The sequence below is a fragment of the Magnolia sinica genome, chromosome 8 (genome assembly GCF_029962835.1).
Source record: "Magnolia sinica isolate HGM2019 chromosome 8, MsV1, whole genome shotgun sequence".
NCBI classification, from domain to species: Eukaryota; Viridiplantae; Streptophyta; class Magnoliopsida; order Magnoliales; family Magnoliaceae; genus Magnolia; species Magnolia sinica.
Genome location: NC_080580.1, coordinates 56,519,873 through 56,644,890, shown reverse-complemented (window position 1 = coordinate 56,644,890; position 125,018 = coordinate 56,519,873). Strand labels below are relative to the sequence as shown.

The window sequence follows — 125,018 nt, the reverse complement described above, 5'->3', positions numbered from 1 at the left end:
GAAATGGAAGAAAATTTACATGCTCAGTTTTTCTCTAAAAACATGAAAATAACCATGGTCAATCTTGCCCGTTTCTAAAAGCTACTAAAAGAAACTTGTGAGAGCTATATTGCCTAATTCAAAATAGCGAAGAGCCGGTACAAGGTCATTTTGACAGAAGCCAAATTTGTGTAGCTTGCACAAGATGACCTGACTTGAAATTCATTGGAATGGAGTTCATGGACCTATATGACCTCACTTGAAAGGTCTCTCGATCTGAGGAACTTCTTTAGGAGGGTGCTAGGCAAAAGAACTCGTCAATTGAGACATTATCATAACCTAAATTACCAGGTCGCGATTGCCGAAGTAGTGGCAAATATGCCACTCATATGCTAGACGTTAGTAAAGGCAAAATCGACCGCATCGACTGCACAAAAAGCCTAGAAAGTATATACTTTTGTGATAACCAAAATGGTGTTAGCTCCATTTTTGTGGTTGACACTTTATCCAATTATAACGCTCTCCTTGGTAGGGATATTATTCCTTTTGGGCCGGTTCTGTATTGCACCATCAAAGAAATCCTATGATTGGTATGTCGAAATATGACCAACGCAGGGCCAATTTTATGGCCAGAATAAGAAGGCTTGAAGAAAGCCTGAAGGATGTTGAGACGGTTGTTTTGTGAATATAACTGATACAGACGTCTTGACTGGGGACGAAGACATGGAATTTAGGGAGCCCCTAACAAGCTAGAAGACTCCACGGCCAAGTTCAAGACTCCTTAGTAGAGGTGAACCTAGGGACCGAACAAGACCCTAAGCCTACCTTTATCAGCGGACTACTTAGGTCCCAAGATAAATTGGAATTGACCAGTTTGCTCAAAGAGTTTGCCGATTCTTTCGCATGTAATTACCATGAGATGCCGAGACTAGATTGGGACTTGGTCAAGCACATGTTACTTATAAAGGAAGGATATCGACCGCATAAACAATTAACTCGGTAGTGACGTCAGAAGTAACCCAAAAAATAAAAGAAGAGATTGAACATCTATTAAAGGCTAGTTTTTCAGGCCTACTAAGTATGTCGAGTGGATCTCAAATGTAGTTCTAGTCATAAAAAAGAATAGAAAGTTGTATGTTTGTATAGACTTTCGAAATTTAAATGTAGCAACACCAAAGGATGAATATCCGATGCCAGTCACTGATTAGTTGATTGATAGGGCTGTTGGACATCAAATTATGTTCTTTATGGATGGTCATTCTAGGTATAATTAGATTTATATAGCATTAGATGATGTGTCAAAAACAACATTTATGTGCCTTGGCCCCCTAAGGACCTATTGCTGGGTGGTAATGTCCTTTGGGCTTAAGAATTCAAGGGCTACATATCAAAGGGTAATGAACGCTATATTTCATGATATGATCGGCTAGTTTATGGAAGTTTACATTAATGACATAGTGAAGTTAGCTGACGTAGAAGGTCATTTTGCTCATTTGCATAAATCATTCAAGCGAATGAGGCATCTTAAGCTGAAAATGAATCCCCTTAAATATGATTTTGGGGTCTTGGCCGATACTTTTCTGAGATTTTATGTGCATCAGCAAGGGATCGAGGTGGCTTAGAACAAAGCTCGAGTGATTACAAATGCTCATCCACCAAGGAACAAACCAGAACTATAGCGGTTTCTCGGTTAAGTTAACTTCGTGTGGAGATTTATATTTAACTGTGCAAGGAAGACTAATACATCTTCTCTGTTGGTGAGATTGAAGCATGGAATTGAATTTAAGTCAGAGGCAGAGCATCAACAGACTTTTGAGAAGGTTAAGGAATATTCGATGAAGTCGCCAGTGTTAATGCTGCCAGTTGAAGGTCAACCACTCAATTGTATGTTGCAGCATTGGTAGAGTCGGTCGAAACCCCCCTAATCTAAGATGACGACTACCAAAAAGAGCGTGCAATATATTAGTTGAGTCGAACGCTCCTTGATATTGAGATACTTTATTCTGCCATTAAAAAAAAAAAGTTGTGCTTATCATTGTACTTTGCGGCTACCAAATTAAGGCATTATTTGTGGGTCGAAAGAATGAATATAATAGCATTGACCGATTTAGTGAATTACATGTTGAATCGACCAATTTTGAATGGTCGAATTGGCAAATGGGTATTAGCTCTATTTGAGTTTGATCTTTGCTATATTCCCTAAAAGGCGGTAAAAGGTCAAGCCATAACTAACTTATTGGCCAACCATTCGTCTGACTTGAAGGATTAACTTTTCCTAGGAGTTTTAGATTTGTATTGTACACAGTTAACCCCATGAAAATTGATCTTTGATGAGTTGAAGACTCATAAAGCTTTAGGAGTGGGAATCATCCTAATTGCACCAAATGGAAACACGCAGGAATTTGCATTCTAGTTGGAATTTAAATGTACTTATAATTAGGCCGAGAATGAAGCTATGATAATCAGCCTAGAATTATTGATGGAGCTGGGTGCAAGAAGTATGACGCTTGTGGGTGATTCACAATTAGTGATAAACCGAATGGCATGATTATTTAAATATACTAGTGTAGCCCTTTTACCGTATTATGCCTTGACATCCTAGATCCTAGATGATAGATAACCTTGATGAAGTAGAACTAATGCACATTACTAGTGACCACAACATAGATGCTAATGAAATTGTGCAGTTAGCTGCGAGGCTTGATGTCCTAGGAGGATCATCCGAAAGGACGACTACCGTTCAAAGGAGGTCCTTACCTTTAGTTTTCAAAAGATAGGCCTAAGCAGCCCACTGATAAAGAAAACAACAGAAATTAGTTTCTAAATTTAAAAATTCTAAAGTAATGTTAGTTTTTAAACAAAAAGTCTACAAGTAGAAATTTTTAAAAATAAATTAGAAAACAAAGTTAGATTCTAAAAGAGTTAGAATTAGAAAGTTAATAAAAATAGAAAGTTAGTTTCTAAAAGGAAAGTTCCAGAATTAGAAAAATTAGAAAGAAACTCTAAAAAAAAAGAAAATAACTAGCCAAGTTTCTAAAAACAAAAGAGGAAAGTTTCTAAAAGTAAACTATTCAAAATAATAATAATAATAATAATAATAATAATAAAATAAATAAAATAAAAAATAAAATAAAATAAAATAAAAAATAGGAAAATACTAGAATTAGAAAATTTCTAAAATTCAAACCCTAATTCTAAAAATAGAAAAAGTAGAGGAATTAGAAAAGGATTACCAATTTAGAAGTTTATGTCAGGATCCTACAAAACAGGAAACAAGTTAGTTCTAAAAATCAAATAGAAATAAAAATCTAAAACTAAAGTTAGTAAAATCCTAATCTCAAACTAATTCTAAAACTAATTAATTTCAAAGAATCGTAATTGCGCCAAAAACTTGTTCACTCCCCAAGTATAGGGTTGTGATGTAGTAATAAACTCGGTAAGACCGAGGTCGAATCCCAAGGGACTGATACCTGTACGTTATCTGAAACCAAGTAGAACTAGAACTAGACTAAGATGTGATCTAAACCAAATAGAATTTAAGGAGTAATTATGGAATAATTATCTAATAACTTAAGGAATTCAAAGGAAGGAAACTAGGGATTCAGAGGATCCACTTGTAGAGATCAGGGAGATCTTATGCCTGCATCAAGAATTATGGAAATTAAACTGAACTTACTTGATCTGGTTTTCAAGAGATGAAAGGTATATGAATTAGAATGGATTCCATCATCTAACCATGCCTAGGAGACAAAGCAAACAACAGGATTAAACTAATTACCAACCAATCAATAGTGCATGAAAGTTAGGAAGGGTACCGTCATCCGACCATGCCACATGAGACGATGGTGAACAATAGGGCTTCCTGACGTCATAAACATAAAAGGAAAGGAATATGCTCAAAGCTACCACAGACCCATTGTAATTTCAGTCACAATAGACCATTAAAAACTACAAACATTCCCTTAATAATTAAACCATAATCAAGTTCCATTCACGATTAAATAGTAAAATAAACAAATAGAGTCTCCCATCTCACTACAAGCTTCACCTCTTAGCCCTAGCTAAGAGGTTTAGCCCGTCATGATGCGGCTAACCTTTAACAAAGCAAAAGAAATATCAAGGAAAAGAAGAAACCGGCTGCCTCTTTCTCTCTATCACATTCCAGCCACGTCCCTGCCCATTAAATCCATGCTTTTAATACTCTTTTTCAATCAAAGCTCCTTATTACATCTTGCAACAAAAACACGATTAAATTATAATATTAGGCATTATCGTGTACGTAAAATCGGACAGTAATTGGGGTTATAGGCCTAAGCAGCCCACTGATAAAAGTCGGTTAGGATCTTGCTTGGTTCTTAGGTTCACCTCGACTAAGGGGTCTTGAACTTGAGCCTGGGAGTCTTCCAGCTTGTCGGGTGCTTCCCTCAGTTCTATTTCTTTTTCATCGGTCAGGACATATGTATCGACCATATTCATGAAACAACTATCGTTGACATCCTTTAGGCTTTCTTCAAGCTTTCTTATTCTAGCCATGAAATCGGCCATTCACTGGTAATCTTTCGGCGTACCAATTATGGGATTTCTTCGATGGTGTAGTGTGGAATCGACCGAAAAAGAATAATATCCCTCGGCAGGTTGGTGACTGATTGGATTATTTCCTTAATGTCTTGCATGATGCTATCTGGATTCTTCTTGACTGATATCTTAGTCGGTCGGCCATGCTTGTTTCTCCTTGTAAGCCGAATCGGCCCTACTTCGTCCCCATAGTAGTAGGCTTTATTTGCGTTCGAAGTGGCCAAAAGGGGTTTGTTGCCGGTCAAGACCAACTCAACTTTATCTTGGTTCCAAAAGATTATGAACTGGTGCAGGGATGATGAGATGTGCGCAAACGAGTGAATCCAATCCCTTCAAAGCATAGCATTATAGTTGGGTCAACCACGAAGGATAGAGCCAACACCCTTTTGGTCTCGATAATCAAGTCGGCTGACAAGACCCCATGTGTATTCGTAACGTGGCCAGCAAAGTTATTGATTGTTACCTCATATGAAATTATAGCGGCCATAGTCTTCCCCAAATTTGACATTATTCTTAATAGAAGAAGATTAACGACAACCCCATTATCGAACAGAATCCTGGTGACTAGGCAGCCCTTAAGATGAGCCAATATATATAGTGGCTTGAGGTGTTGTTTCATGCCGTGGGTGAGTCTCTCTATGATCACCCTTTTCGACGCAACTCTTGATTCTACAGTGACAGTATTTACATGTGCCGCTTTGTCCACTCTTGGTTCCCATTCAGTTGCTTCTTTTAGAGGAAATGAGACATATCGTATTACCACAGGAGGACTGGATTCCTTTATATCACCAGCCATCTCACTCAGTAGGGCCGACTTGGCATGGAAACTAGAGGGCAAGATAAGCACCATATTGCAATGAAAGATCATGGGTGGCAATGTACCAAACACAATTTCCAAACCCGAACATTGTCCCCTAATGTTTCTAAATTAGCTTGCGTGTTGGAATTCACATTAGTATGCCCAACATTCTCATCGGTTGTAACGTCCGACTACATGGCAGTGGGTGAAGTCACCTGTAATGATTCGGCAGTTTCTTCTAGTCTACTTATCAGCCATTCATCCCTTAATAAGCATTCACCACTGAGATAATCCGACAAATTATCATCGTCGTCATTATCCCTTGGTCTTGCTGACCCATTTGACTTAACAACATCCTTCATACCCTGATCATATAGCACATGCTGTAAGACCGCCTCGATCGTGTTAATGGCCAGTTGTTCCTCCGACTAAGGGATTCTCCATAACTGTTGCAGCTACCCTGTTTTCGCCCAAGATGTATCCTTGACTCCAGCTAGTTCCTTATTCATAGTCACTTTATGTCGTTGCCAACAACATTTCTGAGTTCGAGTCATCGCTTTGGGAACGATTGGAAATTTGGGAAGCATGACTCGTTTCTAAACTCCCTTCTAGGTTGATGGGGTTTTGACCATCCTTTGACTCGTTACTTTGTCCTGAGGGTGGTGATTAAGTGGTGGAAAAATTCCTTACGGTCGATGATGACCAACTCTTTGAGCCATCCTCAGAGTTATGTGTCGAACTTGCCTCCCTGGTCAAGGAGGTCCTCCCCAACCTGAGATAGTCCTTCTAGCACATCGGTCGTACAATTGTGAACCTCAACCATCTTACCAAACCGTTTTCAGCCGCCAGGAAGTCGACAAGGGAGGTTGATATCGCTCTTGCCTTGGCTGTCATGATGCACCCTCGTGGTTCCTTGGGTCGAGATAAACCATTTGTCATGGTCGATCAACCATTCATAGATTTGTAGTGGCCATATTGACATTAAGGTTAGGAGGGAATGGATCGGTATTGATCAACATCTCTTCCTCACCTATCTTAGGGAACATCAGCAATCCATGATCGATGTTATCTTGAATAACATTCCTGAATACAAGACATTTGTTAGTTGAATGCGAATGAGTTTCGTGCCATTTACAATATTTTCAATTTGTCAGTCGAAGGTGTCTTATGGTTAATAAGAACCTTAATGAACTTTCTGACTAATAGAATTTCAAATATTTCATCGGCCCACGTAATATCAAAAGTATATACTTCCGAGTCCTTTTATGTGGTTGACGCGGTCGATTCTGCCTTAACCAGTGCTGAGCATATGAGCGACTTTTTTACCACTACTTCGACAATCGTGACCTCGTAATTTGGGTCATGATAATATGTCCCAATTGACGAGTTTTTTTGCCTAAGACCTTCCTGAAGAATTTTTCATATTTGAAGACATTCCCAATAAGGTCATATAGGTCCATGAACTCCGTTCTGATGAATTTCTTAGAGAGTTTGTATTGAAGGCTATCATGCGCAAGTTGCACAATTCAGCTTCAGTCATGACAACCTTACACTGGCTCTCCACTCTCTTGAACCGGATAATATAGCTCTCGCAAGTTTCCCAAGTTAACTGTCGGAAACAGGCAAGATCGACCATGGTCATTTCTCTGTTCTTAAAAAAGAATTGAACATGGAATTTTTCTTCCATCTCTTGCCAAGTATGGACTGAGTTTGGCAATAAATTGTAATACCACGTAAAGGTTGATGCCGTTAGTGAATGACCGAACAATTGCAGCTTACGATAGTCATTATTGGCTAGTTCACCACACTGCGTGGTGAATCGACCAACGTGCTTGATGGTCGCTTGACCAGAATCACCTGAAAATATGGCCAAATCTGGTCGATAATTTCCTGGCAACAGATGTTGTCGATCAATCCATTCAGGATGGGGCTTATAATAAACTAGAATGGTATTGCAGCCAAGTACTTGACTCGCTACCTCTTGAACCATATGCATGATTTGGTCGCGATCAACTCGATGAGCTTTAGCCATTGGCGGTGAATTAGGACCTACTCGGTTTTATCCCTCATGAAACAATGGGTTTCTAAGGAATTGTCAGAAATGTTGTCCTCCTTGGAAACCCTGGTTCCAAATCTCAGGAACGAAATTCCTGGCCTCCCACTCTGGTTGCCTGAATTTGGTAGGTAAAGGAACATTACATACATCCTGAATTGGAATTGGCTGTGGGTTCTACTGCAGGGGAGGCATAGGTGACAGTTGAACCACATTACCGATAAAACTTCCCTTGATGTTATATTGTGTTGCCGCGGGTGTTCTTTCAGTCATTATGGCCATCAACCGATGCATGGCCTCAGTCTAGCTAACCATGTATCTGTTAGTGTTCTCAGCTTGAATATGAAACTGCTCGACTTGGGCATGTGCCAACTCTGCCTAAGTTCTCCAATATTCTTTAACATGCTAAATACTCAATTGTACATCTCGGAGTGCAACCGTTATCTCTTCAGGAGAGACAGTCTGAGACGTCGATGCCCCTTCCTGATTTATTTTTTTTTAATTTTAATATTGAGATGTCAGACTACTATTTAAATTTAAGGTTTCGAGGGCTGTTTGAACCAACACATCTTCAATCGAAAGTGGTGCGGTTGCTGTGGAAGGCTCAATCTTGGCAATTTGATTACTCCTATTTATATTTCCAATTGGCAATGCCACGCCAATAAGTTAGAGACTGTCTCCACTAGGCGTGCGAAAACCTGTTATGGTTCGATTTACAATTTTTGTTACATGACAAGTGCAAGGGTGCCAGAATTGAATGTGTGGCTCAATTTGAACCGAACAACTACGACCCCAAGCACTAAGATAGGCAGATACATACTATGTGACTGAGATCAAATAAGATTGGTCGCTTATTCAACCACTCGCACGGTATGTTAAAATGATCAGGCGATAGTAAGAGAGTATGGTTTGTCCTCTAACAATGAGTTACACCTTTGCCTTCGATATGAAAGGACTTTTCAATAGAGATAAAAGAAAAACAAGGAAGGAAACCTTACATGCGATCGCGAAGAGTAGCTGTAAAATACATTCCTGATTTGTGAACTCTTATTGATGCTTGAATTGAATCTGGCATTTGACCGTAGATTCAAATTACACTTAAAATTAACAGCTACTTTATTAACACTACGGATTACACGAAGGAATGTAATCAATAGGCAAAAATAAAGGATTACGCTACCGAATGTAATTGATTGGTAGAAAAGTAAAGGGATTACACTAAGGAATGCAAATGATGAATAATTGAAGGATAATTGAAAGATAGATTTAGTTTGGTTTGCTTGGTATGAGACCTTTTACTTTGCTAAAATCCTTTGCTACTTATAGCCTCAATTCAGCCATTTAGATGCTTCCCACATTTTAAAGGTTGTTGTAACCGTTTAGCACAACTTAACCCTTTTTACTTACTAAACCTACCATCTATCCTATAACTGCTTATGCACAATCACTATTTACTCGACCACTTAGTGAATGATGTAGCATTACTCGATACACTCCAACTGTATTATCATAAAATCTTCTTCATATATCTCCAAATACACCATGCAAATCCATGTAGATCACATGCAACCTGCTCTGATTAGCTTTTGTAGGAATTGGCGACAATGGGGATGAACACCGAAAACAGACCAAAACTATGAGTCACTCAAAATAGAGGCATCCCAACTCCCTAACTCAATGTGAATATACAATACTTAGCCAATTGTAAATTCTAAACTTTTGTCACACCCCAAATTCAAAATCTAGGCCCCACTACTTCTGATGTACCGATCTAGGGTTGCGATAGCTTCCTCGCCACTTGGACTTGGCGAACAGTTAGCGAACTTCCCGAACACCAAACCCAGCTCATGGCGGAGGAGTTTTTATTTATTCATTTATTTATTATTTTTAATTTTTTAAATTTTTTCTAAATTTTTTTTCCTTTTTTTCTTTTTTTTTAGAATGGTTAATCCGTTAGGGTTACACATTTTACTCATGGTATCAACACATTTAAGAAGATTAGGTTAGGTGAATTTTGAGAGGATCCAAACCCGACCCATTTAGTAATTAAGTTTGAAGTTTTGAACCTAAAACCACCCCATGGATCTAAATTTTGGATCCAGACTCACTAATTATCGAGTTAGGTCTAATAACACACTGCAGTGATCTGCCCCATTTGCACCCCTAACCTCAACCAGAATCCAAAGTGAGGCCCATTTAGTGATGATCCTTGATCCCAAGGGGGTTACTATGCATCATGGGGCAACTTGTCAAGGCCTGCCTCTATGATTGCTACGAGTTGGCCTCACGGCCAGGTGGGTAAGCCCAAACCCAACCTATTTAATAAATGGCCAAGAATTCTTGCCTAAACACAATCCATGACCCATTTCCCTCCAACCTCACCCAACCCACTTAAAATTAATCAAGCATGACTAGATCCATTTAAAGCTATTCACAGCCTAGCCAGATAGTTGGATATGTGTACATACATTTAAAAATAATATTTGTACTTTTCTTTATTTTGTTTTGGGTTTTGGGTGGGATCGGGTTCAACCCAAGGCCAACCCATACACGGTTACATTTCTAGCCCCAGCCTGACCCAACCCATTGCCAACCCTACCTGGCCCACAGCTACCATGCACGCTTCCCTTCTGTGGAAGGGCATGCATATCACATGCATTGGCCCAGCCATCCATTACACATCCACCTCAAATGAGGAAAATGAAGAATGTGCACATTCATCTGATTCCAACAATGGGTAATTGCTGCACATGTTGTGGATACATTCAATCCGTGAACGACCACTAATAAATGGCAAGGATAAAATGCCAATGTTGGATCTGAATCATGCATAAAATATTGACTGTTGGATTGAATCATGAGTCTGATGAGGGCAAAATGCCAGTGTTGGAGCTGAATCGTGCATAAAACGCTGACTGTTGGATTGAATCATGCGTCTCTCCTTATCAATGGAACAAAAGGCACGTGCAGACTGGATTGTAGGAAACACCCCCAGAGGAACATTAAACTTTGCAAGGAGAGTCTAAATAAAAGTACTAGTTTAGTTGGGAACGGGCAATCTCACAAACCCCTAACAAATGCCAGCATGCTGCCTCTTAGGATGGAGGTATGCTGTGGGGAGGACGAATGTATCCATTGTCATCTTATGTTTCCTGCCGATCCAAAAACTGATGCAGTAATCCTTCATTGTTCTTTGAAGAGCTCTCGACCAATAATAATTCTTCTAATTTCACTGGTCCCTGCCCCAATCTCGAAAAGTTTTGCATCTCGTAGAAGACGACCCGTGGGGTATTCATTCACATATCCATTCCCACCCAGGCATTGGATGGCCTGCATTAACACACATACAAAACTATAATTAGCCTTAAAATAAATAGTCAGCATGTAAAACTAAAACTAAAACTAAATGTTTGGCAGTTCCAAGTTTATTTAATCCCATGGAGCCAGGAATAGAGATGCTGAGCCATTGACATGACGAGATATTGAAGACAAAATTCATGGCAGCGTGGCACACGTCAGCAATCTGGTCACTCAATAGGTGGAGACCACCATAACCATGTCCTGGTCCTGGTTAGGTGGGCTGCACTTGTACGCTGAATAGAAAATGTTTGATATCCATTTCTAACCATCGCTTTTCCCATATACTATGAGTGGACCGGCTGAGCTCCAACTGGTGAATGACTTGTGCGCCCATTGCTATATTATTAACACATTGCTCTTGCCAATATTTTGCTACAATCACCCTAGCATTCCTCCACAAACATTGGAGTTGCAAGAAGCGTGAAGAGTAGCAACAGATTTGGGGGCAGGTGTGGGGAAGTGTCAGTTTCAAAAGGACACCTCTATTGCCATGGTGTATGGCAATATATATCTACAGTAGTATCTCCACATTAGAAAGCCACCATGCCAGGACACTTATATCCTGGGTTTCTACTAATCCATGCGAAGATCATATGCTCAAAATAGATGGTGGTTTATACTTTTGATTCAATATACATTTAGCGGTTGACAAGTTTGCTTCGATTTAAGTAGGTTGTTAATAAGCTTTTGCATGTCCATCCTGCACATACGAGAATCCCTTGGTGCAAACCCACTACAAGGAACTACGATGCTTGTTAATATACGCAATATGGGCCATACAGCTGTATAGCCCATCTAAGGATGTATGGATATGGGTCGTATAACTGTATGTATCACCTAGATGGTGGATATGGGTGTAGCCCTTCTTTTAGGGGTCTCAATGGGCCGGTTTCGGGCCTCAAAAACCAAACTTTTGAAACGGCCCGGCCCGGCCCGACAGCCTGGCCAGAAACAGTTCAAAATCCAGGCCGAGACCTACTCCAGGCCCGGCCCATTGACAGCCTTAAACATCTTTTTATCTTATGGTTTAGGATTTTAGACTGATTCATTATTTATATTTGATTAGGATTCTTGTTTAAGATATAGGTAGAATTTTTACTTTGGTTTATAGGGGTGTTTTTGTCATTTCAAACTCTTTAACATAATTAATATGAATGCGGATGGGGCATCCAAACCTCTTCTCTCTCTCTCTCTCTCTCTCTCTCTCTCTCTCTCTCTCTCAAAAACTCTCCTTTCTCTTCTCTTTCTTATTCTCAATATTCTACATGGTATTAGAGATGTCTTCAATCTTTTCTTGATTCCTTTTCTTCCCTTCTATCATTCTTGTTCTTCTTCTTCTTCTTTATTTCTTATAAATCTTGGGCTGAAATTACCTCTAGAAACCTAAGGTTTCTTTGTGGGTAATGGCTCGATTATGAATGTTTGAGATTTATGTGATCATCACCCCTCATGCGGCATGAAGAAGTGTGGGCTGATCTCACCAAGGCGTGGTGTTCACTCATGGAAAGCATTAAGTGTTTGTGACTTGTGCTAGGGCAACCCGTGTTTGTGCAAGGCATGTGGTACTCTTTATTCTAACATATTCAAAATACTATGGTCATTTTTTGGTTTCTCTTTTCCTAGATCTTAATGGAGATCAAAAGTGATTTGAGAATTGAATTCCTAAATCTATCCATTTTTTTAGAGGGCCAAATAACCTCTATTAAATTAAATGGAACCAATTATATCTAGTGGTCTAAGTCAATTCAAGTGTTTTTAATAGCCAAGGGAAAATTAATTATTTGACCACGGAAAAACAGGATGAGAGTGCTAGTACATTATAATAAATGAATCCAAGATAATGCTCAAATTGTGACCTAGTTGGGAATAGCATGGAATCATCGGTAAGTTACTTACCAACATAATGTTTTTGGATATTGTAAAAGAAATATCAGATGGATTATGGGAGATGTATTCTTCTAACAAAAATATCTCTCGTACATACCAACCATATGAAGAGAATTGGAATTCAACAAGTGATAAAGCCCAAGGTGAATATTACTCAAAACTTAAAGGGATGTGGGAGGAATTGAATGTCTATCAACCTCTCACTGTGGATTTGGACAAAAAACATCATCAACATGAAGAGTTTTGGGTAACTAATATTTGAGTTAAAACCTGAGCATGAACCAATTCGGAATGCGCCATACTTGAATGAGGTCTATGCATGTCTTCAACATATATCTTTGGGGTCTACTAGCAGAACCAAAGATAGCTTCGCTCTTACATCTTTCTCTAGACAAGGTAGAGGTAGTGGTCGCGGTGGCAGAGGTAATCAAGGAGGTTGTGGACCTCGGAATTGCACACATTATGGTCTTATGAACCATTCAGTTAAGAAGTGATGGGATCTCCATGGAAGGGCGGCATGGGCGAATCAAGCCTCTTATCTTGCAGACAATGGTTCTCAACCAACTAGTTCCACTTTTAAAGCGGAACCACCACGTACATATGGAGAGATCTTTACTCTTACATGAAGAATATTCAAAGTTGAGGAACCTGCAGAAGCATCCACTCCTACTGCTACTGTGACTTCTACCCTTGTTGCCACGCTTGTGATCTCAGGCATGGTTTGTTTAGTATCCAAGGGTTCTTCCTGGGTCGGTGACTTTGGAGCATCAAACCATATGATAGGTGACTCTAGTGCTTTTTCTTCCATTAGTACAATGTAAATTGGTTCATCCGCCACCTTGGAAGATGGTACCTAGACCAAGGTGCATGGAATGGGTACTGTTTGTTCGAGCTTCTCTCTCATTATCATCTGTCCTCCATGTCCCTAAATTTCCTCTATATCTTCCGTAGTTAGTAGGCTCACCAAATCTTTTAGTTGCTCTGTGACTTTCTATAATTCACATTGTGTTTTCCAATATCTCAAGATGAATGAAAAGATTGGTGGAGGGCATGAGCAAGATGGGTTGTACTATCTAGATCATGAAGACGTTGGTGCTACATCACAAAAGGATGACTCTCCCTATCAGTGGCACTGTCATCTTGGTCATCCGTCCTTGAAAGTTCTTAAAAGTGTTATTCCTTCCTTATCATCTGTGTCAGTTATAAAGAGCAGACTAAGTGAGCTTAAACATCATCTTGATACCTTTCCCCCACGTGAGGAAAAATGTGATCTAGTTCCTTTTTGTCTAGTGCATTTAGATGTTTGGGGACCAGTTAAAACTCCTAGTTGGACAGGGCATAAGTACTTTTTTACATTCATTACTGATTTTTCACGCACGACTTGGATTTATTTAATGAAAGAACGATCTGAATTCTTCTCTATTTTTAAGACATTCCACATGAAGTCATAAAATCTACTTAATTCAAAGGTGTCCATGTTTCATTTTGAGAATGATAGGGAATATATGTTAGATTCCTTTTGTCTGTACTTCTCTAAAATAGGTATATTGCACTCAACATCATGCGCACGTACCCCACAACAAAATGATGTAGTGGAACAGAGAAATCATCACTTGCTAGATGTAACTCGGGCCTTATTACTTCATAAGAATGCTCCCAAAAGTTTATGGAGTGATGTGATTCTTACAGCATGCTTCCCAATAAATCGAATGCCCTCAACAATTTTAACAGGTAAGTCACCTCACGACATCTTACTTTTAGTGCTTCACCACTCTCTTCGCCTCCTAGAGTGTTTGGATGTGTTTGTTTTGTTCACTAGTTAGAGTCGGGTCATATAAATTAGATAAAAAAGCCATCAAATGTGTCTTTCTCGGTTACTTTCGAACACATAGGTTACCATTGCTACAACCCTTCACTTTGAAGACAATGTGTGCGCGGATGTTACTTTCTTCGAATCCACTCAATTCTTCTTAAATGACAATAAATCTCTTGGTATAGCAGTTGTATTTATACCTATTACAGTTGACGAAGACAATTCCATCTCCTACCACTATACCTCAATTGAAAGTTTACTCGTGTCGAAAATGGACAGACAGCGCAACCACTCTAGATATGCTATCTACCTTATCTTCTTTTGAGCCTTGTGATCCATTGGAGTCTCCAGACAGGTAAGCTATTCTTATTGCTCTTAGGAAAGATAAGCATGCATGTATTGATCATCTTATTTCCAAATGTGTTTTTTCAATGTTTGTCTCCTAATTTTTGTAAATTTGTTTTATTCTTGTCATCTCATTCTATTCCCAAGTCATATCAAGAAGCATTATTAAATGATGAATGAAAGCAGCTAATGGAAGAGGAAAATGGCTGCTCTTTATTAAAATAACACTTGGAAGCTCACCGGTCTACCTGCAGGGAAATGAAATCGGATTGCATACTAAGTAAACTCTGTTGGGCCCACCTTGAATGTATGTGGTTTATCCACGCCGTCCATCCGTTTTTCCAGCTCATTTTATGGGTTGAGCCCAAAATTGAAACATATCCAAAGATCAAGTGGACCATACAACACGAAATAGTGGGAATAATGATTTCCACCGTTAAAGCCTTCCTAGGGCCCACAATGATGTTTGTTTGTCATCCAACCTGTTCATAGGATCACACAAACATGGATGAAGGGAAAACACAAATATCAACTTGATCCAAAACTTACTGTGGTCCCCAAGAAATTTTCAACAATAGAGGTTCAATTAACATTGTTTCTTGTGGTGTGGTCCACTTAAGCTTTGGATATGCTTAATTCTTGGCCACAAGCTATAAAATTATTTCATAAAATGGATAGACGAAGTGGATAATATAAATAAATTCCGATGGGCCCCACAGAGTTTACTCCATACACTTAGCATACTGAGTTACTATAAACTCCAACCCAACAGTATGATTGAACGGTTAAAGGCTCGCCCAGTTGCTTGGTTACAAAGGTCGATGATCTAAAGTAGTCACGATGTACATGGTTAGACAAATTCAGTAAAGTTGTATTCAACTATGGCTTTATTCGAAGCCATACAAATCATTTTGACTTTATATGAAGAGGCATGTCAGGTCTTATTGCATTAGTAGTATATATTGATGATAATTGTTATTACAAGAAGTGATGATAAGAGAATAGAGGACCTAGAAAAGTATCTACAAAGACACTACATCTTCGACACTTCCTAGGTATAGAAGTTGCCAGATCAAAGGAATCAATTTGTCTCAGTGAAAATATGTTTTGTATTTGCTCATAGAGACATGTCTTATAGGGAGCCCCTACAAAATATTAGTCAAAGTGTTGGCTACCAAATTTAGGAAAGTCCTCCCATCGGTCATATTAGATAACCAGGGGGCCTTTGTTGCCGATAGGCAAATCTTGGACAATGCGCTTCTGGCCAACGAATGCACTAATTTAAGACACAAGGAAAAGAAATCAGGAGTGGTATGTAAGCTTGATATCGAAAAGGCGTGACCACGTCGATTGGGATTTCTTGAAATACATGTTGAAAAGGATGGGGTGTGGCAACAAATGGATCAATTGGATTGGGGAATGTATCCTCTACTTCTTTTTCGGTGTTGGTTAATGGATCTCCAAAAGGCTTCTTTAAAGCCTCGAGGGGTCTTAGGCAAGGCGATCCACTATCTCCATTCTTGTTCACAGTTGTAGGAGAGGCCTTAAGTGTAATGTAATCGAAAGGTCAACAGCTCCAATTAATATCGGGCTTTCATAGTTTGAACTTCGGGTCGACCATCTCCCATTTGCAGTTAGTAGACGACACACCTCTATTTTGAAAAGTAGATCTGGTAAAGACAGACAATTTGTAGAAAATTTTGGGTTGCTTTGAAGAGGTTTCCAGCATGAAAATCAACCTGCACAAAAGCGAGATGTTGGGGATCGGGCTATCTAAAGAAGAAGTCTCAGATTTGGTGGGTATTTTTGGACGCGGTGTGGGATCCTTCCCCTCGTCTTATTCGGGGCTTCCTCTATGTGTGGGGAAACCTCCTAAGCATACGTGGAGCAAGGTTATTGAGAGATTTGAATGGAAACTTTCAAGGTGGAAAGGGAGGCATCTTTCATTAGTTGGGCGCATCACACTTATGAAATCAACCCTTTCTAATCTTCCCCTATACTCCACGTCTCTCTTCAGATGCCCAAAATGAGTAATACAAAAACTTAAAAAGCTTAGGAGGGACTTCTTATGGCAAGGGGTGGAGGAAAAGCATAAATTTCATCTCCTGAATTGGAGTGAGGTTTGCCTTCCTCTAGCTGTAGGTGGTGTGGGGATCGGGAATCTTCAATCTATGAAGATGCCATTGTTGGGAAAATGGCAATGGAGGTTCGGGGTTGAAGAAGGAAGACTATGGAGAGGGTTCTTAGCCCATAGGTATGGGCTGGAAGATTGAGGATGGGAGACTAAAAAGTCTTCTCTTTTTAGGGCCTCAGTAGTTTGGAAGGCCATCCTCAGTTTCCCCCTCAGTTCTAGCATCATCAACTTTCTCCCTCGGTATCAATGATCGCATTAGGTTTTGGGAGGATTCATGGTGTGGGTCTAGACCTCTACAAGAGGACTTCCAGTCTTTGGCGGCTTTGTCATCTCATAAGGATATTACAGTAGATCATTGATACTCTTTTGAGGGAAGCAGAATATGGTGTCCCCCTTATAGAAGGGGGCTATTGGATGCAGACTGCGATGAGTTTGCCAGGCTTCGTTTTGTCTTCAGTTCTTATCCCCCTCTCCAGACTCGGCCAATTCCTTGGTATGGTCTAAATCAGCCTCTGGCTCCTTTTCGGTCAAATTTCATTATAATATGATCCGGCCTTCTCGAAGTCCTTCCGATATTCTTCTTCTCTTCCAATTTTGGTTCTACAGGGCTCCACCCAAGGTCTCATTCTTCTCATGGTTGGCAGGTGGGAAGCGGATCTTGACAATAGATAATCTTCAAAAGAGGGGTTTGATTTTGCCGAACATTTGTCTTCAATCTATGAGCAACGCAAAATCCATTGATCGTCTTCTAATCCTTTGCCCATTCACTAGACAGCTATGGAACCACATATTCAAGTTATTTGAGATCAATTGGTCCATGCCTCAATCAGTTTTGCAACTCTTGTGGGCATGGCACAACGTTATTTTGGCGAAAGAAAGGGTTGTTGTGTGGCGGCCATCTCTTTTGGCTGGTTTTTGGAATCTTTGGGCTGAACGCAAAGCTCGATGTTTTGATAACAAGCGTACACCTCAAGATCAGTTCCTAAGGAAGGTGTTAAGGGATGTAGTCGAATGGGCTACCAGCTGTCTTCAGATAGATCTTAATAATCTACTCTATGTTGGTAGTGTAATCTTGTTGCTAGTTGTATTCTTTGTCTTGGTTTGCCAGGCTCTTCAATAAAATGTATTCACAATCTGTCAAAAAAAAAAAAAAAAATTGTTTGATTAGGATTCCTTTCTGGGACATAGGTGGAAGATGTTCAAGAACAAAAAGTTGAAGGTGGGCTTGGGAAGTGTTCCAAGTGTCAACGATATCGATTGACATCTTGGCTTTCCTAAATGTACGATACGGTATCTTCCTGGAATACGCTTTTTACAAGATAATCGATGATAACATCATTGATGTTGACCAATATATTACAATATTAGTGATATTGTCAATATTCCTCACAATATATGCGGTGTGTGTAGTTCTTTTTTTTTTTTTTTTTGCTTATATTGTATGACATGGATGATATGAACTCATTTTGGATATAATTGCATCATCTACAGTTGACATTTTTTTATGCAGGATTGATGCATGAACTAAGTAACATGTGAGATCAAATAGCCAAATTAAGATATTTAACAAAAAAACACAAACATCGCTATAATCATCACAAATATCATGAAAAGCAAAAGAAAAAAATGCATAATCCTAGCGTAAGCTACCAACATCATAACTCAAGATTATTCAATTAAAAAAGAAACTAGGATCTAATGGATGTAGGGACATCCAATTAGCATAGGCTATAGTCAATTTCAAAATAGGAAACCTAATATAACCTAGGGTGAAAATTACGGTTTGGGTAATTTGGGAAAGTAGGAAAATTGGAAATTTTAGGTTTAGGTTTAGGGTTTCGATTGTAGATGGGTACGAAAAAGTTGGGTTTGGGAAAAGACGAAGATTTGGGATGGGAGAATTAAGAATCTGAAGAAAATACTTGGATGTGGAAGAAAAGAGAAGATGGTGTGGGGATAGATGGAGACCTCGCACATTCGTTGATGAAGATTAGCATCGCGCCAATCTTCCTTCCAAATCGCATGGAAGTATCTTCAAATCGCATGAAGATGAGAGAAGAAAGCAAGAGCTTTTTATTATTATTATTATTATTATTATTATTATTATTATCACGAAATTCAATGAGGGAGAGGTCACACGCCCTCCTCTTTTATAGATCCAAGAGTTTCAAAATTATAAAAATCCCCTTGTCTTATGAACTTTAACGAAAATAGCCCTAGTCTAAATAAAATCAACTAAAACACTCATAATGCGTCCAAATATATTATAAAAAAAAAAAAAAAAAAAACTAATTCCTAAAATATGATAAAGTCTAAAACCAATGTGGATAGCAACGATCATGGGCCGATCATGTGATTCATGCAATCCAATGGCTCGATCGTCATGTCCCTTCAATCCAACGGCCTGGATCACTCCATAAAGCAGCCCATGTGCATCTTTCCAGTGTGGGGTCTTTTAGATGCTTGCACATGCACATGGGGTCTTCAGCACGATCATAGGTACTCGCCTAGCCACAGGGAAAACGGAGCGGCCCGCTTCCTCCTCTGATACGTACGTAAGGGTGTACATGACGTGATGTCCTCATCATTTTCCTCCTCAATAATGGAAAATTATATTCATAATTTTTTAAAAATGTTTTTAGTTCTATGTGTTCTCATGTGCCTTTTAACATCCCTTAAAGTCTCACTGGAAAAATTCCATCATTTTCCTAAAGTTTCCCCTATGTTTCCCTCATATTGTGATACATTTCGCAATACATGTGGATGTTTCTTGATGTTTCCCACAGTATTTTTGCATAAGGCTGCAAAACATAATGCAATACTGAGCCTCTAGTCATAGGGGTTGTAATAGGAAGGATTGAGGAAAGAAATTGGCTTCACTAGCCAAATGCTCGTGAAAATTTGGCATTGAACGAGAGGATCTTTGGAGAAGAATCATTTATTCCAAATATAGTGAAGAGCAAAAAAGTTGGACTCAAGGTAAGGTGATTAGTAAGTAGAGCATCTTTCATTTGGAAACTAATCTCAAATGTTTGGCGATTCTCTAAAGGAGATTGTAGAATCTTTTTGAAGACCATGAGTTTCAAAGTGGCTAATAGTGAGAAAGTGTGGTTAACGGTTTTAAGATCTTTGGCTTGATTATTCTCACCTCATCGTTAGATTCCCGCAGTTATATTCTTTTGCACAACATAACATCATTATTAAGGAGATGCATCTAGTGGCAAACAATGAGATACTTCTTGCATTTTCATAGAAACTTGATGGAATTGGAAGTTACAATGTTGACCAATCTCCTCAATCTTCTTGACAGATGTATTCTATTCTCTAACGATATAGATGAGAGGCTGTGGGCCTCATGTTCCAACAGTTCATCTCTTTAAAGTTTTTCTTGAAGGCCCATGAATAAGCTCCTGATACTAAAAAAGTCTCCATAAGATTAGTCCCTCGCAAACTTTTGTGTTGTGTCATAAGGAAGCCGAATTAGTTGATAACATCAAATTAGTTACATCATGACTTGGAGTAGTTGGTCATATTTTCTTGGCCTATTTGACATCGATTGGGTTTTGTTGGGTTTGCTAGAGGATCTAACAAGCGGCTGGTGGGGCGTTCCTCACAAGCCATGAGGCAAGATCCTTTGGAGGATGGTTCCTCTTGTGATAATGTTGGAAATGTGGAGACAGAAAAGTAGAAGAATCTTTGAAGACGTTGCTCTTCGGTTGGATCAGCTAGAACCAAAAGCCTTCACTGATTATAGAAGCATTTGGTGTTCCCTACAATATGGGTTGTAGAAGCTGAATATTGATGGTAGTTAAGTTTAAAAATGTTAATGGAAGTGAATATGGCCCACTTAGCCCCACCTAGCTCCGATTCTCTTGTTATCTTTTATTTGTGTTAATTAGGATATTTTAGGTATATTTGCTTTTGTTACTAAAAGGATATAATTATCATATTTGTTTTGTTAGTTACGAAAAGGAAGAGGGGGAGGTCCAACTCAATAAGGGCTTTCGTCTTCTTCTTCTTGTCTCCTCTTCTCTTTTTCTTTTCTACTTTCACGCACTACAGTTCCTACTACAGTGACAAGCGGATTGTTCTCCATGCTATTAGAGTAATCTTGTTTCTGATCTAATCCATCTTTCTCCTACCTACCATATCCTTATTTTTGTCTTTTATTTTTGGGTTTCTCATCCCCTTCATGCTAAAAATCTTTTAAGAAACTTCGGGTTTTTGTTATTTTTATTTGTGTCGGACATTTATAATGGCTCATGCATGAAAAGGGGATAAAGTGTTTGTGATCATCGCCTCTCGTAGGATGTGTGAACATGTGGGTTGGTTTCCTTTGTCAGATGCCATATGCATGATCATCAATCTTCGCGATTGGTTGGGCTGTTTGGACGTGTGGGCTAGTTATTGTCTTCAGTGTGGTGTGCATACCACAGTTGATGATCAGCTTGCGGCAGCTCCTGAGGTGACTCTCCCAGCTTCTGATCCGCCTACGACACCCTAGGTTTGTCCACGATCTACTATATAAAGCGTACAAGTTGAGTGTTTGTTGATCACAAAAGGTCAGTCTGTGTCCATATAAGCTTCAGTATATACTCTAGTCCCTTGTCCCAGATGGAAGTGAGAAGTGTGAGAACTAGATTCATAAATCCGCCTAATTTTTTAAGGGTCCAGATAACATCTATTAAATTAAATGTAGCAAATTATCTCCAATGGTCTAAGACCATTCAAGTATTCTTAACGGAAAAGGGAAAATTGAAATACATGATGTAAAGAAACCCAATGAGAGTTCTAGTACATATGAACGATGCATGGTAATGTTTTTTGATACTGCAAAGTGAGTGTGGGATGCATTAGAGAGATGTATTCATCCAGCAAAAATATTTCCCATATGTATTAGTTATATGAAAAAATATTTGAGCTCCAACAAGACAATAAAACGCTAGGTGAATATTACTCTTAACTTAAAGGAATGTGGGAAGAGCAGAATGTGTATCAAACTCTTACTACTGATTTGGATAAGCTACGTTAGTGATGATAGGAGTTTCATGTAGCCAAGTTTTTATATGTGTTGAAACATGAGTATGAACCAATTCGTGTACAGATCTTAGGTGACAATGATGTGCCATCTCCAGATGAGGTGAATGCTCACCTCAAATGGATATCTCTTGGCACTACAAGTGAAGCCAATGACCACTCTACTTTAGCATCCATCATTGGCTGAGGTTGCAACATCGGTCGTGGTGGCAGACGTAATCAAGGTGATCATGGTGAAGTGAGAGGATGTCAGGGGAGAGGTCGCTGTCCTAGAAAGTGCACGCACTGTAGGCTCACAAATCACTCTATTGAAAATGTTGGGATCTTCATGGAAAGCTAGCATGGGCTAATTAAGTATCTTACATTGGAGAGAACAATGGGCCTTCTCCAACTTATTCCATGTCTAAAACCTAACAGTCACGAGAGACAATTAAATTCACTTAAGTGAAGTATTCCAAGTTGCTGAAAATTCTGCAGAATCAACCTACTCTTACTACTTCTGGGACTACTTCGACCCTTATGGCTGCATTTATGGTGTCAATTATGGCCTATTTAGGTTCCAAGTTCCCTGCTCCATGGATCATTGACTCTAGCGCATCTGATCATATGACAGGTGAATCCAATGTGTTTTCCTCCATTAATAAATCGTTAATGGGTTCATCTGCTAATCTGGCAAATGGTACTCAATCTAGTGCACGTGAAATTGGTATTGTTCATCCTAGTTCTTCCTTTAATTATCCTTTGTCCTTTATATTCCTAAATTTCTCTAAGTCTCCTATTTGTTAGCAAACTCACCAAATCTCTTAATTGCTTTATAACCCTTCTATCCCTCACATTGTGTTTTTCAGGATCCAAAGATGAAGAAGATTGATAGAAAAAAAAAAATAGTTTAGTTCCTTTTCTTTAGTTCATTCAGACATTTGGGGACTAGTTAACATCTCCAATAGGTCAACATACAAGTATTTTGTTACCTTTGTTGATGATTTTTCGTGAATGATTTGGATTGATTTAATGAAAGACATATACGAACCATTCTCTATTTTAAAGACTTTCTACTTGGAAGTACAAAGTTGAGTGAATTCAAAAGTGTCTACGTTTCGTTCCGATAATGCAAAGGAATATATGTCACAAGCCTTTAGTCAATATTTTTTTGAAATAGGAATCTTTCATCAAACATCGTGCCCACACTCGACAACAACAAAGTGTTGTAGAACAAAAAAAAAAAAATTGCCACCAACTTGCAGTGCCTTGTGCTTTATTACTTCATATGAATATTTCGAAACGTTTTTCGAGTGATACAAGTATGTTTACTAATAAATAGAATGCCCTCAACCGTTCTAATGGGTCAATCACCACATCAAATTTTACTTTCAAATACTTCATTGTTTTCTTTGCTCACCAAAGTTTTAAATGTGTATGCTTTGTTCATCAATTGGAATTGGGGATCCTAGAGCCATTAAATATTTTTTTTCTTAGGTATTCCAAGACACAAAGGTTATTTTTGTTACAATGCTTCTCTTCGAAGACTGTATGTGCAACTGTTACATTTTCAAGTCCACTCTGTTCTTCTCAAAAGACGGTAAATATCTTGATGTGGAAGCTATATTGGAACCTCTTGCAGTTGAAAAAGATATAATCCAATCTTCTCCCTCTACCGATTCCACCATCCGATACAAGTCCACTCACGACAAAAACGTATAGATAGAACGGCCAACCATGGTGTACCATCCACCATATCTTCTTCCAAGCCTAATGAACAAGATATGTATAATGTTCCTATTGCCTTGACAAAAGATAAGTGTGCTTGTACTGATCATTCTATTGACAAATATGTATCCTTTCAATACTTGCCTCCCACTTTCCATAGATTTCTATCCTTTGGGTTTGGTATTATGTTTGGTCGCATCCAATGTTTTAAATATCATTATCATGTAATGCATCGCACCCTTAGGATACGGATACATATCAGTTATTGCATGGGATATATTGGTTGTATTGCATAATTTATCGTTAATGTTGGGAGGCATAGGAACATGGGAAATTGGCTGAATTTTTCAATGAAACTTCAAGGATAGTTGAAAACGACATCAATACACTCTTAAAAATCAAAATATTGCCACCCCCCCCCCAAAAAAAAAAAAAAAAGTGCACATAATAGGGGTTTCCTTTGTATGGGGTCCTAATATATGCGCTTTCCAACTGAATTGATGCAAGTATATTCAAAGTCTATTCATATAATTTATAAACACAAGAAGACATGTATGGAAACCCAAGCAATACATTCAAAAGCAAAAGAAGAATCACTAGATCAGGTCAGGTTACATACATGTTTAATTTTGTGTTTGGATACAAAGATTGCAACTGATTTGCGAGAAATTGAGAAATTTAGATTTTTCTCAATTTTCTACAACCTGACCCATCTCCCCCAAATCTCGAAATCGATATTCCAATGATTTTTCATGGAAAACATGAAGAATCATAAATTTGTAACTATTTGACATTGTTTTAACGTGATTTACAACAAAAACATGGATCAAAAATTGAAAATGCTCACTGGATCATATAGGTGTGATATATCGACACTACCTGTGTGTTTCGTATAGCACATGTGGGATACAACCCCCTCCCCCCTAAACTTCTCCAAAAAATGATGCCTAAGTATTTCCGAAGGAATGTCTTAACCAGGAAAAGCTACAACAAGAGTCGACTAGGTCCATAGTCCCATTCGTCTTCTCCACTTTGGGAATTCTATGAGAAATGGCTAAAATCGACCATGAGTTGGGGCTTCTTAAATTTTTTATGGTTTATATGGAAGCTTGCAATGTAGATTTTCATGGTTTCCATGCATAGGTGATTTCTTTTCTTCCGTGTGTGTGTGTTACAAACCTACTACTACAATGATCCAAGTATCATGTGACACACTTGATGAATGGCTTGGATATGTCTCTCATGTTCACAATAGTCCCACTTGTAGAATAAATGTCTTAAATATTAATTTTAAACTTCTCCTAGGAAACACCGAGTACTAACCAAACAAATTTTAGAGTTTTCCCAAGAAACCAAAGGGTCTCAACCAGACAGGTTTTAAGTATTCCCTTAAAACATTAGCCCATGTACTGGGTTTGCAACGGAAAAATAAACGCCAGGGAATGATTCACCAGCAACCAAACATGCGCTTAGAAAACCTATAAAATAGGTCATGGAAGTCTTATGGAAATGAACAACCAACCAACACCATCTTAAAACCTTTGGAAAACAACTAGTTCACAAGTTCAACAGAAAAATATCTACCCTCGAACTTGAGGGAAGAATTAACATTTCTGCTGTACTAACCAAATTTGATTAATTAGATTCAACTTTTTGCATTGTTTTTTCTTCATCACAAGGTTTGCTTGTGTCTTTTGACCACTTCAACAGCTGTACTTTACGGAGCCTAGATGAAATATTATAATGAAAAGGTTATACCAATGTGTTTTTACTGTTGGGAAGCGCGGAAGGTGAGCCCCCAAGATCTGAAGGTCTACACGAGTTTTGGGACCCGCACAAAGCAGAAGAATGGTGCTCCAACGGCCCGCCTATCTACTACTGGAGCAGATGGAACTATTCACACCTCTGATCCTACGGTATATAGTGGCCCCGGATTGCGATCTATGGATCAGATCATCCCAAGGACAAGCTAAGATGGACAGACTATAGCGCACACAGTATCTCTCTGTATACTCTCGGTTTATCGTATTTCTCTCAATACAAGAGAGAGCGCATGCCTTTTTATAGGAAAGGAGGGAGAGATCGGATGAGATAGGATGAAACCATATTATCCGGTCAAATCCCTATCTCTTATCATATTTCAAATTCAAAGTTGAATTTGAAATCTCAACCAAATGGAAAAGGCTGGAGAAAGCCTAAACATGTGGGACCCACCCACTAGTGATTGCTCACCAGTGGGCCTCACTGGCCTACGTCCAACATCTCCCACTCAATCACACTGTGGGATAGGCACAAAAATTTGTCCATTTAACTCGCCTAATCAATCAAAGATCAAACATCGCGATCAAAAGAATCAGAGGCGTGGGACCAGCTGGATCACCGTAATCTTCACACAGATGCTTAAGTACTAAGTGACCACCTAACTAGTACTCAATAACCCAAGCTTTGCAATGCCTGTCCTAGTCCGCATGACCACACCGGATGGAGTTGACTCCCAACCTGGAGTACTCGGCCAACATACGCACTTATCCAACTTATCGAGTTATTATGAAAACTTGATTTTTCACAAACTTCGACTAAAACCAATTCAAAGCCATTCTTATATATATATATATATATATATATATATATATATATATATATATATATGCTTTTTAAGAAAAATATTGTTTGCAAAAGTCTAATAAAAACAACTCGATACTGCCAGCGGATAAGTCTTCAAGTGCGTATTTATAGTTCTAAAAACTTGGTGTAGTTGTCACGAGATCTTCCCCATGCAGATATGTAATTTGAAATTAATCAAGCTGCTTTCCTAGCGTAACTGAGTTTGGCCAATCAAGGACCTTTCGTCATAGTACACTAAAGTAGCAACACTCAATCTCATCCTCATATACACAAGAGGGTAGCTAAGGACACAAAGAGTCACCTACGGGACTGGCTACTCGCACGTTGCAATGATTAGATCGAATCAAAGCAATCTATAGGTAATAGGTCCCAGCACGTGGTCCACGTCATAAAGTAGACAATACTAGGTGAATGTCGGGTCTACAATACGCAAGTCATTCTACATAAGGTACGACTCATCTCATAACCTGGCTTTAATTTCAGGCCATAACATTGATCGCATGTAACGGAATGGTGCGATTATGTTATTCGACTTTATCAGTCTCATCTTCAATCTTTATAAGATTGTAGGCGAATACGACTCACTCATATCCTCATCCCTTATTATTCACAATAAAGGGAAGTTCATACCTCAATGTATAAACATAGCCCCAAATGTACCTCTCTTGTACATTCAAGGTTGGTCAACCCGTGCGAGTGGGTGACCGGCCTGCCGACAAAAAAATAGAAATCATACATGATTTCAAGGTAAATGTTGATGATCTTCATACCTAGTTATATTAGTGTTCAATACTGAATAAAAAGGAATATAATATTCATTAATGAAAGATCAAAGGTACTACAAAACAAGTACATCAGTTAAGCTTTCCTCAATCTCATCTGCCTGACGTGAACCTGAAATAGATCTCTAGCTATAGGTTTCGTCATGGGATCAGCCATAATCTCCTTAGTAGGAATGTAGCTGAGGGCGACCTTCTTCTCTCTCACTTGATCACGGACGTAATGATACTTAATCTCAATGTGCTTAGATTTCTGGTGGTGTTTAGGGTCCTTTGCCAAGTCAATGGCAGAAGTATTGTCTATCTTCGGCGATATAGGCTGACTGTACAACACCCAGACTCAATAGAAATCTACAAACCCATACACACTCCTGAACTGCAGCACAACATGCAATGTACTCGGCCTCCATAGATGAAAGAGCTGTGGATGTCTGTTTCTTACTCGACCATGAGATAGCTCCTCCTCCGAGTAAGAATACATATCCTGAAGTAGACTTTCCCTCATCGGCGTCATTACCCCAAGCAGCATCTGAATATCCTTTGAGCTCGAGGCTTGTGCCTTCATAACACAACATTAGGTCTTTTGTTCCTCTGAGATAGCGGAATATACGTTTGACGGCTTACCAATGAGACTATCCCGGGTTACTCTAATAACGGCTGACTACGCCAACTGCATAGCTAATATCCGGTCCGGTGCAAAGCATAGCATACATTAAGCTCCCTACTGCGCTTGCATAAGGTACTGAGGACATAGCCAATTTCTCCGCTTCAGTCTGGGGACACGATTTCCTGTCTAGCTTGGTAGCTTTATCCATAGGGGTTTCAACAGCTTTTGAATTTTCTATCCTGAACCGCTCTAAGATCCTTTGTATATAGGTTGCTTGAGACAAGTCTAAAAATTTCTTAGGGCGATCCCTGATGATTTTTACCCCAAGAATAAAGTTGGCTTCACCGAGGTCTTTCATCTCAAAGTTCGAGAATAGCCAATCTTTAGTTAATATTAACAATTGCATGTCATTATCAGCTAACAGGATATCGTCTACATATAGAGATGGTATCAGAAAAGATCTTCCAGACCATTTCATGTATACACAATGATCTTCTTCACTCATCGTGAATCCAAAAGTGGTGATGGCCAAGTGGAACCTCATGTACCACTGTCTTGAAGATTGCTTCAGCCCATAGATAGATTTTAACAACTTGCAGACTTTATTTGGATGCTTTTTGTCCACAACCCATGGGCTGTTGCATGTATATCTCTTCATCCAAGTCACCATTTAAGAATGCAGTCTTTACATCCATTTGATATAACTCTAAGTTTAAACTTGCGACAATGGACAAGATCATGCGGATTGAGGAGAACTTTGCAATAGGTGAAAAGGTCTCCTCGTAATCAATGCCTTCTTGTTGTGTAAAACCTTTAGCAACTAATCGTGCTTTATACTTGTCCACTGTACCATCTGTCTTTCTTTTGATCTTAAGTATCCATTTAGTACCTATTGTTTTACGATTGGAGGGCAGATCAACAAGTTCCCAGACTTTATTCTTCTCCATGGAAGCGATCTCTTCGTTCATAGCATTTACCCAATCGACCGAGTTAGAAGATAATAATGCATCCTGATACGAATCAGGTTCATCGTCATCAAGTGCAACGCAAGAGAATGTTTGCCCCTCAATATCGAAGTATCTTCGGGGAATCAATCCTCTTTCGCTTCGACGTAACTCAGCAGCCTGCTGAGATGTCCTCCCACTGTCCTGGTGAACTATAGGAGCATCTTCATCTTGAGGAGCAAAACTCCCACTCTCCTGAGATACATCGGGTATTTCAAAAAGTTCTATTGGAACCTTTTGCTTCATTCGGCTTGGGTATCTATCTTCAACGAAGGTCACGTCTCGGGATTCTATCTCAATCCATCGTCCATGGTGCTCATAAACTAAAACGTATCCCTTTGAATGCATAGGGAACCTAATTAACATGCATTCAATGGTTTTACTATCAAGTTTACCTCTATGTTGAGTAGGTAGCAAAACATATCCCAAAGATCCCCAAGGGCGTAGGTTGGCTAGAGAAGGAGTCCTCCCAGACCACATCTCATATGGAGTCTTAGAAATGGATTTGGATGGGATTCTATTAAGGACATAGACGGCTGTTAATAGTGCGTCTCTCCAGAATGTGGTAGAGAGATTGGCTTGTGCCATCATCTTTCTAACCATGTCCAATAGTATCTTATTCCTTCTCTCTGCAACACCGTTTTGTTGTGGAGTGTAAGCCATTGTGTACTGCCGAACAATTCCAACGTTTTCACAATATGATTTAAACGTTTCAGATGTATACTCGCCACCTCTATCAGATCGAAGGATTTTAATCTTTTTCTCAAGCTGATTTTCCACCTCAATTTATATTTAAGAAAACAATCAAAAACTTCAGATTTGTGTAAGATGAGATACACATATCCATAGCGCGAGTAATCGTCAATGAAAGTGACAAAGTATTGACATCCGTTTCTGGCATGTACATTAAAGGGTCCACAGATATCTGAATAGATTATCTCTAGTGTGCCCTTGGACCGAACCGCTTTGTGAAATGGTTTCTTCGATGTCTTCCCGGACACAATGTTCACAAAATGGCAAATCAACTTTGGATAAGGAGTCTAACAGACCAGAACGTACTAGTCTTGTCATACGATCCTTTCCGATGTGACCTAACCTCGCGTGCCATTTTTGAGATTCAGATACTACATTTTTATTCGACATAGCAGATAAAGCAAGAGGGGCATTATCACAATCTACGTCTAGAATAAATAAATCTGAAATTAAATTTCCCCATGCAAAGATGAGGTTATTCAGTCTCAAAGAAACTCTAGTCCCAGAAAATCGAATATCAAAACCATTAAATAATAACCTAGAAACAGAAATTAAATTCCGACGCATCCCCAGTGCAAAAAGAGTATCACGAAGGATTATTGTTTGCCCTATGCGCGTACGGAGATGGAGAACGCCAATCCCTAGTACGTCTTCAACAGCGTTATTGCCCATGTACAGCTTGTAACTTCCTTTGGCTACAGGCTGGAATTTCTCGAGTCCTCGACGACTCTGTGTCACGTGCTTTGTTGCGCCTGAATCCAAAATCCACTCGTTAGATATAGTATCAACGGAAAGGATTTCAGAACAAACGCCTACATATAAAGTATCTTGTGACTGAGAAATTACCGTCTTTTTGTGGGCACACTGCCAAGCATAATGGCCGAAATTTCCACAGACAAAGCAGATTATGTCTTTTTCTGCTTCTTCTTTCCATTCCCCTTCTTGAGATTTGGAGGAGGTGTTGTGGTCTTCTGTTCTTGATCATTCTTCTTCGCCTTCTTACGAGCTTTGAACCGTTTATTGTTAGCTTTTTGCTTATGAGTCTCTGCTACAAAGGCCTTGGCCGAATCTAGCTGAATTGCATTCATTTCAACCTCACGTACCAAGTGGCCACAAAAGTCTCTGAACGTAGTGATAGAATCAGTATGATTCAGAATTCTTTTGATTTGGGCCCAAGATTCAGGCAAGGAACGGTGCATGGCTATAATCTTCTGATTTTCAGTCAATTTGCACCCAACATTCCTAAGGGCACCTATCATTTGCTCCATCTTACGAATATGATCTTTGATGGGGCAGCCGACAGGCATCCTGTACTCCTGGAATTCTAATTCCATTGCCCTAACTCTCGCATCTAACTTCTGCGCATAGGCATCTGTCAGTGCTTCCCAGATTCCCTTAGCGGTTTCATGCACTTCATACGTAGGTATGAGTTCTTTGTGTATAGTGGTAAGAAGGACATTACAGGCTGATCGATTTTGTTTTCGCCACTTATTATAGCGAGTCATCGCAACCTTATATTCTTGTAAATTCCCGTTTTCAGCTAGGATGGGTTCCTCTTGAGCTACATCGAGTGTGTGAGATATGTCGTCCTCGTTCAGAAGGCATCGCACCACACGGGACCAGTCTTCGTAGTTGTTGCCGTCGAAATGTTGTCCTTTCAGTTGTTCAGCGATTAACGCTTTGGTGGCCATCTCTACATTGCATGAGTATCACTACTTAGCTATGATCTAAGGTATTGACACTAATCATCAGCATTTCTACGTGTTATACAAATTTTTAAAGTATAAAAGTAGTAAACGTATCTTAATGAGATCTGAAAGTCCACATATCCGAATGGGCGGTGTAGAACAATCAAGTTCTCCTTTTAAGATGAGATTTAATGCTTTTATAAGAATAAATTTATATAACGTGCAACCTACCATTACTTAGTTGCATGCATCATTTGGTGGAGGAGAATAAACTCCCACTCAGGTTATGCACAACCTATTTTTATGTGTATAGGGAGTATTTAAGCACTAAGTTTTACAATTTCCAATGAAAAAATAAATAAATAAATATGGGGCTTAGATCTAAACACATCAAGCCAAATATTTTCTCATATATCAACATCATCATCAGAAAAAAATGAAGTGCTAAGATATCAGGAGATTTCTTTCTTCACCTGTGATCATGACCATTAGTGATGGATTTGATCATCACCGTTAATGATCATTATTGATAATAGATCCTTTCATCAACATTGATCATCATGTTTGATGATCATTTCGATCACTAATGAACTCTTGATCAACAATGAAGAAAATTTTATAAAAGAAACAACATTCATATGCATGTATAATTGATCAAATCTAAAAATCAGGTATAAAGTAGCAGCATGAAATAATGAGAAAAAAAAAAATCAATTTAAAGTTCAGGTGGGCCACACCATTCTAGCTTATATGGCTTAGGACCATCTTTTTAAAAAAATGGTGGTACGCCTGATTCAAAACCGTTGGGCGTTTTAGGCCTGAGCCAGCACAGACCCGTAGCCCAGGTTAACGTAGTACCGTCCACACTAGGAACCAAGTAGCCTAGGCTTTCGCCCAAGTTACATGACTCAACCGCTCATTGTAGAACAACCGAGCCAGCAACACTGACAGGACTCTATCCTACGGACCCAGGTCAGCCGCCCTCATCACCACAATGGTAGATGTTCATTGTACAGTGTGGCCCATTTTATAATTATATTTGCCTGTTTTAACCTATATCCAAGACAACTACATGGCTAGTTTTATGCACATTAGCCAATCCGCAGTAGCTATGCTTTTGTATCCTGTCGGTCTGATCATGGTCCATGCAATAATATATATGTTTCTTTTAAAGACTCAAAAAGGACAAGTTAATGTGCTATGATCATGGTCCATAGGGCCCACATTCACAAGCACTTGTCAATGTGAATGCACTTCAATGCACATATCAACGTGAATGGGCCATCTTATTTGATGGGCCACCAACACGATGTTGTGGGTCTAATTGGATGGTCGGATTGGATACAGTACATATCATGGTACATATCAAGTAACCCATGTGAATACAACTTCTATTTCTGTCAACGTAAATAAAACACATAACGTGTCTTAGTTGTGTACGTCATTGATGTACACTAGCCAATCTGATTCCCAAGTATGCAATCAATTATGGCATGCTGTACACCAGCCAATCACATGTGTTATACGTGCACATGAGCCAACACACGTACATGTACATCAGCCATCACATGTGACACGTCAGCCAACACACGTGACACGTGACACGTATATGTACAGAAGCCAACACACGTGCATGTACATCAACCAATCATTCATGTATGGTGAGATACGTCACCAGCTATAATTTTAGTGGTATAGTTCAATACAACAACTATTGCTGTATTTTTATTTTTTTTTGTGAGATGCACACACGTGGTATGATGCATATCTGTGATGCATATTTGTGATGTACACGCATGTGGTATGACTGTGATGTACACGCATGTGGTATGATGCATAATGTGTATAGAAACTTAATTGGGCTTACAGGCATATGGCATACGTGTATACATTTATGCCGATTATATTTAAAGCCAGGATACATGCATATGCTACATGTATCCTCATGCGTGTATCCAAAATCTAATCCACCGTACACATACTGATCCAATACCATTCGAAAGTCATAGATTCCAATCCAAAAAAAAAGGTTGGGTCACTTACCTTTTTAGATGAATATAATCGGAGATCCGCCGTTAAATATGCTCTGATACCACTGTAGGGAAGCGCGGAAGGTGAGCCCTCAAGATCTGACGGTCTACACGAGTTTTGGGACCCTCACAAAGCAGAAGAACGGTGCTCCAACGGCCCACCTATCTACTACTGGAGCAGATGGAACTATTCACACCTCTGATCCTACGGTATATAGTGGCCCCAGATTGCGATCTATGGATCAGATCGTCCCAAGGACAAGCTAAGATGGACAAACTATAGCGCACACAGTATCTCTCTGTATACTCTCGGTTTATCGTATTTCTCTCAATGCGAGAGAGAGCGCATGCCTTTTTATAGGAAAGGAGGGAGAGATCGGATGAGATAGGATGAAACCATATTATTCGGTCAAATCCCTATCTCTTATCATATTTCAAATTCAAAGTTGAATTTGAAATCTCAACCAAATGGAAAAGGCTGGAGAAAGCCTAAACATGTGGGACCCACCCACTAGTGATTGCTCACCAGTGGGCCCCCACTGGCCTACGTCCAACATTTACCAATAAACCCAAAAATGCAGCTCATCTAAATCATGTTTTCTATTGTGAAGAGGTGTTGTTCAAACAACAAAACAGTGTATAGATCTTTTACACATCCTTCGCTTTGAGTTTATCAAAAAGAAGGCATTGGAGCATCAACTCAGTCTAAAGGCACATATGAAATCTTAATAGGAAGAGTTAATTCACCTGTAGAGCAACTTGAGTGGCTTTTTCAGCTGCAAAAAGTATTACTCCCGCACAATCCTGAAAATTGTGTGTTCAGAACACTTATCATTCAACAATCCTAAAAGACAGATTTTATTCATTATTATTATTATTATTTTGAAGGATGACATCCTAAAAGACAGATAAATTTTAATAATGTTTTATTTATTTGTTGTGTTTTATTCATTTATTTTTTTATTTTGAAAGGTACTTTTAGTAATGTTTTATTTCATTGAATCTTTGCATTATTGATGGTAATGAAACATATGATGAGAAAATGCAACAGAGAAGATTCCTGTTGTTAGTTGTTACACAGTTACACTCCAATAGTCGACACATTCAAATAAAATGCCAAATCGACTAAATTTCCATCATAAAATGAAATATGAAAAGCTATTCAATGGAACCTTACATAGATTTTTGAAAGGCAAAAACACGGTTCTTTGTCACTGAAAATTGCAAAAACTTCCCTCTTCAACCATTTGTGATGATCACACAACAATCCCAATTAGAGAAAAGAAAAAGAAAACATCTTGTGTCAAACAAGGAAGAAGTCATGCAATTCTAATTATGATGAGATAAGTGATAAATTGTTTCTATTGCATAAGTCACGTAATTCTAATTATGATGAAAAAAAGTGATAAATTGTTTCAATTGTATTCTTTCTCACCATATTCAAATGGCTCTCAAAAGCTTGAGAGGGGAAATAAAAGACAAGTTAATGTTGAATACAATTCTTGCCCATATACCGAGGAAGATTTTATGAGGCCAACTCTTGGGAGTTTGATGAAGAGGAAGTTCGAATGCAGTGGGGGTTATGGATGGAGGCAAGGCACTGGGACTGAACAACTTTACCTTGGAATTCTTTCCAAAGTGTTTGGATATTATAGAGGACTTCATGTGCTTCGTGAAAGAGTTTCATTGAAGAGAAATATTGAGTAAAGGTCTAATAGCCCCCTTTATTTTCCTCATTCTTTTTTTTAATATTTTATTTTTGAAGGATAAATTCATGCAACAGAAGATAGAACAAAGACAAAATAAAGCTGACAACACCCTTTGCCATAGGACTTCAAGTCGACTACTCTAGTTAGATGGGTCCAGAAAATTCTTGCAAAGTTCCTTTCTCTTCGGCTCAAAGAAATGATAGTTCATGTCATACCCTTAAACCAAGGGGCTTTTGTGAAAGAAAAGCAAATTATGGATAGCATTCTTCTTGCAAACAAGTGCATCAATTCTAGGAAGAAGAGCAAGAGAAATCAGCATTATTTGCAAGATTGAAATAGAAATGGCCCATGATCACATCAATGGGATCTCTTGCCTTACTTTCTCCACCATATGGTTCTGGAGATAGGTGGATAGCTTGGATTAACAGCTGCATCTCTTCGGCTTCTTTCTCTAGTCTAGTAAATGGTTCTCCTTCAGGGTTTTTTATGAACTCTAGAGGTCATACGCAAGACAAACTCTTTCCCCTTTCCTCTTCTCCATTGTGTCTAAGAGTTTGGAAGTGTTACTCACCATTGTGTCCGAGAGTTTGGAAATGTCACTTGAAAAAGCCTTTGAGTTTTGGCTTCATCAATAGTATTGATGTATGCCAGCTGGGGCTCTTGATATCCCATCTTCAGTTTGCAAATGATGATTTCATTTTGTGTGGTCATCTAGAGCAGGTCTTGAACCTCAAAGGTATTCTTTGTTGTTTCAAAGCATTTTCCGACCTTGAGGTAAATCTCCAGAAAAGTGTTATGCCAGACATGGCAACCTGAAAGGATGATGTTCTCTTTCTAGCTTGAAGGATAGGGTGTGGCAAGAAGTCACTTCTGGTAAAATACCTCAGAGCCTTCCTAATGCAAGGGCATTTTCACATCGAGCTCAGGTGGGGTGGCCTGTGGGATGTAGGGGCACACTCAGGGTGGGTGGCCCGTGTGAGGCAGGTGGCTAGTGTGAAGCGAAACCCATGTGAAGTGGGGCCTACGAGGGGGGTTCGCTCGAGGTCCTAACCCATGGGATGTGGGACCTGGGCTATGAGATGAAGGGATCGATTCGCTATGCTCTATCAGTTCGAGCTTTTAGAGCAAGTGGTTAATTGTCTTGCATCAAAATGATATCAGAGTGGGAGGTCTCATGTTCGAGACTCCTCACCGGGGGTGATCAATGCATGGATATTTTCACACCGGGCTCAAGTGGGGTGGCCTGTGGGATGCAGGGGCACACTTGGGGTGGGGAGCTGAACCATGGGCATCATCTCTTTGGGATCCTATCATTGAGAGAATTAAGAGGTTAGTTGGGTAGAAAAACCTTATATATCTTTTAGTGGTTGAATTGCTCTTATTAAATGCCCTCTCAACTTTGCCTATTTACTACATGACCTTCTTTAAGATCCCAGCAAAGGTGGCATTTAAGATCCTAGCAAAGGTCGCATATAAAATTGAAAAGCTTCAAAGGCACTTCTTGTGAGAGGTGACAGATAAGCACAAATTCCCCCTTGTTAACTGAGAAGACGTTAACAAACTAGATGACGGAGGCATTGGGTTAGGCAAAGAGTACAAATTGGGGTTTGCTTGGTAAATGCTAGGACAGGTTTAATGAGGAATCAGATGCACTGTGGAGGAATGCAATCTTCATAAAATACGGGAGTTGGATTAGGGTTGGTTCCCTGGCATTCCTCTAAAGAACGTTGGACTAAACAAGTGGAAATCTATTAGTTCTTTTGGCCAGTACCAAGATGTTAGCACCCACATACTACCTCATAAGATGAGGCATTTTGTAACGGGATTCATTTCGTCTTGGTCCGTGGAGACACTGACATTTCAGCCTGAAGCTTGGCTTGTTGAGAGCTCCCTGGAGGAATTTTCCAGCCCTTGTTCTCACTCACAGTCCACAAAGAAGCTAAAGTGCAAGATTGTTTTGAGTGTAATGGGGTCTTTATTATTTGGAATGCACTTCAAATGCGGAATCTCAATGATGAGGAGATCGGGTTCTTTAGTAGCCTCATGGTATGAGGGTCACATCAATCTGTCCAGTGAGGATAGAGTGGATTGGTCCAGAAACAAATTTTCCAGCTGCTTTTATGAAGGCCTCATAGCTTGCTGGCCATGGTATGGAAACCCCCAATGCTTCCTAGGGTCCAAGAATTCTTGCGGAAAGCAATGGCCATTAAAATCCTTAAAATCAATAATGTTAAGAAGAGATTCCAATTCCAAATATAGGCATATTATGCAGGAAAGCAGAAGGGACTATTAATCATCTCTTCCTTCACTATGAAGTTGCAAGGGCTGTTTGGAATCACTTCTTCACTCTCTTTCGCTGTCTTCAGTCCATTCCAGAGGTTCTTCGAGGTTGTGGGAAGGACCACCTTTTGATTCGTGAAGCCATCATTTGGAATTTGCACCCCTATGCCATCATGTGGAGTTCTGGAAGAAAGGGAACAACAGATTTATTTTAAGACTTGATGATTATGAATGTGGTCATACGATTGTACAATCCACTTAGAATGATTGTAATGAGGCATGTACAACTGTGTGGCCACCTACTCTCCCTCTTTTTCTTTCTTCTTCCTTACATTAAACTACATATGGATGAAGTGGTCCAAATTTTGCAATATCTAGAAGTAGCACTGGGCAACGAAATTCTATGCAAATGCAAAATCATCAAGTTACAGGGCACTCATTCTCAGTTTAATACGTGTTCTACAACTGTATACTGAGATACTGCACGTTCATGGGAGGAAATATGGTTAAATGGAATTGTAAGAAACAAAGTATTGTAGTAGCTCAATCTAGTGCTGAAGTAGAGTATAAAGCTATGACTCACACCACATGTGAGCTCATGTTGTCAAAGAAGCTCTTACAAGAAATGGATTTTGTAGTGAACTTGTTAAGGTAGTTGTTATGTGATAATCAGAAGGCCTCTTATATAGCAAATAATCCAATTTTTCATGAGAACTAAGCATATTTAGATCAATTATCACTTTATACATGAGAAGATTTCTGGTGGCGAAATTTCTACACAGCATGTCAAGTCTCAAGACCAACTTGTCGATGTGTTTACTAGAGCACTTGGTTGCAGTCAATCTGAATGCATTTATTCCAACCTGGGCATCAATGGCATCTATGCACAACTTGAGGGGAGGGGAAGTGTTGGTGGTTATGAATCTGGGCCATACAATTGTACGACCTACATAGAATGATTGTAATAAGAGCTGTACAATTGTATGGCTCACTTACTCTTCCTCTTTTTTCTTTCTTCTCTTCTTTCTAACATAAAATTACAAAGACAAAGGAGTTTCGGCAGAAGTTTTAAAAAGAAGAATTCTATCGATGGCCCTAAGAGTAGACTATCCTCTTTTGGCTCTCGTAGGGGAGTCTCTCCCTATTAGTCTTTCCAATTGGGACTGTTTTGTGCAAGAAGGTCCATGATCTTGTATTCTTTAGTTCTAGGGTTTTCTTGTATTTTTTGAGCAGTGATTGCCTTGTTGGGGGCTGATTACTCATCATCCCTGTTTTCTCTCTCTTTTTCTTTTTTGTTTTCTGTTACAAATTCCTTTTTTTTTTTTTTGGAATAAAATTTTGGTTGGTATTAAATAAAATAAAATAAAATAAATAAAATAAAAAGCCTCTGCTGATGGTTCACTATCGTTAGGAGCTAATAATCTCACCATGTCATTCACTCTTGTAATGGCACCCCCATACATGTCTTTTAATGAAGTCGATATATCCTCATGGGATGGCTTTCCTCCTCACACTTACCACAACATTCCTAGGTGATCTATCCTATGAAGCAAAAAAGATTTTCACCAACATAAATCTGATAAGATCATAACAATGCAATTGAGTTTGATCAAGAATTTACATTGTAAAACTCAAGTAACATGGAATAGATTACATTAGTATAAATTAAGAACATCAAAAAATAAGAAACAAAGGAAGAAACAATGATGTCAAGGAGCACCTTACGGTCGATGATTCCATTATCACAATCCCTTGCAACAGAATACACAAATGATCTGAAAACCTGAGAACTATTAGATGCTACCAAATGATAAATGCAGTAAAAACAATACCTAAGAGTACAAGAATTCTTACCTCGATGACTGCAAGGAAGTATACATGTCAGCCAATTTCCCCTATATTTCCACAATAGTGTGATTAGGGAAAGAGATTCTATTTCCATCTGAAGTGATGCATCTCTAAGAAGGTAACAAAGATAACTTGGATGTTATGATAAATATAAACCTGTATTAACTGAAATTCTCCAATTGGCCGACCGAACTGTTCTCTCTGCCGAACATAAGGAATAACAGCATCAAGGCATGCTTGCATGAGACCAATGGGCCCCCCTGCCAATACAAGACGCTCCAAATCCAGTCCAGACATCATGACATAAACTCCTGGAACAGTAAACAATTGCCGCACCACAAAATTACTGATAATTGTTGCCTCATGACATCTGTGAAAAGACAGCTCATAATTCATAATGGTTAACTGATCTCTTCAACTTATCATCCTTAAAGTGTTACTGAGGAAGAGACAACCACTTCCATAATTAACAATTTCATAGTTGTTGAATCTCAAACTTTCCATCTTCACACTGAAAATTACAGTCATTTCCTGAATGGAGGAAGATCTTTCTAGCAGCTGATCACAAAACTTTTGCCAATCTACCATTTAAAACGAACCATAGATTGCCGGTAGAAAGCCTAGCATGATGATGAGGAGGAGGAGGAGATAGATAGGTCCAGAAAAGTTAAATTGCAATCAGATTTTTCAGAGAATCGCAAAGCAAGATTTGCATGACCATTCAAAAGGGAGAGCTTGCAACATAAAATAGAGTAAGAATATGATGAAAGGAAGAGTTTACTCATACTGTCATACAAGGCTGAAAATAACTATCAGAATCTTCAGGGTTCGATACTCAAAATAACAGGATTTTAACCATACGAACTATCTCTAATCTTAGTTTACAAACTCCATCTACTACATTAAGATTCTCATGACATACAACTTAAGAAGCACAAATGATGGAGGCTATAACAAACATAGAAATCCATTTCATTCACCAAAATACCAGGACTTCCCTAATCAGGAAAAAAAGACAGTTCCAGAGAATCAACAAAAATTATCCACAATAAGATATCATAAAATCTCCGAAGCAGGTTCACTCGATCAAAATATATACACAAGATTTAGAATCTCTCAACTTTTGTGATAAAAGATATCCTCAAACATATTCTAAAATTTATCCAAACAGGATGTATTAGTCTAGTCACATTAAGGAATCAAGATCTAGCATCTGAATGGATGGCTACAATTTCCACCCTGAACCTGATGAAGGGGTGTGGTAAGCTATATCCTTTGAGGCTCTGGGTCATCGAAAGCAAACAATTGACTGTTTTAGGATCTAAGAATTCAAAAAGAGGCCTTCAAAAGGACCCATGTGGTCATGGAAACAACCTGGCACTCAACAATTTTCCACTAGTTGGGATCTTTGAAAGGAGATGCTTTAACACCAAGTTGTAGAAAAAGGAGCTCCAATTAGCATTGGGGAGAGAGAGAGAGAGAGAGAGAGAGAGAGAGAGAGAGAGGACATACAAACCCTCCCTCAACATCCAGCCATAAACACAAATTAAAAACACACACACACCTATATATATATGTAGAAGAATGCTCACCTGCTTACATGAGCACCCGTGCGCACCTTTGCACAAGTGTCATGGGCACAGAATCTGAACGGTTCATGTGACGCGGCATCCCTTGAAATCTAACTAGCCCAACTTTCAGCCCGATACAAAACTCTGGTGGGCCATGGCAAAAGGAAACAGTTTCCTCCCTTGATTTGCATTTCTCTTTGCTATGGCCCACTAGAGTTTTGGATCAAGCAGAAAATGGGGCCCATAGAGTTTCAAGGGGTGCCGCATCACGTGGACCGTTCAGATTTTGTGCCCATGACACGTGCAAAGGTGCACATGGGTGCTCACGTAAGAAGGTGCGTAGGTGAGCATTCCTCTATATATGTATATACATGTATGTCTATACATATATAGATATATATATACATACAGACACACACACATGCATTATATATATATATATATATATCAACTCACATATGCAATCACATAGCTCCCTTTTTAAAAAATAAAAAATAGAAAATTCAAGGAATAATGGAAATTATGAAAATATGAAAAAATATGTAAAAATGATAAAAGTGTCAGGATTTTTTGAATAGTTTTATCACCAACTACATTAAAGTTTTGTTATATTTATTACATTTATTAGACTATTCAAATGAAAATGATGTAAAAAATAAAAATAAAAAATGATTGCGTAATTGCACATATACAAATGAACTCATCTAACAACTACTCAAATGAATGCCCCATGTATTAGACTATTCACATTTGAGTAGTTGTTAGTTGTGTAGGGAATCTTTAATGAAAATCCACCAAGTATTAGATTGATTACAACTACTCAAATGAATGCATAATTACGTGCACTAAAAAAAATGTGAGAATGAGAGTGATGAGAGTATTAGACTAGTAAGAGAGAGAGTAAGAGAGTGAACACTTAAGAGGGACTATGAGAGTTTTAGAGTGATGAGAGAGAGTAAGAAAGCAAGAGGGTTAAGAGAATGAGAATGTGAGAATATTACAGTGATGAGAGAGTAAGAGAGTTAAGAGAGATTGAAAGAATGAGGGTATTAGAGTGAGAGGCTTTAGGGTGTTGATGATTATTATTATCATTATTTTTATTTATTTATTTATTTATTTATTTATTTTTTGGGGGGGGGGGGGGCTTATTTATCAGCAAAAAGTGAAAAATCCAAGCAAAAGAAGAAGAAGAAGAAAGAAAGAAAGGCACAGACACAAAGGCTTGTACATAGTTACAAGTCAAACATTAAGATGCATGAAATTTCATACACACACACAGAGAGACTTGTATGTATGTGTATGTGTGTGCGTGTGCGCGCACACATCTAGCATTAAGATGCATGAAATTTTGAAATATCCAATGTATACTATCCTCCATAATGGAATGAGTTACGCATACACGTTCAACATTAAGATGCACGAAATTTTGAAATATCCAATGTATCCTATCGTTTGTAATGGAATAAGTTATCCTATTGATGCCGGCAACTGACATACTGAAGAACTAATTATAGTAATGTTTAATTAAATTTGACTACTACCAGTGCTCATACTTAAATACTATAAAGATAAATTAATGGGTCATTAAAAGCATAACGGCATACCATGATATTTAACACTTAACGCATAAAATATGGCATCCAATTGTAGATGGATGTCATGCTCGATATGTTCTCCAATATTTGATGATTTCATTCGAGCAATAAATTCTTGTCTAAGAGGAACCCACATACTCTCCCTTAAGGGCTTATAAGGGACTAACTGTCCAAGATTACTTAGGATAACAACAAACCACAGAACATGCACAAAGCATCATACAAAAAAAAATTCTTTTTCTTTTAACATGACACAATTTTCTAAAATTACAGAAATTTAGTGATGTCCATGACACTATACCTTTTCCTTCCTGCCCAAGCACATTTTCTTCAGGCACAAAGCAATTCTCAAAGACAAGCTCACATCTGTAAAGCATTGTCCATAAGTAAACATTAAGAACTTTTTTTTCCATAACAAAGTAGCATAGGAAATAGATATCATGGATAAGCACACAGAGCATACGTATCACTTCCTCGCATCCCAAGTTTGTCTAACTTTTGAGCAGTAGCGAAGCTGCATGAACAGGACAGAGCGGGTTCCAAGTCAAACAAAGGCAACAATAGAATCGGTTGCAAGTTTGAAGAATCATATGACAAAAAAGTATACGACATCATTACACAAATAAGTTTCTTTTCTTGGAACAAGCTGTAGTAATTTCTACGCATACGAGTAATGAAAAACGCAACTCCACCAAAAAGGAAATCTTTCTATGTAGTACATACTCATAGATATAGCTGGCGTTTCCACTTTCCATTTTGCAAATTCATCCTGTTTTGTGGTCTCTCTAGTTGGGTAAGGCCTAAACTTCCTAGGAAGGCACGATAAGGAATTACGGACCCTAATAACCCATGCCCCTTGAGATCTAGTGCTAAATTTTGTCAGTTGCAGACACGGTAAAGGGTGATTAGAGTAATGTTCGGGTTCCATTGCAGCCAGCTTCTCTAAAGGGTTCTTGAATACAAAAATAAAGCCCAATTTATCCTAGTTGATGCTGGCAAGTATAGCATTCAACCTCTACATACCACACTAACAGATTTATATAAACCACAACTTCATATTCCTTTTCAAGTGAATTAAAAAGGGTTTGGACAAAACCAATTCAAATGACTCCTGGAAAATGGATTTCACTATATTCCCTCTGGTAAAGGAATCAAATTCGAGTTAGAAGTCCTCTAGGAGTTGGAAGGAGATATCTCATGCATAGAACTAACAAATAACTCTAGGGGTCCTTTGGATGCCCGTAAGATGGGTTAGTGGGAAGCGACTTACCTGTAACTCAGAAGTAATGTTTGGGTTTTGAAATTTCACCTGTAAGTGAGTTACAACCTGTCAGTTATTACAGGCAACTTACATGGGGGAGGGTTGGGATTTCAATTACATGTAAGTGAGTTACACCCCAAAGGTCAGATTTTTTAAAAAATTGCTGCAGCAACGGGAGATGCACGACGGACAGATTCCCAAACCTATCCGCTGGAATCATCCATCTTTCTGACCTGCTTCTCCTTTGACCATCTTTCCTGGCCTTTTGCAAAACAAAGTATGGCTTCCCCTTTCTCCTATTTTCTCCATAGAGAAAAGTGGGAGCGAATATCTTTACCTCGAATCTCGACCACAATTTCAACGGATCAGATTTCTCCCCCTTTTACAGAGGAATTGTAGAGAGAGAGAGAGAGAGAGAGAGAGAGAGAGAGAGAGAGAGAGGAATCTTTGATGGAAACGACTCCAGTGTGCATTTAATACAACATTATGCCCCAAAGGTTTGTGTATACTGCCATTTGGGGTTTTTGGCTTTTGTTCAAATGGGGCCCACTGTTCAATGATCCAAAGCATTGAGTGTAAAGTCATCAAGGGGATAAGCTTCTCATTTTTTATCCTTTTTTTTTTTGAAAGATGAGGGAACTTAATTAAAAAGAAATGATCGCCCATCAAGGCACTAGGGAAGGAATTAAAACCCAAGCAGATGTCATGTGGATAGCTTGCTGATTGAAAATCCCCTAGATATAATGATGTTACCTAGACGATGTTTGGCCTTTTTCTTTGTTGAATGTAAACAGTTGTTGTAACCATCTATATTTGACCACATATTTGGGGTATGCGATTCGTCTAACCTAAGACATTTTGGTTCATGCGACACCCACAATGTTAATTGCCGAGATCATTGAACTATGGGTCCCACTTGTCTTGTACAAAACCCAGAACACGAACAACACTGTTCAACCTTTAGGCTTAAGCATTGTATCGGCCACTCACCTTATCACCTAGCAAAACCATATACGTGTATCACCCAACACAAGTGGCAAGATGGCACGTTTGTGTGCGATTTAATCCTTCCAACAGTAGTGTAGGCATGCCGTGGCAACTAAATTGAATGTAGGCCCACTTTTGACAGTAATTTGAATCCATGTGCCCATAAATACTAATTGATAGCATTTTGAATCTATGGGCCCACTTTTGTGGCATGATGATTGGTTTAGCCTAAGAATCGGCTTAAAGATTCATCTAGATGGGTTCAACCCAATGGCGTATCTTATGCCAATCTTTTTTATGTGATTTGAAGATTTCGGAGTAATTCTCTACTCTAAGCTCTGTTTAATGTGAATACACTGCTACTTATTTATAAGTCACTTATAGGTTACCCAAACATAAAAAACTACTTACCTGTAAGTGATTTACATGCAAACAGGTAGCATATGACTTTCACCTAAAAGTCACTTGCAACTTAAAAACTTACATGCATCCAAACAACCCATTGAATGAGCTTCAAAATGATCTAATATGGTGGTTCATGTTAAATCTTTTGTGGGTTCCACAGTTTCCTTGATTGAATGAATATATTAAATAAAAAGGTATTGTATTATATACTTCTCAAGTCCACACAGGAACGTAAAGATTTTCTCAAGCCTACTTAAAGAGATTCTAGAAATCTCCTCAAGCCTGTCTAAAGGATTCACTACTTGGGAACAATGTTCGAAGTATCGGTATTCCTACAAGTTTTGCTGGTCGGGGATATGGAAACAATATCGATATTGTCAATAATATCGCTGATAACCAGAAATGAGAGAAAACATGGGGAAAACGGTAGAATTTTCAATGAAACTTCAAGAGATGCTAAAATACACATATTTGCATATTTAGGAATAAAAAATTTACAAAAATAATGTATACACAATAAGTTTCCATTTAATGGGGGCTTAAAAGCATGTTTAACACTCTTAACCATCCCATCCATCCCATTTAACCATCCAATCATCCATCCAACCTTCCATCGATATTGTAGAATATCGACAACTTGTGATATTTTGCAAATAAATCATCAACAACAAGAAAGGAAACAAAAGATTGTGGTCTTGATATCACACATGTTGCGATAATGATAATATTGAGATATTATCAATATTAGCAACAACAAATTGAAAACTACATACAACAATGCGCTCATAAAACAATTTGAAATAGATTTTTTTTTTTAATTTTATTTTTAATAAACAAACTTTTTGTGATATCTCTACGTTGGCGAAATTATTGAAATATCGCTGATACACTTGTGATACAAGTGTCACCTAGAATTTACACAGTTGTAAATATTAGTGATACAATGGCAATATCGATATATTAGCAATATAAGTGATGCCTGGAATTTACACAATTGAAAATATTGGCGATATCGATTCGTTTATAGTACTTCAATATACATTGTTGATGCTTGAAATTTCTAATACTACCGGTGTTATCGGTATTGCCAAGTTGGAGATAACAATAATATTGAAGATATTTCGATAATATGAGAGATAATTCAAACAAAGCTTAGGAAGCTTTTAGAGTTTCAAATTATAAGAATGACCTCATAGCACAAAGAAATTACAAGAAAACCCTCATAATACAAACATTCATAAACACTGCCCCTCAAGATTAGTGCCCTTAGCTTATGCTGTTTTTGAGAGAGATAACAGATAATTTCTAGAAAAGCACAAAAAGCGCAAAAGAAAACAACCTAACTCTATGACTTAAAAACAGAGGAGAGTGGCAGGATGAACTAACTTAACAATAGAAGCCCAACCCAAAACATTACATTTGACTTCTACTTCTATGATGACCTCCTCAAGCGAAGATCACCTATTCCAAAAACGGGAGATGTTAAAACGAAGATCACAATAGAAGCCCAACCCAAAACATTACATTTGACTTCTACTTCTACTTCTATGCGGGGAAACATAGGAAAAACAGTGGAATTTTCAGCAAAACTTTAGGAGACGTTAAAATGTACATATTTGCATATTTAGAAATTTAAAAAAATAAAAAAAAATAAAAATTGCAAAAAGAATGCATACATAACAAGTTTTCATTTAATGGGGCCTTAAAAGCATGTGCTATTGTAAGAAATCAATTCAAACATCCCCTTCGGCTTATTTAACCATCCAACCTTTCATCCAAACATCCATCAGTATTGCAAAATATCAACAACACATGATATTTCACCAAGAAATCATCAACAATTGGAAAGGAAATGGAAGATTGTGGTCTCAATAACTCGTATGTTGCGATTTTGATAATATCGAGATATTATCAATATTATCAATGACAAATTGAACACTACATAAACCATGTGCCCATGGAAAAAAAAAAAAATTTGAAATAATTTTTTTTTCTAACAAACAAAATTTTGATGATATCAATAATTTGGCGATATTATTGAAATATCGTCAATACACTTATGATACAAGCATTACCTAGAATTTACATAGTCGAAAATATTGGCGATACATAGGCGATATTGATACATTGGCAATACAAGTGACACTTAAAATTTACATAGTTGAAAATATCAACGATTACATTAGAGATATTGATATGTTGGCGATACTTAGCGATACATTGCTAATACCTGGAATTTCTAATACTACCAGCATTATCGGTATCGCTTTCAGTGTTATCGGTATCATTGAGCTAGAGATAAAGATAATATCGGAGATATTTCAATAGTATCGGAGATAATTCGAACACTGCTTGGAACTAATAATTCCCCTTCACAACCTTCCTTCCTCGGACCCAAAATTGCCAAAGCCGGATTCCAAGTAAAGATATATTCATAAATTCCAACATCATAAATTGGTCTGCAAATTTCATCCCATTTAAAATTTCTTTTTAGATTGTCCCCTAGCCATAAATAATTTCTCCTCAACCTTTCAACCCAAAGAAAGACAGGCTTAAGGCATTTGAAGAGCGACATAAAGTACACCGGCATATAGGAGAAAGCCGCTTTAATGAGAGTTAACCGGGCCCCTAATGACAAATACTGCCACTTCCATACCGAAAGTAACCTTTCGATTCTTCCTATTACCTTGACCCATAAGTGTCCAGCTGGCTTCCCAATCAATAGAGGCAATCCCAAATGAGACGAAGGAAAGGACCCTTTTTTGCAACCAAAAACCACCACAAGCTAGTCCCCTTAGCTTATGCTTTGTTCTTTCTATTTCATCAATAAGGTAGCAATGTACGTTTTCTAAGACCGGTGTTCTATATATTGACTGTAGCAGACATTATATCAGCCAATGCACTCGGTATCACAACCCACCATTACAAGATAAGGTTTGAAAATCCCCCGTATCACAGCAAATATTGCATGTATCGTGCAACATATCGCAATATATCAGCACCCTTCATAAATTCACCCCATATTCATTGATACATGTGATATGTCGCATTTATCGAGTGATAACAACTAAATTCTATGAGAGGGAAAAAAAAAAAAGCTTCTCTTCTCCTCAGACGTGTCATGGAATGGCCCGATTTCTTGATATATGACCTAAACAGTGTGGCCTCCATTGATGGAAAGCTCGGATCTCGCACATGTGTGATCTTAAGCATGAAGAAGGGGGGGAAAGAAGCGTACCTGCAGATGTCTTTTTCTTCGAAGCTTTCCTAAGCCCAAATGGGTGTGCAATAAAGCTCAGGTACATGCCACACATGTGCCAGCATGGCACATCCAATATCCATCCATCAGGTTGGTCCAACATGTTTTCCGAAAAATAAATCTGATCCACTCAGCATATGTGCCCCAATATTGGAAACAGGTGGATGGCTTGGAAAACTTCAGCCAGGTTTTTCAGAGCTGTACATTTGTTTTGCAAACTGTGGCCCACCTGACTAGTCAAGCAACCTAATTTTTGGGACAGGGCATCAATATAGTGGTCATGCTCTAACAAATGGATGGGGATCTCCGGTCCTACCATGTGATGCTGGCACATGTGTCACATGAGCTCACATGTATGCTGAGCATAGCTCTTTTCTTCATCCTTCTTCTTCTGCTTCTCTGTCTGTGTCACTATGTTTGTGTTCTACTTGTCTCTTCATAAATTGGGACCAAAATTTGGACAGTTTAATACGAGTTAGTTACATCCCACAAAAGCAATTTCTATGTAAATTTTGAAGTCCCTGCACATCATCCATCACACTCTGATTGAGTATCAAAGTTTTTTCTATGAAACCAACTATGCCCAGTTATTTTTGTAAATTTTGAGTTCTAAGTATGTAATCTTGTATCTTTTAACATCCCCTAATGTTTCATTGAAAAACTCCATCCTTTCCCCAATGTTTCCCTTAAACTGTGATACATTCCCCAATACATGCAATGTTTCACATGTAATACTGATATATTTCCATATCCGAAGGGCGCAATACCGATAAATAAAAAATTGTTCAAGACTAGTTGCTTCTTGCTAAAGGAGGTAGTTAATTCTTGTTAAAAAGGAGTTGATTCTCGTTATGTCAAAGTGTTATGTTATCACCATATGAAGTAAATGTGTCATTTGGGATCTAAATAATAGCATTGATTGGTTTTGTTACTGAAGTAAAGACTTCTACATCCTAGATACGATTGAGGGTTTTGGGAAATGATCACGCTGGAATATGCAATTTTTTTATCAGAGATCAAGTTACTTCATTGTTGCAGTTGACTGTGGAAAACATTTACAGAAGATGAACAAGGTTGCAAATCACAATGTTGATTGTGCAGGACTGGGGCACAGAATGACATAATAATATCGAAATCTGCTCTATATTTCATCAATGTACAAATTTAGATTTTCAATGGACCAAAAAAAAAAAAACCAGACGGGTCAGGATTATAATAAGATTCTCTAGCTGAAGCATTAAGCAGTTATTGAAGGAAACCTCCAATTTTCCTAATGTGAAAAAAGAATGGCTAACTAGCAACATGTAATATAAATACCCTGGCATCCCCTTCTCAATAATAAATGCAGTGATTCCTTTTGATCCTGCCGTAACATCCGTTTTTGCATAAACAACCTGTCCCCAACTGACCATATCAGTGACATCAAAAGAAAATGAGACTGCAGTACAGTATTCTAGGAAGTCTCATTCAAGCAGCTTCCACCATCAGTGAAGTCAGAAATATCATTTAATATCATTTTCCTACATGAGACAAGAAAAGCCCATATGGCATGCTTAAGCCAAGGAAAGCATTTCGTCAAATAAAAAGCAAAAGATCCCAAAAGATGACCAGCAAAAGTGATCCCTAGAGAGGACCAGCAAAAGTTCCTAGCACTAAGAATGACAGTTAGGTCAATGTGCAAAAAGAGGTACCTACTTGGAAGGAACCAAGGGATGGTAGGAAATTTTGCTCTTGTAGTAACTAGATATTTTATTTTCAAAAAAATAAAAATAAAATGTGCTAATTAGGTCAATAACTACACTAAAGAAGGAAAATTTTGAAGACGTGTTACACATTCTGTAAGTTGCTCCTTTACACAGGAAGCAGTATGTTGTTTATGAGAAACTTTCTTTGCTTGATACATGTCATTTGTATGTAATATTTGTAATGGTCTGCTGATCCATTCAAAATGCAGATTAGATAACTCTCTCATCTCATCTTATTTGTGTTAACTTGCATAGGATCAAAGATGTGTTCAAAGTGATCGTGTTCAAAAGAACATGATGGGGCAATATTTTTTACAAGAGCACCATAGGTTACTATTCCCCCTCTCCATCCACAATTTCCACTGTTTCAAGGACGGATGGATGCATGTGAGGGCATAGGGCCATGGAATAAATCAATGGGTACAAAACTACAAATACACTCTGCAGAGAGACCAAATCAAACCAACATGGGGCAAGCTTTTATATCAGTTACAAGCGAGTTTATTGAAAAGAAAGGAAGGAAAAATACACATCCAATCAAGGAAGACGTATGGACCCCTTAGCAAGTACACCAGCAATACCAGTTGCTTCTCAATAAATTAGATTAGAATCGATTTCAATGCATCTAGACCACAACTCATTTTGATTATATGTGAATTTCCATGAGAAACATTTTCCCTACACCGAAGCGACTACAGTGGACAAATACCCTTCGACTATAAGATAGCTGCTCATCCAATTCGAAGAGATCTCTACCCCAGTTTTAGTTGCCAGCACAGGACAATCTGAATAATGACAAGAAAATTAAGTAGAGCATAAACTCGACTCATACAATCCAAAATTTGCTAGAAAATTTCACTTCCAATTTCTTTTTCAAGTTAGACCTTCGTATCCCCAATGGAGTTGTCAATCTGTAGATTGTTGAAGAAAACCCACCAGAATCAAAAGCAGGAAGTAGCAAATACCAGGAAACCTGGAGGCTGTTTTTTTTTTTTTCCCTAATGGTTTCTATGGTTCCTCCAAAAGATGACTCCAATTTCAGTCTGTAGCCAGAGAAACACTGGAAATGGCCTTGGTGAGAGAAATGGTATGAGGCATCCTGTCTCACCTCTGCAAAAAACACAGTTACTCAAGCTCCACAAGTGAAAACTTCTGAAAAGCTTCCCCATGTCAACTGATTTGCATTTAACATTGGAAAGGAGAATGCGGATAGAAAGCATAGAGAGTATGGCAGTGTCATCAGTGGAAACCCTGTGTTCTTCACAAAATCATCATGATCTTCTCCATAGGTCTTGTGCTTCCCAATGATCGGGGTTTCAAGAAATCAGATAATAAAGGGAGATCAGGCAAAGCCATCTTCCCTGTGCATCTTATCAAATCAAGAGTAGAGAAAGCTATCTTCCCTGTGTTCTTAAGAAGTCTCGGACTCTAGGTTCATTGACTCATATAGAGCTGAAATCCTCAAGCCACTTGGGCAAAGGTTTTCTCCATTCTACCTAACCACAACCCTAATTCCTTTATTTTTGCAGAGAATGAAATTTTCTTATAGTAAGGGTAAGAGGAATTCCAAGACAAGACCCTTTGCTTAGGAGTTGGGAGGCTCTGTTTGTAATCTAGAAGTCATGGGTTTGGCTTAGATCAGCAATTCCATACAAGTAGTTGGATAGGTGAATGTCGCTTTACTGGGTGGTAGAGCCTTGGGGGTTTCTAGGTAATTTTGATTTTTAAGGGCTGCCCTAACTTGAAGAGATATGAGGCTTCAAGATAGGACATGACTGGTTACACAAACCTTCGACCAAGGTACCACTCCCATTTAAAATTGTGCCTCACACTTGCTGTCCCTCTCATGCTTCCTGGTTGTTTATACCTGCTAACATTTTGAAACAAATGATTCCCAGCTCCCACACCCAAAATTTTGTCACTTCATTCATGCCTCATGCAACTATATGACAAATATTTGAAGGGTAATTAGTAATTATGAGTTGTTGTAAGGTATTCTTAAGGGTTCACAGATGAAGGGCAACTGGCTTGGTCCTAGTGAGTGCTCTAGAGGAGTAGACTGTGTATCATGGAGTTAGAGGGTGCAATTTAGCGTAGTTGAAATATTTTACAAGTCTTCATACATTTTGGATGAAATTAACGAAGTTCTGCAATCAAAATCCTAAGAGTTTTAAAGGGTGGGATAAATCATGGTTTTAAATAAATGATACAATATGGCTGTATCAACTGGATCATATCCATATCAGCTCACTCAATATGCGATGCAGGGGTTCAATATGGGGCTGCTATAGGCTGATATGAAACCATATCATATTGGTAACTGGGGAGTAAGGGGCATATGTGGCGGCAATAGGTCAGGTTCACATCAGGTCAAGATTAGCCAAAGTCCAACCCATTTGCTAAGGGCCTGTTTGTTTTTCAAAAAAATGGAAAATACCTGGGAAATAGTAATTATTACAATTTCACTGCATTTGAAAATTTTTGGGAATTTGTGCCTGTGAAATTAGTTTAAAAGATGTAATTTTAATTTTTGAGCTACAAGGTAATGCGAATGATATATCCATCCCGTCAATCTGTTTTATTACAATATTTTAGAGCATAAGACAAAAAATGAAGCGGATCCAACACTCAAGTTGCCCACGCCAAAAGAAACAGTGGCCTTACAAAGTTTTTAACGGTAAGTATTCGATTCCCTTTTTTGTATGACGTGATCCAATTGAGTATTGGATATGCCTCAATTTTTTACTCATGCTATGAATTCAACTGGAACAATGGATGAACGGTGTAGATAAGAGAAATGTATCACAGTGGGACCCACAGATATTTTGTAATATTCTTGGTTTATGTGTCAAAAAGTAAGTAGTCAAATCAGGTAAGTTGTAAATGTAGGGGAAAGTAATTATTTCTTTTTTACAATGCATTTACCATTTCACCATAAAATCAAACAGGCCCTAAGGTCAGCTCACACCATATCATATGAATAATGATCTGTAAATTGATGCCTGGCATGAAAGCAACTAAAATGAATATGTATCTGAAATGGATTTGCACAGGTTACCATGTAATGTAAATGTACGTAAAATGGGTTTCTTCACATACCTGACATATGTATAGAAGTGTGAATTTGTCGGTTGGTTGCATAATGTGTTGTTGAATGGATTTGTACAAGATACCGTGGAATGGATTTGTGCAGTACAGATTTGTACTTAAAGATTTTGGGCAATGTTTGTCATATGGATTTGTGCAATATGTGTATGTATGGATTTCAACAAGTGGATGTTGTGCAATAGATTTTTGTGAGGGAGATGAATAATGAAATGAACTTGCATGGTGGTAGTGCAGTGCATGAATCATCATCATCATGATCATCTATGCCTTATCCCAACTAATTAGGTTTGGCTACATGAATCCTATTCTATCATTCCACTATTAAGAACCATATCAATTAAACAACAGGTCAAACTTTCTGCAATGCCTCCATCCACATCCTTCTAGGACTTTCCTTGCCCTTTTATATGTTTCAACTTGAACAAACTCACTCCTAACCAGTTTAGTTCTTGGTCTTCGAAGCACATGGGCAAACCATCAAAGTCTACATTCCCCCATCTTAATGCCTATCAAGGCTACACCTAAGTTCCTTAAATGAATTCACTCATAATTCTATCATATCCTATATTGCCACTCATCCATCTCAACATCCTCATTTCAGCTACGCTCATTCTATGAACAGGTTAATCCTCAACTACCCAACATTTTGTCCCACAAAATAGGGTTGGTCTTAAACTTGTCCTAGAAAATCTCTCCTTTAGTTTGATTGGTATGTGGGGATCACATAAAACTCCAAAGGGACGTCTCCACTTTATCCACCCAGATCTAATTCTACTAGCAACATCTCCATTCTCATGCATTATCGACCCAAGATATCAAAAATGTTCATTTTGGGGTACTTCTTGGCGATCAATCTTAACCAATTCCTAGTTTCCACCCTTATTGTTACTAAAGTTGCATTTTGTATACTCTATTGTCCAACTAATTTTAAAACCTTTAGATTTTAAACAGTCCCTCCGTAGTTCTAGGTTTGCATTTACCCCTTCTATTTGTTAGAGAAGAAAAGAATTTGAGAAAGAAGAAAAAGCACTATAGGATTGGACGTCCAACCCTTATTTATAATATGTGGGGATGTTCAATTAAAAATATGCCCTTAGCACTCAAAGAGATAAAAGAGGGCAAAAGAGAAAAACATAAATAACTTAAAGAGAAATAGTCCAAAGGTCCAACAGGCCCATACGCAGATGTCTCCACTCCCCCTCAAGCTGAGGCATAGATATCAATCACGCACTGCTTGCCAAGAATATGTCGTCTAACTTTCATAGTAAAAGCCTTAGTGAAGATATCCATCAATTGAATAGAAGATGAAACAAACGGAGTGAAAATAATGTCAGCAACAACCTTCTCATGAATAAAGTGACAATCAGCTATAATATAGTTTCTCTGGTCATAGAAAACAGGATTAGAAGCTATATGAATGTTAGCTTAATGTCACAATAAATAGGCACAAGAGTCTTCACAGGAATTCCAATTCGGTAACAAAACTTTTGAATCACATAATTGCACATACGGTATTTGTCATAGCATGATACTCTGCCTCACTACCAGACTGAGCAAAAACCATCTATTATCTAGTTTTCTACGTAACTAAATTACCTCCAGAAAAGGTACAGTCAAGCGTCGATCATTTGGTGGTCCTACCCAATTTACATCAGAGTATCCTCCAATATCAAGATTATTATGACAACTAAATAGGATGTTGCGTCCCGGAGAAGACTTAATGTAGCATAAGATGCGACAAACTACTTCAAGGTAACCAAAGTGGGAGCATGCATGAACCAACCAACCAAATCACTACATGAGATGGATTTAGGCAAGTAATAGCCAAATACAATAACTACCCAGCCAACCATTAGTACATACGAGGATCATGGAGTTTCCCATCATCTGCCCGAAGTTTCTAATTAACTTCCAACGGAAAATCAATATGTTTGACACTAAGATTACCCGTTGAAGTCACAAATCAAGGGTACATTTCTGTTGAGACAAATTTATACCCTTTTTTAAAATAGGAGACTTTAATTCCAAGAAAATATTTTAGCAGCCCCAAATCCTTGATGTTAAACACCTTGTTCAGATGTAACTTCAACTCATAAATATCACTACCATCATCACCTGTAACAAGTATATCATCCACGAACACACTCAAAATAATGAGACCTTACACACCTCTCTTAACAAACACAGAATGATTTAAGTGAATACGAGTAAATCTAATATGAATTAAGGCCGCAATAAACTTCTCAAACCAAGTGTGAGGAGCCTGCCTCAATCCATATATATCCTTCTTAAGACGACATACCTTCCTTTCCTCCCCCTTTCTGGCAAATTCGGGAGGATGAAGCATATAGATCTCCCCAAACAAATCATCATTTAAAAAAGCATCCTTAACATCAAACTGATGCAAAGGCCAATGCAAATCCAAGAAAGAGTCTAAATATGGATCAGTATAAATAGGCAAAGTAGCAGGAACACTATCAGTGCCTATCGCAAGAGGAACATACTCCTTGGTGTCCTGAGGGAGAATTAGAGTACGAACATTCTTTCTTTCATATACCTTCAAGTTTGATTTAGTGGCATTAAAAATAACCTTATCTCTAACATTATCAGGTTTAGAAGGGACAAACACTATCTGAACAAACTTAAGGATAGGAACCCAAAGAACCATAGACTTATACTACCCCTGCTCAACAATAAAGCATGAAGCTTCTTCAAAAAAATTAACATCCATAACAATATAATGCTTTTCAATACCGGATCAAACACTTGTACCTTTTTTGCAAAGATGAATATCCAAAGAAAATACATTTGACAACCCGATTTGATAATTTATTTCTATGAGGATCAATTTTATAGACAAAAAAAAAAAAACACACTCTCAAAGATGCATAATGGAATTTCCGAGATATGATAGAATGTCAAAAATATAGAATAGGTAATTGCCCATTAAGAACCTTAGTAGGCAGGCAATTAATCAAATAACAAGCAGTAAGAACAACATGTGGGAAAAAAGATTTAGGAACTAATATACGGATAAGAATATCACGTATATCTTCTAGAAGATGTCTATTTTTTCTTTCAACAAGTCCATTCTATTGCGGTGTATATGCACAAGTGGTTTGAGAATTAATATTGTGCTCCTGAATATAAGATATCATAGTGTTGGAAAGATACTCATTTGCATTCTATATACGAAGAGTACTAATATTAATATTAAATTTATTTTTAACCAAACTATGAAACGCTTTGAAAATAGAGCTAACTTCAACTCCTTTCTTTAAATAGATCCACGTCATATAAGAAGCATCACCAATAAACAAGACAAAATATTTAAATCCATTAGAGGCTATAGGAGTTGGACCCCATACATCAGGATGAACTAAAGAAATTTTTTTACTAGACTCTCTTTCCATCGGCGGATAAATAGACTAATGAGATTTGGTTGAATCACAAGCCTCACACTGTAAGCAGTGTTTTAAATATCGACGATATTGGCCGATATATCCCACGATATATCTTGTATCCCACCTGTGAGATACGAAACTTGCGAGTAGTGCGATATATCTCACATGTTCGATTCAGTGAGCATTTTTTATTTTCGATCCTTTTTTTCAATAAATCATGTCAAATTATTTCAAATACATGGATTGGGAGCTTCAATTTTGAGATTTGGAGGAGATGGGCCGAGTTGCGGAAAGTTAAAAAGATCAAAATTTCCCACTTGGTCGCAAATCGGTTGCAATCCTTATGTCCAAACATAAAATCAAACATGTATGTAACCTAATCCATTATTGGTTGTGTTTCCATACGTCTTCTTATATTTATAAATTATATGAATGAACTTTGAATATACTTGCATCAATTCAGTTAGGCAATGCATGGATTAAGACCCCATACAAAGAAAACCTATTATGTGCATATATTTTTTGTAATGTTTTGATTTATAAGTGTGTTGATGTGTTTTTTAACAATCACTGAAGTTTCATGGAAAAAATCGACCAATTTCCCCATGTTTCCAACAACAACGATACATTACGCGTTACAACCAATATATCCCATGCGATAACCGATATGTATCTGTATCCCAAAGGTGCGATACATAACGCGATACTGGTATTTTGAACACTGACTATAAGTTTTTGACATCACTAGACTCGACTAATTGTAACAAAGACTATTAGTCGTAAGACCATACTAAAGGGATGACCAAACTAACAATGCTAAATATAAAGGTCTTCCTTCTTGACACTTGGATACTCACTAATCTAAATTGAAATATTCAATGAAGAACATACAATCCATTCTTCTCATGTCCACCACCAAGCAACTTATTCATCTTCAAATCCTAAAAGACAGTGATTAAGATAAAAAGGTCACACTACAAATTAGGTCCTTAGTAATCTAACTAATAGATCACAAATTAGACTCAATATTAGAAACCAATAAAACAGAGGACAAGGAGAATGATGAAAAAACAGAAACAGTACCATTTCACCCAATAAGTGTTAGGATACCATATGTGAACTTCATATGACCTAAGTTTGGATGAGTAAATGAAGAAAAAGAAACGGATGTACCTATCATATGATCAGTAGCCCCCGAATCAACTACCAAAGGACATGACGCATAAGTAATGTGAAGAGTAGTGATGGCATTACCTATCTGAGGCAAGGAAGTAGACGAGAAAACCTTATTTTGAGTGGCATCCCTTCTTTTTTTGGGTTAGCTTGTTAGTAGACACCCCACTGTCAGTACACACTCTACTGTTAGCCACCCCCACTAGGGAATTGATACCAAGACCTCAGTGTTGAAACAAGGTATCTTCACTCAGTCTACCACTTGAGCTATGGATCAGGGTGTGAGTGGCATCCCTTAACAAAGCATCATACTAGCTTTTTAAGAAATAGACCACATCACCAACTGATGGAACCATAGGTGAAGTTGCGTAAGGTATCATGTCCCCAACAGTAGTTTGAGAATCCCTGCAATCTAAAGCTACAGAATTGGCAGCTCAGCCCTAAGGCCAACCATGAAGAACCCAGCAATAACCAATAGTATGTCCATGTCAACCATAATGAGTACACAATCAATCCATGCCACAACCATAACCATGACCTCAACCACCATCATGACTTCCTCTTCTTGTGCCTCTACCACGGCTAGCATCAGCATTATAAAAATTTCTAAATCCTGTCACTGGAGCAGATTTTTCAACAACAATTGATCCCATAGCACTCAGACGTTTCTCGTCATGCAATAGTAAGGCATATATACTATTAAGTAACGGTAAAGATGGTAAACCAAGAATCTATGCACAAATAGGTTCAAACTCAAGATTAAGACCTACCAATAATTCAAAAATCATTTTCTTCTCAGTAGTTCTTTTATATGCCTTTGCATCTATAGAACACAGATTGAAGATCATATAGGAAAGATGATTCCTGCCACAAACTGTGCATCTTAACATAATAATCAGACACTGATCTCTTCCCCTGTCTTAAATGACTGATCTTTTGATAAATATTATAAATGTAGGCCATATTGTTCTGATTAGCATACAATTCATACGTTGTTAACCAAATTTCACATGCAGTGGATAGCAAAAAAGGACGTTCACTAACCTCGAGTTCCACAGACTTTAAGAGCCAGGACATCACCAACAAATTGTTTGATTTCCACTCACCATATGAGGGATCGGTCCTAGTTGGTTATGATATATTGTCATCTATTTATCTTGACTTCTGTTTTCTTCCAACAAACATCTCAACAACTTTTGACCACTAAAGATAATTGCTAGACTTAAGTTTGTGTTGTAATTTGTAACTTGGGATTCTCATGATGAATAAGTAACTACTCCATTTTGGAGTTGATGGGATCAATAGTCTTAGATGTGGAAGATCCAGCCATAGTAAATCTCAAATAAATAGAAAAATAATAACTAGCAAGGTATAACACCAACCACCATAGCTAGAAGTATGACAAGAAAAGGCCTTAAAAATACAAAAGAGCTCCGAACCAGTTCACAAAAGAACAGAAGAATCTTACAAATAACAAAACTTGATAGTCTTTACAAATCTTACAATCTTCAAGCAGAAAAACAAGAATAATTGCCCGATTGCTGCCCTCAAACTGATTATTGAAATTTAGGGTGAATAGAACCCAAAAAATCTACCCTAACAGGAAATTCCAGTAAACCCTTGCAAACTGGTTTCTGAGAAAAAGTAGAAGAAACCTTGAAGAAAATCTGTCCAAACCTATAAATCCAGAAACCCTAATTGCTGCAACCAATTTTTTGAGAAAACTGACCAAAAAAAAAAGCTTTGAAAATATGATTTTTTTTTTTTAGAAAGAAAAAAGCCACAACCCAACAATCAGCAACCCGTCACAAAACCTGAAGCAGCTGAAAGATCCCTAAAGAATCAGATCACATTGCCAACTAGGCAACATGATCAAAGAAGGGTGATCTTAATGAGAGAGCTTTCCTTGCTTTGATAACATGTTAAAGAAGAAAAGAATTCAAGAAAGAACAACAAGCATTATGGGACTGGACGTCCAACCCTTATTTATAATGTGGGGATGCTCAATTACAAATATGCCCTTAGCACTTAAAGAGAGAAAATAATGCAAAAGAGGAAAACATAAATAACTTAAAGAGAAATAACCCAAAGGCCCAACAAGCCCATACGCAGAAGGAGACGAAGAATAAGCAAAAGGAAAAACAGAGAGGGAGAGAGTGGAAGAACAAAAGAAGAAGGGAGATCAAGGAGAGAGCTTTCCTTGCTCAAAGAACACGTTAGAGAAGAAAAGAATTTGAGCAAGAACAAGCACTATAGGCCTGGACGTCCAACCCTTATAATGTGGGAATGTTCAATTACAAATATGCCCTTAGCACTTAAAGAGAGAAAAGAGTGGAAAACATAAATAACTTAAAGAGAAATAACCCAAAGGCCCAACAAGCCCATACATAGATGTCTACAGTCTCGTTAATCAAAACTACATCATTTGTGAAGAAAATTCACCACAAGCTATCGTCTTGTAAATGCTCAGTTAACTCATCCATAACTAATGCAAAAAAAAAAAAAAAAAAAAAAAAGGACGAAGAAGAAGAAGAAAAAAAAAAAGAAGAAAAGATAGGGACTCAATGACAACATCTATTGTAGGCATAAGCTCATCTCTCCACTAGTAATCCTCACATCAGTTACAACTTACAACTCTCTTGCGTATGTTCTTAACCATGTCAATATATCCTCTTGAGACTTTAAAAAAAAAAAAAAAATCTTTCCCAACACCCTCTAGATTCTCTCTCTAGAGATCCTATTGCATGCTTTCTCAAAGTCAATAAAGATCATGAAAATCATCTATCTTCCTGAACTTCTTTTATTTTTTTTTACACACACACCCACGCATGCCGTAGTGGGATTTCACCACCTATGGGTTTCAAACCCAAGACCTCGTGTTGAAACCCCTCAGAGTCTACCACTAAGGCAAGGACTGGAACCCAAATCTATCTTCCTGAACTTCCCACTGTATAAGAACAAAATGTCCTCGATGGTTGACCTCCCTCACATATATTCGAACTAATTTTCCGGTACTTTCATTTCATGCCTTAATATTTGCACAATCAATCTCTCCCATTGTTCCATAGCATGACTCATAAGCATATTCCAATTATAGTTAGCACAGCTCTGTATATTTCCCTTCTTGAAAATAGGTATCATGGTATTCCATTCAGCTGCATTTTCTTTGTTCTTCATTTCAAATATCCTAATCCTACAAAAATACCTACAATCTCCAAACTCATTTAAGTTCAAATGCATGAATACATGTGAAATAGATTTTCACAAGATTGGATGTACAAATTTATGGATTGCTATATAACATGTTAACAGGAAGTAATATGTATTGGAATGGGTATATATGGTCAGTTGTACAATAGATAGGTGGACCTTGTTGCTGTACGTATGACATGAATGGATGGGAAATGGTAGGCTCAACATTCATATGAAGCTGAATATAAATGCTGCATGTGTGTTAAGTGTGGCTGAACTGATTGTGATGCAAAACTGACTACAAAATAGGTAATTGAACTTCAGACTCAAATAGAACATGTGAGATTGAGTCATATGGATACTGATAGATCAGTTTGATATTAAGGAAACTGGTGTACAATGAAAAAGAAATGGCTCAACAATGCATGAATGTATTGAAAGGCACATATGATATTCATGATAATGACCAGACTTAATAGCACCTGAAAAGCATGGTCATGTCATGGTTGTAATTCATAGATGAGATAAGCAATTGAAATCTATGATCTAGAAATCCAAACACATGCGCAATGAGCAGCTAAGATGCATGCCAATAATGGGAATGTATAGGTGTATGCTAATGGAATGACCAAAATGTAACGCTAGATGTTTCAACACAATGGAATGTAGAAACTAGCTTTATGGCTTATTTATGCATATGTAAATGGCAACTGAAGATATGCATCTCTAAAAATGACTTGGTTTATGTGCACAGGTGTGCATATCCTGCAAAATGGATGTTCATGGACCATGTTAGAGCTAACCAAAAAAAAAAAAAAAAGATAGAGAGAGAGAGAGAGAGAGAGAGAGAGAGTAATGGATAGGATATCATTGATCCCAAATATTCCAATAGAATCAGAGAGAGAGAGAACAATGGATAGGATATCATTGATCCCAAATATTCCAATAGAATCATACCATGCAAACATGCAATCACAATTAGGCCGAACAACCGATGTAGTTTATTGTTAGAAAGAAATAATGATATAATTGTTAATGTTATAATTTCAGAATGATAGAACAATGCTGATTTGACCATATACTACTTTCATATTTTTAAGGCTGTATATATTATGGTTTCTTTTCTTGAAAACACTTTACTCAATTTGACCTGGCCCAATAAAAATTCTATGGCTGATACCACTTTCAAAAGAAGGCCAGCATTATTTCTCCGAGTAATAAAATGTTCTTGACATTTATGTAATCAAACTGTTAAGCAAAGTGGCAAAAAATTCAGGTGCAGGAGCAGGGATGCGTCAGTTTCAAAATGTTAGGAAGTACAAAAAGCTAGGAAACGGTACCAGGAGCACTATTCAAAGTGGGGCAGCACTCAGTTACAAGGATCATACAACAAGAGAATAAATAACCAACTAGAATACAGGTCCTGTTTGTATTTTGTAGTCTTTCTTTCCAATAAAGGTTGGTATTCATCAAAACATATTCAAATAACCAACTAAAACATCATATGCATGCATTAAGTTAAAAAATGGATTCTATGGGAATACCAGTGTCTGAGCAATCGGGCCATTAGTACACCACATCTTGTTCCCATTTAAAATATAACCCCCATCAACACGATCAGCCTTGCACTTCATGCTCACAACATCAGAACCAGCTGGAACACAACATAAAAAAATTAGAAGCCCTAGAAAGAACATGAACTGATTTATAACTAGTACTTGTTGAGCCTCCAACATAAAATCAGAATGAGAAAACAGAACATGAGCATGCATGTTACCATTAGGTTCACTCATTGCCAGTGCTCCTACATGCTCCCCACTTATTAGCTTCACATAGAAATACAATACAGTATTAGTATGTTTAAAATATGGAAACCTCACCAAGTGGATATAATAAACGAAGAATGTTTTCCTTGATTAAAAAGTGAGTAGATGATAGAATAAATCATATTTATAACTAACTACCAAAGCATTTGATCATGCTTACTTCTATTCTACTTTCTTTGAATAATGGAAGCTGAGAGGATAGAAAATGAAGAACCAGCTATACTGTTGCAGCTTATACAAAGTGTAGTTAAATACACATGAAGATTTACTTCTCAACAGTGTTTTAAATATCGACGATATCAGCCGATATATCCCACAATATATCTTGTATCCCACCTATGCGATACGAAATGCACAAGTAGTGCCAATATATCCCACCTATTCAATCCAATGAGCATTTTCAATTTTCAATCCATGTTTTTGTTGTAAATCATGTTAAACCAGTGTCAAATGGTTACAAATCTATGATTCTTCATATTTTCCATGAAAAATCATGGATTTGGAACTTCGATTTCGAGATTTGGGGGAGATGAATCAAGTTGCGAAAAATTAAGAAAAATCAAAATTTCTTAATTTCTTGCAAATCAGTTGCAATCTTTATATCCAAACACAAAATTAAACGTGTATGTAACCTGATCTAGTGATTCTTCTTTTGCTTTTGAATGTATTGCTTATGTTTCCATACATGTTTTCTTATGTTTATAAATTATATGAATAGATTTTGAATATACTTACATCAATTCAGTTGAAAATGGCATATATTAGGACCCCATACAAAGGAAATCCCCCATTATGTGCACTTTTTTTTCTTTTTTTTTTTTTGTAATGTTTTGATTTCTAAGTGTGTATTGATGTTTTTTTTTTTCAACAATCCCTGAAGTTCCATTTAAAAATTTGACCAATTTCCCAATGTTCCCACGTTTCCCAACAACATCGATACATTACGCAATACAACCGACATATCCCATGCGATAACCAATATGTATCCGTATCCCAAGGGTGTGATACATTACGCGATAACGATATTTAAAACATTGCTTCTCAAAAATCATAATTTTCTTCCTAGCATCTTAATGATCAACCGTTTTGTCTTCTCGTGTTTACTTCGGAGGAATATCAAAGGAAAGACAGTGAAGGCAAAGTACATACTTATGAAACTAAATGGCAAGGAAAGAGAACTTTTATGCTCCGTAAGCTCTTAGCACTCGGGTGCTAAGTATTTCTAAAGGTGTAGCACTAACTCAAGTTTCTGCACCCTCCAATAATTTCAACAACAACAACCAAAAAAAAAAAACACTTGTATGGTGAATATACCTCCTGCACAAAGTGATTATCTGACTATGGAATCATATTCACAACTGTCAGCACAGCAGTGTAATAATACCACTATTAACACTTGCTATCAGTGAGGTTAGTCAAGGTTCAAAGCTGCCAATTGTTGCAGCGTCTTGATAACTCTCACAGTTAAATATGCATAAAGGAATGATATCACGCCTGCCATGCAGCAAGGAAATTCAAACTAATGACTCACTGTGATGAGATCATGAGACACCCATGGGAAGAAAATAAAGCACTTGGAATGAACGAGAAATTCACAAATAACTGTTTATATCAAGCAACCAAGAAATTGAGAGAAATAAATATCTCTCATTAACCATAAAACAAGGATGTACGTCAATGCATGCAAACCAAAAGGCAACGACCATATTACACTTATGAAAACAGAAAAAGATCAAATAATAATATCAGCTTAAACCTTGTGGTTGCAACTAAATGGTACAAGTTCAATTGAAAACTGTCACTAAGCCACTGAGGGTGTGCTTAGAAGCACTGCCATATTGAGATCGGTTCCCTACTGGAGCAAAACCCATCTGCCTTGTGGTTAGGGTGGTGCAAATAAGAGAAACCACAGTAAAAAGGATTATGTAACTTCTTCAACCCCAAATCTCAATTGGGATAGTTATCATTTTACCCCAGTTGACATTATGACTGCAAAAAGCAGAACTTCCAAATGCACCCTAGATATAGTTCATAAAAATGGTAAACTAGAAACAGTGGACACAAAACCTTAGGTAAATACTTCTGCTTCTGGGCAGGGTTCCCATGCCGCACCTACAAACATAAAAATGGATGTTACCAGACAAAATTAAGTGTTCATTCAACTGAAAGTGTAGATTGAAATTGGATCCCTTTCACATACTAATTGATTGATGCAAAGGTTTGAATGGGCTCCATACGAAAGCCCAACAGACCCAGAAGCACGACTAATTTCTTCCATTGCAATGCAGTGGTACAAGTAACCAAGACCAAGTCCTCCATACTCCTCTGCATGATATCAAGTGAATAAATAGTCAATATAAAAATAACTAACATTACAAGGCAATCATCAAAGATCACAGAAGCATTGGGCGAAAATGAAATTTGATCAATGCTATTTCTGATAAAACTATAATACACTAACATGCAAAAGAGAACACACTAGCATTGGACATTGTCTGTTAAGAAAATAAATGCAACCATCGTATACAGTTGAGGGCATGAGAATGTCGAAGACTCAGTTGCCCACCATATGGCAGTTGAAATAGATATATTGCGTGAAGAAAACATAAAAATCAACATAAAGCCATGATGCAGGGACATGTGATAACCTAACCCTAGATGCATGTATAATCAGGGACATGTATATTCAAATAAATACACCAATTAACTAACTATTTCCAAACAAAGAGATTAGGTAAATCCCAACACAAAGATGAGGTTATTCCGTCAGGATCATGCCCCTTAGCATAAGATCATGTAAACAGTAAAAAATAGAGGACCTCGGGATATGAGGATATCCCAAATCTAGCATAAGTCAGTCCACGAGTAAGCTTAGATCTAATTCTACTAACTAACCATCCCTCTTTTCTGTTCAAACTAGAAAGGGGTATCCAGAGAGAAACGAAAGAGGTGAAGGATGAGGGGTTCGAGATGAAGAAAGTATAAGTCTTTTGTCTTCAAAAGAAAAGGAGGAGGATGATTTTTACCTTTTCCTATACCTCGAAGATCTTAGAAAGAGGGAAACCCGAAATCGGGGTGGAATCCTCAACACCCAAGGGTCAATCCTGAAATCCTAATCTCTTGAATAAAGAGGAAGAAAATAGACGAATTCTTATTCATTCAATAATAACAAAAATAGGGTTCCTCACAACGTATATATAAGCTATGGAAAAAGTAAAAGTGCACTAAAGCCCCTATAAACAAGAAAAATAACAAAAAGACGAAAAGGAAGTTGCAAGAAAGGCCCTAAAATAAGAAAAATAAAAAAAAAATTCAAAACTAAAACAACCATTTTGTAGGGTGTGAAATCCTACCCATGGATCTATGGTCGGGGTGCGATCATGTCGCTCCTGCACTCGTAGCATGTCAGAAAGTGGGTCCAATGGACCCGTCATCCATCCACATCAACTCCTCCGCTCTGGTAATCTGTCGGCGATGCCTCCTCCTCTGGTACACTCTAAAGGGCGCACCACTGATCTCCGCATCGATTCTCCCCAAGTAGGAAGAATTCGCCACTGGCGAAAGTGAACTCCTGTATTTCTCGAGCAAATCGAGGTCGATGCGTTGCAGCTCTACCTCTGTGATCCAAGAGTTATCTGTAATGGGTCTGTTCCTCCATTTGACTAGGAATTTCTGGAAACCCCCGGAGCGAGTGGAAACCGCCTCGGAGTCCAAAATTTCCTCGATCTTGTCTCTTCTCGGTGCAGGTGGAAGAGAAAGTAAGATAGGTATAAGAAGATCAGGCTATGGCCAAGGTCCATATATAGGGAGGGTCTGGGAAGAAATAGGGAAACCAGTGGATAGAGGTAATGGCTCGTGAAATGGAACTAGATCTTCCACATTAAATGTGGAATTGATGCCCACAGTAGCAGGGATATCAACAACATAAGCATTAGACCTCAACCTTTTCACAATTTTATGAGGGTCTATGCTACGGGCATGAAGCTTCTTCACGGATCCAGGTGGAAACTGATCAGACCTAATACAAACCATGACGTCATCTCCAGGTTGAAATTCCCTAAATCTCTTGTGAGTGTCAGCAGAAAGTTTATAATGTTCATTACTTGAATTAATCTTCCGCCTAATCTCACTATGCAATGCATGTATATGCTGGGCGAAGAACTCTCCTAACTCTAACGGACATTGTGGGGTAGACATGGAGATCAAATCTATGGGGGCTCGGGGTCTAAGACCTGAAACAATTTCAAATGGGCTCATTCTTGTGAACCTGTTCAATAAAGAATTATACGCGAACTCTGTTGTGGGAAGAACAGTGTCCCAGGTCTTGTGGTAGTCTCCAACCAGACATCTTAACAAATTCCTTAGGCTACGGTTCACTACCTCTGTTTGACCATCTGACTAGGGATGATATGCTGAAGAAAACTGGAGCCTCGTACCCAAAAGATGCCAGAGAGTCTTCTAAAAATAACTTGTGAACCTAGTATCTCTGTTAGACACGATGGATCTAGGTACTCCATGGAGTCGCACAACCTCCTGAAAGAATAACTTAGCGACGTGGGAGGCATCTGAGGTCTTATAACCGGGTAGGAAATGGGCCATTTTAGAAAATCGATCAACAACCACAAGTATGAAGTTGTGCTTACGAATAGTCTTGGGAAGACCAAGCACGAAGTCCATACTAACATCCTGCCACAAGGCATGTGGAACTGGCAAAGGAGTATATAAACCTGTATTTTGTTTCCTCTGCTTTGCCAGTTGACATGTCCGACACTGCCCTACAATCTTAGCCACATCTTGCTGGAGATTAAGCCAATAGAAACGATCAGACACAAGGGCAATTGTTTTATCTCGACCAAAATGACCTACCATCCCTCCAGCATGCAGCTCCCAAACTAGAAAATCATAGAGGGATGTGCGTGGGATATAGAGCTTGTCCCCTCTAAAAAGATATCCATCTGTAGGGACGAACTCTGCATTCCTCGAGGGCAGGTCACTAGACAATGACGCATAAATGATCCCAAAATCAAGACAGTTTGAGTACTCACCCTTAAGTTGCTCAAAGCCTGTAATTTCAATGCTCATGGACCGTAGCCTCATGATACGACGGCTAAGCGCGTCGACAACCTTATTCTCTTTTCCAACCTTGTGCTTAGGCACAAACGTATACTCTTGAAGAAATTGTGCTCACTTGGCATGCTTAGGGCTTAACTTCTTTTGAGAGCTCAAATATTTCAAGGCCCCATGATCAAAGAACAAGACGAATTCTTACGGTAATAAATAATGCCACCAATGGCGTAATGATTGCACAACTGCATATAACTCCTTATCATAAGTGGAGTAGCGTTGTTTAGCCTCGTTCAGCTTCTCACTGAAAAAGGCCACAGGATGTCCCTCTTGACGCGTCACACGCTACCTCAAAGGCTTTGGTAAAGTCAGGTAGACGCATGACTGGCGCTTCCATCATCTTCTTTTTAATTTCCGAGAAAGCCCGTGCCGCGGCTGTAGTCCATTGAAACTCCCCTTTTTGTATGCAATCTATGATGGGAGCCATAATCGAGCTAAATCCACGGATGAACCGCCGATAGAATGTAGCTAGGCCGTGAAAGCTTCGCACGTCGTGTATGGTACGCGGCTCAGGCCAATTGACAATGGCCTTGACTTTCTCAGGGTCTGCAGACATACCCTCTGACGATACAACAAACCCCAGGAAGATAACACGGGAGGTCAAAAAGGAACACTTCTTGAGGTTCGCATAGAGCTTTTCTACGCGCAAGGCTTTGCAAACCTGCCTTAAGTGCTCGATGTGTTGGCTAGGGGACGTACTATAGATGAGGATATCATCAAAGTACACAACTAAAAACTTGCCCATAAAGGGTCACAGCACCTGGGTCATCACCCTCATAAACGTACTTGGGGCATTGGTTAACCCGAAGGGCATAACCAGCCACTCGTACAACCTGTCCTTCGTCTTGAAGGCAGTTTTCCATTCATCTCCCGGGCGAACACGAATTTGATGATAACCACTCTTGAGGTCAATTTTCGAAAAGATAGTAGAGGTGGCCATCATGTCAAGCATGTCATTAAGCCTCGAGATGGGAAACCGATACTTAACAGTGATCTTGTTTATGGCTCTACTATCAACACACATGCACCACGTGGCGTCTTTCTTGGGGGTAAGAAGCGCGGGCACAACACACGGGCTCAGACTCTCACGAATGAATCCCTTTTTAAGCAATTCATCCACCTGCCTCTTCAACTCGGCATGCTCGGTGGGGTTCATTCTGTAGTGGGGGAGGTTTGGTAGGGTCGCCCCTGGGACGAGATCTATTGCATGCTGAATGTCTCACATCGGTGGAAGCTCGTCTGGGAGGTCCTCAGGGAAGACATCCTAAAACTCCTCTAGGACCAGATGAGCCTCCTGGGGTATCCCCATAGCAACCTCAGGTGTACTCTCCTTAGCCTGTTGGTCGTACACCATAGTCCCCGCCTTAGTCTCTCTCAAACTCCGTAGCATCTATGATGTGGAGAGACTTCGACTGAGGCGCCCTTTGACTCTTAGGACCGCCTGGGGGCGCAACATCTTTCGCTCCCGTTGACGATTTGGGAGGGAGCGGGTTCAAGACAAGCTTCTTTCCTTCATGCTTAAATACACAATTATTCGTACGCCCGAATATTATGACATCTTTGTCATAAAGCCATGGCCTTCCCAAGATGATATAGCCAACATCCATCGTAACCACATCACACCAAAACTTGTCCTTGTATGGTCCAAACTCAATCCGAACAAGGCATTGCTGGGGCACAGGGAGGGATGTCGCATCCACCCAAGAAACTCTATATGGGTTGGGGTGAGGGACTGGCTTCAACCCCAGGCGACTCAAAGTAACTGGGGAAACTACATTCTTACAACTCTCGCTGTCTATGATCACTTTGCAGCTCTTTTCTCCGTACATGGCGTAAGTGTGGAAAATGGTGGTTCTGAGCCAATCTTCGCTTTCCTTCATCTGGGTCAAGGCGCACCTCACCACTGCAAGTGGTATAGTCTCCACAGCACCATCCTCGGCATCACTAGTCGGGTCAAGGGAGAGGATAATGATCTCCTCATCACCCTGATCACCATCAACTTTATCTGCCACTTCTTCTGTGGGGTGTTCGGAAACAAAGGCAATGCACCCACCCTTATTTGAACACTCGGCAATGATGTGACCCATGCCACCACAGCGGTAGCACTGCCCTGGCATCGCGGGCCTAGTACTTAGTCCAGCCATGTTATTACTTCAATTTTTGTTGACTGGTTGTGTACCAAGTCGAGCTCTGGGTAGAATTCCGACCTAAGGTCTCGCTCCCTACGGAGCTACTCTAGGCATAGTAGGTCAAAAATCAATCCCCCTCACATTGGACTAGTGCACACGGTGCTCCAGTTCTTGCACCACCTGGTAAGCATGTTCCAGACTGGTAACCATGTGAAGCGTGAGCTCTCACTAAAGCTCAGGCTTGAGGCCCATACGGAAACGGGAGAGAACCACAGCAGGGTCCTCATCCACATCGCACCTCATCATATATTCATCGAACTTGGTGATGTATTCCGTCACCGTCATGGATCCTTGGCGCAAAATGTGCTATTGATCCAACAACTTCTGCCTGTAAGAAAGGGGAACAAACTTCTCTTGTAACAACTCTTTCATCTCAATCCAAAAGAAAACTGACCCCTCTCCAAATCGCTCACGACGACGCTCCACATTCCCCCAATATAGTTTTGCTTGGCCCACCAATTTCATCTTGGTGAACCTAACTCGTCATGGGTCTGGCAGACCGTGCCACTCAAAGAAGTGCTCCATGTCTACTAACCAGTCAGAAAAAACTTTGGGGTCCAATCTCCCATCAAAACTGGGGGCGTCAACCTTGATGCCCTTCATGACCCTAAAAGCAGGGTCCTCATGCTCATGATATCTCTGCGGGTGCTGACGACGCACCTCATCATGGCCCTGCCATTAGGCAGGAAGAACAGGATCACAATTGTATGTAGGTAGTAATGGATACACCCCATCATGTCTGTTGCCAGGCCCACGGGCCTGATCTGTGCCCAAACCATCCCTAGGAGGATCAGGGCCCACAACTTGGGACTGATCGACAACCCCAGTGTCGGGGGTCGCCTAGGCTCCACCTACAATGGCAATTGGAATACCAGCCTCTAGACGCACAACTCTGCTCTAGACGCGCGAACCTATCATCCTGATGCGCAAATTATTGCGCAATATTATCCCTCAAGGTTCGAAACTGTTGATCCATTTTCTTAGTTAAGCCTTCCATAGCTTTGGTAAATTGATCGGAGTCCATGGTGTAATGGAGACCGAACCCACGACCAGTGCACTGGGCATACACCAGGAATGACAAGTAAATGGTCATAGATCAATGTGCGAGAAAGGGGTAAAAACAATGATACCAATGCAATGCAACTACCTTATATAGCCTAGATCTATATGGGGACTCAACAAAACCTAGGAAAAAAGGGCTGACTAAACTCAACAAAATATGAACCCTACGCAGAGTTGGTCACGCAGGTCGAGTTGGGTTTCTGTAGAAAATTTTCACCACAAAGACGGATTGACAATAAACTGACCTAACCTAAAACCTGGCTCTGATACCAAATTTGATGTAGGGACATGTGATTACCTAACCCTATATGCATGTATAATCAAGTTAAAGAATATTCAAATAAATACGCCAATTAACTAACTGTTTCCAAACAAAGAGATTAGGTAAATCTCAACACAAAGATGAGGTTATTCCGTTAGGATTATGCTCCTTAGCATAAGATCACGTGAACAGTAAAAAAGGGAAGACCTCGGGATATGAGGATATCCCAGATCTAGCATAAGTCAGTCCACGAGTAAGCTTGGATCTGATTCTACTGACTAACCATCCTTCTTTTCTGTTCAAACTAGAAAGGGGTATCTAGAGAGACGAAAGGGGTGAAGGATGAAGAGTTCGAGATGAAGAAGGTATAGGTCCTTTGTCGTTAAAAGAAAGGAGGAGGATGATTCTTACCTTTTCCTGCACCGAGAAGATTTTAGAAAGAGGGAAACCCAAAATCGGGGTGGAATCCTCAACACCCAAGGGTCAATCCTAAAACCCCAATCTCTTGAATAAAGAGGAAGTAAATAGACGAATTCTTATTCATTCAATAATAACGAAAATAGGGTTCCTCACAACGTATATATAAGCTATGGAAAAAGTAAAAGTGCACTAAAGCCCTTGGAAACAAGAAAAATATCAAAAAGACGAAAAATAAGAAAGTTACAATAAAGCCCCTGAAATAAGAAAAAAAAAAGTTCAAAACTAAAACACTCGTGTGATAGGGTGTGAAATTCGACCCATGGATCTATGGTCGGGGTGAACACCCATGTGGTAGAGTGTGAAATCCAACCCATGGATCTATGGTCGGGGTGCGGTCATGCCGCTCCTGCACTCGTAGCGTGTTAGAAAGTGGGTCTGATGGACCCATCATCCATCCACATCAACTCCTCCGCTCTGGTACTCTGTCGGCGACGCCTCCTCCTCTAGTACATTCTAAAGGGTGCACCACTAATGTCCGCATCAAGCCAAAATCATTTCAAAACCAAAAACGACTTCAAAAGTAGTAGCTTCCATCATCATCATCATCTAAGTCTTCTCAATCATAGTAGTGAACTTCTATGGTTGAGAAAACAATCAAAACACCATTCTCAAAGTGACTAGCTAAGCATCCAATTTATTCCACCAATACATATAGATTTTACAAGCATTAAAATCTGTGATTGAAAAAGCAAAGCACCTATGTTAATGAAATACATAAGTGCCTAGGGCTGACAATGGGCCAAGCTGCCCCTGGGACCCAGCAAGCTAGCCCTTCTTTGGCCAGGCTTGGAGGATCCATCAGCTAGGCTCACGGGTAGCTTGGACCTGCATGTTATTGCCTAATGAATTTTCTAGCAAGGCTTGGGCTCAGGTCATTTTAGCCTGCCCAGCCCAACCCAATTCTCATATCTTATACCCCACCACCACTCTCCTTCATCTCTCTCCCACCTTTTAAAACCCTAGGCTCCTCTCTCTCTCCAAATCATCCTAGGGAGAAAATCAACCAAACCATGCCTCTATCTCTCAATTCAATTCTTGATCCCATCCTTCTCCCCATTCTTTCTCCTCCATAATACCAATTTCTGGGGCTTATATCTCTGCTTTCCCCTCCCCTAGATTCAGTTCGTTTCTTTCTTTTGATGCTTTGATCCATAGATTTTAGGGTTGTCAACGGGCTAGGCCTATGGTTGGTCTTGGCCCGGATTTTGAACTGTTTTGGGCTGGGCCATCGGACCGGGCCTATTTGAAATTCTGATTTTGGTAGGTCCGAGCTGGGCCCATTGACACCCCTAATAGATTTGTTCTTTATCTTATGGCAAAGAAGAGAAAATTAGGGGTCCAATTTATGTCTTTTGATCAATCTACGGCTGAGAAAAGCCATCTCCTGATAAGAAAACCTCATGGCACCAAGAGCTCTTCAGACCAAAGCAATTTTCTAGGTTGTGCTGGGCCAGACTCAGGCCAAATCATTTTCTTCAAGGTCAGGCTTGGGCCTGCTATGTTTGTCCCATGGCATGGATCAGGCCCAAGATTTGGATCTCAGAGCCTTGGGCCGAGCCAGGCCTAACGTGGCCCACTCCAAAACCTATCCATTGCCACCTGTAAAAGCAACTTGTGCTAAATACCACAAAAGATAAATGAACTTATATTTCCAACAGCCCCTCAAACTAAACGTCACCAACCAATGCTTTCAGTATCGACGATATCGGCCATATATCCCACGATATATCTTATATCCCACTTGTGCAATACGAAACAAACAGGTAGTGCCGGCTGCCGACATATCCCACCTATTCAAAATCTGGTGAGCATTTTGGATTTTTGTTACATTTTTTGTTGTAAATTATGTTAAATCAGTGTCAAATTGTTATAAATCCATGACTCTTAATGTTTTGTATGATCATGGATTTTTGGAGCTTCGATTTCGAAATTTGGGGGAGATGGGCTGAGTTGCAGAAATTTGGGAAAAATAAAAAATTACAATTTTTAGCAAATCTACTGTAATATGTCCAAATACAAAATCAAGCATGTATGTAACCTAATCTAGTGATTCTAGGTAATTTAGGGATTTTTCAAAAAAATATTAAAAATGTTTTTATATATATATATATATATATATATTGATCAGTTGTCAATTGACCCCCATTTCGGAGTATTCGTGAGTGAGATTTGGGGTACGATGGGCCAATTTGTGAAAAATTAGCGAAAATTTTGAAAATTTTGCAAATTTTCTCAAATTAGAGAGGATGAGTACGAACGTTGTGTTAGAGAGGATCTTCATCGGTATCATTCTACTATAACTTAGGCATAGTATTGTTGGTTTGTGGAGCAACAGTACTATGCCCAGTTCCGTCGAGATGGAGATGATGATTTTGAGCCATTATGCAGCTCTATGTGGGTCTGAGCCACGACCACACACATTATTCATAGGTATATTTCTAGCTTTCTACTTCTTCTTTTGCTTTTGAATGTATTGCTTGTGTTTCCATATATCTCTTCTTACACTTGTAATTATATGAATAGAGTTTGAATATACTTGCATCAATTTAGTTAGACATCGCATAGATCAGGACCCTGTGCAAAGGAAACCTACTATGTACACTTGTTTTTTGTGATGTTTTGATTTCTAAGCAGGTATTGATGCCTTTTTTAACAATCCCTAAAGTTTCATTAAAGTCAACCAATTTCCAAATGTTTCCCAACAACAACGATACATTACGTGGTACAACCGATATGTATCTGTATCTCAAGGGTGCGATACATTATGTGATAGTGTGGAAACATTGTCACCAACAACACATTAAGAGCATTTTGAGAGATTACCATGTTGACCTTGCAACAGAGTGCCATATATAATCACTAAATCAGTGTTCAAAGTATTAGTATCACTACAAGTTTCGCTAGCCGAGGATACAGAAACAATATCGATATCGCTGATAACTGGAAATGCGGGAAAATTGAGAAAATGGTAGAAGTGAAACTTCAGGAGATGCAAAAATACACATATTTGTGTATTTAGAAATAAAAAAATTGCAAAAAGAATATATACACAATAAGTTTCTATTTAATGGGGGCTTAAAAGCATGGGTTGTTGTAAGAAACAGTCTAACCATCCCATTGATCCCATCTAACCATCCAATCATCCATCCAACCTTCCATCCAAACATCCATCGATATTGCAGAATATCAACAACTCACAATATTTTGCCAAGAAATCATCAACAACTAGAAAGAAAATGAAAGATTGTGGCCTTGATATTGAGCATGTTGCGATAACTATAATATTGTGATATTATCAATATTAGCAACGATAAATTGAAAACAGCATACAAGAATGTGCTCATAAAAAAAAATGAAATATAATTTTTTTAACAAACAAACTTTCTGTGATATCTCTATATTGGTGATATTATTGAAATATCGTCGATACACTTGTGATACAAGCGTCATTACACAGTCGAAAATATTGGCGATACATTAGCGATATCAATACATTGGCAATACAAGCAACGCCTGGAATTTACACAATTGAAAATATTGCCGAGATCGATATGTTGGCGATGCATTGCTGATGTCTAGAATTTCTAATACTACCGATGTTATCGATATCGCTACCAGTGTCATCAGTATCGCAAGCTAGAGATAACGATAATATCAGAGATAACTCAAACAATGCACTAAATATAAGTTGATTATCTTCATTTATTATACTAATAACCACATAGTAGTCAATCTTAATATGTTGGTTCAAGTGTGATAAACTTGGTTCCATGAAATATTTATGGTGCTCAAGTTATCACAACATCAGATGGCCATCATTGTAAAACATAAAGAAATGCAAGAATTTTCTACAAGTTATTTCGATTGTAGAAGCTGCAAGGCCCCATAATTTGCTTTTAAACAAGATCTATATCTTGCAACTTGCTACTTTGATCACAAGATTCTGCCTATAAATACACAAACCCATAGGTTGGCGTTCTATCATTAGGAAGGTTACCTATCCAAAGTTAAGGTATGCCCAATGAATGTTGGCATGTCATGTTTACCTAAGAACACACACTCATGCTACATTCTCTTACAGCCACACACACACACACACAAAAAAAAAAAAAAAAGGAGAGAGAGATGCCCTCCTAATTTCAATTTCACACACACACACACACACACACACACACACACACAAAACAAGAGTTTATCCCAATGATGATAAGGTCATGCAAAGTAGGAAAAAAATGCATGGAATCACCTTGCCACGCCATAAATTAATCCACCAACTTACCAATTTTGCTAGTATTCCAAATTCCACAAGATGACACCTTCGATCATAAAGAGATAATTGGAACCGCCCATCAAGATGTTCTTTTGTGGGTGATTCAAATAGGGAAGAGTTGGAAGCAAAGAGGTAATTGGAACCATCCATCAAGATGTTCTTTTGTGGGTGATTCAAATAGGGAGTTGGAAGACATTTTAAGGGAGGATCAAGCTAGTTTGGGAGTGTGCTTTACAAGGAAGCCCTTGAAGGAAGGTGATTCAAGAAGTGTTATTGCTTGGGTTAAACCTTTAGTAGGGCTCTTTGGAACTAGTCTTTTAGGTTATTGCAATCTCACCGAGAGCTACAATCTAGCCTACTTTATTTAATATTCGTTCTAGAGAAACAGATTCCCTTGGGATTCTCTTGCTAAACATGATGCCTTTAAGCAATCTCTTATAATTGGAGATGCATCACCATTGTACTGAGGATTGATGGATAGCTTCTCTCCTCTCCTTTATGAATAAAGTTTGTGTGTTACTGGTCAAAAAAGGAAGTGGAATTGAGAATTTTTTAGAAAGTAATACCATACCTTTTCTTTTAGGCTAATGAAAATTTTATTGAAGAAGCACCAAAAGGCAAAGAAAATACAACTACAACCCAGCCAACGTAGACAAAACACTATGGTCGGAGGCTTTCCCGCTCTTATTGCAGAAGCATCAATTGCTCCCACCACACACCCCCCCCCCTCAAAAAAAAAAAAAGAGTCCAGATTATTGCCATCAAGGCTAGCCTCCATGCCACTATTCACCCCCACCACCGCTCCCATGCATGCAAGGAGAGACCTTGACCCCGACATCATGCAAGGGAAATTGATGGAAACAAGAAATCTCTCCCACAACTTCCAAGCAAACAGATAGTGAATGGACAAGTGGTTCACCAAGTCCCATCCATCATGCACATGATGCAGCAATTGGGGATCACCATCAGTCTCTTTAGCAGATTATCTATTACAAGCACTGTATTCCTTCCCACTAGCCAAGCAAAAGCCGCCTTTGGGAGGAGCCCCATGGGACCACACCTGGGAGCTATTGCCATTAGTCACATCCATGGTGTTATCGACCATCATCCTATAGAAGGAACGAATAGAGAACTGACCTGATTTTCCCATCGTCCACACCATCAGATCCCTCTATCCTAGTGACAGCTTGACTCAGTGAACCAAGAGCTTAATGAACTCCTCCACTTCCTCATCCAATACAAGGGTGATTCCAAACTACTACATTGCCAATGGCAGAGAAATACCGAGCAAGGGAGACATCCTGATCGGGAGCAAGACTTACTAGCCTTGGAAACACCTCCTGGAAGGACCTCTCTATGATCCACAGTTCTTTCTAGAACCGAATTCATTGCCCGCCGCCACATGAGTACTAGACAGCCTTCTTAAACTTGTCCACCACTCTATAGAACACGTTCCACAACCCTAAACTTTTGTATAAAGACACGTCCTTTACCCACCATCCTCCTTCCTAGATGCTTTATTTGCTAACAATCACCCCTCTCCATAGTCTTCCTTCTTCCACCCAAAGCCCCACAGCGACTTACCTAGCAACATGTTGTTCATCTTATCCAATTTCCTGATTCCTACACCCCTCCCTACACAGCTTGCATACCTCTTCCCACCTTAAAAGGTTAAATTTTCACTTATGTTCTACACCTTGCTATAGGAAGTCTCGTCTCAATCAATCCAACTTGTCCATAACTATCGAAGGGCATTAAAAAAGGATATATAATAGATCGATAGATTCGCCAAGGCCACTTTGATTTGCGTAAGCCTAACTCTTAGTAAAAGATGGAGGATCTTCCACCTAGACAGACAGCTTCCTTTCAACCTGCTCAATTATCTTGTCCCACGAGAGTTTAGCAGGCTAGCCGATGCATAATGAGAGCCCAAGATATGACAACAATAGGGACCCAACCTGGCATCCAAACAACACTACCAACCTATCCACCACTTCCTTCGAAACACGAATGCCTATCAACTCACTCTTGAGAATATTTACCCTCAAACCGACATAGCACCTCATTAGTTTCCTTAGGTTGTCCACCATCGTTGCGTTTGCATCACAAAAAAGGATTATGTCATCTGCGAATTGAAGGTGTGATATCTAGATACTGGCATTTCCCACACTGAATCCGCTAATCAACCTTGCCAATTGACCTTTCTCCAGCATCTTGCTCAATGCTTTAGCAACTACTACGAACAGGAATGGGGGAAAGCAAATCCCCCTGCTTGAGGCCTCTCAGTGTCTAGAAGAATCCTTTAAGAGAGCCATTACTAGGACGAGGAACTTAGCCAATCATGCATACTCTTGAATCCATCTCCTCCACTTCTGACCACACTTGTTTCCCTAGCATGTAATCCAAAAGTCCCAATTCACGTGATTGTAGGCCTTCTCGATATCCAACTTGCATATGATACCATTTTCCTTTTCCTAATATCGTGAGTCCACGCACTCGTGGGCTACTAAGGCGCTATAGAGAATTTGCCTCCCTGTCATAAACACACCTTGGAATTCTAAGATGACATGATTAAGTACCACCTGAAACCTTAACGCCAAAATTTTGGCTAAGATCTTATAAGGACCCGCAGTTAGGCTAATCGGCCCAAAATCCCGTAGGCACTCAGCGCCTTTGACTTACGGGATGATTAGGTATAAACGATGCCCTCAACTTTGCCAAAATTTGACATCTCTCCCAAGTTTCAAAGAGTAAATTAAACAAGTCGCTTTTTACTACATCCCAAAAAAATCTGGAAAAATGCCAACAAGAAACCATCCAAGACTGAGGCCTTTTCCTTGCCCAACAAGTCCACTTCTTTAATCGCCTCCACGGAGAAATGTTTTTCTAGCCCTTCCACCTCTTCCAGCAATAATTGGCTAAATCGAAGATTGTCCAGCAAAGGCCTCGCCCAATCTTCATCCATAAGCAATTCCATATAAAATTGTATAATGGAATCATAAACCTGAATTTTTTTTTCTTCAACCCTATTGCCATCCACCAACATATTGTGAACCCTGTTGTTCCTTGCCCAAGCACTTGCAACTCCATGGAAAAATTTAGTATTTGTATCCCCTTCTTTTAGCTACGCCGCACAGGATCTTTGCCTCCATTTAATCTCCTCTTTCTTGAGTTGGTTGAAATATTCAAGGGACAAATTAGCTCTCCTGACCTTCTCTTTCTTTGAAATCTCACCACACTCCTCCTTTAAGTAAATGGCTTGGATGTCCGTAAGGATGGATTTCACTTAAGCATCCCTCCCCCTTAACACCTCCCTTTTCCACTCACTGATTTTCCCTTTCAAAAGCTTGAGCTTCTGACATGACTTAAAGCCCATAAATCCCTCAACCTCAAATGAAAGACTCCTTTAATAGATCCGAGAAGCCCTCTACTTGGAGCCACATCAACTCGAACCAAAATAGCATGGGACCCCAATTCTCCTCAACCACATCCAACAAAATCAAATGATGATGCCCTTGGGAGTCCTCTCTATCGCACTAATAGGAATTTCTCCACCAAGTCAGCAAAAACTAGAAAACGATCCAATTTAGAGATGGCGGCCCTATCCTACCCGTTGGAGTGGAAAACAAAGATGCAAAATATGCAAAATGAGAAACAAAAGATTGTGGATATTTGTCATAAATTTGAGTTTCTGCAACTAGGGTTCATGTAAAAAAAAAAAAAGAATTTTTTTCAACATTTTGAAAGAAGATTTCCTGAAGAAAAAAAAAAAAAAAAAAAAAACGGGGTATATGTAGAGAAGGGAGAGTAAAATTTTATGTAGTCCTAAAAAAAAGATGAAGGGAGATAATTTTCTTAAAATCTAAAAGGAGATGGAGTCTTTTGGAGCAAAAGAAATAACAAACAGAAAGAAATAATTCAGCTCAATATAAAACAAGGATAAATAAAAGAAATTAAAAATAAAAACTAACAATCATCATCGTTGTCGTCATTGCAATCATCATAGCCTTACTATGGCAATTTGGGGTCAGGCTTTTGCGAATCATTCACACTTAAGGCCCTATCCTCGGTTACATCCCTTCTCACCATCTCAGTCGAAGTCCTTTTAGGCTGCCTTCTCATTTTGTTTATCACCCTTCAACCCTAATCATTGTTTCACCAAAGCTATCCCAAGTCTTAATTGTTTCCCTCCGACAGTGCAGAAGGCCACAAAAGGAGATACACCTTGACCTCCCACCCTCCCTCTGTGTTTGTACAAGGGTCCTTCCCTTTACGTGTGCATGCAAGGGAGTTAGAGTCATATTAGAAAACAAACCAAAAGAGATCACACTCCGCTATCTATGAGGGAGTACGAGTTGTATTAGGAAATAAAGAGAGAGATCCCTCCCTCCCTCTCCTCTAAGGGATGGAGTAAGGATTGTGTTCGGATATAGACCAAAAGACAAAATTCTTTAAGTATGCAAAGCTCTATACACATTTAGTGTGTACTCATTATACATGTTTGGATTTGTTCTGAATGTATTTAGAGTGTGGGGAAGTTTTCCAAGTTCATTCTATTAACAATAAAAGGACCATCTAATCACTCTCTTATGCCCTAAAACTCTCTCCACGACTTTTTATTGTTCTTCTTATTCTTCTTCTCCACGACTTTTATACCTTAATAGCCAATGTGTATCAAAGAGGTGGATCTAATTCGTTTTTCATCATCCTGTCTAATTCTATTGCTGGGCTGACCTTTCTTCCTCTTGTATTTTTGCATCATCCAAGTCAAGTAGCCTAAATTTAGCAGGTTGATCCAGCACTAATATAGCTTTTGTAGGGCTGTACAGCTGGCATCATCAGACGTGCAACAAAGAAATGCCTGTTGTGCATGATAATGGGTGATCCAGATTGATGGCCTTGCAGAACATGCATTCCATTTGTGTCCATAAAGTGCCAGCATTCTGCACATGGCCCAATTGTATCAATGCATGTGCTTGTGTGTTCTCTTGCCAACATATTCGATCTAATCAAGTCTAGAAGATCCACCTCAGATCCATGCAATGAGTTTGCAGATTCGAGTGATTTGTTTCAAGACTCAATTCAATCAGATAAGGTTGCACAGAAAAGCTGTTGCTGCTCATGATCATGTGTCCAAATTAATAGAACTGAAAGTTGCATGTATATTTTTTTTCACTTGGATAGAGTCATATAGTGTTTTTCATCCAGCCTGTGTTTTTCCCAGTATAAATAGACTGCTTTCGGGTCTATACGATGCTAGAAAACCTGCACTGCGTTCAAGTATTTTTTTTCCCAAACACATCATCTGAATGTGATTTTCAAGCATTGATGCCTTCATGGTGAGTCTGGGTGTCAGCAGTACGCTGATTACCAAAGTCCAGTTGCACCATCTTCTTTTCAGCTATCTGCTAAGGGTGGATATCAGCCAACATATCTGGAAAATGAATGCCTCCTATTCTTCTAATCCAGGTGTTATAGAAAATCTGGACATATAAAATCACTACCATTAAATTAAATGGGAACAATTACTTACAAAGGGCCCAATCTGTGAAATTACCTTAGGTAGCAGAGATAAGATTGATCATATCTACAGGGACACCATCAGAAGATGAAGCAAAGTTCAAGGTTTAGAAAATTATCAACCGAAGGGCTGCCTGCTAAAAAGTATGGAACCAGAGGTGCATAACAGTGTGCTTTTCTAAATACTGTTAAAGAAGTTTGGAACACTGAGAGATGTATTCAGAAGAGAATGGTGTTGCAAGAGTGTGCCAACGGTAAGTGTATGTCTCTCTACTGAAGCAATGAACAAAAGTTCAAGTGAACACTATGCTATATTGTGGGGTATGTGGAAAGAATCAATGTGTATCATCCACTCCCGTCCAATTGTAAAGAAGACTGAATAGATGAGAAAGCAAAGAGATGAAACAACATAATAGAGTTCCATGCAGGTTTAGGTTCAGAGTCTTACAATGTTTGACTTCGATGACTGAATAATGTTTGACTTCGATGACTGAATCTTTTCCTACCATCAATACCGCATATGCTCCATTGCGGAGGGAGGAAAGGTCTCGAGCTGGTTTATCCTCTAGGCCATCTTCTACTCCTATGATGTTTGACCAATCAGTGTTAGTTTCTAATTCTCACTCCTCGGCATCTACTAGTTGTCATGACAGTGGTCTAGATATTGGTGGAACTGTGGTAGTAGTGGCTTGAATCTGGTACAGGCTGTGATATTATCGGAGGTCATGGACATGGAAAAAATGGTGATAGTCATCTTTGTACACATTTTAGTGGAAGCAATCATCATTATCATCATTGTAGGAAGAATGAAAAGATGATGAAGAAGAAGAAGAGGAGAAGGAGAAAAGAGAATGTTTGGAGGAAAGGAAAAAGTTCCATGCATTCCAACCCCCTTTTCTATTTATATAAAAGGAACTTAGAAAAAATACAAATAGACCCTTATTCTATTCCATATTACAAAAAGGCTCTATCTAAATGCCTATCTCAACACTCCCCCTCAAGCTAGGCATAGATATCTACCATGCCCAGCTTGCTGAGAATAATATTCTAATTTTTCATTAATAACTCTCTCAGTGAAAATGTCAACAAGATGATTCTCAATTGTTACAAATGGTACACAAAGGTCTTCAGAGATAACTTACTCACAAATGATGTGCCTATCAACTTCAATGAACTTGGTACAACCATGTTGAACTGGATTTTGCGTTATGCGAATGGTTGCCTTATGATCACAAAACAGCTTAATAGGAGCATTCACCTTTATCCCCAAATCATGTAACAAAATTTTCAACCACAATAACTCTACTATACCATGTGTCATAGCTCTGTAATCTGCTTTAGTGCTATAACTACTACAGTTTGTTTCTTACTTCTCCAGATGACCAAATTTCCTCCCACAAAAGTACAATATCCTGTAGTTGACTTTCTGTCATCTACACTACCAGCCCAATCTACATTAGCGTAGGCATCTATGCGTAAATGGGCCATGATCTACAAACAAAAGGCCCTTCCTAGGCGATGCCTTCAAATTTCTCAAGATTCTTTTAATCGTCTCCAAGTGAGAAACTCAAGGAGCTTACATAAACTGACTCAACACACTTATTGCATATGCTATGTCATGATGAGTGAGAGAAAGAGGAGTCAGCCAACCCATCTTTAACACATTCTTTATTTGGTAACAACTCCCCCTCACTTCGTCTAAGCTTAACATTAGGATAAGTAGGAGTGTCTGCTAGTCGAGAACCTAATTTACCAATCTCCTTCAGAAAAGGTCTGAAGTATACTTTCTAAGAAATAAAGATACAATTCTGAGAAATAAAGATGCATTTCTTTGATCAAGAAACATTTATACCCAGAAAATCTTTCAAATTTCCTATCCTAGATCCTCAATCTCAAATTCTTTTACCAAAAAATCCTTCAAGTTTTGAATCTCTTGGAAATCATTTCCCGTCACCACAATATCATCCACAAAAACAATCAAAACCCTAATCAATTGTCCTTGTTGCCTCACAAACAGAGTATGGTAGCATGACTCTAGAAATAACCAATCGTCTTCAATGCCCAATAGAACCACTTGAACAAAGCCCAGGGAGATTGTGTAAGACCCCGTCTATTCCGTACGACTTTCTACTTATGTACACGATGATCGACGCCCTTAGCTAGACATGGATTGGCCGTTCATAGTACACACCCGACTGACCGGAACCCCAAGACCTCGAAACCTATCTCATATCGACCGCCCCGTCGCCGCAATCGTGGAGGTACCACCCGTGCATCTGTACGATACTCCGTTAGTGAGATACGCCGTGAAGAATCATTAGTGTATCATGTGCGCAAGGCGCCATGTACTCCATTCCACACATGCCATGCACACATGTACATGCCACACATGGGTGAGAGAATCTCTACCCATGTGTGTGATGTCACACACCCATACCTCTTCCTCTCTCATGTACACCTCAAGTCAACTCTTTTCCATGCCACACCTTAAGCATGACATCTTCACTCCATGCCATCCCATGGTCCTTTAATCCACCATTAATTGCAAATCATGAATTAATTGACATAATCCTAGTCTAAGCTAACCAAGATCACATTAATTGAATCTAACCACATTTTAACAATTTCTCTACATATATCCCTTCAACCCTTAGCATTTTACCATTTTTCTACACATGGAGAGAGAGAGAGAGAGAGAGAGAGAGAGAGAGAGATCTTGGTGGGCCATCAACTCCATCAATCTCATCTCTTCCATCCATCTCAACCATCCATCTAATCCATTAAGGTGAGTACACCCTCCCCACTTATTTTTTTATTTTTGTTTTCATTATGTTTATGGATGGTGAATTACTCAAATGTTAGGAATGGTGTAGATGATGAAGATAGTATGATTGATGAATTGATAGTGGGCCCCACAAAAATGTTTGTATGACATCCAAATAATCCAAGCATTGGCCCATTGGGGTGGCCAAACTCACACATGTACACCAATGCACACACGTACACATATCCAATAAGAAAAAATAAATAAAGAAAGAAAGAAAAAAATATATATATACATATATATATAAGGGAGAGACGCTGCTTCCAACGTCCAGGGGACGCTGCAGCAAGCAGCATCCCTGCTGCTTGAATTGGAAAGGAGGGGCTGTGGGCCCACAAGCCCACCCCCTTGATGTATGTATCTGATCCACACCGTCCATCATGTTTTCCAGATCATTTTAGGTGTTGAGCCGAAAAATGAAGATAATACAAATCTCTGGTAGGCCACACCATCAAAAAATATTGTTTTAATAGTAATAATCTGTTAGGGCCCGCTATGATGTTTCTGTACGTCAAACAATATTGAATATTGGGTTCATTAGACCTATTATGAGTTGGAGATACCAGTAGTCGAAGTGGATCGTCAGGATGTGGGCCCCACCTATGAAAAACCACAAGAAAACCTCAATAAATAAATAAATAATATAGACAAGAAGCGTTAGCCCCTTACTGCTGACGCTGACGCTGCAGCATCTGCTGCTTATGGTAGGCAGGGACCGTGGGTCCCAGCCACATGCCCCACCTTGATGCATGTTGAGCATCTACACCATGCATTTGATGGGTCCCATCTACACGAAACTCAGGTGGCCCACACCATTAAAAAATAAAGAAATAAATAAATAAAAATAAAATACAAAAAAAATAGGAAGTTGGATCAATCCGATTATGAGGTATGTGTTGTATCCAAACCGTCCATTCATTTGGCGAGTTTGTCTTAAGGCTTGAGAGAGAATAAAAAAAAGAAAAAAAGATAGATCTAACTATCAAGTGGGCCACAGTACAAAAGCAGTAGGGGATTGAATGTGGGTCATAGAAGTTTTAGACCAATATGAAATTTGTTTTTCCCCTTAATTCAGGTCTTTGTGACCTTATGAACAGATTGGATGGAAAAATAAACATTAAGGTGGGTGGGCCCTGTAAATTGTTTAACGATGAAATCATTATCTCCACAACTGTTTGTGGTGAGGTCCAGATAATCTTTGGATATGATTCATTTTTGGATAATGCTATAAAATGATCTCTAAAAAAAAATTAAAATAAAATAAAAATAGATGAACTGTGTATATGTAATAAATACATCACTTTGGGACCCATGTAACTTTGATCTCCTTGAACCGTTCATACAACTCTGAGCTCAAGTATATAAAAGCACTTGTGGGGTCCATTTGAAATTTGGATGCATTTGAAACTTGGACTGACCCCTTAACTAAGTGGTACCCACATAATGGATGGGCTGGATTTGTGACCCATGCCTTAGTGGCCCGACAAGTAATCATGAATGTTTTAATGGAGGGTAATCCCCTCAACTTTTGTGTGTGGTATGGCCCACATGTGCCACAGATTGACTTGATTTTAAGCCTCAGGCCCACCACGGATTGGTGGCCCATTAATATGCAAATTGGATTATTTGTACATGTGATATGTGAATGGTCCGGATCTTTGTTAAAATTTCTATATATTGACGGTGTACAATCATGTAACCATGTAGTGTGTGGACAGCCTAAAATTGATACAAGTATGACGAATGGATAGCCCCATGAGCCCTGCCGCATAGAACCCATTGTGAATTTTATTGATGTGTAGGCCCAGGATGTTAAGGCCCATTTTGAGTGAATGCCATGTGGGCCCATCAGTGGTAGCCTTGTTTGGGCCAACCATTGGCCATCTTCGGCAAGAGTTTGTAATCTCCATGTGTTGAATGTATGACGAACTGGTATTATAATTTTTGAACTAATGATGATTAATCCCTTAAATGGGCTGATTGTGGACAGCCCTTAATCACTTGGCACTTTGGTTAGAGTGCGGCCCCAAGTAATAGGATCATGTGACTTGTGTTTAAACCCTTAAACATGTTTAATTATAATAAATATGTAGACTTTAGTGGTGTGAGGATGTGATATACGTGTTTGACCCCCTTAATCATGTGGGCATGTGACGTATGTATGGTCACCTAATCATATGCAATTGTAGAGTATATGTAGTTGTCTAACCGTATGATTGCGAAATGCACTCAAGGCCAACCAATTACATGAAGTCAAGTGGCATTGGTGACCACCCAATGACATGACCACGTGTTTATGGGTATAACCATGGTCACCTAAACCATGAAAATCGGGTTGTACGTGCAGATTTTCTTAGTCATGAAAATTATGATATAGATTGGATTATATAACTTGATAATGGAGTGCCCTTCAATTCGGTGTCATGCGACATAAATACAACTCTCACCGAATCTAAGTCATTCTCCGTATGAAGTATAGGGCGATCATAGTTTAAGAGTTAGTGTCACATAGTGTAACCGGGTATGATGGGTATGCTTGTGATTGTGCCTTGGATGCTTTGAGATGCGGTCACTAGACTATGATACTAATTGTATGTCCACTCAACCAAGTGAAATTATGGCATCGACAACCTGACCACGTGGGAGCTTAATAAAATAGTTGCACATAGATGTATGAGTTATGGTGTAATAAAAAATAAGTAACCATGTGACCTTAAATCCTTTATTATGACAAGTAGAGTGACATTTGTTTGGCTACTCAACCATACAGACTTCTGATAATGGAGTGGCCATAAGACTCTGGGCATATGAGAATTGTTTGATTACTCAGACTCGTGGACTATGCTGATGGTGTAACCTATTCTGTATGTGAACTTAGGGCGTGTGTCAGATTGATTATGGACCCTACCTTGATGTGAGTATTGCATATTTCATCATTTATTCATTAGGCTAGCTAAATCTAGAATATGATTCTAAAATGACCTAGATCCAATTCCTAAATAAGTCAGACGACATGAAATAGTGTTAATTGAACGTATAACTTTCAAACACTTGTGAACCCACTCAATGTATGCATTTTATCCACATTGTTCAATTGTTTTGCCAACCAAACAGTTCGATCATGGAGCCCGCTGTCGTGTGCCTTGTACATCTGAACTGTTCTTCCTTGTACTACCTTTTTATATGTGAGTTACCTATATTATCTACTTGATGGGACCCACCGTAATGTTTGCAGGACCACTTGGAAGTAGGACCCACTACGTTGTATGAGACAAACCCGCATTATCCAACTGTGACTAACTATTATGTGTATACCAAGTCGTTCAACTTAGGGCTCATTGTATCTTATGAGATTTACATGTGCCTTCCATACCATTGAAGAACTACTACGATAATTATTTGCAAATCCAACCTACTAACAACCCACTTGAAGGTAAAGCCCACTACATTATATGAGTTTCACCAGCACCATCCATAGGATTATATGAGTTTTACCAGCACCATCCATCCTATGGCTCATTTATTATATGATATATCTATGCCTTTCATCGCATAACCACTTGGTGCATGTACTTTGAGTCACCACCACTCATTAACCATAAGACCCATTTAGGGTATAACCATGTGGTTCCAATAGAAGAAAATCATGTCGAGCCAAAGCCGCTAATGGAATATCTATCTTGCGAAGGATATGGTGTAACTCTGAATGCAATTAATGCTCGTGATTATGATAGCTATGGATGATATTAGTGATGTTAGCGATTATGGTTAATAGAAGTATGTGATTTAATATCTTGATTAATGTTGTTCCACTTCCTAGTATACTAAATTCATCTACTTAATCATGTTGATATTGATCATACTCATGCGCCATGGAATGATGGTGTGTGCAAGTGTACTTCAATACATTTGTTCATGTGTAAGATATGTCCCCTTCAGTTTAGTCACATGACCATGGATTGATATAGTTGACAATCGCATATGATGATTATATGTCATTTTTGGCTTAAAGGTTAAGCAGACCCTAAATTCATGACATTATATGCATACCACATGCATTTGAACGTATGCCTTATCATGGTTGCTTGAATTCATGTATAATCATGACACACATGATGATCGAGATACCACAGTCGTGCCGTATAACATGAGTTGGATCTTAATGATGAAATATATATCTATGATGATGACCCGGGTTATCCCTGAAAATGAACGGGACACCAGAAGTGTGGAAATAGTAGGGGATGATGTGCCCCTTGGGTTGAAAGTCCCTAAACCCCTATGCTAGCTAGGGTTGCCTCACCGTCGGGCCGAGTGAATACATGGGTCATGGATTTGACTCCCACTAACGAGGTCGGGTTGAGAAGAGGTGGGTCCAACCTGCTTAAGGGCTGAGGTGCAAATAGGGACCGGTCTGACTCGCCGGTGAGGAGAATCGCGAATGAAGTCTGCTACTGGCATGCCGGGTGGAAGTCCACTGCAAGGCGGGTATGTGAGGTCAATTATTGATGTCTGGTGCATAGGTGTCGACCACGGTGTTTCCCATGATATACAGTTGGTGGAAGTCCACCACAGGGCGGGTATGCGAGGTCAATTACTAGTGTCTGGTGCATGGTATCGACCACAGTGCTTCCCGAGATATACAGTTATGATATGGTATGACAATACGATGATGATGATGTGATTACGGATGCGTGTAATACGGTTATGGCTGTGGTAAAGGAGAAATGAAAACATGACTTGGTGATGCTGGTAGCATTGACTCGGAGTATTACCATGATGCATATGCATTGCATTGGCATTGACATCATACCTTATGTGCTACACGCCTTTCACATATATGATTTCTTTGTAGCATATTTATCTTGCTTGCATGTGGGACACACTGCACACACGTGTGTACTCACTAGGCTTTTGCCTAAGCTTCCTATTTCCCCTTTTTTTTCAGGGGCTAGAGTAGCTTGGAAGACTTAGCTTTCTCGATGCATTGCATCTATTTTTCGATTTGGCAATATTGTCGTTATGTACCTTTTGTAAAGCATTGTACTTGTAACCATCCAGATTTATAATGGAGAGTGTTGCTTAGTATTTTGATCATGGATGTTCATGCTCAGGTATTATTATAAAAAAAAAAAAAAAAAATTAGTCGAAAATCTTCCTTGTGGTGTGCCGAACTCGGGGCTCGGTGTATGGAAGTCGAGTGCCGGATTTGGGGCATCACGGAAGCTGTCCATCCCCGGATTTAGGGCATGACAGATTGTTTGAGCCCATAAATAGATTTCTTTAACCTAGAAACCTTTCCGTCCCTATTGGACAAGTTGAGATAAGGTGGAGAAGACGCACACTTCCCCCTTCAAGTCTCCATGGAAAAATGCATTTTTCACACCTAACTGATACAATGGCCAAGAAAAGTTGACCACAAGTGATGATAGAACCCGTATTGAATACATCTTGTTCTTGGCTACGAGTGCAAACATTTCCTTATAGTCAATCTCATATGTCTAAGTGCACCCTGAGCAACAAGCCTGGCTTTATACCTTTCAATAGAACCATATGCCTTGTATTTTACTATAAATACCCATTTGCAATCCACTGGCTCCTTTCCCTTAGGTAAATCTAACAATTCCTATGTGTCATTCTTTATTAATGCCCTCATCTCTTCCATGATAACCTCACACCACTTTGGATTGGAGACCATCTCTTAGAATTCGGAAGGCAAAGAAATAGAAGAAACTAAAGACAAAAAAGAATAATAAAAAGGTAACAAGGCTGCGTATGAGACAAACTTGGATATATGATGCAAAGTACATTGACGCCTCCCTTTGCACAAGACAATGGGAGCACTATCCTCTAAGGAAGAAGAAACAGACAAAGGAGAGGAGTTACCTGGATCAAAGGAATCACAATTAGTCAGTGGGAGTGTCATAGTGATCTCCCTTTTCTGGTGTTTTGTGTATACTTGCAATTCCTTCACTTACAATTCTTTCATCGGTGAGTGTCGAGGGCATCAGTATTAGTATTAGGAAGTTGTCCTAGATCTATTGCGACAACAGCCAATAGACTATAAGGAACAAGAATAAAAAATGGATAAACTAGCAATGAATGCTTCTCTTCAAATTCCCTAAGCTCCTCCTAAAGAGAGGCAGGATTATGAGGCAGAATTATAAAATAATAATAATAATAATAAGTTACGGGCTCAAAAATGTGACATCCATAGTGACAAAACATTTCACGAACATAAGATCAAAACACTTTTATCCCTTTTATGTGGATACCTCAGAAATACAGCCTAAATGGCTTTTGGATCTGATTTGGTTTGATTCAGACCCAAGACATGAATGAAACACACACCCAAAGAAATGAGGTGGAATAATGAAAGAAGGTTGTTTTGGACAAAGGATCTTGTTAACGGTTGGGTATGGGCCCATGGCCCTCTTGGTTTTGGTTATGGACCTATGGTCCACAAGTTTCTTAGTGTTTTTAGTATTTGGATATGTTGGACATAAAGTTTATTGTACAAGGGTAGTTTTGTCATTTTTTTACCTTAATAAAAGAGAAAAGAGGGTGGGGATGTGAAACCCTAACCTATTCCTTTCTTCCTTCATATTTTCTTCTCTATTCTCTTCTTTTCTCTTTCTTTCTTCTCTTTTTCAATCTCTATACCAATCTACGTGGTATCAAAAACCCATTACGAGTGGTTCGAGCCCCACGATCTTCTCCAATCCACCCCTAAGTTGTTGGATTTAACTTTAGGGATCTTTTAGAAACGTAGGGAACTAATAAGGCTTTAGGGGAAAGAAAGTTGTTATTTTTTTGTGTAGACAACATGTTGTTTTATGCGTCGTTCTTCAAATAGAAGGAAAACACCCTAAAATAAAAAGAGCATAGACACCTTGACAGATAATGAAGGCTTGTTGATTTCTATAAGGAGATGTTTAAAGTTGTTCTTTTATGATAGTTTCATCGTGTAAATGCAATTTATGGTTGAATATTCCTACCCGAAAAGCCGTCTATGATGTGGGAACCATTTTGATATGAATTAGAGTTATAATGGGTCAAAAATGTGTTATGTGATTTTAGACATATAGTTGTGTGTGGGTCTAGCATTGAAAATTAGGGTTCTTCATTTGTGTTAAAGTAAGTTTATTGTGGAATGTATACGGAGCCCAAAAGTGTAGTTGGTGGATCCTTGTCTCTTTGGGAAATGCAGAGTCCCTCATTCAATGCCTCAATAACCTCTGTCAAGTTAAACGGGAAGAATTATCTTCTATGGGCCAAGTCTGTCGAGTTTTTTTTCTTAGGCCGTGAAAAGGATCAATATCTCATCATGGATCCTAAACCAAAGGACTCTCACCCTAAATACAAACAATGGATGTGTGAGGATGCCCAGATTCGATCTTGGTTATAGAATAGCGTGGAGTCTGAAGAGAGCTCTAATTTGGTGTTCTTAAACACGACAAAAGATGTCTAGGATACTGTGAGGAGGATGTACTCCTCAGAACAAAATATTTCCCATGTGTATCAATTATATGAGTAGATCTTCTCTTTTCAAAAGGGGGATAAACCCCTTGGTGAATACTTCGCAAAATTGACTGGAATGTGGGAAGAACTTTCCACATTTCATCCTATTACATCTGACATCACCCTCACGAAGTAGCAACAAAATGATCTGAAAATAGTGAAACTTCTATATGGACCGCGAAAAGAGTACAAATTGGCAAAGGATCAGATTTTGAGAGGAGCCTCTATTCCTTCAGTGGCAGAGATTTATGTGAGGCTTCGAGTCTCCTTGGCAAGCGAATTTGATAATGTTAATGTTGATGTTGATGCATCTAATAAAACTGCATTGGCCTCCTCTTTTGGTTATTTTAGTTCACATGGAGGTCGTAGACATATTGGGCATGATGCTCTCTGCAGTGGAAGAGGTGGTAGATTCCTAGGGAGAGGTAGAGGTGGTTGTGGTAGTTAAGGAGACCGTATGTGTACTCATTGTGACTTGACAAATCATATTGTGGACTATTGCTAAGATCTTATTGAAAACCCCACAAGGACTAACCAAGCCTTTATGGTAAAGGATGCTTCTTTCGATGGTAGATCCAGTACCCTTACTTCGTCTGATCATGGTGGTGAACAGATCAGTGTTTCATTATCACGAGAGGAACATGCGCGTTTTCTATCTTCTAATCGCTCTACATCCAACAACAACGTTACCTCAACCTCTACAGCTACTTTGGCTTAATCAAGTGAAGCATGTCTTTTGTTATCTTCTGCCTCCTCTTGGACATCGATTCCAAGGCATCCAACTATATTTCTAGTAATCGCTATCTCTTTTCTTCTTTTGATTGTGTTTCATCAAATATGTCAGTTAGTTGATGATACATTGTCTAATGTTGTTGGAGTTGGTACCACTCAGCCTAATGCATCAGTCTTTGTGTCATCAGTTTTATATGCACCCAAGTTTCCATTTAGTTGTTTATCTATAAGCAAACTAACAAGGTCCTTGAATTGTTTTGTGCCCTTCTTTCCTTCTTTTTGTGTGTTTCAGGACCTCAAGATGGGTAGGACTGCAAGTATTTTGGATTAGATTTCCTCATTATGAGTTTCCTCTGTTTTTATAGAAACTCTAGGCTAATTACAAGGCTGAATTGCAGCCATTAACATCAATCTAGGCTAACAAACAAGGAACAATAACTGTACAAGATATATACAATCAATAATTGTACAAGATATATGCCATAAATAGATAACCTAATTATGGCTAAATATATGTTGTCCTGATTAACACAATCATGCCATAATTAGATGACCTAATTATGGCTAAATATATGTTGTCCATGCTGTCCTGATTGACATGCTGTCTGGCTAAATATATGTTGTCCATCCTGTCCTGATTGACAGATTGACATGTTGTCCATGCTATCCTGATTGACATGTTGTCCATGCTGTCCTGATTGACATGCTGTCCATGCTGTTCTGATTAACAGATTGATATGTTGTCCATGTTGTCCTAATTGACATCCCCCCTTAAATTGATGTTGGTTGATCAAGAAGCATCAATTTGCCCACAAGAACTGATAGCGCTCTCGTGTCATGGTCTTGGTAAACATGTCAGCCATCTGAAGGTCAGTGGAAACATGAGGAAGAGAAATGATATGAGTGTCTAAGGCTTCCCGAATAGAATGACAGTCCACCTCAATGTGCTTCGTTCATTCATGGAAAACGGGATTAGCAGCAATCTGAATGGCACTAGGATTATCAGCATGGAGAGGTGTAGGATCAGATTGGGAAAAATCAAGCTCAGCTAGAAGCCCACGAAGCCAAACAATCTCAAAACAAGCAGCAAACATGGCACGGTATTCGGATTCAGTAGAAGATTTAGAATCACGAGGTTGTTTCTTACTCTTCCAAGAGATCAAGGAATCACCAAGAAACATGCACCAGCCTGTGACAGACCGGCGAGTATCAGGACATCCGGCCCAATCCGCATCACTCTATGCAACAAGGCGAAGAGGAGAGCCGGTTGGGAAGAACAACCCACGGCTAGGGAACCCTCGAAGGTATCGAATGATACGACGAACGGTAGCCAATTGTAGATGGCGTGAAGTCTGCATGAACTGGCTAACCTGCTGGACAACGAAGGAAATATCAGGCTGAGTAAAAGTCAAATAGTTCAAACTGCCTACCAGCTGTTGAAACAGAGTAGGATCAGACAGCAGATCACCCTCCTCACGACGATACTTCGTGTTTACTTCTAGAGAAGTATCCACAGAAGAAGAATCCTGAAGACCAGCTAAAGCAATCAAATCCTATGTGTACTTATGTTGATTCAGAATGCTACCAGAATGATCAATGTAAACTTCCAACCCCAAGAAGTATGTAAGAGGACCAAGATCCTTCATATGAAACGAGGCCTAAAGATGTTGATGTAGATGAGTGATCAAGTCTGAATCCGTTCCAGTGATAACAATATCATCAACGTAAACAAGAAGAAGAACAATACCAGCAGAGGTCTTACGAAGAAACAAAGAGGAGTCATATTGAATCTGCTCAAAGGAAAACTGAAGCAAGGTAGACCAGAACTTATCAAACCATGCCCGGGGAGCCTGTTTCAACCCATACAGAGATCGCTTCAATTTACATACATCAGAAGAAGAGGAGGTCAAGCCAGGCGGCAAGGCCATGTAAATTTCCTCTTTGAGATCACCATGAAGAAATGAGTTTTTAACGTCCATTTGATGAAGTGGCCAGCCTTGGGACGCTGCAATAGGAATAACTATCCGCACCGTAGTCATCTTGGCGACTGGAGCAAAGGTCTCCTCATAGTCCACCCCATATTCCTGTCTGTTACCAAGTGCAACCAATCGAGCCTTATAGCGATCCAGAGTACCATCGGAACGCAGCTTAATCGAGTAAACCCATTTACAACCAATGGCTTTAACATTTGTCGGACAAGGAACAACATCCCATGTGTGATTGTCCTGAAGAGCCCGAAGTTATTTGGCCATCGCCTCACGCCAACATTCATGCTTAACAGCCTCGGAATAACATGATGGAATTGAAATAAAGGACAAAGTAATATGAAGAGATGTATGAGAAAAGCCATACCGCTCAGGAGGACGAGAGACTCTAGTAGACCGGCGAGGAACAATGCCAGAACTCGAATCATCCGCAGAAGGAACAGTCTGAACATGCTCAGATGTCGGGTCAGGCTCAGGAAGGGGCAAAGTCGGTCGTCGGCGTTCATACACAAATCCAGGTTTGAATCGCTCAGGAATAGGAGTCGAGTCATCAAAATGAGGAAGAACATTGATCTCAGGCAAGAATGCAACATGAGTAGAAAAGAAAGACTGATTTTCAAAGAAAACAACATGACGAGAAATACAAAATCTGTTAAGAGCATGGATCATAGCAAACATAACCTTTGTGTGAATTACTATAACCCATAAAAGCATATTTAACAGATTAGGTAAAAAGTTTGTGTCGTTCATGTGATGGCAAATGAACAAAACAAACACAACCAAAGGTATGCATATCAAGATAGTTGGGATGCTGATGATGAAGACGATAGTAGGGAGATTCAAAATGCAAGACACTTGAAGGCAATCTATTAATTAAATAAACTGCCGTGGATAAGGCTTCCACAAAAAATTTAGAAGGAACGGAAGATTCAAGCAATAATGTTCGAACAACCTCCAATAGGTGGTGATTCTTACGTTTAGCAACACCATTCTGCTAAGGTGTATAAGGACAAGAACGCTCAGAAACAGTTCCTTTCTTCTTGAGAAAGGCATGAAATTCATGAGACATATATTCACCACCCGAATCGGACCTTAACACTTTAATGCCTGAAGAGAATTGAGTTTCAATATAAGCCACAAATTGTTGAAACATAGAAAATACCTCAGATTTAGAACAAAGAAAATAAATCCAGGTATACCTATTATAATCATCAATGAACGTGACAAAATATTTATAATTTGCATGAGATATAGGAGTAATACCCCACACATCACTATGGATCAAATCAAAATAGCTTTCAACACGACTACCATGAGCAGGAAAGGAAAGAGACTTACTCTTACCTAATTTACATGTTGAGCAATCAAAAGAGAGATGAGAGGAAAATTGATCTGTATTACCCAACAAACCAGAGTTTACTAAATGAGATAGGACAATAGAGCTAGGATGACCCAAACGTTTGTGCCATACTTCACCCTTATTGTTTACAGTAGTACAAGCCAAAGAAATGCAAGAAGGAATGGAAAAATGTAGAGGAAACAATCGTCCAACTTTAGGCCCCTTCACGAGTATCTCGACACCTGATCCTACACAATACAACCATCACGAGAAAACACAACATTACAGATGTTATCAACCAATTGTATGATGGAAATGAGACTAGTAGAAAGCTCAGGAGATACAAAAACTTCATTAACTAATGAATTAATATCCCCAACAGCATGAATAGATAACTGACTACCATCAGCAATCTGAATGTATGATGAGCCATGATAATTCCGAACATTGGTAAGAGTGTTGGAGGCACTAGTCATATGATTAGACGCAGCAGAATCAACAAGCCAAGGTAAAGATGGTAGTGTACTGTTACCTTGAAGCCCTAAGGCTAAAAAGGCTGAAATAATCATCTGCTGAACTGTTTCAGGAGTAAGAACAAAGGGATCACCAGCTGTAGAGGAATTAGCGGAAGTAGAAGTACGCACCGCAACTTGATAGGCATTAGTTTGGCGATTCTGGGGACGAGTTGGACAGTCTTTGATAATGTCCTGGCTTCTTGCAATAATTGCAAGATTTCTTGGCACAGTGAGTAGCAATATGCCTGTATTCCTTGCAGCTGAAGTATTAGACCTTCCGCATATCCCTACCCTTACCTTTCCCGTGAGCTGCATAAGCGACGTCATTAGAGGTCATGCGGAAAGTACCCTTTGTTGTAAGACGCTGCTCTTCACGAAGTAATTTCCCAAAGCACACATCCAAAGAGGGAGAAGGATCACGATTCATCAAATTGGAGCGAGTTGTCTCAAATTCCAGCCGTAACTTCGTTAGAAACTGATCTCTCTTGCTCTGTTCATGAACCTCCTGAACAACAGAGAGAAATGCAGCTGGTATCTTAGCATAAATAATGTCAGCAAATTCACTCCACAAGTTTTGAAACCCAGAAAAATAATCTTGTATGGAGAGATCGCCCTGAGTGTAATTGATCTCATATTCCAATTGAAAGCGTCCGGCTGTGTGGTCCTGATTGTAAACCTTCTTTAAATACTCCCATATATCTATTGCAGTCTTGTACGGCCTCGGATTTAGGACAATTAGAGGATCAACAGATCCTAAAATCCATGTCATGACTCTAGCATCTTTCACTTTCCAGTGACCCAATTTAGAAAGGTCAGTAGGAGCTGGATCACTTCCATTTATGTGACCCTATAACTCTTCCCCCAGGACAAATAGGCAAAATTGAAATTCCCAGGCAGAATAATTTTTGCCCGTGAAGCACACACCAAAAGAATCCAAGTTGTTAGTAGACATGGTGCCCGGACCACCTCACCCCTAGTCCAAAAACAAGCCTACAACCAGCAAGCTTAAAACAAAAGGAGATCAAAATGGAGTTTCCAGCAAGAACTGGATACGCCGACAGCCACTAATCACCACGAAATGTGAGTTTCCAGCAAGAAAGAAACTTCCTATTCTCAACAGAAACTGTCGAACAGCAGTTTATAACCCACCAGAATTGTCTACACCTTCCTTTGAAGGTATCAACAGCCAAGGAGACCAACAGATTAGTCCCAACCCAACCATGAAATCTCAGAACAGGCTCTGATACCATGTAAGTATTTTGGATTAGATTTCCTCATTGTGAGGTTCCTCTGTTTATATAGAAACTCTAGGCTAATTACAAGGCTGAATTGCAGCCATTAACATCAATCTAGGCTAACAAACAAGGAAACAATAACTGTACGATATATACAATCAATAACTGTACAAGATAGATGCCATAAATAGATGACCTAATTATGGCTAAATATATGTTGTCCTGATTGACACAATCATGCTATAATTAGATGACCTAATTATGGCTAACTATATGTTGTCCATGCTGTCCTGATTGACATGCTGTGTGGCTAAATATATGATGTCCATGCTGTCTTGATTGACAGATTAACATGTTGTCCATGCTGTCCTGATTGACATGTTGTCCATGTTGTCTTGATTGACATGTTGTCCATGCTATCCTGATTGCCATGATGTCCATGCTGTCCTGATTGACAGATTGACATGCTGTCCATGTTGTCCTAATTAACAAGGACAATTGGAGGTTGTGAGAGGAATGGTTTGTATTACTTGGAGAGAAAATGGGTAGATGTGGTGGTGCTTCCTTCATATTCGGCAATTTAGTGGCATCATTGTTTGAGACGTCTCTCCAAAATCTACAGACTCTCATCCCATCTCTTCCCGAGATGTCACAGTTGGAGTGTGAAACATGTGAGTTGAGTAAACATCATAGATTTCATTTTCCGTCTAGAATTGACTCAAGAAGTGATGTTCCATTTAAATTAGTTCATAGTGATGTGTGGGGACCAGTTTAAGCCCCAAGTTTATTAGGTTTTAGATACTTTGTTCTCTTTATTAATGATTGCCCTAGGATGACATGATTATATCTAATAAAGTATAGGTCGGAAGTTGATCATGTATTTCAAATTTTTTATAATGAAATAAAGAATCAATTGGTGCAAAATTGTGCATATTTAAATCAGATAATGCTCTAGAATTTGTTTTCAAGGATTTTCAAACATATTTATAAAGTTAGGGCATTATCCACTAGACTTCTTATGCTTTATACTCCCCGACAAAATGGGGTGCTTGAACGTAAGAATGGATATCTAGTGGAAGTGACTCAAGCTTTGTAAGTGCTATATTGTATAAAGCACACTGTTGTTTGTCAAATTTCGTTTAGACAAAACAGCTTGAGTTATAGTCCATCTAATGTAGATCAAAATGGAAGTTCAAGTCTCAAGTCATTCAAGTTCATCATCTACTATGGAGACCAAGCTTAAAGTACAAGTCATGAAGTTGGAAAGTACAAGTTATGAAGTTGGAAAGTTCAAGCTAAAGTTCAAGACAGAATGAGTTCAAGTTCTACTACACTTCAAGTAGAAAATCAAGCTCCACCTTCAATATACTTCAAGTTGAAGATCTACTATGCTCTATTGAAGATTTAAGAAGAAGAACAAGCGTTAATCTTCAATGTCTAGTTTTCTCAGGTATAATTGACCCTAGAAAGACCTTAGACTTTGGTGCTTTCAAATGGTAAACTTAAATGGGTTCTTATACTTTGGTTAGGCTTTAGTTCGACTAGTCTAAGCTTTGGTTCAACTAGTCTAAGCTGTGGCTCGACCAGTCTAGGATAGTCTTTGACCAGTCCAAGTTTGAAATCTAAAAAACGGTTATTTCTGGTGGTTTCTCGACCAGTCGAGGGTTGCTTGACTCGAAGTCCAGCAACTTAAATTTGACACCCTCGACCAGTCGAGCAGGGCATTCAACCAGTCGAAGAACAGTTTTTCCGATCGAGCCCAAAATTTGAAATTTGGTTAGATCTTAGACGAGTCAAAGGAGACCTTAGACGAGTCGAAGCAACAACTTTTCAGCCTATAAATAGAGGCCTTCTCTCATTCCGAAATTACTCATCCAAGCTAAGAAAAGCCTTCAGTTAGAAAGAGAGAAGTCCCCACTATCTTCAAGCTATTACACGGTATTTTAATATTTTGTTTATATAGCTTTTGTTTTGATTCCTTGATCTCTTTTCATGAATCTTACTTTTTAAAAGAGAGTAATCACTCTTCTTTGAGATCTTAAGGAATTCAAACAAGTAGCCCTTGGTTTGAATTAATTTAAAATCAATCTAGAACCTAGAACCTTTGTTAGTGTTACTGGACATTGAACGACCTACTTCAAGCAAAGTGGTTCTACAGGCTACTTTAAGAAATTCGTCTTCAAGAAGAAGATAAATACATTTCTATATTTTGTATTTTTGGTTTCTTTGAGATAGCTAGAAAATCTCATGTATTGGTTTTGACTGAGATAGCTAGAAAATCTCATGTATTGGGCATGGGGTTTCTGTTTGTGATAGCCCTTCTAAAATCACAACTGTGTAAGGTTTTAAGGTGAACCTGTAAAAACCTTGTTTTTAGTGAACGCCAATATCACGTGGGTTGTGATTATTGGGAGTGGAGTAGGTGTGACTATTTGAGAACAGTTGGTGTACACACCGAACCACTATAACTCCTGGTGTTTGTGATGGAAGTTTAGTTTTTGTATATGTGGTGAATGATTGTAATTTATTTATGCAAATGTCGTGAATGCTTGTAATAGATAGCTCTCTTGTCTCTTGCTTGGTTTGAGATCTTGACCCTTACAAACGTTCATGAAATTATGTTGTCTTATTCACAACCCCCCCCCCAAAAGGACTGTTAGCTCGCCTTTTTCAAGCTTATTACTAGTAATGAATGTTCCACAAATCTTTTGGGGTGATGCAGTTCTTACTGCATGTCATTTGATCAATAGGATGCCTTCGTTAGTTTTAGATGGCAAAACATCATTCTTTATGTTGTTTCCTAATCAACTAGCTTTTCCCACTCCTCCTAAAGTGTATAGCTGTACTTTCTTTACGCGTGTATTTGGGTCAAATCAAGATAAACTCTTATCTCGTTCAACTAAGAGTATTTTTTGGGGATATTCACGTACTTAAAAGGGATATCAATGTTATTCCCCAACTCTTAAGAAGCATTTTATGACTATTGATGCGACCTCTTTGAAGATATTTCATTCTATGCTAAAGATGATCGTAATGTCGACGCCAAATCTATGGAAGCTCCCTTGCCAAAGGTATTTCCTTCAGAATTTGATGTTGAGATACCGCCATTACCTCAAAAGGGTTTCACACAAACTTATTACAGAGAAAGGAGAAAAGATCAAGCATTACGGACTATTCCTCTTCAATCCACATAGTCGACTATTGCACCTACTGGGGTTCTTAGTTCTTTTACGTCTCCTGAAATTGCAAATGAACTTCCTATTACGATTTGGAATGGTAAACATTCTTGTGTTACTCATCCTATTTCCAACTTTGTCACTTTTACCCATTTGTCCACAAATTATCTTAAGTTTGCCCTTACCTTTTCTATTGTATCCATTCCTAAGTCATTCCAGGAGGCATTGTCCAATGAAAATTGAAAACGAGCTACCTTTTCTATGATCTTCCTATTACGATTCGGAATGGTAAACATTCTTGTGTTACTCATCCTATTTCCAACTTTGTCACTTTTACCCATTTGTCCACAAATTATCTTAAGTTTGCCCTTACCTTTTCTATTGTATCCATTCCTAAGTCATTCCAGGAGGCATTGTCCAATGAAAATTGAAAACGAGCTACCTTTTCTATGATCTTCCTATTATGATTCGGAATGGTAAACATTCTTGTGTTACTCATCCTATTTCCAACTTTGTCACTTTTACCCATTTGTCCACAAATTATCTTAAGTTTGCCCTTACCTTTTCTATTGTATCCATTCCTAAGTCATTCCAGGAGGCATTGTCCAATGAAAATTGAAAACGAGCTACCTTTTCTATGATCTTCCTATTACGATTCGGAATGGTAAACATTCTTGTGTTACTCATCCTATTTCCAACTTTGTCACTTTTACCCATTTGTCCACAAATTATCTTAAGTTTGCCCTTACCTTTTCTATTGTATCCATTCCTAAGTCATTCCAGGAGGCATTGTCCAATGAAAATTGAAAACGAGCTACCTTTTCTATGATCTTCCTATTATGATTCGGAATGGTAAACATTCTTGTGTTACTCATCCTATTTCCAACTTTGTCACTTTTACCCATTTGTCCACAAATTATCTTAAGTTTGCCCTTACCTTTTCTATTGTATCCATTCCTAAGTCATTCCAGTAGGCATTGTCCAATGAAAATTGAAAACGAGCTATGGATGAAGAGATGAAAGCCATGTCCTCCAATGATACTCGGAAGCTAATTGATCTTCCTTCAAGCAAGACTCCAGTAAAGTGTAGATGGTTACACACAGCTAAGTTCCTACCAGATGGGTCAATTGATCATTATAAAACCAAGTTGGTTGCCAAGGGATATTCTTAGATTTATGGGGTAGATTGTGGATACATTTTCCCTAGTAGCTAAGCTTAATTCAATTCGGGTTGCTATTTCACTCGCTGAGAATCATGATTGGCGTCTCTTTCAGTTGGATGTGAAGAACACATTCTTGCATGGAGACCTACATGAAGAAGTTTATATGGAGCAACCTCTGGGTATTGCTCAGGGGGAGTCATTTAGAGTATGTAGGTTAAACAAGTCAATATATGGGTTGAATCAATCACCATGGGCTTGGTTTGAGAAGTTCAATAGTGTAGTTGTATAGTTTGGATTAAAAGGGAATAAAGTAGATCACTCGGTCTTCTCAAAGCACTCAACCTCTTGCTACATTCTTTCGGATGTGTATGTTGATGATATTATAATGACTAGTGATGACTTTGAGGGTATTAAAAGGTTAAAGGCATACCTTTAAACTCAATTTCAAATAAAAAAAATCTTAGTCTTCTTAATATTCTTTGGGCATTAAAGTGGAAAAATCAAAAGTTGGAATAAATCTATGTCAAAGAAAATATACTTGAGACTTGTTCAAACAAACATGGATGTTAGGAGCCAAACCAGTTGACACTCCAATGGACCCTTATCTCAAACTAGAAGCTGAAAAAGGAGAATTGTTAGAAGACCCTGGTATGTACAGGATACTTGTTGGCAAACCCATCTATTTGACCATCATCAGGCCTGATGTTGCCTTTTCAAAAAGTGTGGTGAGTCAGTTCATGCAAAATCAAAGGACACCACCCCTAGCAACAATTATGAGGATCCTCGGGTATTTGAAATGTTCATTTGGGAAGGGTATCCTATATAGAACTCATGGTTATCTTCTAGTAGCAGGTTATTCATACGCAGATTATGTAAGGCCGAGACATGATAGAAGGTCGAATATGGGTTATTGCACCTTCCTAGGCAGTAATGTGGTTACTTACAAGAGTGAGAAATAGAATGTGGTTGTCAAATCAAGTGTTGAAGCCGAATATAGGTTAATGGCACATGCGACTTGTGAACTTATGTGGTTGAAATCTGTTCTCGAAGAATTGGGTTTCAAAGTTCAAGTTCCAATATCTTTACATTGCGACAACCAAGCTGCAATACATATTGCCAATAACCCTGTTTTTCTTGAGAGAACGAAGCATATAGAAGTTGATTTCCATTTCATTTGAGACAAGATATCTCAAGGACAGATCCACACACCATCACATAATCAAATCGCAGATTTATTCACCAAGGCGCTTGGAAAATCTCAGTTCGAAAAACTTGTTTCCAAACTAGACATGCATGACATCTATGCTCCAGCTTGAGGGAGAGTGTTAACAGTTGGGTATGAGCCCATGGCCCTCTTGGTTTTTATTATGAGCCTATGGTCCACAAGTTTCTTAGTGTTTTTAGTCTTGGGATATGATGGACATAAAGTTTATTGTACGGGGTATTTTTGTCATATTTATTTTTTATTACTTTAATAAAAGAGAAAAGGGGGTGGGGATGTGAAACTCTAACCTATTCCTTTCTTCCTATATCTTTTCTTCTCTCCTCTTCTTTTCTCTTTCTTTCTGCTCTTTTTCAATCTCTATACCAATCTACAAATCTAATGTGGGGACTTCTACTCCAATACCCTGGATCGCATACGATTAATAAGAAAGGTAGTTGTTGTAAGCGCAACATTAGCCCAAAACGCATTGCAATGTGCGTCCCTATCAAGAAACTCTGAGTAACTTTAAAAAAGATAATGATTCTTCCGTTTTGCCACTCCATTCTATTGAGTGTATGCACGATCATCTCATACTCTTCTAAATAACCCCACAATTCACCTTCAAACTATCTCGACCACTATCTGACCGAAATACTTTTATTCTCTTACCAAAATGGGTGAGAACCATCTTATGAATATTTTTAATAATATGTGAGTCTTCATGAGATACAACCAAGCGCGGTAGGAGAAATCATCTACAAAAGAAATGAAATGTCAATAGACATCCATGGATACAATGGGAGCAGGTCCCCATACATCAGAATGAACAATATGAAACAAAAACAAACTTTTATTCAAACTTGGGGGAAAAGTTGATCTACAATGCTTGGACAATGCACAAACTTCAAACTATAAATTATGACTTAAAACTGACTTAAACAAGTAGAAATGACAACTTCAATGCCTAGAAAGACAAATGTCTCAAACAGCTATGCCACAGCCTAAAACAAAAGGCACTAAATTTAAAAGGTATTGTATAAAATCTAAAATAAAATACTTGAACGGAGAAGGTGTCTCTCAAAGCAAGTGAATTTGTGCAAGAAGAAAAAGCACAAATACTTATGTGCAATATAGAATAAGGATGATAGTCTAGTAATGCAATATAGAATAAGGATGATAGTCTAGTAATGCAATACTTGAACGGAGAAGGCGTCTCTCAAAGCTAGTGAATTTGTGCAAGAAGAAAAAGCACTAATACTTATATGCAATATAGAATAAGGATGATAGTCTAGTAATGCAACACAAAATCTAAAATAAGATTTTCAGGCTGAGGAGCTAGTTTCAATCTGCTCTAATACCACATGGAATTGCAGGTCTCTAATTTCAAAGCCACATAAATATAATTAAACAAATATTTGATAGAATAAGGTAGATGAGCACAGTTATAAGCCATTGTGATACTGCATGAGAACTACAAAACTAGGATAAAACATGAATTGCATTACAAGCTCTAATCTGAGGTTTACGCTCTACAACTCAGGTTGATGCCCTCCTAATTTCTCCTCCTGGCAAGATTTATAGAATACACAACTCGGAACCATCTAACAAATTCAATAGAGAGCATATATGAAATGGCTTACAAAATAATACTTCCCATCAGCAAATATGTGGGAAAAAAAGGACAGAATTGCATTGGTTTATCTTCTTCCCATGGTTGATAGAAGACCCTACCAACAACCATGGTTTATCTTCTTCCCATGGTTGAAAAAAAGAGCACACGTGTGAAATTGCATACAAAGTAACACTTGCCATCAGTAAATATGCAGAAAGTCTAATTACATTTGCAAGTGATCTTCCTCTATTAGTATTAAAAACTCAATCATTGTATAAAGATATTATAATTTGGTAAAGTTATTTTTCTTTAGGTAAAATACATTAATATTATGAAGAAAGGCATCATCTACTCTGATAAAATGCACCAGTGAGTTCTATAACATGCTTTGTATGATAAAAGTGAAAAGATAAATCAAATCCAGTCCGAGAAACCACTTACAAAATAACATGTCATAAAGAAAGGCAAATAAGACTATTCACAAAAGTAACGGTAAGCAGTGTTGTCAAAATCCTACGATTTAGATTCACGATTTAGGATTTGAGTTGTATCTTAAGCAAAATTATTTGAATCCCTTTTTATATGAATCCTACGGTTTAGGATTCAAATTCCAATTTACAATTCAAATTATACTTGTTCTCTTCTATTTTAAGCTTCAGTTGGCTTTCATTTAATGTTTTTAACTTGGTGGGGGTTTTAAGAATCATTTACAAAAAAAAAAAAAGGAATCATTTAGAAAAGGTAAATTATTTTATTTTGTTCTTTATAAGAGATTAAATGATATATATCATCTTCAAAGTTAAACTGTATAGCTTTCTTTATTGTTTCTTACTTCTTAGCTAGTTAAAACACCATATTGATGTATGACTTATCTGGAAATGTTTTTATGGATGGTTACAATCATGTTGACTTATTCGTATTGTGGAATGATGGTTAGAAATCAAAATATCTTTTTCCATCAATCTATAAAATCAAATGCCGCATTTCCAACGTGATTCTACAACCAAGAAAGTTAACAAGAACATAAATTATTAAAGGATCCTTGTATGTTTTTAAAGAAAATTTCTTGATAGACTTAAAGATAAGAATCATTTAACACTATCAAGACATGGTATTACCTGGTACATATTGATGATAAAAGGATGATTGCTGATTTTTAAATTTTTTTCCTAATTTATTTATATCTTTCATATTTTTAAGAAGATCATAAAAAATCTTACAATTTGCGATTCAATACAATTCAACCCCTATTAGGCTATTACGATTTGCGATACGATAATGATTTTGACAGCATTGATGGTATGTATTATTCCCATTTAGAATGAATGACAAACAATACCTGGTGCAGTAATGCCATGGAGATTGAAATCGCCCATGAGCTTCCATAAGTTAACATCCTAGCCAATAATTATTATTATTATTATTAAAATTCCATATTAAATATCAAAAGAAATTCGGAGGTAACACTTCATACCTTTGGGAAATAGTTCGTCACGTCTATTTTTGCAGCATGTGGAGCAATACTTTCTTGTGCAAATTGTGAGACGCTTTCTTTAAACTATAAACATCACCACACATAATTATCATTTGTCAGCTGCATAATCAAACATTATGGATCATTTGACTAAATATGGAGTAAGAAAGGAAGGGATGCAAAAGAAAGAATCTTCAGGCAGAACTAGATGCATAACAATTCTCAAAGTGGAGAAGGCACATCCAAGAGGAAGGAGAAAACCAAACTCATGATCTCATTTAACATTATCCCAAAGACAGTATCGTCCAATATAGGTGCTGCATCTTGCCGTACACTACGCAAATTGGTAGATTTCACAAACAACTCCTAATCTAAATCATGTAGTGCTTATTGAACAAATGTGAAGTTCCTCAACATCAAGAGTCAATATTACATTGCTAAATTTAGAATCAAGTGATCAAAATAGTGATTTATGGTAGCCCCATAAATATCACTTCTATCGATCACTGTGAAGAATGCCACCCAAAAATTCATCTTCTCAAGAGGCATGAGTGTGTATTTTAAACATTTGTCACAAGGGAGGAGCTTCCACTCCTAGTATACTAAAAAATCTACTAACTTTTTCATCGGAAAAGAATCTAGATTGGGAAAAGAAACAGAATAATATCTCAACTATATATCACACCAACAGCAAACAGACATCTTTACCCATCCAATTACCTTTAAGATTTTATGGGACATTAAATAAGATTTCCAAAATTGATAAGCGTATTTATGGAATTTTGAAAATCTTCATGCTTATAAAGTGATGCCTTGGATTTATCCATGTAAACAAATGGCTCAAATTTTACCCACTCCTTTTTGTACGTGAGTAGCACAATCCTATGTCTGGCACCCTTTCCCTCCTTTTTTATCTCTCCCCTCCAAAAATCTCTCCCAATTTCTCTCCCTTCCTCTCTCCACATACTTTGCACGCGCCACTTCCCCAATATAGAGGACGTGTTAAGCTCACTATTCAATAAAAGTTATGCACGCACATGGAGCGTGAATGCATTATCCTAGTTATAAGTAACCGGTATAGGGAACTAAGAGAATTACTTGGACTGGCACACCATGGTGCATGCTTGTGAATAAAGTTCCAGTGAACACTTTTCAAGATGTTATAATAAATCAGTGAAACACTAATAAAAATTCTTAGGGTGGTGTGAACGTTGGATATCAGGGTCGCACCCACGGGGCCCTTTTCAGGCTTTTGCTCATGTGCTTTTGTGGCTTGACTTAGAACGGAATATGAAACGTTTGACTTGGAGTCACCACTAGCTAGTAACTCAGATTTCCACAGTCAGCTAGACCCTGCAGAATCTTTAGAAACCAAAGAATCTGGGGATCCCCTATTTAATAATGACTCTTGATCTGCAACCTAGGATTCCTAGTAAGGGACCTCAGTGATGAATGAAGGTGCTAGGAACCCTCTTCGCCCACACGTAAGCGCAGTCTCTACTTTGTGGGATCAAACAGATTTCAAGGGCCAGCACCCGTTTACCTTAGAGAGACAAAAAAGAAAAGGAAAATGATTAGTATCTAACTTGTGATTGAGTGAGAGATCGTCAAGGCGATCTACCAGCACCCATTCACCTAAAAGAGACGACAAGAAAAGAAAATAGTCTAACCAATTCGAGTTTCTGATGTGGTAAGATCCAAAGAAAACCAACAAACCCCAGAGAAAATGCTCGAACAGACTAGAGGAGCAAGGGGTTTGGAACAAATGCGATGATGTAAATGCTAGATGAGGAATGATGAAAATTATGAATACAACTTGATCGATGACTTGGGATATCCGATGAGAGAGCTATGAGAGGGTGGTAGATGAATGGATTGTCGCAAGGTTTGAGACTTGAGCCGCACTAGATGGCAGGGGTGTGTAGGAGGGCATGGGCATGGCTAGGCTAGCCTATGGGCTGTAGGAGGGCATGGGCATGGCTAGGCTAGCCTATGGGCTGGAATCAAGGTAATGGTGTGTGTTGAAATGGAATGAGTCGGGGCATTTATAGGTATATGGGATGGCATTTTGGTTATTTTGGTGAAGTTTGGGAGGTAAATGGTGACTTAGAGGGTTGTGATTGGTTGAGAGGATGGGAGTGCCACATGGCATCCTCTCATTGACCAATGCGTGTGGTATGGGTGATAAAAAGAGAAGGGATTAAGGTTATTTGGTCTTTCCAGAGTCTAGGCGCAACCTTCAAGGTGGGGGGGTAGATTTCTCTCTCCTCCAACACAGCACACCTCAAGTTTGAGCCAATAAGAGTCGGCTCGGGTATAAGAAGCCAACAGTCAGGTATGAACCTGATTTTGAAGCCTAATTAATAAAACTGGTCAAGTTGGACCTAAGTTTGGAAAAATTCTCTATTAAGGCCAAAACCAAGCCCGAGAATAGGCCCATTTGTGATGTTAACAGCCGGGAATGGGCCTCAACCCGATTACTAAACAAGCAGGCCCAATCCTAACTTTAGGCCTGATAATCGAGTTAAGCTCAGGCTAACCCTCCCTAGCTCATACCAAACCCTATTACAAACTCGGGGATGGCATTGTAGATATTGTATAACAATAATAATAATAATAATAATTAAAAAAAATTAAAAATTAAAAATTAAAAAAAAAAAAAAAACCCATTATAACCATATTGACTGAAAACAAATGGTTATATTGAGTTAAAAATTAGGGAAATAAGAGGACAAAAATCCATGTCATTCTAATATAATCTCAAGCAGTGTTTTAAAGGGAATAGCATGCAACGTAGCATTCACTCCTCTGAAGCGTGAGGCGTAAGCTACATAGCGTGTAGCGCAAGCTACATGCTACATCTAAATTTTTAATCAAGGTTGCATTAATTCGTGATATTCTACACTAAATTAGACTGATTAATAATGAAATTTACAAAATTTCATGATATTTGGTGCAACCAAACACAACTTAAAGTAATAGGAAAGGACAGTGATTAAATATAAAGGAGCAACGAGACTGATTCAATATAGTTACTTGTATTATTTTACTAAAAGTATTGAAAAGATCAACTATTTTTATTGAAAATAGAAAAATGTAACCAGTTATTGAAAACATTAATTAATTTTAATGTTGTAGTGAAAAATAAATTGTAATATAAGCTACATAGCGTGGAGCATAGTCTATGTAGCATGCAGCACACGCAAAAGTATCATACAGCATAGGCTACACATGACTTAAGCTATTTTCATGAGATAAGTAGTGTTAAGGCTAAGCTACACTACATAGCATAAGCTACATGCTATACAGTGTAACTATTTAAAACACTAGTCTCAAGAGAAACAAACTAAGAAGCTAAATATTTTCTCAGGAACTCGCCAAGCCAACAAGCCTTTGAGAAACTCAATCAAGTTCAACACAAATACACATAATCAACTTCAAGATGTCAACCTTCCAAACGGAAAATTTCTATGTTGAAGAATTCATGATCATATCTTCCCTCCCCAGACATGATAACCAAGTAAAATAAGGGTAGCGCTTTTAAACAGAAGCTCTGTGTGAAAGTCAATTAATATGGGCAATATTGTCGTTAAGCCTATCTAATCCTCCATTTCCAAACTTATTTCCTCACCTTAAATACATGCTTTATATTCTCAGGGACTAATATTGTAAATTGATAAGGGGTATTTTTGGTATTTTGGTTTTATGACAAAAGCAAGAGGGTGGGGACATCCAACCTTGACATCTCTTTCCCTCTTTTTCATTTTGTTATTTTCTCTGTTTCTCTTGCCTCTTATCTTTCTCTTAATAAAAAACTTTCATGGTATCAGAGCAATATCAATCAAGCTCAGATCTTTTACCATCTTACCTCTTAAATCCCTTTCTCCTTCATTTCCTTTTCTCCTTTTCATTCGCTCCTGGGCTGAGCATCCCTTAAGGAACCTATGGTATCTTTTCTTTAGTGTTTCAACCTCTTATATGGCTTGCGTGTGAAAAAGTGTGGCTTGCGTGTGAAAATAGCAACTAATCAACGCAATCAAAATCGTTCATGATATTTCTAATAACGATAATAATCAAAACTCAAAATCCTAGATCATCTAGGGTAGTGGGCCACGATCATGAGATCCAATGGTGGAATCCACATGATGATCGGGTCCACTCCCATGCTCCATAGCACAGCTACCTAACTAGGGGGTCCTCCATAGATGTCGTTGTCGATCCAGATCGATAATAGGGCCTTCCTCCTCCTTGAGTACGTGTGTAGGGTGGGGGGCGTGCATGTGCGCATGATGTCCTCATTACCCTCTAATCCATAGATCCTCTCCTTAAGCATATAAACGTCCAACCTTGACCTCTCTTTTCCTCTTTTCTTCCCATCCCAAAAACAAACCCCCCCCCCCCCCCCCCCCCCTGTTTATCCCTTCTCTTGCCTCTTCTCTTTCTCTTTTATGACAAACTTTTACTCTCTATATTAGTCAGAAAACCCACTAGCCAATACACGATCCCTACACCATATATCCCCTGAAAATCAAATTGTTTGTACTACTCATTCCTCACATGGTTCTAAATATTGGTATCGGCCAAACAACAATACGATACGGGCGTTGCATACCGATATCGGCCCGTATTGGTCAAATTCTTTTTTAAACCAAAGAATAAAGGAAAATATATTGGGGGGTGGGGGGGGGGGGGAGGGGAGATGAAGAGAGAGAGAGAGAGAGAGTAATAAGATATGTAAGAATCAATCTTTTTTAATATTTTAAACATGCATATGATGGTGTATTAGACCATTCTTTCATGAGAATGTTGTCTATCAGTTTGACTTGTTAAAGTTCAACTAAATGGGCCCTAATTGAACACAAATCAAGCATGATTTTCTGAACTAAGGCCCATTACATTGAAATCAGTGTTTTAAATAGCGAATAGCATGTAGCATAGTGTTCACCCCTTTGAAGCGTGAGGCGTAAGCTACATAGCGTGTAGCGTAAGCTACACACAACTTCTAGATTTTTAATCAAGGTGCTTGATTGCACCAATGTCATGATATTCTACACCGGATTAGACTGATTAATAATGAAATTTAACATAATTTCATAATATTTGGTGCAATAAAATGCAACCTAAAGTAATAAGAAAGGGAAATGATTAAGTATAAAGGTAAAGAAAGAGCAATGAAACTGATTTAATATTGTTATTTAGATTATTTTACTCATTGCATTAAAAAGGTCAACTAATTTTTATTGGAAATGGAAAAATGTAACAAAACAAATCATTGAAAACATCATGTGAGCTACATAGCCTGTAGCATAGTCTACATAGCATGTAGTGTATGCAAATTATGATGTAGCGTAGGCTACATGCGACTTAAGCTATTTCCATGAGCTTCGTAGGGTTAAGGTTGTGCTACGCTACATAGCGTAAGCTACACGCTACATAGCATAGCTATTTAAAACACTGATTGAAATACAATAAAAAGAAGATGAAAATATAAAAAAGGAAGTGAAGGTTTACCCTTCTTTCCGATTTTTCCCATATGGTCTACTTCGCTTCAATTTGCCGAATCCTATTCAAAGCAATTTTTTTTTTTAAGGATCAAATCACATTCAAATCATTTGTTTTGATCTCAAAATAAGTCTAGATCTAGCCTAAAACGAGTTTTTAAGCTTCTTCTATGGTTTAAATGGTTTTAAAAAAATAAAAAAGAGGAATTCAAAATTAGGCTTCTATGGGCATATCAGCCTGTATTGGTCGTGCTGATACATCCTGTATTGGCCGATACACGATACAAGCTGATATTGGTCAGTTTTTTCGTATCAAGCCAATACAACCCTATATCGCGTATTGTCTCATGCTGATACGGATACGATATGGCTATATTGGCTAATACAATACCAATAATCATATATATGATTCCTCATCTTCAAATATGCCCCCCACCATCTTATCCATGGACACGACCCATAATACTCCTCATGTATCCTATGACAGAATGATTACACCTTAAACAAATTATTTAACTTTTGCCCAGAATTCATTAAGCCAGTGTCAATATATTTTCAAAGAAATACGAACCGATGAAGATACATCAACATTTATCAAGAAGGCTAATTGTGATAGACTATATCTAGCTTTTCCTCAAGCTAATTTTGTTTTGCGTGATATTGAGGTATTTCATGGTATTTTTCTGACAGTGCATTTAACGTTGAAAAACCAAACATCCATTATGTAATGTTTTGCAATGTGAAAAGCAAACCAAAAACTACAATGAAAAATATTTGAACTCAAGACGAATTTTCTAGTGTAGTTTTTGGCAAGGAGGGAACATTAAAGCATTGACCCCCTGCTCGAACAGCCATTAAGCCTCCTTCATCACAACTTAGAGACCTCGTTTTAAGCCAAGAAATGTACCTTATTCTTCCCTTAACTCCTTCTATAACAGTCTCTATGAAGCATGTCAATCATTTTGACAGCCACAATAAGATTCTTATCGTATCACGTTTTAGATAAGGAGACTTTGGCCAAAGTCACTATATTAAAAAAGGCTAGATATTATCCCTTCCACAAGGGTAAACAACACTAAAATTTCTCTACACCAACTCTCAGTCCTGAGCATCAACCTAACCACACTTCAATTACAACCATAGATGTGTCACATGCAAGTATACCCAAGTAGTGTTCAAAGTTTCGGTATCATTACAAGTTTAGCTGGCAGGGGATAAGGAAACAATATCAATATCATCGATAATATCGCCGATAACCAGAAATGCAAGGAAACATGGGAAAACGGTGGGAATTCCAGTGAAACTTCAGGAGATGCTAAAGTACACATATTTGCGTATTTGGGAATCAAAAAATTGCAAAAAGAATGCATACATATTAAGTTTCTATTTAATGGGGGTTTAAAAGCATGTGTTGCTGTAAGATATTAGTCCTACCATCCCATCAATCCCAACCATCTAGCCATCCAACCATCCTACCTTCCCTCCAAACATCCATTGGCATTTCAAAATATCGACAATACGATATTTCACAAAGAAATCACCAACAACTAAAAAGGAGATGAAAGAATGTGGTCTTGATATCATCCATGTTATGTTAATGATAATAAAGTCAACAATTTAATCACTACACACAGCCATCCGCCCATTAAAAAAATTGAAATGGAATTCTTTAACAAACGAATTTTAGCGATATCGATGCATTGGCGATATTATTGAAATATCGTTGATACAAAGGCAATACAAGCGACACCTAGAATTTACGCAGTCGAAAATATTGGTGATACATTAGAGATATCGATACATTGGCAATATAAGTGACACCTGGAATTTACATAGTCGGAAATATTGGTGATACATTGGTGATATCGATTCATTGGCGACTTAGCAATACACCACCAAACCTAGAATTTTTTATACTACCAGTGCTATTGGTATCGCTACCAATGTTATAGGTATCACTGAGCTGGAGATAGAGATAATATCGGGGATACAACCAAAAGTTTAGCGGTCACCTACAGTATTTTGATCCACGGTGCAAAAGCACTACTGATTCGTTTTATTTGCACCTGTGGAAGTTCTAGAAGAAGAAAATGCACACACGACAATTGCAATTAGGCAAAGAAAATGCAGTGAATCCAATGTGGAGGGCATGGAGCCTGCTAAAATCAGGATTAGGCTTAATCCCGATTTCACATGATCACCTGCCCCAACAGCCCCAAAACTAACATGATTGCAATCTAGTGTCCAGTCCCTTTATGAGAATGCTCAGGAAATTACAATTTGGTCATTTCTACTTCAGTAAGCTAATAATTAATAACTGCGGCTCAATACAAAGAGTTCATTTTAACTCTGCACGACTTGAGATCCAGCATGTCACTGCCCACTGGGGCCAGGCCAAAAGGCTGATTGGTCTAATAATCAGAACTGTTCATGTGGCAAATTCTATGTTACATGGGCCACCATAAGAAAATTACTCTGAATTGATGATTGTGACTATCACTTTCTGGAGATAATTTAGAAACAGAAAGAAAATTCTCAATGGATCTCATTCGACTCTAAAAATCAAACATTAGGATCATCACTGAAGTGTGACTAGAGGACAATAACTTATTTGTGGAAGTAAAGAGAAAATGGGTGGTACCATCTCAGCACATGAGCCCCAGTGGGTGGCAACACAAACTGGATCCTAGGTTGCAACAGACGCAAAACAAACTCTAGGAAAAGTCCATTCAAAATACAATCTCTGAGCTATCAGATCAATGATTGCAGCTAGGCGAAAGCTGGTGACGGAAATGAAGAATCAAATATTTCTAAACATTCTCAAAACAAGCATATGGACGGTTCAAATCATCAGACCATCTCAGCACGTGGGCCCCAGTGAATGGAGACACACCCTGGATCCTGGGTGGCAATAGAGTCAAAAACAAATATGTGAAGAGTCCATCCAAACACAATCGCTGATCTATCAGATTGAGGATTAAAGCAAAACGAAAGCTGAGGAATCCAAGATTTCTAAACATTCTCTATAATGGAATTGATGGAAATGCAAAAGAGAAATGAAGAGAGAAGGAAAGAGGACCTGTTTCTGGGTATCATCAAAGAGGAAGGAGGTCGAGAAAAGGAGTAGCTGTTGCTGCTGCATCTTGTTGTGGAGGATGGCAAGAGACCTCCTCGCGGAAGAAAACCCCTGCATCATCATCATCATCCTGTCTCTGTATCTGTCCAGATGAGAAAAGGGATTCTTCTACGGGTGTTTTATTGTGGTCGAACAGATGAGTTTTTTTATTATTATTATTATTTAAATGACTTTCTTCTCTTTCTTTCTCAACGGCAACCAAGTACATGAGATTATTCCGTCCGTTAGGCACCACAACTGTCGTCTGCTTTGTACTAAAAACATCAGGCTAAATCAACGTTGCCATGGGCCACAAGGGACGAATTATACATGAGCGTCTGAATTAACGTGTGATGTCTCACCTTTTGGCCCACTCGAGCTACGGATCTAACTCATTTTTGGTTCATGTACTAACCTGATCCGGCTAAATGGATGGAAAGTTTATGACACATTTACATCACGGTGGGGCCCACATAGCTTCCGTGCTACACTAACTTGCTGTGTCGCCCACGCTAATGGCGTCCTTATCCAGTCCATCTTAACCCAACCATTTTTTTGGAATTTTACAAACAACTACTTAATTTACATGGAATTTACATTTCAATAATTTTTCAATTTAAAAAAAAAAAAAAGCTACCTCGGGTGAGTGACTCAGGTGGGCCCCACGTGATGTTAGGTCTAGAATCCAAAAAAACAACTTCATTTGTGATTCAGATGAACCACATGATTAGAAATAATGTACAAGGTGCACTCACTTCTAAACTGTTTGCATTAGCCTGGCTCATGTGAATCCCAAATTGATATGATTTTTGGAATGTAGGCCTAAATGTTTGTATTGAATCTGGAGTGGATTTCATTTAATTATCACAATGAGCCTTTTAAAAATTAAAGGTGGACATCTCTTCCAACTGTTTCATTTAGTGTGCAGTAAGAATCACATGTTAGCTTGATTTTTTTCTTTAACCCTAATATTCTACTAAATATCTAATGGTTAGAGTGGATGTTACATAAACATCAATTTTATTTTTTAAAATACTTGGTCCTTTTGGATGAAATGATGTGGGATCTATTTTTGGCGAGGCCTGGCATGATGTTTATTTAAGATATATTCTCACAATTGAAAATATAATCTTATCTTAGTCCCCCTCCCAGAAAGGACAAAAAATAAAAACCAAGCTCCATCTGGGATTCAGATGAGACACCAAAGAAAACAATAGATAGACTTCAATTCAGATAATAATTACATGAAATCCATTCCAACAATTAGATGTCACACAAAAGTTTTAGCTTGAGCCCTAAAATTCTGTTCATTTATGATTCAATTGGGTCATACCAAGAGAAATAGTTTTGAGGGTGAATGATGTCTAAACACCTTTTTCAATCATGTGATCCACCTGAACGTCAGATGGGGATATTTTTGGATCATTGGCTTAAAATATAGTGATGCACCAGGTGCTCATGATAAACTTTACATAAACATCACGGTATGGCCGACAAAGCAGCCAATATCAAGTAGCTGCTTGAAACCCTTTTTGAAAAAAGCACAAGAATGTAAAATCCATATCATTTAGGTAGTTCTTTGTAAAATTTCCTTTTCTATTTTTTTTTTCTCATGCACATGCGCAACCAGTGACTGGATCAGGCTCAATCAAGTCGTGTTTATCTGCTTATCCATTCCCAAGCTGGCTAGGCATCTATGTTGGGTGAATCTTTGGCCTCCTATTGATTTTGATGACGGGCCCACAGTTGATGGTCCGTTAGGTTGCAACCATGTCTTGGATCTGTTATCCTGCATGCGTGAGATGTACCTGAGAAATGATTTAGCATGGTAAGCTTGCTACATTGGCCAGTATTATGCCATTGGGGTGCAAATGGGTTAGGTTGATTTGACTGGCAATTGGTCAGACCCAACAATAAGTGAGTTTAGGTTCGAAATTTGGACCCCATTAGGGCTGTCAATGGGTACCTAGACCAGTGGGTAGCCAATGGATCCGCCCAATTTTAATGGGTCTGGACCACTTATTCAGACGAGTTGGGTAATAGCGTCAGGTTTAGATATCAGCCTTTGAGGCCTGGATAAATTCTGGTCAATTCCATCTGTGATTTTAGTGGACCATACCATTGAAAACAATGTACAAGGTGATGATGAATTTCGAAACAGTTTTGTAACGCCCTGAAATTCGGGGGTCGAGCATAACTCAGCTCCCAAGTTTCAAAACATTACTTATGCAATATATTTAATGATGGATGTATGTTGTCTGTAAAAGTACATAAAACATGGAATAGATTAAGCCAAACTGTAAATATAATTCAGAGATAAGTGAAAGACGCAAGCGGAAGACTTAAAGAAACATATGTGTACATGTGCAAGTCCTTGAAATACGTATACATGTCAGGTCATACTTACAAGTGTTGTTATCAAAAATACAAGTATCAAAATGAGATCATCTAGTACAATAACCCAGAATCCCCCGCACATCAGGACATGGCTCACAAGAACCTGCCTGAGAACTGCATAAAAGAAAATGCGGCCTCATCATCCTCGAACTCCTGCTCTGCCTCAGAGGTCGCGTCAACATCTGCATCTAAGACAGAGCTGGTTGGTGTGTACAACACCTTCCCAGAACGTGGGAGTGAGTGATCAACTCAGTGGAACAATACCGCAAAAGTTAACATGATATCAATTCAATCAAGTAGTAATGGTAAGGCAATACAATTAAACAACTCTAATGTACTTTTGTTAATGCAAGGATGTATGTAAAAATGATGCATACCCTCGCCAGCACTCCCTCAGCGTCTTCATCTTACGTTACGCATGACAACCTCCCGTAGTGCCAACGACTTTCACGCACATGCAAATGCGGTGCATGAACATGATTACCAAGTTATTATTAGTCCTTTTCATACAGCAAGATTGGGAAGCTAAGGTACCTTCCTCATATCAATTTCCACACAATGATCCATTCTAGGGTCGTCAGTCCTAGGCCATCTCATATATCATATGGTTTTAGGTCACTGCAAAGGACTCATCACCAATCAATGCACGCCTATCATACCTTCGTTACTACTCTAAGGCTCGTCGCCTTAATGCAGTATCAAGGTATGCTAGAGGTCACTACAAAGGGCTCGTCACCAATCAATGTAGGCCGACAGCACGAATATAGTGTCTCATACCACCATAATCGGCTCACAAGTCTGGTGTGCTCACTGATCACTACGAGGAGGCTCGTCACCCTAGCGTAGGCCGACCGCTTGACCACGGTATCCCATACCACCATTTCCGGCTCATGAGTCTTAGCGGATCAAGGTACAACGGTTAACGGGATTTCATCGGTAAGTTTGGTACCCTAGATTCAAGCAATAGTGTCCATACATGGTGAACATACATTGGACAATCGGGTTACTTGACGAACTCGACTAGCATGAGCGCACGTTGGGTTGAACGACATAGAGTATGCAAACACTCTGTGTGGTCAAACCACTGCCGACAATTCTAATACGACTCGAGTTCGTCAAATCACGTCCTTCGTGGCGAAAACAACCTCATCCACGAACTCAAGGCCGATTACCGATTTCCTGGACTATTTCATAGTCCCAAACACATTTCACTACAAGAGATATGCAAATACAATTTAGAACAGTAATGGAACAACAATTTAAATCATGTAGTATGTGAACATTTGAAGAATATCAACTTAACATGGATTTCAACATAAGTATTGCTTGAACTTAAAGAACAAAGAATGTAACTTGCATGTAAGAAATCATACACACCAATAGGAGTACTGAGAATCGCTTCTCAACGCCCCAAAATAAGATAATATGTTACACTTTAGACCATTCACACATTTCTACAAACACTTAGACTACATAGTTCAACATACATGACGTATGTTGGAATACACGCATTTGGACAATTTCTTTTGCCAAGGAGTTGACACACATACAATTAGCTCAAGTACACGACAAATAATCATGGCAAACACATGTTCATATTTTATACGTATACGATACTTCCTACATATACATAGAATACACAAATATCCATATAACACATACATATCAGGAACGCAAAATAAACATAGCATTTGACATGTGAAATTGCATCCATAACAATAATAAACCATTATCTAACATTGAGAGCCTTGAAAACCATAACATATACGAATATAGTCCGCACCTTAAACAAGAAAAAGCACACCGAACTAATTCAGACGATATGTCTTCGTCAACGGCGACTAGATAACCTAAGGCAAGAATAGAAATGAGCTACATCAACACATAAACTCTTCTAAGCTCTAAAACAGATTAGGGTTAGATTAACTTATCCAAGAAGGAACTTAGAATCACCGGAATAACGATTCAGAAGTGATGGTTTAAGAATGTAGAGTAACAGGAAAGAATCTTGAGATGATTCATCAACTTCTCTCTCACTTTCTCTCTCTTTTCCCCTCTCTTTCTTAGCTAGGGTTAGGAAATTCATATGGAAAAGAGAGTGAGGGTTATAGGCCTAACATTGATGAAAATAGCCCCAGGGCCAAGGTATACTTAGGTTATAACCAAATCAGGCCTCTCTCGATCCAACGGAGTACTTCCGGTGGTCTTTTTTCCTCATGCGGTCGGACTTAAGCTCATTGACCATGGATTTAGGTCAAACTGAGTTTTCGTACCGATCGGATTTACAGATCAGCCGTGGCGGACCACTCTTAATTCAACGGTCACCGAAACTCGATCAGGTTCACAAGCATTATAACATGTCTAGGCTATCTTCCCTGATCGGAGGGTGAAATTGGGTCAGAATCCAATGGTCGGATTGCTTAAAATCGTCGCGCAAGCAACACGACTCAGATTTCATAAAATCATATTTAATTTCTCACCGTTCTCACACTCTTCACTCCGGACTCAATCAAATCGACCCAAGACATCATTTGGACTTGATTTTTGAGGTGATGGTCAAATCCAACATAGTGACTATAACTGTTTAAGATCATCGCTATCGGACTTTCGACGCGCAGTCCGGGTCCGATCCAAAGCTTCTAAAAATTTCCAAGAGCAACTGGATTTATTGTTGAATCCCAGATTTCAGAGTAACATAGCGCTAACGATTCTACAGGTTTTGAGTCCTGCAGATCAAATTTAAAGTGATTGATGCTAATTTCACAAGCAATCGAGTTTAACGCTAATTAACCCATAATAACTTCTAAGGAAAATAGAGGTAGTACTCGGGTCTTAGCGCGAAATTTTTCGGGTCATTACAAGTTTCCTGATTTTTTAGACTTCAAAGTGTGTGTGTGTGTGTGTGTGTGTGTGTGAGCTGTGTGGGCGCCACCACGATGTGTGTTGAACATCAACATCATGCATTTGATGGGTCCCCTTTAAATTATGGGATATCCCAAAAATCAGCCGTATACGGAACTCAAGTGGGCCATACAATCTAAAATCATGTGAAGACATGCCTAAAACATATAAAAGCACTTGGTGGGGCCCACCTGAAATTTGGATGCATCTGAAACTAGGTATGACCCCTCATCCAAGTGGGATGCATATAATGGATGGGTTGGATTTGTGAACCACATCTCTGTGGGCCCAACAAATGATTATGGATGTTTTAATGGGAGGGTAACCCCTCTCAACTTTTGTATGTTGTGTGGCCCACACAAGTCATGGATTGACTTAATTTTTAAGCCCGAGGTCCACCATGTAATGGTGCATCTGACTGATGGAGTAGATTTTTGACACGCATCACGGTGGGCCCACACATCTCGACCTCATGGGAAGTTCCCAATTTTTTCCTTTGTAGGTTAGCTTGTGTTTCTGGCCTTCTTTCTAAGACAGGATTACACATTTTTAATTTCAAAAAAACATCACAGTGCCCCTAATCCCATGGTGTATACGTCGTAACTGTTTCAGCTTTCATATATTAAAGAAAATTTGTTAGGACAAGCATGTGTAACCAATGTGAAATCCACTCCAACCAATAGATGTGTAATCCTAACTTAGGTACAAGGTTAAAAAATCAAAATCACAAGGAAAAAGTTGGAAGAGAGACGTTCACAATTGATTTTTTACAACGCCTGTCATAATTATTATGTGAAATCCACTTAAACTATTAGATGTAAAATCAAATAAAATAACATTTAGGGCTAAGGCAATGTGATTCAGGTGGGCCTTACTGAGGTTGGCAGTTCTGAGGGAGAGCATCACCTTGTACACTGGATTACCTTGTTTATGGTGGTATGGTCCACCTGAATCATGGGGCTGGTTTTTTATACCAACCCATGAAACCGGGTCACACACATGATTGTCAGAGTGAATTTCAGAAACATAACATGGTAGGTCCCACCCCATGCAACTTCTATTCCGTTCCGTTGGGATTTGGATTCCGTAATGATCCCTCCAGTACCGTGACCTTGGATCCATGCTTGAAAAAGTTATATGGGCCTACTATAATGCCTGTATTTTACCTACACTATCTATTCATTTTAAACTATTATTTTAGTGTATGAACCAAAAATGAGGTTGATCCAAGCCTCAGGTGGACCACACCACAAGAAAACAGTGGTGATTGAACACTCACTCTTTAAAAGTTCTTCAGGGCCAATGTAATGCTTTTTGCCATCCAACTTATTGATTGGATCACACGGACATAGGTGAAGGGAAAACATAAATGTTAGTTAGATCCACTTTTGTGGCTCTTTAGACGTTTTTAATAGTTGGCATTTGGTCACCATTATTTCTTGTGTTGTGATCCACCTTGAGATTTGGATCTACCTCATTTTTGGAATAATTCCCTAAAATGAGGGGCAAAATGGCCAAACACAGCATGGATAAAACATATACATCGTTGTGGGTCCACAGCACTGACTTTAGTACTGGGTCTCTACAAAATCTGAATCTGTTCCACTTGGGGTAACACCCGATTCAATTAGGCTGCGACCATGGACCCACTTTGATGTGTGTTGTATATCCACTTTGTCCGTTTATTTTAATAGTTCATTTTAAGGCATGAGCCCAAAAATAAAGCAAATTTAAATCTTAGGTGGACCATACCACTTGAAACAGTGGTGATTGAATACCCACCCTTAAAAACTTCCTAGAGCCCACCATAATGTTTATATGCCATCCAACCTTTGGATACATAGACCTGGATGAAGGTTTCCTCTTTTTCTTTTCTTCTTTTTTTTTTTTTTTGGCGATGGAAACAATGGTCATGGTGACCCTTTGAAGTGGCCGTGGAGGCAACTGCAAGAGTGGTGCTTGTAAGAGACATCAGAAAAGCTTCTTGAGAACGACGAGACTGATTTTAGGGATTTTATTCGTAACTCGGCATACTTGCAACCTGTCCTACATTAGAATATGAGAGGATAGATGAGAATGAGTGCGGTGAAAATGTCTTTTGGCCTTCAACTATAATGTAAGAAGCATACTTGGATAAAATATTATATTTAAAAGTATTTTATAATAAAACTAATATTGAAGAGTAATTTTTTCATAAAAATTAATATTATGTGCATTAAATGGATTTTTTTTTTTTTTTTTTCCTATAATAGAGTAAGGTTTCACAGGCCATAGGCATGCAAGGGAACCCGATGACCATGGTGTGCTATAATGGTCCTGATGAGGTTGTAGCCGTTGCATAAAGGTAACAGTGGCAATCATTATACATAACGGGGTTATAAAAGTCAAATCAGTCATTATAGAAAAAATGATCTATAAAGGCTGTGACAACGTCCATAACACCCTGTTATGTTACTCGTAAAGCCTCGTAACATCTATGACATGACCAATACAGGTTTTTTAGGCTTTTTTTAATACAATAAATAAATAAATAAGAAGAGAGGGACTGTAATGGTTGTCATGGGGCCATTACTGCCATTACAGCCTATATTGTAAAGGTAACAGTAATGGCCACTATAGCCACCGTCACTATTACGGAATACCTTACCAATGACACACCGTATATGTGTAAAATTAGCACATGCATGTGATCTAAAGTCAACCACCAAGCAAAGCCAGCCATGTAAATGCTCTTATTAGATCAAAACCAAATAAAACCTAGATTTAAAGACCCCATGGGTACCAAACAAGTACTTGGACCTATAGTTGTCATTGGGCCGACTTGGGCTAGCAAAGGCAAAATTATGAATAGACATACCCTGAACAATTCAAAATCTTTGAGACCTAGCCCATCAGTATCCCTATCCTAACTTAATTGAATATGGGTTTAGATCAATGAGAAAATGACCCAACCTAAAAGGACCCGGACCTAGCAAGACCCAAACCGAATTAGATTGAGTACGAGTATTATAGGACCCAATCTGTTGACAGCCCTAAGACCCATTGAGCAGGTTTGAGTCCACAAGTTGGATCCAAATTACTAAATGGTAAGGTTTAGGACTTCTCAAAATCAACCAACTCAAAACTCATATTTAATGGATCCAATTTGGGCTATCTTAAAATGGACCCAACTTAGGCCAATACCTAGGAGTAGTAGTTAATCAACACAAAAGTATAAACATTTGGTTAATTAATAAATACTCTTTATGACAAGGGAAAGATTAAGAACACCTTAAATGAAATAAAATTGCTAATACCAAACCCATCCTGAGCAGAAAGTTCAAATGGGTATTTTAGATTTTGGAGAAAAATGAGTAGGAATGTTATTTGGTAGATAACCCACTTGCAATCTGATATTCAACCCAAACCCGACCCATAAGATAAACGGGTCGAGTTTGAGTCCTACACTGAGACTGACCTATTAAATAAATTGGTTAGCTTTTTTTTACCTGGACTAGTGCAACGAGAAAGTAGTGAAAAGGGAAGAATATCTTTGTTTTATTCCTCTGAGATAATCCTAAAATCCAAGAAAACCCTTTAAATCCTAAAGGTAAAAATATCTCTAAAAGAGACAATATTATTGATTATAATGAATACAAACTCTTTATAAATCAATTGATACAGCTTATAATCTTAAATTCATAACTTCCTTAAAATAGTAAAGCTACTAAAATTTGTAAATCCTATTCAAACTCTCATAGAAGACTAAAAACAAAAGCTTCAAGTAATTCTAGGACTTTTCATACTTTAAAACAATTAAAATAGCAAGAACTATTACATACTAAAATTAGTAAGTTTTGACTGAAAACTCACATTTGAACCCTTAAGTGATTGAATTTTGCAAAACCTCTTCAGAGTTAATGGACTTTTGCATTGGCCAGCATTGTAAAGCCTCGAAATTCAGGGATGGAGTACACACTCTGTCCCCAATATTCCAAGTATTACTTTTATCTTTTGAAAGAAAAGTTTAATATAAAATCAAAATGACATCAAATTGAATTATAAAAATTAAACCAAATGGTATATCAAAGTTTGAAAATAAAGTTGTGCCACCTCAACCATGCAACATATCCATACAATCATCCAATCATAAAATAGAGTCCACTTAGCTAGGGATTCAATATACATGCCCAAGAATATACTAAATGTACGATGACCTTAAATAACTACTCTAACAATAAGAATGAAGTGAAAGCATGCTAGAACTAGGCGTGGTCATAAAAAATATATGAAAGTACGACACTTCCTCCATTGGGTTCATATAAGCCTCATTTAAGATAGCAGGTTTGATGACACCTACATCAATGACATCTGGGCAGTGTTTTAAAACACCGTCCCAAAAGGGAGTGAGTGATCAACTCAGTGTTATCATTTTCTTAAGTTGCTCATAATATCAACACAATCAAATATAGGTAATGATAAAACATCATAATACACAATTTCCTAATCTATTTAATTAAATGCATGTATGTCATGATATGCGAATGCATGTCTCAGGAAAGAACTGAATAGATAGTAATATGACCCATCACAAATATTACCCGCAATGCACATATAACCAACAATAATGTGAATCGTCACCAACATTACCTACAAATGCCATGATATGCATGCTTTTATCAACAATTTATTAATCCATTTACAACCAACCGTATTAGAGAATCTAGGATACCACAACTATATCACAGGTCAAATAAGTAGGATCGCGTGGTTCGTCACCCGTGTCCTTTAATCCAAATTAGAGTTTGTCACCCGAATATCAAACACGAATAATCAGTCCAAAGTTAAGGACTCATCACCCAAAGATATATTAAATCTTGTAAGGATTTGTCAACCCAAT

General features: G+C 38.5%; 1 protein-coding gene across 2 annotated transcripts; it reads right to left on the bottom strand.

The window, feature by feature from the left end:
• Positions 1-10,233: 10,233 nt before the first annotated feature.
• Positions 10,234-115,196, bottom strand: LOC131253336 (isovaleryl-CoA dehydrogenase, mitochondrial). Of its 2 annotated transcripts, XM_058254305.1 has the most exons (15): positions 114,806-115,193; positions 106,226-106,309; positions 106,091-106,148; positions 64,739-64,863; positions 64,606-64,650; positions 62,490-62,538; positions 62,257-62,366; positions 49,408-49,484; positions 42,642-42,692; positions 42,480-42,544; positions 39,169-39,323; positions 39,019-39,059; positions 38,885-38,939; positions 33,923-33,979; positions 10,234-10,736 (listed from the first exon to the last, which is right to left on the bottom strand). In XM_058254305.1, exons 1-15 carry the CDS (start codon positions 114,929-114,931, stop codon positions 10,590-10,592), a joined length of 1,245 nt encoding a protein of 414 aa, XP_058110288.1. In that variant the 5' UTR covers positions 114,932-115,193; the 3' UTR covers positions 10,234-10,589. The 2 variants fall into 2 exon arrangements, with proteins under 2 accessions (XP_058110288.1, XP_058110289.1); XM_058254306.1 differs by lacking the exon at positions 33,923-33,979 and having other exon boundaries at positions 114,806-115,196.
• Between the last annotated feature and the right edge of the window lie 9,822 nt (positions 115,197-125,018).

What these genes read in the sequence shown, in the direction of transcription:
- LOC131253336 (XM_058254305.1), bottom strand. Translation starts at nt 114,931, where the DNA reads ATGATGATGATGATGCAGGGGTTTTCTTCCGCGAGGAGGTCTCTTGCC. An exon ending in ATTGAGAAGGGGATGCCAGG is followed by an intron (nt 42,693 to 49,407) that starts GTATTTATATTA and finishes CTGTTCATGCAG; the next exon opens with CTTCGCTACTGCTCAAAAGT. An exon ending in ATGGAATCATCGACCGTAAG is followed by an intron (nt 33,980 to 38,884) that starts GTGCTCCTTGAC and finishes CACAATTTTCAG; the next exon opens with GATTGTGCGGGAGTAATACT.